The 129,783-nt window shown below is 33.7% G+C and overlaps 7 protein-coding genes, 1 non-coding gene and 2 pseudogenes across 18 annotated transcripts; 4 read left to right on the top strand and 6 right to left on the bottom strand.

Annotated features, from left to right (window-relative positions):
• Positions 1 to 13,111: 13,111 nt before the first annotated feature.
• On the bottom strand, positions 13,112 to 13,957 carry LOC111997036 (uncharacterized). The gene is made up of 2 exons (XM_024029075.1): positions 13,436 to 13,957; positions 13,112 to 13,324 (listed from the first exon to the last, which is right to left on the bottom strand). The coding sequence occupies exons 1-2, from the start codon at positions 13,955 to 13,957 to the stop codon at positions 13,112 to 13,114; spliced, it is 735 nt and encodes a 244-aa protein (XP_023884843.1).
• A 1,234-nt stretch (positions 13,958 to 15,191) lies between these two features.
• Positions 15,192 to 16,130, bottom strand: LOC111997037 (uncharacterized). Its single transcript, XM_024029076.1, has one exon. The coding sequence runs from the start codon at positions 16,128 to 16,130 to the stop codon at positions 15,192 to 15,194; it is 939 nt and encodes a 312-aa protein (XP_023884844.1).
• Positions 16,131 to 16,933: 803 nt separating this feature from the next.
• Positions 16,934 to 17,019, bottom strand: LOC111997064 (small nucleolar RNA Z102/R77). Its single transcript, XR_002881311.1, has one exon. It is a non-coding gene; the product is annotated as a small nucleolar RNA Z102/R77 (small nucleolar RNA).
• A 1,433-nt stretch (positions 17,020 to 18,452) lies between these two features.
• Positions 18,453 to 19,253, bottom strand: LOC111997038 (protein TRACHEARY ELEMENT DIFFERENTIATION-RELATED 7). Its single transcript, XM_024029077.2, has one exon. It carries the CDS (start codon positions 19,251 to 19,253, stop codon positions 18,453 to 18,455), a length of 801 nt encoding a protein of 266 aa, XP_023884845.2.
• A 24,263-nt stretch (positions 19,254 to 43,516) lies between these two features.
• On the top strand, positions 43,517 to 46,695 carry LOC111990508 (transcription factor RAX3). 5 transcript variants are annotated; one of them, XM_065773643.1, is made up of 6 exons: positions 43,545 to 43,757; positions 43,842 to 44,020; positions 44,173 to 44,302; positions 44,455 to 44,816; positions 44,889 to 45,210; positions 45,430 to 45,586. In XM_065773643.1, exons 2-6 carry the CDS (start codon positions 43,885 to 43,887, stop codon positions 45,479 to 45,481), a joined length of 1,002 nt encoding a protein of 333 aa, XP_065629715.1. In that variant the 5' UTR covers positions 43,545 to 43,757; positions 43,842 to 43,884; the 3' UTR covers positions 45,482 to 45,586. The 5 variants fall into 5 exon arrangements, with proteins under 5 accessions (XP_023884860.1, XP_065629715.1, XP_065629712.1 ...); XM_065773640.1 differs by having other exon boundaries at positions 43,548 to 43,757; positions 44,455 to 45,210; XM_024022281.2 differs by lacking the exon at positions 45,430 to 45,586 and adding an exon at positions 46,228 to 46,695 and having other exon boundaries at positions 43,549 to 43,757; positions 44,455 to 45,210.
• A 9,035-nt stretch (positions 46,696 to 55,730) lies between these two features.
• LOC111997062 (uncharacterized) lies at positions 55,731 to 58,201 on the top strand. The gene is made up of 3 exons (XM_024029108.2): positions 55,731 to 55,905; positions 57,243 to 57,650; positions 57,756 to 58,201. The coding sequence occupies exons 1-3, from the start codon at positions 55,834 to 55,836 to the stop codon at positions 57,978 to 57,980; spliced, it is 705 nt and encodes a 234-aa protein (XP_023884876.1). The 5' UTR covers positions 55,731 to 55,833; the 3' UTR covers positions 57,981 to 58,201.
• A 1,376-nt stretch (positions 58,202 to 59,577) lies between these two features.
• Positions 59,578 to 77,101, bottom strand: LOC111997047 (CSC1-like protein RXW8). Of its 7 annotated transcripts, none has more exons than XM_065773637.1 (14): positions 76,710 to 77,098; positions 73,013 to 73,077; positions 72,834 to 72,908; positions 72,596 to 72,688; positions 71,662 to 71,811; positions 70,801 to 70,864; positions 70,471 to 70,680; positions 69,179 to 69,361; positions 66,656 to 66,954; positions 65,132 to 65,408; positions 64,521 to 64,799; positions 60,317 to 60,550; positions 60,070 to 60,244; positions 59,578 to 59,983 (listed from the first exon to the last, which is right to left on the bottom strand). In XM_065773637.1, the coding sequence occupies exons 4-14, from the start codon at positions 72,631 to 72,633 to the stop codon at positions 59,907 to 59,909; spliced, it is 1,986 nt and encodes a 661-aa protein (XP_065629709.1). In that variant the 5' UTR covers positions 72,634 to 72,688; positions 72,834 to 72,908; positions 73,013 to 73,077; positions 76,710 to 77,098; the 3' UTR covers positions 59,578 to 59,906. The 7 variants fall into 7 exon arrangements, with proteins under 7 accessions (XP_065629709.1, XP_065629710.1, XP_065629706.1 ...); XM_065773638.1 differs by having other exon boundaries at positions 72,834 to 72,898; XM_065773634.1 differs by having other exon boundaries at positions 72,596 to 72,908; positions 76,710 to 77,101.
• A 6,806-nt stretch (positions 77,102 to 83,907) lies between these two features.
• LOC111997041 (uncharacterized) lies at positions 83,908 to 89,917 on the top strand (annotated as a pseudogene).
• Positions 89,918 to 103,006: 13,089 nt separating this feature from the next.
• Positions 103,007 to 103,843, top strand: LOC112035859 (1-aminocyclopropane-1-carboxylate synthase 3-like; annotated as a pseudogene).
• Positions 103,844 to 104,788: 945 nt separating this feature from the next.
• On the bottom strand, positions 104,789 to 107,319 carry LOC112035875 (1-aminocyclopropane-1-carboxylate synthase 3). The gene is made up of 4 exons (XM_024068711.2): positions 107,113 to 107,319; positions 106,572 to 106,703; positions 106,315 to 106,475; positions 104,789 to 106,002 (listed from the first exon to the last, which is right to left on the bottom strand). The coding sequence occupies exons 1-4, from the start codon at positions 107,257 to 107,259 to the stop codon at positions 105,027 to 105,029; spliced, it is 1,416 nt and encodes a 471-aa protein (XP_023924479.1). The 5' UTR covers positions 107,260 to 107,319; the 3' UTR covers positions 104,789 to 105,026.
• Positions 107,320 to 129,783: the final 22,464 nt, after the last annotated feature.

Below are 129,783 nucleotides of genomic sequence, written 5' to 3'. Positions count from 1 at the left end.
TAAATCCGCTCACAGGATTGTATGTGAGAATATGTGTTGATCCCTCACCAACAGGGGTTAGATGTTGGTATCCGCTCACAGGATTGTATGTGAGAATATGTGATGTGTATATGTGACACTGTGCTCTGATCAATTATATGTATGTGATTTCTAATGATTTTAAGATGTGATTACATATGTATTAAGTGATTCATTATATGTTTTGAAATAATTATTTTTGATATCATTAAATGAGTTTGTGAAAAATCAAAATACTCGTGCGTTGCTTGACTCTGTTCTTTTGTGTATTCTGTATAATTACTTACTAGATGTGGCTCACCTCATCAATTACTATTTTTCAGATTGAAGTATAGTGGGGAATATAGGACCTTCTGATCGCTTTGTAAGGTGCAAGGTTGAGCGTGGAAGTTGTAGGCGATTTTCTATATTACCTGAAGACTTATAGAATTTTAGTTATCCTTATTTTGTAATTCATGATTTATATTTTGGAGATTATTTCCAATTTGTGGAGTTTAGATTTTTGTAAGAGGTTATTTATTAAGAGCATTGTTTATTTGGAGTTTCGAATTATATTTAAACTAATTGTGTTCATTGGGTTATATAAGTTCAGTAGGTTAGTCATGTATCTAAATCCATGTTCCATGGATTTGGGTCGTGACAGACTACTATAAGAGAGTGAAGATTAATATGAGTATTCAACAATCCTTATCGATTTACCCAATCCTAAATAGTAGAAAATACATTCTTAAAAAGATAAAGTTAAATAAAATAGAAGAAAATAACAATTTAAACTTATGATAATTTATTCATTCAATTTTAGATATTTAAAAAAAATATTTTCTTTATGTTTTTTTTTGTTTTTGTTTAGACCCCTATATACTCAGATTGTTTAACCTAATTACTTAGCTAAGTAGTTACTTAGGTTAATTATGAGATCTTGGTTAAAAACATACAATCATATTACTTAGTGTGAAAAAATAAAGAAGGTAAGCAATATGATGACCTAGGAAAACCAATGAAACTAACAGTTTCAAGGTAAAAACCTATGGAGGATTTAATTGAACTATTTTCAAGGTAAACAAATTCACTATGATAGAATGGAAGTTTACAATAGATTTTCTCTCTAAAATCTAAAGCTACCTCTTGTAGAACTTACTCACACTACCACATGCAAGTCCAACTCCACGAACTCTTCTATCTGAATTTGTTGAATACAAACACCCACGTTTGTGACTTTGAGATCCTACTCAAAGGTTTAGATAGATCACCATCAATAGTAGATCTTTATGTAGCAACTTGTTTTCACCAGTTCTTAATTGTAGATCTTGTTTTGGTAGATGTTTGTTGAGTTAGAAGGCTATAGAAACCTCACAAATGTCACAAGACTTCCAAGAACCTCTGAAACGTATTTAGGGTTTTCCTTTTATACCTAATAGTGTTGGACCTAAACTCTAAACGTTTTCGTAGGTTTTGTGCCTGATTTAAATTCTGCAGATTATGACTTTCAATTGGTCAAACCTCTCTTTCGATCAGTCGAGTTTCACTCAAACTTACTTCTTCTTTTTGTAGCTTGACAATTCTTGAATCTTGATTTGAATAATCTTGAGCAATGTCTAACAACTAATCTAGATATGTTTTTGTTCTCGGTTTGCCAACTTAAGTAAATTTGGAATCTAAACATTTAACCTAAATATTTAGAACCTAACACTTTAAATTATATATAATATTTTTAATTAACTTTTGTTTGAGAGAAAGGTAATAATAATAATATTATTATTATTTTAATAATCCAATAGTTAGGAGGGGATTTGAACTATAATGTTTTATTTAGAAACACTAAAATATATAAACCAATTTATTATAAGGTTTTTGGCAATACTTTTATTAAGGTGAATATTAGATAAACAGTATACACATTTCTTTATACAAAAGCAAGAACAAAAAGTTCACATCCCACGTTGAAAAATAAGTGTAAGTTATAGAGGTTTAAAGTATGTGTTGTATATTCAAGAGTTAGGCTATTTTGGATATATACTACTATTAGTTTTTTTAAAACCTTCTCCTCTCTTGTGTATGTGTTAAAATACTTAGTATTCTCAAAAAAAAAAAAAAAAAAATTCATAACAAACACATGACACATCTCTAAAATGCACAACATGACGCTAATAATAGCCTCTAGAATTTTGGAAAATTTATTTAGCATATTTAATACCATCAAATGGCTAGGGCGGCGCCACGTACTTATGAGGGTGGTCACTGGACCACCTTGAATTTTTTTTTTTTTTAATATGCCTTAAAAAATTTTGAGTTTTAAATTAATATAGGTCTTTTGACCACCCTAGAAAAACAACTTGACCACCTTAAAAATAAAAAAAAAATTAAACACCCTTAATAACAATTGAGCCCATTAAAAATAAAATTAAACCTCTTCAAAATTTTGGTCCATTGAATGTTGAACCAAAAAATTACAAAAAATGCAATGTTCACAATATTTTCATAACAATCCTAAATAGCAGGTTGTTACTAGTAAACCAAAAAAAATCAATGGCAAGTTTAAATTAGAACCAGTAAAAACTTACCACCTAGGCTTTGTTGTGAAAGTGTTGCAAAAATGTTGTGAATATAGCACTTCTCAAAAATTGCCCAAACAAACAAATTAGCCTAAAATCTCAAATCAAATGTTTAATTGTGATTTTTTAAATTGTGTTTTCAAATGGCATATTTTAATATCTCTATTTTTTTATATAAAAAATGCACACTTTTTAAATAGCTAGTATGTCAGTGCTTACTTTAGTCTTTAGCCGAATTTTTTGGATTTATGTGATATATTTTTTCGAAAAGATAATGCATTTTGTTTATATTAGTACTTATTTAGGAAATATGTTAGTAATTGAAATCAGTAGCTTAATAATTACTTGGTTGTGTACATTAAAAAAGATGTAGCTGATAACATTGATATTGAAACTATCATATCACACAATAATTTCGAAATATGAAAACTTGTGAAAGGAAATTTTAAAACTTTATGTATTTGCGTGTGTTTTTATTTTGTGATGTTAATATATTTAATGGCGGCTCCAGGAATTTTGTTTAAGGTGTTCCTTAAGAAGCATAAATTACACAATCTTATTTCTTTTTAGCCTTTAGGTAATTAGGTTTGATTCAATTTTATTAATTCCATTCCGTTCCGACTGCAACGGCTGGAAAATACTGTGCCGGTAAACAAACCAGAACAGTAACCCACCCTATTCCACTTTGGAAAAAATTTCAGGTCATTTCGGTCTATTTCGGGTGTTTCGGTAGATATCAACCGAAATTCAAGATTTGGCCGGCATGAAGTTTGTGCTTTAAAAAAAAAAAAAGTTCTTGAAACCAAAACAAATTTACATTATGTAAACCAAAAAACCTCAAAAGGAAAAAAAAAAAAATGAAAAGAAAACAAATGAACAAAGGTACCTGTACAGTTAAAAAAAAAAAAAAAAACCGTATTAGAAATTTGAGACTCAAAACTTGAGAAGAGGCATTGCACCCTGGTACTAGTAGAAGATATAGAAGTTACGAACAAGAAGGAAGTCAAAACGTAGATGTAAAAGTGTAGATGAGATGTAATAAAATTTAAAGTTGAAGTATAAAAATTGAAGAGACAGAAGGTGTGTGGTTAAGAATAAATAAGAAAAAAAATTAAAAATGAGAAGTAAGTAATATATGTCCGGTGAAAAAACAAGTAATACTGTAATAAAAAATAATAAAAGGTTGAAAATTGTGATGTATTGGGCATTGTGCTGAGTCGAAGGAATCAAGTCACTGTCCAGCTTGTAGTAGTTTTATTATAATTTTTTTTTTAGACTTTAGTTCATTTTTTTTTTTTTTGAGTTTTTCCTTTTTGCAAATGCCAAATACCTTCCCGTTGATTTGGAGTACCAAAAATAATGGAAAGAAAAGATGAAAATTTTGGTAGTAAAGAAAGATTTAGAGAGTGGAAATGTAACTGTGTGTGTGTGTGTGAGAGAGAGAGAGAGAGAGAGGAGAATCAAAGGTCCAGGATTGGAGATAAGAAAAAGGTAAAAATGCATTAATGTCACATGGAGAAACCGAAAAAGACTAAAAATATAAATGTAACACGACCCTATTCTCTGTCTTTGCTTGACTATTCACAATTGCCTCGGAACCTAGCCAACCCACGACTCCCGACAACTTCATATAAAGTTTAGTAACACAGATTTTATCAGAACTTTACAATAATTTCGTTACGTGCCGATTCATGAGCGGTGAAAATAAAATAATAAATTTATATGAATTCACGATTTTACGTTGCGACGAAATTGTGTTGGGAAAAAATTAGCGTCAGCGGACTTACTCACAAGTCTTTTTTTTTTTTTCTTTTGAGGAAGGACTTACAAGTCACAACAACAACCCCGCCCCACCCCACCCCACTATAAAAAGTAAAAACCAACATATAATTAATAAAAACAAAAAAAGTACTCTAAAGGAAAAAGGGAAACACGATTTTTCCAAAGGGTGCAAAGAAAGAAAGAAGTAATAAATGGGGTGTAATCTTCTGAGATCTAAGATTTTTCTCACCCAATCTTTGTAAACTCCGCCTTTTCGTCTCTTCATAAGGTCCACACTCTTCATTCTCACGTTTTCACAATGCCATTCTTCTTTTGCTTATTCTCATCCTCCGTCATTTCTAACGGCAGCAATGGGCGATGCACCAGCTGTGTTACCTTTGCCTCTTCCTCTTCACAATAATAATAATACTCCTTCTTCATGCACGCTCAACAAAAGGCACACTACTACCGGTACCAGGACCAACGGCGTTGGCGTTACTAGGGACATGGTTGTAAAGAAAGAGAAGGAAAAGTGGGCGTCGTTTATGACGTGGACGGCGGAGGACGTGGCGCACGTGGCGAAGTTTCATTGGGTGCCTTGTTNGGGGGGGGGGGGGGGGTGGGGCGCCCTAAGAATCTTATATACCATTTAAAACATTAGTAAACGGTGATTTGAATCTAATTATTTAAGCTTCTTCTGTTGTTAAAAATAGTGAAAAGGAAAAGCAGGATACTAGGGGTTAATTGGAGAATAGGACAAATGAAATGGAATCATAGTGATTTATCTTTACGAATTTAATGGTTAAACTTAGTTACAAAGGTTTAGGCGTACGTGTAAATACATTAAATGTTTTAATTAAATTCAAACACTAATATGAATTTTATTTTTGGAAAAATTATACTTTGTTCACCTGTAGTTTGCTCGAAAAATACTTTAATTAACTGTGGTTTAAAAATTGGCACTTTATCCTTTTGAGATTAGCTCCCCACCTCTTTTAAAAACATGGGTAAATTTGTATTTTTGTTACTCTTTTATGTCTTTCTCCCCTCAAAACATAAAAAACTAAAAAATCAAGAGAAAAGAAGATATAAAAACTAGGTTTTGTAAAAATTAAAATCTAACTTTTACATCTCTTCATATATCAAAGAGGCCTACATGTTTTATTAAGAACATGCCCACAGTATCAAAACAACAATAAAAATATCGACAATGCAAAGCTTGCTTGGATTGCTAAAAAGGTTAATAAAAATCATGGCACTACCCCAAATGATATTGAGGTTCTCCATATATGGCAAAAGGTAAAGGTGAAATGGAATGCCTGGATGCAGGTAATCAGCAATATGGAGACCCAGCTTGTTGATTGGAATAGAGCTAAAAATCAGAACTAAGGATCCAAAGTTCCGGAAAAGAAAAAAGTTGGAAGGAAAGTTTCTTATTTTCTTCTCTGTTTATTTCACTTTTTAATTGATGTTTGTTCTTTACTTGATATGTTTGTTGCTTCTCTGTTTTGTGTTTCCATGTTTTCCTTTTCCTTTTTTTTTTTTTCATGTTCTTGTCTGGTTGAAAAAAAATACAAAGCTCTACATGAGAATCCAATTCACACACTATAAAAAATAAAAAAATAAAAAAATAAATGAAAAGAAGTGACGAGAGAAAACTGTGCCTCCTATTTTGTGTGGATGGGTCACTCCTTGTTGCTCTTATAATTTCTTAGCAGCACATCTAAAAGTTGAAACATGAAAAGAAGATATAAAAGTTAGGTTTTAAGCTTGTTTGGTAACTATTTTGTTCCCTTATTTTATGTTTCCAAAAACAATTTTCTATTTTTGAGATTAAAAAACTTGTTTGGCAATTCAAAATGGATAGAAAACAAAAATTGTTCTCAAAACTCAATTTGTGAAGGAAACTGAAAACATGTAAAATGTTGTTTTTAGTTTTTAATTTTCAAAAGTTAATGAAAAAATGCATTTAATTTAATAAATATGTCTCATTTAATGAGTTAGCAATTAGAGTTCAAATCCTAGGAACAATATATTTTAATATTTTCTATTTTTTTCCTTCAAAAACCTATCTTTTTAATTTCAACTAACTAAATATGTCTTTTATTTCAAAAATACAAGAAAATTATTTTTTCTTTATATTTCCAAAAATAAGTTTTTGAAAATAGAAAACAAAAGCTGTTACCAAATATAACCCTATGACGTTTACTTTTGATAATTTTTTTTTATCATCATGTTAAGACACTAATTGACTTTTGATATAAGTAGGAGGATTGATTTCCAAACCTTTTATTCAACTATAAAATCTTGTGTTTAAATTTAATTGAAAATCTAATGTCCGGTATCTAAGTTTCACACTTAACCCTTTGGTTATATACTAGTCAATGTTCAATGTAAGGACCCGATTTGTAGCCCAAGCCCAAAATGTAAGGGATGTTGGCCTAGTGAGTCCAGTATAATAAATTTGTAGAGAGTGGGTCAAAGAACTAGGCCTTAATGAACTTGACAACGGCTAGTATGGATTCAAAATATGATTAAGCAAGAACAGGAAACATAGAACTGAATGAATTCATTGTCCGAGGAGGTAAATATCCATACAAATCAATTAAACTGATTACAAATATCACTTTGATTGCTACAATATTCTCTCTTACATTATATAGATCTTCTTGGACCATCTTGATCCTACACTTGTTGATCATTTGAGCCCTTACTTGAGTGTTTATTCCATCAGATATCATCTTTGGCTTTCTGTGAGTTGTGTTAGCCAAGACAGTACTATTCAAGGGTATTCTCGACATAAATGCGACCAGAAAAGTAGTTGCAGTACTTTTAATGCGGTGGTAGCAGCTTTTCCTTAGATATTTTTGGGTTTCCTTCCTTCTCGCGTGTTCGTGAGGCACATCTCTATCACTGAAGCTTTCTTGAAAGGTCATTTTGATCTATAGGATCTACATCTGATTTGTATTTAGCTTATCCGAGGAGATATTCCTCCTCAGATCAACTTTCTATTTGCATCTCACTCATTAAGTCTTGAGTTTGAACCATTCATTTCTATTTGTTTGTCTTCGGGCTACTCATGCTCTCAGCCAAGGCCCAAGGCCCAATATATGATTTAGGCCCTTAATCCCTACATTCAATTTTATTATTATTATTATTATTATTATTTATTATTATTATTATTATTTTGTGGCTGGGTAAACACGATAATTACTCCCCTATTTTTGTCCTTAATAAAATAAGCTTAGAAGTGCTCATTTGAAAAATAAGAAGCATCTATTTCGCAAGTCCTCAGGTAACAACTAGATACACTTATGCAACAATGCCTACAACCGGTGAAGACCCCCAAAACAAAAAAAAAAAAAAAAAAAAAAAGATTGTATAGAAGATAAATGATTTAAATCAAATTTCAAACTCAGTTGGGGAAGCCGAAGCCATTAATAATCAATCCATGGCTCAGCCCATAACTTTTTCAGGCCAAGAAAAGTGGTCCAAACATAGACTATGGGCCGAATAATTAGGTTAAACCCAAATTTTTCGTACTGGGCTATTATCGTGTCACGTAGCCCCCTGTACATGCCTTCCAAGAATTGGCCACCTTAATTAGCTTAATCTAAAAGCCCACACAACCGGCGTACCACCTTTTGGTGCATCATTATCAAAAGATTTAGAAGAATTCTGTACGTTGATGCCAACAGAAATGTTACATTTGTAATATTTTTAGAATAAAATTTAAGTGACAGGTTGTTATTAATTATTAATTATGAACAAAAAAAGCAATTTTAATAATAAGTTTAAATTATAATCAATAACAATTTACCATTTATGATTTATTGTGAAAAATATTATGGACGTAACACTTCTTTCCAACGTAACATTTATATTCTTATATAAAAATAAAAAATAATAAATAAATAAAATAAAATAAATTAAAAAAATAAAATAAAAAAGAAGAAGAAGTTACATTCACATTTTCTATTTGTGTGTGTTTTTTGTTAGCTACGATAAAATTTCAAGTTATGACATCTACTCTATAATGATTATTTTCAATTATTATTCAACGGAGATATTAATTAATTTTTTATGTAAGTGAAGTTTGAACCGTAAATATTTTATTTGATAACAAGAGATTTTACTAATTAAGTTGACTGAAATCCAAAATTTTTTATTCTATTTTTTGTGTGTTTACCATTTAAAAATATTTGTATTAAGAAATGAAGCAAAATATTATCCTTAAGAGTTATTAGCTCAATCAAAGGAGGGCAGACGTCTAAATATGTCGTGCCAAGATTCTAATAGAGAATTTAAATATAGAATATAATTTAAATTGAATTGAAAATATATACTATTAAAATTATGATATGTAAAATTATGAAATCTCAAATGCTTATGTGGCATAATATTATTAGTTTAACTAAAATTTAAATTACTTCAATTTTATATAATAAACTGATCAATAACCTAGGCAATGCACATGACAATTTAATAAAAAAATTATTTTCTCTCTTTTATTTTGTATATAAATATGAATTTTGGTAATTGTGGAAGTTATTACTTAGTACTAGGTAGTTATTATGGTTGTATTTTTATAGATAATTATTATGATAATTATTATTAATAAATATATATAATAGGTATTGTGGGGGGGAAAAAACCCAGAGCTACTTAATGGGCCCGGGACACCTGATAAGGGCTATTATATTTCCGAGGAGCAATAGGTGGTTGGGCTGGCCCAACTGAAGCAGGAAGCCTAGAAGTAAAGGGAGAGTGCTATCCGAAGAGGTCATTACTAGTCCGAAGACGTCCTACTCCTCGGCCACAAATAGCCTTGATCAAACAAACATGTGGAAGGTCCGAATAATCTTCATAACAATCCCAATGATAAAGATAAGATCTGAGTGGATCCGGAGATGATCAGAACTAAAAAATATCTAAAGGAAAAGCTATTACCACCGTATTTAATGCACTGCAACAGCTTTTCTAGCCGCATTTATGTGGAGAAGACCCCTGAACAGTGTAACCTCGGCTACCGCCACTCACAAAGAACTAAAGTAGACACATGACGTGACATGCACTTGAGTAGATACGCAGATGAAGAACAGGTGGACGATGGAGATGATAGGAGAGGATGCTATATAAAGAAGAAGAGTCCCTGATAATAGGAAACAGAGGAGAGAGAGAAAAAGGAAGAGAAAAGTTTTACTGTAACTCTGAATGCTGTAATCACTATTCACTTAATAAAACATCTCTTCGGACATACATTCATGGAGTCGTTCAAGCATTAGTTCATGTTATCATCACTGTAAGTAACCTAGCCAACCATTGTTTACTTCATAACCAGCCTAGCTTTTTCGCCCACTCTCTACAAATTTATTGTCCTGCGTTCATTGGGCCTTCAACCCATATCTTTTGGGTTTGGGCTACAAAAACTGACCCTACAAGTATTTATTATGATTGTCTTTGTATATGAAATTCTTGATGCTATTAATTAAAGAAATTATGATATGGCGAGATTTTAATTGAAGTTTTAAATATAAAATAGAATTAAAGATCAATTAAAAAATATTTATTAGTTTATATATAATATTGAAGTGATTCTACTTTAAAGCTCACTTATGCTCTAAACCTATTATTTTGTTACTCTATTTTTTTTTTTTTTTTTGGTAAAAGGGATAATAAAAGGAAAACTACACCAGCACAAAGCCAGTAGGACAGCGCCTACTTATACATAGCCCAGAAAGGTCATGATTGAAAACAGGGAGTAACTCCACAGGCGGGTACTCAAAAATGCAGAACACTTCATCTTGTTTCACACCCTTTCTTGCAAGAGAGTCAATGCATCTATTGGCTTCTCGGTAACAATGGTTGAACCAAATCTATGGTATCTGACTTACCAGCTGCTTATAGTCATCCAAAAGGGGAGAAATAATTGGATTTGTCTGAGTGGGATTTTGAAGAATATCTATTATGGCTTTTGCATCCATCTCTACTTCCACAGCTTGAAAATTTTTGTTCACATAGATGTTTAATCCATCCCTTAACTCCCATAGCTCCGCTTCAAAGCTAAAAGTAACACCAATTCTTCTTGAAAATCCTACCACCCAATTATCGGATTCATCTCTTATCACACCTCCTCCACCAGCTAAACCCGGGTTGCCTAGGGATGACCCATCCGTGTTTAGTTTTCTCCAATCACTTCTTGGCCTCTCCCATTTAATATTCTTCATTACAAAGCTATTGGCCTTCTTCCAATCCGTGGCATACCAGAAGAAATCACTAGCTTGATTAATAATATGGCCAGCTAAGTTTGGGTCGGGATTACTAGTTTGGAAAATTACTTTGTTCCTTTGCATCCATATCATCCAGATGGCAAAAAGGAAGACTATGTTCCAAGGAGGTTTGTTGGGACTACCACATTAATCATTCCTTGCATTTTCGGTCAGCCAAGAATAAAGATCACAAGTGAAAATTTTCAAATCTGCTTCAGAGATGCCAAGCTACTTCCAGAGATCCTTACTGCCCCCACAATCTCAAAGTAAGTGAATAATAGTTTCACGTTCGTCGCGACACTGGGGACAAGAAGGGTCAGGACTGATACCTCTAGAAGCTAAACAATCTTTAACACCGATGCTATTGTGAAGGCATTTCCAAACAAAGAATTGGATTTGTGGAAGGATTTTGATTCTCCAAATCTAATGCCCCCTGAAGTTGTGGTTGACATTCCCCAACATTCCCATGAGTATTTGCAGCCCACGACATTCTATCCTCGCTCCTAACAACAATGGCGTAAGGAGTAGCCTGAATTCCCAGCTTTATACTCAGAGGAAGATAAAAAGAAATATTTGACCAATTTCACCCAGTTGCTGAAATCACTTCCTTCACATTCATGTTACCTTCCTCCCTGGCCAAAGGACCTTGCACTAAACCTCTGATGGGACCTTGAGAAGACCAATTATCCGTCCAGAACCTCAGATTGCTGTCATTCCCAATCACCCATTTTGTTTCGGCATTAAAAACCTCTTGGCCTTTCCTCATACCTTTCCATACTCGGGAGCAAGGAAGTTTATCACTGTTGGTCGAGCTTGTTCTTCGACGAGTGCAGTATTTATGCCTAAGAACTCTAGCCCATAAGGTTTCTTTTTCTGAGTGGAACCTCCAATTAAGTTTTGCCAACAATGAGGTATTCCTTCCCTTTGCAGTTTGTAATCCTAGACCACCCTCCTTCCTAGGCCTTGTCACCTTCTGCCAACCCACCCAATGCATCTTTTTTAAAGTCTCTGTCGTACCCCATAGGAAATTCTTACTGATCCTATCTATGCCTTCCAACACTTTACTTGGGAGATAAGCACACTACATGGAATAATTGGGAATAGTGGACAAGGAAGATTGGATAAGAACAGATCTGCCCGCCATTGACAAAAGATTTTCTTTCCACCCCAAAAGCTTTTTCTTCGTTCTATCCAAGATAAAATTAAAATCTTGATTCAACTGCCCCTGATAATAAATAGGAATACCCAAATATTTTCCAATAGAAGAAGTTGCTCAAAACCCAAGCAGACTGCACATATCCTCCTTACTCTCCATATCAACATTTGGCGAAAAAAACACCCTTGATTTGGACTCACTAATGGTCTGCCCCAATTTTTCACAAAAGGTATCAAGCACCTCACGAATAGCAATGCAATTAGTTTGATTAGCTTTAGCAAACAGCACCAAGTCTTTTGCAAAGAAAAGGTGAGAGAAGCTAGGCCCATTCCTAGATGCTTTAACTAGATTCCACAATTTCTCACTGCATTTCCCCTCAATAAGTAGGCCCAGAAATTCCATACACAAAATGAATATGTAAGGGGATAGAGGGTCTCCTTGTCTGATACCTCTAGAAGGGTTAATAGGCTCCATCATACCCCCATTAAATAAAATCGAGTTTGAGACTGTGGAAATACAGCTCATAATGATCTCCACCAAGTTCATAGGAAACTTGAAACCAAGCAGCCTCTCCCTAATGAAACCCCACTCAAGCTTGTCATAAGCTTTTTCAAGATCTATCTTTATGGCCATGAACCCCTCTTTACCTTTGGCTTTACTAATGGAATGAACAATTTCCTGAACTATAATCGCATTACCAATACCTTTTCTTCCTGGAACAAAAGCAGATTGAAGGGGGGAAACAAGCTTATCCAAGAAAGGTCTAATCCAAGCCACAACAACCTTTGTAATGAATTTATAAACAGTATTATACAGGCTGATTGGGCGATAATTGCCCAACGTTTCCATGCCTTGGATCTTAGGAATAAGGGTAATAAGGGTCCTATTGAGATAATCTAGGATTTTTTTTCCTATAGAAAATCCCTTTAATTTCCTCAACCAGAGATTTCCCAACCACTAGCCAAAAGCGTTGATAAAAACCTGCATGCAACCCATCGAGACCAGGCGCTTTAAAAGGCTTCATCGACCAGAGAGCAATTTTTATTTCCTCCTCTGTGACCTCACCATAAAGGGATTCACAATCATCCTCCGATAGATAGGCCTACCCCTGAGGCAAGAGTTGGGGATTCCTCTCTGAGAGAGCAAGAGAATAGCAAAAATAGGTCCTCAAAACCTCCTCTAATATGTTCCATAACATCTCTCTCATCATACAGCCACTCCCCTACACTGTTCTTGATGGCGAAAATCTGGTTCCTCCTTCTTCTGACCATAGTGGACATATGATAGAAGGAAGTGTTCCTATCTCCTTAAATCATCCAATTAACTCTAGACTTAAGAGCCCAAATGTCCCTCTCCTAGTCTAAAATAATTTCCAGCTCTCTTTGGAGTTGCTTCTCTAAATCCAACAGATTTGAAGAAGCTCTTGAAACAATAGCCTTCTGAATTCCATTGAGCCGGGCCATAATCCTCCTCTTCTTGCTGAGAACATTACCAAAATATTCCTTATTCCACCGCTTCACTTCAATAAAAAGGTTATTTGTGGCCCCTTGAAGGGAATTAATAGGATTCTAAGCAGACAAGACCACTACAGGAAAAGAAGGATCAGACAACCAGCAACTCTAGAATCTAAAAGGTTTAGGAAGTTGAAGTTGGAAATGCTGTGTAGTTTCCAGAAGCACAGGGCAGTGGTCAGAGTGACAGCGAGTAAGATGGGTAACTTTTGCCTCAGGAAAGTTTGAATACCAAACAATGTTTACAAAAAACCTATCAATTCTCTCCTGAATTAGCATAGAAAGTTCTCTTCCATTAGACCAGGTGAACCTCGGCCCTGAGAACCCCAAATCAACCATATTGCATTTATCAAGACAATCTTTAAATTGCAAGGATCTATTCATACTAACAGTTCTGCCACCAAACTTGTCATCCTCCACCAAAGGTTCGTTAAATTCCCCCGCAATAACCCAAGCCATATTATGCAGTTCAGCTAAAGCAGACAGATTATTCCATAGAATAGACCTTTCCTCAAACCGAGGACTAGCATACACTGCAAAAAAAATCCAAGAAAAGTCAGAGGCACATACCTTAACTGTGACATGAATTTCCTGCTCAATCTTCGAAATCAACGACACCTCTACTCTATCTGAATTCCACAGTAACCATAAACCCCCAGCATAGCCAATAGTATCTGAATGAATCGCCATATCAAAAGGCAATCTGTCGGTAATCGCTTTTGCTCAATCCCCACCTATTTTTGTTTCCATCACCACCATAATTGCAAGATTGTAGTTATGAGCAAGTTCAGTAACATATTTCTAAAAATTGGGTTTTAAAGAACCCTTGCTATTCCATATGATAATATTCATGGGTAACAACATAAATAAGAACAAAACACAAATCATCAAGCAGAGGTAATATCGCCTCTACCATCAAACTCCATACAATCTTCCTCCATAACTTCCTTAACCCGTCCCACCCCGGCATTTGAATTTACTAGCAAAGCAGAAGACCTATCACAAAGAGCTCCATTTGGGACTGAAGCACTAATAGGACATAGGCCTAAACCTCTATCACCCTTCTCACCCACTACATCTTCCATTGGTTCAAGTTGAATAACCTTGGAATTGGTGGGATTAAGAACAGAGTTTCCCAATAAGCTAATCTCACCATCACCACCTTCAATTTGAACCTTCAAGCTTGCCCCCAAGGAGTCAGTCTTACTTGTCTCACAAGATTAGTGGACATCGACGGACCCAAACTCGCCATCTCTTCTTATAACTGTGGGACGGCGCACCGGGCTTCGTTGAGCACTGAACTGGATTGCCTCCATAGCCGCTTTTTTTCTATCTGTACTACTACTCTCACCATTTGAACCACTTCCACAGTAAAACCCCTCAGATTAACTACCCATCTCGGCACCCATGAAGGTCAAAGAAGAACAGTGGTTGTTTGGAGTAAGAGGAGCAGAATTATGGTGCTCAAATGCTACAGTAATCTTAGAGATAATGGAGGCTGCCCTGCATTTTGCGAGTACCTTTTTACCTTTAGGAATTTGTTTCAGACCTAAAGATTTTGGGATAAAAGAAGAAGCCTTAAAGCCCACGAAAGATGGGCTCGCTTCACTTTGGTTTAGATTTAGGAAATTTGACTTCCTCTTATCATCAGCCTTGACCCATTGAGGCCCATTACTAGACTGGGCCATACCGTTTTTCCTATTCTGTCATGCACACGCTCCTTGCTAGTATCATTTTTCTAAAAGTTGGTGCCAATGGGATTTTGTCCTTCCTCATGGTAACGGCTCGTACCAGAGGTGCTATTGTACATGTTGGGTTTGTACCCATTTCTTTTGCGTGTCACAACCATCCAAGGTTCGTAAGTGTTGTCTTCATCTGCACTAGTCTCAGCTGACTTAGCATCATGCTTTTCGCGTGGGCTTCCCTAAGCCTTGTCCACTCCATCCTCCTCCTCCCTAGCCAATGTCTGAACTGGCCGAATAATGTGAGGGCAGTCTTCCTTCCGGTGTCCAATCCTACCACAGGAAAAACACAATTTATGGATTCCTTCATAGTTAACAAGCTGTTCGAAATTCCCGATAAGTAAAGCAGTGATCAGCAGCTTCTCCACATCTATCTGCACACATATTCGGGCATAACGACCCCTCGCTTCCAAAGCAGTATGAGTGTCAATCCTCAAAACCTTTCCAATAGTGCTGCCAATCTCCTTCAAAGCTTCCACTTGGTAGTATTCAATAGGAAGATCATTGAGTCTTACCCAAACCACAATAGATGAAACATCGGCAGAGCATGGTCTAAAATTTGGAACCCAAGGCCTTATAGAGAGGAAGTGCTCTCCAATAAACCAGGGCCCTTTATCAAGCACTAAATCATAGTCTTCCATCACCAAAAATTTGACTAGATAAAAATCCTTACTCAAATCCACAATATCAAGTCTTCCCTTTGGTTTCCATAAGGCAGAGATTTTTTGCTGTAAGAAATTAAAACCCACTGTACGCCCATAAAGTTTAACAATCAACGCTCTTGCCCACGGGGCCCTGATTTTTTGCTTCAGCTCATCGGTTATTCTAACTGCAGCAAGTCCTTTCCTAAGGCCGGAAGTGTCAAGTTCAGTCTCAGGGGCCACTTCCATCTGGTCCAAAAGATCAAAAGCTCTTCGATATGCCCCTCGAAGCTTACCCACGAGTTTTTCTTTAAAAGATGACTGTTGATTTGCATGACCCTTTCCCCACGAAAACTCTTTCTCTGTGCTAGGGTTGCCTTCCATAAAGTTTGCATGATGAATGTCTTTTACTTTCTTGTTACTCCTAGCTAGTTCAGCTTCTTCCTCTGAAGAGAGACCCCGAGAGGTTCCCCTAGACATATCTCTGTGTTTCCTCTATTTTTATGCATGTGTCAAATGTCAAGTATGTAATAACGCAACCATTGTAAGACATTCCTGTCAGTGCTGTCACCATGCATTCAGTACATTAGAAATATATTGTAAACAGTAACGTGCACATCTTGCAATGGGTGGATATACAAATAATAATAACATTCTACGACAGTGTCCAGGTTTTGGTACTTTTAATTAGTTCTTGATAGGTTATCTTAGGGTGTATATTAATTATTTATCTTAGAAAATTTTTTATGAAAATTTGAAAATTTTAATTTAAAAATTTAATCATTTTTTTTATTATTCTAAAAATATTTCCTAAAATGGCTTATTAATGTATGCCATAAAAAAATACATTAGTAAAATTGTTTTTATTTAAGACATGTGTCATCTATAATTCAAATGTCCTATATGACATTGTTATAAGTAGGGATGGCAATGGGGTGGGGCAGGGCCGAAGAATGTGATCTTCGCTCCCGCCCCGCATAGATTTTTCTTGCCCCATTCCTGGCCCGCCTTGCATGATAGGGAAAATTTCTTACCCCATCCCCACCCCTTAAGGCCCCACGAAGCCCCGCCCTACATTGCAAAACTTTATTTCTTATTAATTTTTCCTACAACTATTACCATTTTTCCAAAGAAAATGACATGTTTTAATAATAAAAATATACTTGAAATTATAAATAAATTTATCCTATCAAATCAAACTATTTTTTTAGCAAAAACTAAATAATATTATCCAAATGTTTAACAAGACAATATCACAACAAAAATCTCATAGTATCACAATAAAATAATCCAAACTCCTAATACATGATTGATGTCATCATATCGGCAATCAAACCAATAGGGAAACATATTCCTCATCATCTCATTCTCCATTCACCACCTCATATTTCTAACATGGAAATTCAAAAACAAAAAGCCAGCTCATAAAATAGATATGGATTTTGACAAGCATAAAGAAGCAATGTTGTTAAGCAAAGTGAAATCCCAATGGAAATTCCAGTGTTAAGAGAAAAGGGGGTGTGTGACAGTATACCTTATATTTTATAACAACCAATGAGCCAAATGCCCACACAAAATTACAAAAACAATGACACAGACAAATATTTAAAGCCTCAGACCTGTACCTCATTAAAAAAAAAAAATTATATTATGTTCATGATGAAAAGTAAGTTGAGAAAGATGTATGAACTATGAATCATGAATGAAATCAGTAATTCAATAGTATATAAATTTGTTTCTAATAAAATAAAATAAAAAACGTTAAAATTGATACCTTATTTCCAACTTTGCTAGAGAGAAAAAAGAGGTAGAGTCACGTTAGGTAGAATAAAATAAGTTAATAATATTTTTTTTAAATAGTAGGGTTTTAGGGTATAAAAAAATTACAATTTATCCCTTATAATGCGGGACGGGGTGGGGATGGGGCAGGGCGGGGCGGGTCTAAAAAGTGTAACCCCATCCCCGCCCCACCCCATGGTGCGGGTCTAAAATCTCGCCCCATCCCCGCCCCACCACCTTTGCGGGGCAGGAAAAACCCGCATGGGGCGAAGCGAGGAGGGGTGGGTCAAGCGGGCGGAGCAAAATTGTCATCCCAAGTTATAAGTACCGAATTATCAAAACAAATTAGTAAAAATAAGGGTACGTTTGGTATGCTGTAATAGTTCCTATAATGGAATAGTTATTCATGTGTAATATCAATTCGGTCATTTGGTTACATCTTTATTATATGGATTAGTTTTTACATTGGAATAATTATTTTTTAAATTGAAGAATAGTTATTCTTCTTTAAAATGGATGTAATAGCTATTTCTTAGTGTATATAATAGGTTTTAAAATTAATATATTTCTAAAAATATAAAGTTTCCTTATACATCATCTTTTACAAATTTTTCATATGTAACAACCAAACTTATAAATAATAATAATTATTCCATTACAATATCTTCTATATTTAATAATAAAGATTACTATTCTTAATATAACCAATATTAAGTATGCGAAATGTACTTAAATAAAAATATGCACCAGCATTATGTGCAGCAAACCCAAGACTTGGCCTTTATTTCTTCATAATACAAAGATCAGCAACCACAACGTACCTTCTCTGTCGTGTTATTTGAACCAGACAAGGGACTCGTTATTACAACTTACAAGCAATCCTTAATCAATTTAGTTTCATCAAACTTATGAAAAACAAATAGGGGAAGAAAAACTTCGAAGAAAAAGCACACAAACACACACACACACACACAAAGAAATTAAAGGAAAGCTTGTTTACGAAGGTGAATGCAAAAGACGACCTCAAGTGTTGTGTAACTTGTGTTGATGGACTTGAGAATGAGTGGAAGGCCCAGTTTCTCCTGGTTCACAAGGAGGAGCAAGTGTACTTGCACTCGCAATTTCGTGAACTTGAACGTCGTCGTCAATTGTGACAGTGACAGTTTGTTCTCCACACGGGTTTGTCGTAATCGTCTCCTGGATGTGTTCGTGTTCCTCAACACAAGCGGCTGCGGCTGCTGCTACTGGAATTGTTACTGGTTTCTTCTTCTTTTTAGCCAAGCAGAAGAGACCAATGGCGAGGAATGCAAGAAAGAAGGCACCGCCTAGAGAGACGCCGACGGCGATAACAGTCGTGTAGTTGTGGTGGTGATGATGATATGGTGACATAGAGGGTGATGGTGGAAGTGAATGAGGAGGGGGTGGAGGACGATGGTGGTAGGGGTAGTAAGGAGCGGGTGGAGGATGATGGTGGTAGGGGTGGTTAGGAGCGGGTGCTGGAGGTGGACAGTGACAGTGACATGGTGGAGGAGGAGGTAGTAGAGTTACTGGAGTACATGGAGGAGGAGGTGGCGGTGGTGGGGGTGGAGGAGGAGGAGGAGGAGAAGGTGGGGGTGGTGGTGATGGGGGAGGAGGAGGAGGAGTTAATGTGCTATTCTTACAAGGAGGTGGTGGAGGTGGTGGCATCGTCATATTACATTTAGGTGGTGGTGGTGGTGGTGGTCGCGGCGGAGGTGGAGGGGGTTTATGCTTGACATGGTCACAATCTGGTGGTGGAGAAGGAGATGGAGGTGGTGGAGAATGGTATTCATAATCATAACCCATTTCACAAGAAAGAATGTAGAGGGATACTTGCACCAAGCAAGAGAGTTAAGCTGTATGAATAATTGTGTGCAGGGCTGCCTCTATTTAAACTTATTGGAGCTAGCTTTGAAGTCTTAATTAAAACCACTCTGGTTAGTTATTTAGTTATAGTTGCATTTAAAAATTACTTTGAAGCCATGATTCGGGGAGTTTTAATGATCATTTTGATTGGTGCTTAGAGCATACATATAAAATCACGTTGTTGAAATGAGAATTTCTTTTCTTTTCTTTTTGCAACTTGCAGGGTTCATCAACCTGAAGTCATTCAGGTTCTTCTTTGATGTAATACCAAGTTGCCGTATTAATTAATAGTAATATACATCTTAATTTGTGGATAATATAACAAATTCAAAAGCTTAACCGTCTCGATGAACAATATTGACCAAATCTAATTGGAACTTTCAGCATTGAAATATAACTCATAATGCAAATTGCAATATTAGGGTAAGTATTGGAATTACGTGAACTCTTTAGCTTTACGAGTAGCTTGATTCAAGCAGTCATAATTTTCTTTTCGTCAAAGTTTGAGGGTACGTAATGCTGTTTTACTGTCATTTACTCTGCAGACATTGCAAATCATAGTTTTTCGGTATTTCAATTGGCAGTTCACCTTTAAATCATCACTACCATTATATGGAGTTACACGAACTTAGTTTCACATGATCAACAATTATTGGTGATTGTTGAGGGGATCCTTGTTGGGTTACATTTGCTACCAAAATGGGCATAGTACTGAAGGTTATAATAACTACTTAGACACTACCCGTTTGGTAGCTCTACTTAAGCAACATTTTTTATATTTCAAACGCACTTACACATATTTTTATATACTTTTTCACCTGCACATATATCAAAAACACTCAAACAACATTACTCAAACTTCTCTACCAAACACAACCTAATTGTCAAAGCATACTATTCTAAATTGTCAAAGCTTATTTGATTCACAACCTACATGGTACAACACTATCATGCATGTGGTACAAAACAATTAAGAAATTTTAGTGGCATGCAGCTAGAGTTGATGAGCATTACTAAGAAATAAAGGCACTGGTAACGCAGCAATGTCGAATTTTTGAAAGTATACAAATAAAAGTGCATATATATATATATATTTTGTTGCAAAAGCTTGTTTTACATAGTGTATTTTACACAAATTGTAATTTACAACTAAAAATGTGATTTAAAGTCAAGTTTTCAAGTTATAAAAGCACATTATGTGTAAAACAAAAAACGCCTTTTTTTTTTTTTCTTTTTTTTTTTTTTTGAGAATCACAATAAACATGCATTTGTAAAGAAAGGATAAGTTTTCAAGTTATAAAAGCACATTATGTGTAAAACAAAAAACGCCTTTTTTTTTTTCTTTTTTTTTTTTTTTGAGAATCACAATAAACATGCATTTGTAAAGAAAGGAATGTGGAATTCCTTCCAAGCAAACCTGCAGTTATATTTTGAGCTTGTTCAAGCTCATAAAAGATTTTTTTTTTTTTTTAATCAGCTCATAAAACATATTAAAGTAACTTGCATTTAAAAGCCTTGGAGTTAATTATTACTAATACAAATTAAACTTTATAATTTCACTAGTTTAGAATTGAACCCTAGCTAGCTAGATTTTGAAAATTATATAAATTAAAACCTTATTTTTTGGGGGTTTGATAGGGGGTTTCAATTAATATGGTTTTAAAAGTCTAGGTTTCCACTTGCCCAATGAAGCTATAGGGTTTGTAATATTTTGAAACTATTAAAGTATATGGTTTAAAATATAATTTGCCCAAGATATTTAATTTCTTAGTCGGGGAAAAATCTGAGGCAGCTTAGTTGGCTCGGATTTCCTTGAACCTGCAGCTAGTATAATTACATTTTGAGGAAGTTGTTAATTGATTTTTATTTTTTTCTTTGAGGAGATTGGACAATGTCTCAGTTAAGATCGAGTAGTTTGGAAATTGCAATGACAGAGAAATAAACATAGGTCTAAAGCCAATTTGGTTTTAAGTAATTGGGATTTCATGAGTGTCCCTACTCAAACTCCAATAAAATTAATACTTATTATTCCTACTTTCTCCGTTAAGCTTATTCCTAAATTATAAATTCTATATATAAGAGTAACATGTCGATTCTTTTAAAAGATTGGGATCCTTTTCCAATTGCTCTTCTAACAATGACGAAGACTTTTATGATAGTTCCAATCATACAGTTATCTAAAATGTTTCCTTGGAAAGGTGGTATATGGTGCAACATAATTTATCAATATATGCAATCAAAATCCGACCATATAATAACAGCGACATTTCGATTAGTCAAATAGTGGAGTGCTGGAGAGCTATTTCGATCAAAAAAGGCATGCCGCATTAATAGCTGTGGCTAGACTAGAATAGTAATTAGTAATTACACTGTCACTAATTATGACAATATTAAATAAAGGTTTGATTGCCTTAGCCCACTTGGCAAAGCATCGCGTCACCTATGTTGTGTGATGTGGTTTGTACACTCAAAAACGCGATATGGATTAAGGAAAACATGTACTATATATATTATAGCAACTTGGTTATGAACACATTGATTTTATAAATAAATTTCAGTGGACCTAAGTTTCGTGTAAGGAACTGATTGTAAATGATTTCAAAATCTAGTAAAGACATGTGCTAATCTGTTTGACAAATCTGTTCTCACACTAAATAGCTAGGCTGCTTGCTGCCTTCACACCGCCTAATCTGTATTTCTAGTATTTTGTATTCCATGATTCCATTTACATCACTAGTCTAGTAGGAATTCATACAAGCCTTTCCAAGGGATTGCTTAAACGCTTTCATCAAATTATTTTTTATCAGACAAACGAAATATGGAGAATCACCATTATTTTTGCCAAATGATAAAATAATCTGTTTTTCCTAGATCCCAAGTAATTCAGATTTTCTATTAAGAAGGGGAAAAAAACATAATTAAAATTGGCAAGTGTGACAATATTGTGTGATTTGTGTTAGGAAAATTGATAATAATTTTACCATTTTTCTTATTTGAGTATATATTGGTTTATTGTACATTTGAGATTTTAGTTAGGAAAAATTATATGTTTATAGTATTTTCACAACATTTTTATAACAAATTTTAAGTGATAAGTTGTTATGGGTGGACAAAAAAATAATTTAAATTGTGAATTTAAATTAGAACCAATAACAACTTACCATTTAAGATTTGTTGTGAAAATATTGTAAATGTAACACTTCTTTTTAGTTAGTTTAGGAAAAAATTTCCAAATAAAATTGAATTGCATGCAGAATCATATAGCTAGACATAAATTGTCCCAAAACCAGGTGTGAGTTTAGGATGGATATCTCCCTCTTACAATGAAAATTCATTGATTTCTGTGAAACTATATGAGCGTTCGCAACTTCCATCCATGTCTTAGATCATGCTTTGTTTTATTGGAAAAGATATTCACAACAGGGGAAAAAATTGGGATAATATTCTTCAGCAAATTATTTGGTTTCTTCATGTTAATGTATATTATGTTATGAGCTTTAAGCCCAGCTACTTTACTTGTATAGCACACTTTTACTTGTACTACACTTTACTTGTACCGCACACATATGTTTACTTGTACCACACACATATGCTTCATATATAAAGGCATCGCATGTATATTCCTTTATTATGAAATACTATACAATCATTCAGTATTTCTAACATGGTATCAGAGCTGTTAGAAATACTGAATGATTGTATAGTATTTCATAATAAAGGAATATACATGCGATTCCTTTATATATGAGGCATTTGTATGTGGTACAAGTAAACATATGTGTGCGGTACAATCATTCAGTATTTCTAACACTTCAAATATTTAGTGTATTTCCGATTAATATGAATATTTTCTAAAAATAATTTGAAAAAAAAAAAAATTGAAACTCTCTGTTTATAAGCATGTTCCTTTCAAATTTATATCTCAAGGTAAATTAGTGTCAACAGAACCAGAAATCTTTATTTGTCTTAGGAAAAAAAAAATTAAAACACAGTTGGAAAAAAAGTCAAAAAACATGGCCCTTTATTTTGTTATTATAAAACTTTCTTTTCTTTTCTTTTCTTTTCTTTTCTTTTTGAGAAGACTCTATTCAATTTCATTGGAATTTCTTAATTTCTTTTCTTTTCTTTTTTTAGAGAAACGAGCCTTAGGATTGACCATGCTATTTTGTTTAACTTCTATCCATAATAACATGTATAAAATCATAAATAGTGATTAAAAATTGATTATGATAATATTATATACATATATATATATATATATACTAGCATCATCACATGTGCGAAAAATACTTTTTTTAAGGAAAAAAAAAACTTTGTGTTTTATTTTATATATATATATATAATTTTTATTTTGCAAATCTAATTTATAAGTAGATAAAGAAATTTGAAAATTAACAGGAAAGTGATCCTATTTTTTAGATAATATTTTAGTAGGAGTTAGAGTTACGTTTTTACTAGATTGTCCTTTATTTTTGTCTTTACCTAAATATAGGAATGTAGTGGCATTTGTGAACTAAAAAATGAAGAATCTAAACAAAAAAAATTCCCTTAAATAATAGTATATATATATATATATATAAATCCAAAATTGCAACAACAAGGTGGGTCCTTGACTCCTTGGCTCCAACAACCCCCCCCCCCCCCAACCCACCCCGCCCCTCACTTTTTATTTTGGGTCAAAATTTTCCATAGTGTAAAAACAAAATAAAAAAGTATTTCATTATGGGCTCCAATTAGCTCAACTAATAAAATTTCTGATCGTTGTATAAGAGATCTGATATTCAATCCCCGCCTACACCTAAAACTGATTTGGTGTCTTGATCTAATGATAAAGAGCTATTATTAGGAGCGAACGCCATAAGTTGAAACTCTATCGATAAAGAGCTATTATTATGAGCGAACGTCATAAGTTGAAACTCTATCAAAAAATATATATATATATTTAATCATGCTTAAAATTCCTTTGAATCCATTTTAATTGTTTGTTTTGTTCAGCGACACTCAAAATTTTCACTTGCAAATGCATGTCATCCAAAAGTTAGCCTTCTTCTAACATGGTTCAATAGCTTCAAAAAAGATTTGTTTAGGTGCAAAGCAAAGTATGGTTTAAAAAGTTGGCGCTGCATAAACCATGCTGTTGCTCTGTTTGTCATGGAATCAAATGCTATAGCATTTTGAAGCAATACATATCCACTTCCCGTCAGGTCAACCGCGATCAGTGAGTAATGTATGTGGCCCAAGCCATCTTTGTTAATTGTTATTGTCAACATGAACATGATAGGCGCTCAAGTCGCAATCTCGTGGTCTGAACCAGTCAATATATCTCGTTGCCGGTTTAAGTATTTTTATTGTGTGATAGAATATCGTGGTACCTAATACGGATAGTCGGATACCCACTAGGTTTATTTTGCAAAGTTGGATTCAATTTTTGAATTGGAATCAGGATATATATGATGATTTGAACCCTCGCCCGCCACCTTTATTTCATTTGAATAACATCTTTGCGTCCTTCTATTTAAAATTAGATTTTACTTTATCGAAATTTAATTTTGTAATGTCAGTCTCACCCTAACATGCACACGTTTCCCCTATTATAAAGAAAGACACTACACATACTTCAATATTATATTCAAGGTGTACTACGGTAAAGTACAAAGATAATAATATTGGAATGAAGATTTCTTGTTCTACTATTAGGCTATGTTTGGTTGGAGTAATTTTAGAGAGGATGGAAAATGAATGAGAGAGAATGATGTTTTTGGTTGAAACTTGAGACTTGAGAGTGAAAAAGATGAGAAATTTTGGTGGGGTCCACAAGTTTTCTCTCCTCTTCCTCCAACCTCCAAAACACAATCTCTCTAAATTGGAGAAAAAATGAAAGTGAAAAGTGAGTAAAAATATTTGGACAAAATTGCCTACATTTTCTTTTTACTTTTTTTTTTTTTTTTGGCTACCTCAACCTGGTCATAAATGTGGCCTGTTTACCATTTTTTTTTCTCCTTTTTTTTCTTTTGGGTTTAACTAGACGCTGTTTTTTTTTTTTTTTTATATGATGATGTGCAAATCCATGATACATCATAGTACTATACAATGCTTTTTTTTTTTTTTTTTTTTACATTTTTTTTTTTAATTTATTTCTTATTTTTTATTGGACATGAATTTTCCTTTTTAATAAACTTTGGTGATTGCATTTTTTTTTTTTTGGTTGGTTGTTTGCTTTTTTTTTTTTTTTAATTGAGCATTATTTTTAATAAGGACATATGAGTAAATTCATACAAACTCCATTTTCTATCCTCTCATTTCTCTTTTCAACCAAAAAAAAAAAAAATCAATCCCTCCATTTTTCCACCCTTCCAACCAAACACAAATGAGAGAAACTAAAATTTTTTCTATCCTCCCACTTTTTCATTGTCTCTTCATTTTCTATTCTCCTACTTTTCTATTCTCCCAACAAACGGATCCTTAGTATTTTACTTTACTCCATTAATTATAGTATGTTAGATATTATTATAATTTTTTTAAATCCATTTGGACTCAATTGGAAATTTCTAGCTCGGATAGTTCCTTCTTTTTGGATTAACTTCATATTTGGTAATTGGGTTTGGCCAAAAATAGCAAGGTGGATGTGAGTGTGGTTCCTAACCAACCCCTTAGAAGTTTTTGTTTCTTTTTGCCATATGAATTATTTGGAAGCATAAAAACTATGCTGTTCTTCAAAATAGCCCCCTTCAAACGAATTTGAGTAGGGAAATCATCTAAAGAACTATAGAGTTTATTCACTATGCCCAGTCTCCTAGAGCAGCATTTCAACAAGTTTTTAGATGGGAGAAGCCTCTGTTGAGTTGGAAAAATTGAACATTGATGGGTCCCTATTTAATTTAGAACCTCGAGGTTGGCTAGGGGCGGCAACAGCAACATTATCCGTGATGATTCTGATTTTTGGATTAGTGGATTCTTTAGAAAAATTGGTACTACTAACAGTTTCTTAGCTGAGTTGTGGGCGTTGCGTGATGCACTTCTCATGTGCCAAACCTCCATTTAGCAACTATAGAGATATGATTAGATACTAAAGCTAATTTGATAGTGATGAGGTCTGAAAAATCACCAATGAATTACACATCGCTCACACGCTCCAAAAATCACCTGCATAGCAAGAAAGAGAAAGAACCTACAGAGAGCACCAGTGTGGTGCCGGCCAAATACCCTCCAAATGTCAAGTTAAAACCTTTTACAACTCCAGAGTGCTAGAGAGAGTCGATTATGCGTACCTTGATTTGTGAAGGTATTGGGGCTTTTATAGTAGTCGAAAGTTGACCTCTTTTACTTGGAGTCGAAATCCTTTCCTTGTAGAAATCATCTTTAAGAGTCCAAAACGTGGCGGACAAGTCTTTTCCTTATAGAGAAGATCTTCATCAATGTACGTAATCTCTAGAATCCCCTTTGCATTAGGATTCTGTTTAAGATTTTATGATAATGGGCCGCAAGTATTCCCATCAATAGGTCCCAGCAGGCCCATGGCCAATCAGTCCGTTCCTTTCTCATCCGTCCACTCCAGATCCATCCTCAATAGGTCTTGCACATAACAGGCTCGTCTACCTTTCAGCCCATAAACAATAATCAGCCCGTTCCGTTATACTAGGTATCGTAGCCGTACATTTTTCCCCTTTCAAATAACTAATCCTAATTATTCTATTATCATTGTTTCTTTTATTGTGAATGATTGCAAACTTTTGGTTTTCCAACTTCCCAAAATTCGAATTAGCCACTGCTTTCGTGATGCTATAATAGGTGTACTGATGGGTTAGACAGGAAGGTTCCCAATCAAGCCTAGTAATTTTGTGTTGTATGATAATCCACCTGTTGACTTGTTAGGTGTTTAATCATTTTCTTTTCAAGCATTGTCCTGGCTAAACCTATTGTTGTTCTTTAGTTTCTTTTAATGCTTTACTTTTTCTATCCCAACAACTACATATAAAACAAAATAAAATAAAATTCAAACCACAAACATTAACTACTATGAATGATATCATTATTGCTGAGCTATCACTTAAATTTCTACATTAGGCTATTTTGATATCATTATCATTAGGCTAATATTTAAATTTTGGAGAAATTACATTTTATCCACCTGTGGTTTGCTCAAAAAACATTTTACCTATCTATGGTTTAAAAATTGACACTTTACTTACCTAAGGTAAGCTCCGTTTGTCTTCCGTTACCCACCTCCATTAAAAATAGGAGTAAATTTGTATTTTGTATTTTTACTATCCTTTTATGTCTTTTTCTTCTCAAAATATTAAAAAACTAAAAAAATCAAGAAAAATGAGGATCTAAAAGTTAGGTTGTAAAAATTAAAACCTAACTTTTAGATCTTTGTTATAATAACAACTTTTGACTATAGCTCTAAATGTGAATGTGAATGCGAATGTGAGTGTGAAATGACTACAACTTTTAGATTTTAACAGTGGTTATGTGAAAAAACCTCTCTTTTCACATAAACTACCACCTTACATTCTCTTCCTAAATTCTAATCCTTTTTACCTTTGGCACCAGATTTTTCCTCACCAACCCTCTTTGATTCTCCTTGGGTTCCACACTTCTCTTCAGGTACAATACCAAACAATGGTTTCCTCTTTCCAAAGTTCATTGCTTTTAAGTAGAGTTAGTCCATGCTTGACTTGTCCAACTAGTCAAGTGAATGTGAATGTGAGTGTAAAATGACTACAACTTTTAGATTCTAACAGAGGTTATGTGAAAAAACCTCTCTTTTCACATAAAATACCACATTACCTTCTCTTCCTAATTTCTAATCCTTTTTACCTTTGGCACCAAATTTTTCCTCACCAACCCTCTTTGATTCTACTTGGGTTCCACACTCCTCTTCAGGTACAATACCAAACAATGGTTTTCTTTTTCCAAAGTTCATTCCTTTTAGGTAGAGTTAGTCCATGCTTAACTTGTCCAATTGATCTTTGCTCATAAGCATTCTGCCTAGTTGACACCCTTGACTCACTCACTACAATGAAATGTTGCTTTTTTTTTTTCACGTTTTGGCTTTCTAGGTTTTCTCCAATCTTGTGTTTTTAAGGCTTTGTACAAGAGGGGTTATTGGGTTTGTCTTTACTTTAACAACAACTCCAAGAGAGGTGGTAGGTTAGTGGGGTTGACTTTGATTTATAAGGTTATAGATTAGGAAATCCTCTCAAGGAAATCTTTTGGGGTTTGTTTTGGTTTCCTTAAATTCTAATCCCATTTCTTATGATGAGTGTTTTACGTGTTTGTGTCGGCATTTTTTTGTTTTTGGTTTTCTTGAACTTCTTTTATTATTTTTGGGTTTGAAGCTTTCTTACCCTCCTACTAACTTGTAATTGATACCAACTTCAGAAGCTCAGCAAGGGATAATTTTTATAAGATAGCACAAAACCTATAAGTCAGTATTCCTTTAAGTTAGGTTTTAATTTTTACAAAATCTAGTTTTTAAATCTTCTTCTCTATTGATATTTTTTTGTTTTTTTATGTTTTGAGAGGAGAGAGATATAAAGGGTAGTAAAAATACAAATTTACTCATGTTTTTAATAAATATGGGTAACTAGAGACAAACATACCTTACCTTATATAAGTAAAGTGTCAATTTTTAAATCATAAATAAGTAAAGTGTCAATTTTTAAATCATAAATAAGTAAAGTATTTTTTAAGTAAACTACGTGTGAACAAAGTGTAATTTTCCTTTAAATTTTTAACTACTTTAAATTTTAATTTGAAGGGAGTCTGACTAAAGGAGAGTTTGGGCCGAATAGGATGTCCCCAAAACCAGGAATAGAGCCCGCTAAACGTGAGCTCTTTTTTTTTCTTTTTTCTTTTTGAAAAAAAAAAAAAAAACAATTTGGACCCCTTTAAGTTTAGGCCCACGTGAGACCAACTCTGGCCCGAATATCCGTTATAAAAGGAAGTGCATCTTTTTTCTTCTTTTTTTTCGTTTTCAACTTGGACTAAGTCCAAGACAAGGCTGACCTTATTTTCATACAACGAAGTCCGACAATTTTATGTTAAAACATATGGATGAGTTCGTGCTGCATTCCTCTCTCCTGAAAAGTCTACACCTGTTTTTCGAAAGCAAACATGTAGGAAACTAGAGGAATTAAACAAAGCCTTTCCACTCCACTGGCTGAATTAATCCAAGAGATTTATACCAGTGATGTAGACCATGACCATTGTAGTTTCTTTCTATGTTTAGCACCGGCATATTGGCCTCATCAGGGCCTAATCTTGTACTATATATTTGAATGTAAATACATGGTTGATTAGATGGTTCTGAATTAGTTATATACTAAACTTTTATGCATATATACAAAATGTTTTGTTCTCAACAATTCAAAGGATAAATAGGCTGTTCGATCAAAGAAGGCACTTTATTCCTACTTCTTGTAAGATGTTATTTATACATAGCTGACTGCTGAGGTGCTCACACCCAATATGGGGTCTCGGCTAGCCTCTCAGGCTCTGAGCAGGTGGTTTTCGTATTTGGGCCTAGGCATAGGCGAATCAGGCTCTGTTTCCTCTATGTAACATTTTTTTTTTTTTTTTAAAGGAAATTATAAAACATTATCTTGAAATAGTGGCCATACATATGACATGAGAAATACACAGAAAGGAAGAATGAATGAATGAATGAGTGAAAGCCCACGTCAAGGAAAAAATAAAAGCAAAGAAAGTAAAAAAGGTTAATTGAATGAATGAAAAGAAAGGGAAAGATACATTATACCCACATGTTCATGTGGAAGTTTGGCGATGTCACTTGGCTTGAGTCAGCGGGTGCATGTACCGAAATAACCATGCGTTAAACGCAAATTGAATCGTCCAAAATAAATGGTCACAAAATCAGCCATTACAGCTCATTGAAGTTGTTGACTACGTAGGAAGTAGGGAAAATCTCACCACTTACGAAAATAATCAAGCAAAAAGCTACTGTGCAATGCATAAATCCAAGTGTATTATAACCTGTCTAGGTTAATCCTTGGAAGGTACAAGTAAAACTTTGAAATTCTTTCATGGATTTTAAGCCACCACAGTTTTCAAATACTTGGACCTGTCTCTACATTAAGACCTTCATGTCATCATCACAAGTTCTGTATGTCATTGTCTTCTGCAATCTCGTTCAACATCCTCTTAGTCTGTAATTAGGATGGTGTACAGTGAACCTGTCACATGGCCAATAAACACCACTTAAAATTTCGATGTCTCTATCTTACCCAATTAATGCTTTGAATTCTGGCAATAATATCTTAGAATGATTTCTTATTCTTTTACTTATATTTCTTTGAGAATCATATAGTCAGGATTTCAAAATCTTGGACAGTGCAATTGCGAAGGGCAAAGAGCTAGACATTCTAATACTGAGAATCATATTGATATTGTCAATAACACATTATCATGCAGTTGAATCTTCACTTAGGGTCCGTTTGGTTGGAAGAGTGAAAAAGCGGAAAGATAAAAAAGATTTTACTTTCTCTCCTATTTGTTTGGTTGAGAGTGAAAAAGTGGAGAGATGAAAAAAATTGGTTTGAATAAATTTACTCATTTACCCTTGTTAAAGAATGATATACAATTAAAACAAAAAAGTGACAAATAACCACAAATAAAGAACAATCTCTCAAATTTATTAAAAAAAAAAATCATGTCCCAAAAAAAAAATTCACGTCTAGTTATAAATAAATTAAAATAAAATAAAATAAAATAAAAACTCACTCCCAACCCATAGAAAATCAAAAGAAAAAAAAAAAGGAAAGAAAATGCAACTTTATTGCTAGAAGAAGGAAAAAAAAAAAAAAAAGGTAAAAATAACATTTTCTACCATATTTTCCTCTCTCTATTTTCCATCATTCTTGTTTTCATCCCAACCAAACACACCCTTGCACTTTGTTTGGAAACAATAGAAGAGGAGAGAAAAGAAGGGATTAGGATGGAAATGATCCAATTTCCAATGTTTGGTTACAAAGGTAGAAAGAGAAAAGAATGGAAATTGAGTGATTGATTTTCTTTGGAGCCCACATTTTTGTGTCCTCCCAAAATGGAAGGATGAGGAGAGATAGCTGAAATGATAGTGGGTTGATTTTTTTATTTTTTTAATTTATTTTTTCATTTTTTTATGATAGTGGGTTGATTTTAAAATAAAGTGAATGAATTTACTAAAATATTCTTAACCTTTTTAGAAACAAATTTCAAAATTCAAACACTACTCTATATAGGATATTCAAATAAGGGCATAAATGTAAAAATGCACATACATCATTTCCCTTCCCTTTATAAACCAAACAAATTCTATATAGGAAAATTTTTCCTTTCTTTCCTGTATCCAAACACATCTAAGGAAACTAATTTTCCCTTCCTTTTCTTTTCTCTTTCCCTTCCCCCTCTCTTTTCGTTTCTCTTCCCTTCCCCTAATTACAACCAAACAAAGTGTTAGTCTATATGAAGAATGGTTTAAGTTTTAACCACTCAAGTCCACATCCAATTCAGTCATAATTTCCTTGATTTTTTTTCTCTATAGATTCAAGTTGTCTTCAAGCTTTTACCTTGAGTTTAAGAAAGATACATTAAAGATATCAAGACCTAATCCTAGCCAAAGTCCAAGTCCAATCCTACTTTGTATGCAAGTAAAGATTTTAAAAAAAAAAAATTTAACTTTATAATACAAGTAAATACATTCTAATTCTTCTTTAAATGCAAGTGTTGTCACTTTAGTTTATTGCAGGATTAGTTTAGAGCTTCACATATATAAATCAAGAGAGTAAATTCTGTACCGTACCGGCCGGTACCACCGGAATATATCGTACCGACAAGCAAACCGGTATATATAACCCCCCTGTTTCGTACCGGAAAAAATACCAGCCGTACCGGCCATGTACCGGCCGTACCGACCAATTTCGGGCAATACCGGCCGGTACCGGGCATACTGGCCGGTATAGAAAAAGTTTTTTTTTTTTTTTTTTTAAGTTTTGTAACTTTTGAATTTTTGTTAGAGCAGAATAATAACTTATTTGCATTAACTTATTAGTATTATTTGTTTTCTTAGTATGCAATGGTAACTTTTAAGTTTTCTATTTTTTATATTGTGTTTTTTTTTCTTTTAATTGATACTAAAGTCTAAAACCATGAATAATTAATTCTGAATTGAGGAAATGTTTTATGCTAAACTTTTATATTTATTATTTTATATACACACACACACATACACACACACACATATATATATATATATATTTTTTATAAATATAAAAATTAACGGTAAACCCGAAACGGTACACCGGTATTGACCAGTATCCGAAATATATCATACCAGTGGCCAAACCGATACAGCCTCCGGTACGGTATTGACTCCCTTGATATAAATATCATGGGTTCATTATAAAATACAAAATTGAATAGTAAAAAGGTAGCCATAGAGAATTTTTCCACTTTTCCTATGTTGCCTAGGTTGTCAAGCCAAACAATATCTTTCTTCTTTTTTCTTTTCTTTTTTTTTTTTTTTTTTTTTTTCAATCTTCATATTTTCTCATATACTTTATTGCAACGTCAAAGTTATGTCTAAGGATAACAATTTCACCCTGTGCCACCGCTCCCTTGATAAGCAATGGGATGAGGATGGATTTTAGTTGTCCCATCCCAAGTATATTTATTTATTAGAATGTCTTTATATTTTTTTAATTACAAAATTATTATTTTAATATTATGAACTTTTTTTGAGAAGAAAATCAATATAAACTTTGTATTATTACTTTATTTAATAGAAAATGTTGGACACATTTACTATAGTCGCTTATCTAGAAAGGGCTTGTGGCTTTATGGATAAGATATAGGCATAAATGCACTTTTAGTCTCTATATTTGGCTTTTTTTCATTTTAGTCCCTACATTATAATTTCACCACTTTTAGTCCCTAAATCAATTAACGCATGTTATTTTGGTCATTTTCGTCACTCAACAGACAAATATATCTGAGGTGATTGACAGAGGACTTAAATATTATTAAAAATCCACATCACCCATGACATGTTAGCATATAAATTTAAAAAATTAATTTATTAATTTTAACTAAATAAAAAAATAAAAAATAGAATTAAAAACTAAAATTCACATGAATTAAGATCTAAAAGTTTTTTGAACAAGAACACCAACTCAGATCTAAAAGTTTCTCCCATTGTTTTCTCGACAGCCAAACAGTCAAATATCAAAAAGTACATAACAAAAGTGTAAGGTTGAATTTAATCAACCATGTAATTGGCTTTATTCCGTGACCAATTTGCTTGTAATTTAGCACTTAGCAACTCTGTATTTAGGTGAAAAAATTGTAAGGGTAGTGTGTGAGAAGTTGTGAAGAAAAGCTCAAGAGTGTGCAAAAAAAAACAGAGGTTCGCAGCTAGGGCTCGCGGGTGGATCGCGACTGGCAAACCGTCAAAAGCTGGCACGTGAGAGGCACACTGGGAAGCTGAAGGGTCGCGCCAGCTGTCACGCTATAGGACAAAAGTTCCAGACTGGCCAGGCCATTACGTCGCGACTTGAACTCGCGACTTGGATAAGCCGCGAGACCAAGTCGCCAACTTGCCCTGTTTGGCAAAAACTGACGTTTTGCATTCCCTTCTCATCCTACTATATATACACCTTTATACCCATAATTTTGAGAGAGCTTCCAGAGAGAATTTTGTGAGAAAAAACCCTATAGAAAAACAAAATTGCCTCATCTCCAATCTTCATCTAAAGAGACTCTACAAATTCCTCTACTTTCTTCCTCTCCATTGTCATACCCTTGAGAGGTTATTTACCAAACCCTTTTCTCACCACACCCACGTCTGTGAGAAGGTTCATTTGGTGCTTAGGGAAGCAGTTTAGAAAGGAACTAATATACATTGGTTGATGCTATGGTCAAGTAGCGGAATCCGGTAAGCTAAAGAAGAAATAGGTTCGGCGTAACCTCGTTGGAGCAGAAGAAGCTTGGAGGGCTTAAGTACTTGGGTAGATTAGGCTTGGAGGGTCTTCTACTGTTCATGTATCCCAACTACATTCTTTAGTGGATTTTATCACCGCTTGGAGGGCGGCGGAGAGGTTTTACGCCGAGAACTTCGGTTTCCTCTTCGATAACACATCGTGTGTTGTCCGTGTGTTTGCATCTCTCTTTCCTTTATCTTTGCCTTATATTTACTGCTGTTGATGTATTTATATTTGGCTTAGATTGTTTTATCAATTCTATTATAAGCTTGTTATCATATTCCGCACATTAATTGTTTGATATAAAGCTTGAATTGGTATTTTTGTATCTGGGGGTCTAAATGTTCAAAGGTGTTTCATACCCATATTGAACTTTCAAAAAGAAATGGTGGTGTGTAACTCACTCTCACTCTCAGTTCTCTATGACAATTCGGTCCCAAAATTCAACTCCAATCCTTCACAAACCAGAGCTAAGCTTTTGATGAAGCTCAAAGCCATAGCTTCCACACCCATCAATGGTGTTGACCCTGTAGCATCTCCTTCAACCTTATTTCTCTTTCTCTTTCTCAAACCACTAAACCCAGATATACCAAGTCACAACTCAAATCCATATTTTCTCATCTTTCCAAGAAACCAACACAAAATCAACTTAAACCAAACACAAACCAATCTCCAGCAAGAACACAAATATAGACCTAACAGTAGATCTAGAGCAAACCCACAAACATCAAACCTAGAAAACAAATTAACCCATAAATTTCAAAACTACAAATTCGAAACAAACAAAGACCAATAGAGCAAGATCCCTTCAAACCCAACCGATCCTTGCAACTTCCCAATACAAACAAACCTATATGAAATTGAGAACCTAAACCCATATAAAACTAAAACCACGACCGAAGATCTGAGATTTTGAACCTGAGAAGCTAAGTCTTCGAGTAGAGGTGTTGAAGTCTTCAATTTCGGCATGGTTGAAGTGAGCCCGAGTTTGAGATTCAATCTAGACGAAGTCCCATTCTCAAGCACTCAATCAGTTAAGGAAAAGAGAAAGATCAAAGACCCATAAATCCATAAACCCGAACCAACCACCAAAAAACAAACCCAGAAAACTAAAATTCCATAAATGAAAATCGGCTTCTGAGAGAGAGAGAGAGAGAGAGAGAGAGAGAGAGAGAGNGGAAAAAAAAAAAAAAAAGGCAACGTTTCTGCTGAAAAGAAGAAAAAAGGCAGCCTAGAAAATCAAAAGAAAAAAAAGAAGAGGCAACATTGCCCAAAAAATAAAAAATAAAAACATAAGCCAAAGCAACGTTACTAAGAAGAGGCGAAAGTTATCAAGTCATGAATAAAATAAGGGGTATGTGAAAGGATATTTGTGTAAAATGCATTTCTAAGTACTTTTTTCTCCCCATTTTCCTCCCAAATTGGGAGGATAAATAACATTTTCTTTCCTTAACCAAACAATGAAAAATAACATTTTCTACCATATTTTCCTCTCTCTATTTTCCATCATTCTTGTTTTCATCCCAACCAAACACACCCTTGCACTTTGTTTGGAAACAATAGAAGAGGAGAGAAAAGAAGGGATTAGGATGGAAATGATCCAATTTCCAATGTTTGGTTACAAAGGTAGAAAGAGAAAAGAATGGAAATTGAGTGATTGATTTTCTTTGGAGCCCACATTTTTGTGTCCTCCCAAAATGGAAGGATGAGGAGAGATAGCTGAAATGATAGTGGGTTGATTTTTTTATTTTTTTAATTTATTTTTTCATTTTTTTATGATAGTGGGTTGATTTTAAAATAAAGTGAATGAATTTACTAAAATATTCTTAACCTTTTTAGAAACAAATTTCAAAATTCAAACACTACTCTATATAGGATATTCAAATAAGGGCATAAATGTAAAAATGCACATACATCATTTCCCTTCCCTTTATAAACCAAACAAATTCTATATAGGAAAATTTTTCCTTTCTTTCCTGTATCCAAACACATCTAAGGAAACTAATTTTCCCTTCCTTTTCTTTTCTCTTTCCCTTCCCCCTCTCTTTTCGTTTCTCTTCCCTTCCCCTAATTACAACCAAACAAAGTGTTAGTCTATATGAAGAATGGTTTAAGTTTTAACCACTCAAGTCCACATCCAATTCAGTCATAATTTCCTTGATTTTTTTTCTCTATAGATTCAAGTTGTCTTCAAGCTTTTACCTTGAGTTTAAGAAAGATACATTAAAGATATCAAGACCTAATCCTAGCCAAAGTCCAAGTCCAATCCTACTTTGTATGCAAGTAAAGATTTTAAAAAAAAAAAATTTAACTTTATAATACAAGTAAATACATTCTAATTCTTCTTTAAATGCAAGTGTTGTCACTTTAGTTTATTGCAGGATTAGTTTAGAGCTTCACATATATAAATCAAGAGAGTAAATTCTGTACCGTACCGGCCGGTACCACCGGAATATATCGTACCGACAAGCAAACCGGTATATATAACCCCCCTGTTTCGTACCGGAAAAAATACCAGCCGTACCGGCCATGTACCGGCCGTACCGACCAATTTCGGGCAATACCGGCCGGTACCGGGCATACTGGCCGGTATAGAAAAAGTTTTTTTTTTTTTTTTTTTAAGTTTTGTAACTTTTGAATTTTTGTTAGAGCAGAATAATAACTTATTTGCATTAACTTATTAGTATTATTTGTTTTCTTAGTATGCAATGGTAACTTTTAAGTTTTCTATTTTTTATATTGTGTTTTTTTTTCTTTTAATTGATACTAAAGTCTAAAACCATGAATAATTAATTCTGAATTGAGGAAATGTTTTATGCTAAACTTTTATATTTATTATTTTATATACACACACACACATACACACACACACATATATATATATATATATTTTTTATAAATATAAAAATTAACGGTAAACCCGAAACGGTACACCGGTATTGACCAGTATCCGAAATATATCATACCAGTGGCCAAACCGATACAGCCTCCGGTACGGTATTGACTCCCTTGATATAAATATCATGGGTTCATTATAAAATACAAAATTGAATAGTAAAAAGGTAGCCATAGAGAATTTTTCCACTTTTCCTATGTTGCCTAGGTTGTCAAGCCAAACAATATCTTTCTTCTTTTTCTTTTTCTTTTTTTTTTTTTTTTTTTTTTTCAATCTTCATATTTTCTCATATACTTTATTGCAACGTCAAAGTTATGTCTAAGGATAACAATTTCACCCTGTGCCACCGCTCCCTTGATAAGCAATGGGATGAGGATGGATTTTAGTTGTCCCATCCCAAGTATATTTATTTATTAGAATGTCTTTATATTTTTTTTAATTACAAAATTATTATTTTAATATTATGAACTTTTTTTGAGAAGAAAATCAATATAAACTTTGTATTATTACTTTATTTAATAGAAAATGTTGGACACATTTACTATAGTCGCTTATCTAGAAAGGGCTTGTGGCTTTATGGATAAGATATAGGCATAAATGCACTTTTAGTCTCTATATTTGGCTTTTTTTCATTTTAGTCCCTACATTATAATTTCACCACTTTTAGTCCCTAAATCAATTAACGCATGTTATTTTGGTCATTTTCGTCACTCAACAGACAAATATATCTGAGGTGATTGACAGAGGACTTAAATATTATTAAAAATCCACATCACCCATGACATGTTAGCATATAAATTTAAAAAATTAATTTATTAATTTTAACTAAATAAAAAAATAAAAAATAGAATTAAAAACTAAAATTCACATGAATTAAGATCTAAAAGTTTTTTGAACAAGAACACCAACTCAGATCTAAAAGTTTCTCCCATTGTTTTCTCGACAGCCAAACAGTCAAATATCAAAAAGTACATAACAAAAGTGTAAGGTTGAATTTAATCAACCATGTAATTGGCTTTATTCCGTGACCAATTTGCTTGTAATTTAGCACTTAGCAACTCTGTATTTAGGTGAAAAAATTGTAAGGGTAGTGTGTGAGAAGTTGTGAAGAAAAGCTCAAGAGTGTGCAAAAAAAAACAGAGGTTCGCAGCTAGGGCTCGCGGGTGGATCGCGACTGGCAAACCGTCAAAAGCTGGCACGTGAGAGGCACACTGGGAAGCTGAAGGGTCGCGCCAGCTGTCACGCTATAGGACAAAAGTTCCAGACTGGCCAGGCCATTACGTCGCGACTTGAACTCGCGACTTGGATAAGCCGCGAGACCAAGTCGCCAACTTGCCCTGTTTGGCAAAAACTGACGTTTTGCATTCCCTTCTCATCCTACTATATATACACCTTTATACCCATAATTTTGAGAGAGCTTCCAGAGAGAATTTTGTGAGAAAAAACCCTATAGAAAAACAAAATTGCCTCATCTCCAATCTTCATCTAAAGAGACTCTACAAATTCCTCTACTTTCTTCCTCTCCATTGTCATACCCTTGAGAGGTTATTTACCAAACCCTTTTCTCACCACACCCACGTCTGTGAGAAGGTTCATTTGGTGCTTAGGGAAGCAGTTTAGAAAGGAACTAATATACATTGGTTGATGCTATGGTCAAGTAGCGGAATCCGGTAAGCTAAAGAAGAAATAGGTTCGGCGTAACCTCGTTGGAGCAAGAAGCTTGGAGGGCTTAAGTACTTGGGTAGATTAGGCTTGGAGGGTCTTCTACTGTTCATGTATCCCAACTACATTCTTTAGTGGATTTTATCACCGCTTGGAGGGCGGCGGAGAGGTTTTACGCCGAGAACTTCGGTTTCCTCTTCGATAACACATCGTGTGTTGTCCGTGTGTTTGCATCTCTCTTTCCTTTATCTTTGCCTTATATTTACTGCTGTTGATGTATTTATATTTGGCTTAGATTGTTTTATCAATTCTATTATAAGCTTGTTATCATATTCCGCACATTAATTGTTTGATATAAAGCTTGAATTGGTATTTTTGTATCTGGGGGTCTAAATGTTCAAAGGTGTTGTTCATTCACTCATATGGGTGGAACGAGAGAGAGAGAGAGAGAGAGAGAGAGAGAGAGAGAGAGAGAGAGAGAGAGAGAGAGCATATGAATGTTCTTTGGAACGTATGAATGTTCTTTGGGAAGAACTTATTTCTGACCTTAATTCATGTTACTTTTCATTTTTAATTCTGTTCTTTATTTTGTTAAATTGAGAAATTATTATTTTAATTCATTTTTTTTTCTTTTGTTAAAATTGAGAAATTTTTTTTTTTTTAATTATAATCTGATGTGGCATGGGTGATGAGTGCCACGGTAGATTTTTAATAATATTTAAGTCCTCCGTCAGTCGCCTTAGATATTTTCATCTGTTGACTAATGGAAAAGACCAAAATAACACGCATTAATTGATTTAAGGACTAAAAGTTAAGAAATTAAAATGTAGGGACCAAAATGGAAAAAAACCAAAATGTAGAGATTAAAAGTGCATTTACGCCTAAAAAATACTTAATTTTATATTGAAAGATTTGTTTGGGTTTACTTTGTATAATTGTTTTGTTATACAATTTAGTATGAAATTTACGGATTCGTATTAAAGTTAAATATATTTTTTTTTATTGAGTATTATTGCTTGGTAACAACTTTAATTTTTTATTTATTTATTATATTTGTAGTGGGTACATTGAGATTTTGTATTATTGTCTTGTAAAATTAATAGCTGGGTGTGATTATTTTATTTTATTCTTTTATATTAGTGTTAAAGATTTGTTTGTGTTGTTAAATATCAATATTCCCAATATTGGAGGCTGGGAGCTCTCACAGAGTCACAGGGGAAGAACGGATAATGAGTACGTTGGGTTGGGGGCTTGCAGGGCAAGAAGGGACCTGTGGGGCAAAGCGGAGGTGGGGAGGGTAATACCCTTACAGGATAAGGGCAAGAAACCCATAATCCAACCCCGCATAACCCTGTTGCCATCCCTAATTATATTTTTCATTTTCTAACATGGTATTATCATTGTGTTTTATCTTTTCTAATAAATATATAGAATGACGGATAGACTCAATCTTTGCACGAGTCTGCCATGTGATCTGGCTATATATACATACACCTACACGTACACAAACAATAGGACATCGCGTTCTTTTCATTTTGATTTTTTCTTTGTCACGATACTAAGATAATAAAATGATTCTTTTTTTATGTAAGCTGAATTTTGAATTCAAAGTCTCTCCCACGAATTGATTTAATCGAAATCCACCTTATTGATCATACCTGACTCGATCAAAGTGGTCCCATTTGTGGAACGAGATGAGAAATGTTTGGTTAGAAATTTGCGTGAAGAATGGAGATACAGGTTGGGCTCTTTTGGCCTGCGCAATTTATATATTGTAATTTGCGCTTTTATTCCTTTCAATCAGAGAAAAAGAGAAGCACAAAGCCTGGAGAAGGAGGTTGGCTTGAGCTGTATTGAGGAACAAGATTGTCAAAAGAGATTGATATTTCAAAGATGTAGGTCCATTCACACTAGGAAACAAACTATATTTAATATATATATATATATATAGAGAGAGAGAGAGAGAGAGAGAGAGAGAGAGTTGAGAGAGACGTTGATGGTGGTCGTAGTCTAATAACACACCTTGTCCTTGTGTAGAGCTTCTAATTCAAACAACGTTTCTTACTTTTCTTACTTTTTTTTTAATCTTTGTCCTTTTTTTCCTGGAAAAATTATATGTTTTTTCTCGACATATCATTAATTGAAATGATTATTTTATATCTAATTAGGGTTTAGGTGATAAGTTCAAAGATAACAGTATCGTATGCGGTGTCTTATGTCTATAGTTCGAACCCTCCTTCCTCTACCTCCTTACAATATTAATTAAATTGATATGTTTATAAGCATTATTGATTACAAAATCACGTGTTTAAGAGTCTTATAGTTTAGTTTGTATATTTTGATGTTTCTAATAAAGATATTCAGGGTTCAAGTCTCTACTCATTCAATAACAATTTTTTTTTTTTTTTTTTTGGAAATAAAATTACAAATTGACAGTAAACCCTAGTACAAGCCATATGGCAGAAACTTTACCACTCACGTTATAAGGCCTGTACGTGGAAGATCCAAAACATTACAATTTTTTTAGGACTACATTTTGTTATAATTTGCATATTTTTCAATTTTTGATTTGATTATATTACTTACACATTAGACCACTACTAATATTTGATGAAAAATAATTCAATCATCACTTGGCACGTGTTTAAGTCCTACGTAAGTCTTGATAAGCTTTTTCATATTTTTATGGGTGCGAGTGGGATTTGGGGTTTTATTTTTACTGCATAAAAATTTCATTAAACCATAGCATCAATCTAGATTGGTATAAAACCTACTCCAAGTGGTCAACTAGTCCTAGCAAAAGTAAATGTTAAAAGAAGGTCAATCAGTCGCAAACTGGTTGATGCATATGCTGATCGACCCGCCGCTACAAAAACTGAATGTAAAATAAAAGTCATCCTTTAAAAAAAAATGGAAGTGAGATTTTGTGGCCGTACCGTTTGTTCGGTTGTGGCAGTGAGCAAACCATGATGTCTGTCACGCACAAGCAAGACCAGGAGGAAGGAATAACGGGGGTCAAATTTTGATGCTCACGATGATGTGACACTTAGTCCTCTACTACCATCACCTAATGCGTTTAACCTGTTTGTCTTTTTCATATTTGTTTAGAAAATATTTTACTCACAATATTTTTATAATAAATTTTATATGATTAGTTATTATTTATAGTTATTATGAGCAAAAAAAAAAAATTTATAATAAATATAAATTAAAATTAATAATAATTTATTACTTAAAATTTAAAGTAAAAGTATTGTTAAAATATCACGCAGCCATAGAGCTTCTCATATTTTTGGACTAAGCATTTTGCTTTTCTTCGATATTTCTGCTTTCAGCTTCATTTATTTCCCCGGACAGCTTTCACATCTAATTGGGCAATTGGAGCTCATCAATCATCATAGGATGGACTTCTTATAAATTTGAAAAACATCATAGGAGTTTGGGAAAGAAAAAGAAAACAGATTTTTTATTGGAAAAATGCTATAAATTTCAACTTCAATTTCCTTTATCTTGTTTCAAATTTTTAATGGATGACAATTGATATAATCTGAAATATATTTCATACTTTGTTAGTATCATCTTATTAATCATTACTTCATGAACACAAACTATGTACTAATCTTTTATTCCTCGATTCTCGTGGCATTCTTCTCCTCTGATCTTGTTGTTCATTTGGTCACCTACCAAAAAGAAAAAAAATCCCCTGGCTAATTTCCCCATAGTTTTGCATTTGGTAGTGGCACATGTCTTTATTATTGCTTCTAGAACTCTTCTTATGTTTCAATTATCAGATGGAATTGACGTTCTACTAAATTTCAACAACATATTAATTTCACCCATTTCTTACTGAAGTTGGGTTGATTTTACTATGAATTGAATTGGTTCTAATTTAAATTATTTTATTGTTCACCTGTAACAACTAATAATAACCTACCATTTAAGATTTATTGTGAAAATGTTATGAATATATTATTTCTCATATATGATAAAGATATTTTACTTTATTTCTCAATAAAGTTTTTTTTTTTTATATTGATAATTGGTGGTAGGGAGATTTGAATTTTGAATATTTCCGTTGATATATAACATTAGGAGATGACAACTAGCAAGTTGAACTACAAAGTTCTTGACTATTTCTTAATAAATTAAGTTAGGTTGTCTTTTAAGTGAGTTTCTTACGATAATTAGTTAATTACAATAATGGAGTAGAGAGGATTTGAACACTTATTCTCCTTGGTAATGAGAACAAACAATGATATTGAACTACAGAGTTTCTAGTTCAAAGTAAAGTCGTTAGTTTAGAAAAAAAAAATCAATTGAGGATATATAAGGAAAGTTAATAAATTAATGAAATTTTTTTATAGATGCAAACCGAAACTACTCTTATTAAATTATTTTTTATTTATTTATTTTATGTTAAATTAATAGTTTTTTATTTATAATATACAATATGGGATTTAATTTTTATCATCATATCAAGATATTAATGAGTTTCTTTTTTTTTTTTCTTTTTTATATCATCGATTATATTTAAGTCCTTTATTAGATGACAAGAAAGTTTACCGACGGAAACTATAAATTATTTTTTTATATTGAAAAGAAGGGCATGTTCAATGACAGCCTAAAACAAAGTACAAGATTAACAAAATGGACAAAGGAGGACATGATATACCCGTATGGCATATCTCATGCTCACTTGTATTTGTCTAAATGGAAGAAAACAGTTCCAAGGAAATCAACAGCCAGGATAATACTATAATAATTAATTGATTCTGGACTAAGAAAGACAAGAAGAAAAACCTTGCTCTCCTATTCTGGCATGCTTAATTTCTGGAATTTTCTATACAAACTTTATGCCACACCCTCCTTAAAATATTAATTATTGGCTGTTTCCCTAATAACCATGTATATCTTCAAGCTTTTATAATCCTCTCTCTCTCTCTCTCTCTCTCTCTCTCTCTCTCTCTCATATTCTTATTTGGGTTTCAGAGGGAGAAGCTATAGGCTATAGCATCAAGCTCAAAGCAACACCATGGGGAGAGCTCCATGTTGTGACAAAGCAAACGTCAAGAAAGGCCCATGGTCACCTGAAGAAGATGCCAAGCTCAAGTCGTATATAGAGAAGCATGGCACCGGTGGTAACTGGATCGCTTTACCACAAAAAATTGGTACTAATTAACACCTACCTTTTGCCACTCATTTATGTAATTTTATATTTCTGAGTTCTTTTCTCTCCTTGTCACAGAATCAAATCTAACTAAACTGCTGTGAACTTGTTAATATCTCACGCACATATGTGAGCTTTTTGTTTCTGAATTAGGCCTGAAGAGATGCGGCAAGAGTTGCCGCCTTAGATGGTTAAACTATCTCCGTCCAAATATCAAGCATGGAGGATTTTCAGAAGAGGAAGATAACATAATTTGCAGCCTCTATATTAGTATTGGAAGCAGGTAGATTAAGTTATTTAAAAGAAAAAGTTCTATTAATCTCTTTCAGACCCTGCAAAAGTTAGAGTTTTGTGTGCACTATGTATGATCTATTTTAGGGATAATATTTACTATCTTTTATCTACTCTAATATATCATTTGGTTGGCATGAACAGGTGGTCTATTATTGCAGCACAATTGCCAGGAAGAACAGATAATGATATAAAGAACTACTGGAACACAAGGCTGAAGAAGAAGCTTCTTGGTAAGCAAAGAAAAGAACAACAAGCTCGTAGAGGTACTAGCAGCCTAAAGCAAGAGATGAAGAGAGGGGTTGAGATGGTTTCTGACAACAACAATAACCAAAACCCTTACTGGCCAGAGCTGCCTGTGTTAGCACACATACCATTCTCAAACCAAGAACCTCGTTTTAATGATCATGCTTCTATCAGAAAATTTCTTATCAAACTCGGAGGAAGATTTTCTGATATTGATGTGCCAATTCATGATGGGACTAGTAGTCTTCAATTCACAAATGGTATCTCCTCCACTACTCAACAAATATATGAGCACTCTATGGTCAATAATATACCCTCTTCTGCTCCCATAGATGCAGTACTAAACAACACTGGTAACATTCAATTTGCACAAGCACAGTCTTATATGGATGGAGTGGAATTAAACATGTTGCAAGGGCAAAGCTGTTTCCCTGTGGAGCTTGAGGAAATTGTATACAACAATCCACAAGGATTAGATGGGCTAGAGTTCTTATGTGGGGAGGACATGGTCTACAATAGAATTGGCAGTACTAGTACTTCTAGTGAAAGTGTTGGTTGGGGTGAGATGAGCTCTGTGATTCATCCTCCTGTAGCTTCCAACTATGAAGGTATGCTACAACGGACGCATCGAGAATGTGTTTTCGAAGAGTTGAGGTACTACCAAGCAAATTAACGTGCTGTACATTAATTATAAATTTGTAGCAATAGAGAAAATATCGTTGGATTCTCTAAGAAAACCCTAATAAACTTATATCTTATATGCTGCTTTTTCCATGCTTTGCTTTTCTCTATATATTATTTATGTTCATGACTATAGTTTATCAACCAATTTGTCTGTAGTGAGGTCTCTTTAATTTTTACTGTATTTTGCAGACTGAATTTCTTAGCTACTATATTACGATGGATTCTGCAGCTTGTATATTGATAATTTGGGTCATGAACTCATGCTTTTACAATATTGAAGAGTACATGACTGGTTTTGTTGTTGCTGCTGATTGATCTGGTTTAAATAAACATTTCTTTTGGAAAATTTTATTTACAAGTGGTATGTGTGTTTTCTTGTACGTATGTATCAAATTTCTATCAGGAGAATGCACCAATATTTTGATCAATGCCTGACATTTTGGTGCTAATTAATTAAGCTTTAACATGTTTCTTATTCCAGAATCTGAGTGCTTTGATTAGATGTACTTTAATATCTTAAACATTAACAAACCCATAAGTAATGTATCTTTAAGGATTAGTTATTTCAGTTCCCTAGTACACATGTTGTTCCCTGCAAAACAGATATAGTAGTATGAGCGCCTCCTTTTTAGCTTATGAATAGGGTAAATAGGAGGGCTTCTAATAATGACTCAGGAAAGCGGAAAGTAGATAAGCCAAATCGTGCTTTTTTCCTTTTTTCGGATTAGCCATTTTGAAAAAGTAAATTGCTTCCTCTCAATTGTGCCTGTCTAGTGTCTAGCTATTCGATTATTTTATCATAAGCTATAAGTAGCTTCCCAAAACTCAAGTCTCAATTGTTTGTTTGGTTTCATCTATTTTTCTTTTAACTTCCTGTTGCTTCTTGCTTCACCAATAACAATATCTTACTTCAAGATGTATAATCATTTGAATGGGTTAAATGAATGAACAAGAAAGTTGAATTTGCATTCTTTCTCATTTTATCAGGTGTCAAACTTGTTTTCCTTGAGGGTTTGTGAGTGTCACCCAGATTGAGCTCTTGGACTAATTAATTTCAAGAATTCTTGTAATTTGGAAGTTGGCATCACTGTCGTCAGAATTGCATTTCCTTGTTAAACCTGACCGCTAAGAAGCATATCAAAAGTAGTAGTTCCTCTCTTCAATGCATTCAATCATAGGTACTCGATCGTGCTATATACGTGGCCACCAATCTTAAGCTTAGAACAAGTCATCTACAGATATGTCAATCAAATTATATATTTTCTGTTTTACAATAATCATCTGTGATCAGTCACTGTAGCTTTCATCAATAAATCAACCTTCCACCGAATTTAAAGGTATAGGGAATCCTTTGGGTTGTGACTCATCCCAACTTCGATGTCAAGCTTTAAGTATCCAAATCTAACATGTATAAATCTACCTTCAGTTTCTATATCACATATTAGTTCAAAGTCATGACGTTTGTTTTTCAATATTGAAGCACAAAACTTGGCAACAAAGACCATAATACCATGCATACTTTTCCCACTGCAATTAAACTCTGAAAATCTGATTGACTGTAACTCTTAAGTTACCCTTTTTAGCTGTTCCTAGCCGGTGTCAATACATTGCAAGAGTAACTACAAACCATTTTATCCGTAGAAGATTTTCGGTGGAGTTGCATGTTTTTATGCAGAAACCTTTTTTGGCAAGTCATGTGTCATAGAACCAAACACAAGTATCACATATATAGATTAAGGATTGGAGTATAGATGTCTAAGGGGTTTAGTTACTATTTTTTCAAATAGGCAATAATAGTCATATAGTGGAAATATAAAACTCTGAAAAACACTAAATATGATGGAAATGAATAGATGATGAGCACGATAAATAAAAATAAAGATTCAAGATTGGGGTTTGCTTTGAAGATTTCTATATATTTAACGTTATTCACAACTTACTGAGATATTACACTATATATTTATTCAATTATAGCTGGATTTGCATTCTGCTGTCTCCTAAACCGTCTGATTTTTATCCTATATAAGGGCATGAACGATAGCTTTATCCTTTATGATCAAAAGCTTAAACATGAGAACGTGAAAGTAGTAAAAAGATAGAGCAAATTTCTAGTAGCAACCAGCAAGTCTCTCTGGCAATTTCATTAAAGCTCTCAAATTTGGTACGTGCGCATAGTAGTCGTTTAAGACACACTGGTGTGGCATGAAACTATGACAAAATTTGTTCTAGTGTTTCTTGAATAAGCATTGTTTTGAGAATAAAACTTAAAATGCTTGATATTGATTGCTACCTAACAGGCTCTAATTATATAACTGTCAATTGTCAACGCATTTGCATGTGACCATAAGCTATAGGGATCTTTCTGACGTTTGGTTTCAATCAACATCATAAATAGAAGCTAGATCCCTAGATTGTGGGTTGATTGTTGTTTAAATCACCTCAATTTCGACCGTGAGTTTACTCAGTTAAGCTTTCTTCCAACTCTCCGTGTGTGCAAAACTACATATTTCATGTTTCAACATTATTATAAGTTGTATCACAATACAAACAAATTTAAGCTCTAAATATTATTCTATTCATTGCATAAAATCTTAAGTTGCATTTCTTAAAGCAAAGTTTTTGTAAAAGAATTAAAATTCACTAAGAGTCTTATAACTTATAAACTGACATATTTTGGTATTTTTAATAAAGATATCTATGATTCAAATCCTCTTTTACTTCCTCTATGATAAATGTGATGTGAGGATATGACACAATCTACCATTAATCTAACAAAGGATATGATTTTAAAAAGTCTATACTAAATTTAGTTTAAAACTCTAGAGAATCTCAATCTTATTATCAAAACTATTGTTTTGATTATACATTGATTAATCATATTCAGGTGTATCTTTTTTAAATTATGATGGGGTGATATCCTATCAGTCTTGATAAAGTACCATCCATCTTTACCTATATTACTTAAATTTTGTAGCAATTTAAGATATTCAATAAGTCTCAAAGCTTCTTACACAAGAAATAACAAAGTGAAATATAATGACTTAATCAAGTCATTTGAATCACTAATTTGAACAAAGTTTAGAAAAGGCCTATATATATTAGTCATAAACTTATTTGAGCAGTCTTCATGTACAAATTAATAATCCGACATAGATTTATTTAGATGGGTAAATTCCCATCATAGTTTATCCCTTATTAAATTAATTTATACCTGCAAAAAGAAAATCCAAATACTTGCTAGTCAACCAGGAGGTTCCTCCTATCCAATAATGTGTTAAATTCATGGCTCGCCTCAAGTTTAAAATAACTGTGCATATCACGTAACCCACTGTAAAATATAATTGAGAAATTGAAAAAAGAAATGGATAAGGGGACCCATTTGATATAAAGTTACTTTTACAGAATTAAAGGAAACAAACAAGAGAAAATACCTAAATATAGAGTTGCATTTGCATTTCACCATCCTTTCAAGAATATAGAATACTAGCTGAGCTCGCTTGTCTTCTTTGGGTCTCTCTCTGTCAATTCATTTTTGTTTGGTTGTGGAAAATTAATTGGAAGAGAAAACATGACGATTAATGAGTCCTGTCTGTTACTTTTGTTTTAAACAAATCAAAAACCTAGCTAGCCAATCAAAGTGCCCCGTGTGTTTGCTAATCAATAATGCAATAGACTTACATTGCTACTTAATTTGCTAGAGTCCCAGCTGCCATACTTTTATTGTTGGAACACAGGTTGATTTAAACATTTTGTGAAGAAAGTCAGTTTATCTATATTTGTTCAATTCTGTCTGACTATATGTGATAAGTTGATTACATTTCATTACAGGGTAAGAGCATTAGAGGAAGAAGTCAGTGACATGCACACCATTTTCATGGCGGGCATGCTAGATTTTTGACATATATCATCCCTTTCCCATTTGCAGCCAAAAATTATCTGACTTCTTTTTCTTCTGATTAGCTTTTATTTATTTAGATTACTTCATTTTTGTTGTATTAATTTCTAAGTGAACCCACTTTTTTAACAAATAATAAATAAATAAAAATCTCTAATCCTGTTTATAGGGACTAGGGAGGCCATCCCTTGGCCAATAACAAGTACATTATTAATTGATTACAGTTGTAATATGTTAGATCCAAAGAAGTCCTTGGTGTTGACTATGCATTGTTCGGTAAGCTATGGTCATGATTTGTTGGAATTGGTTGACATATCTTGAAATTGGTAGCTGTGTTTTTGTCAAGTAGTGATTCAAAATGTCGGCCCCATTGGCTAAACCTACCCTCAAATTCAAGTTATAAAAGAACAATAAGATATCAATAAGTTTAAATTATTACTAACCTATAGCTTCTCACATTCTTCATAAACAATTATATTTGTTCAAGAGCCTTATAATTTCTCAACGGGCATGTTTTACTGTTTCCAATGGAGATGTATATGGTTCAATCTCATCACCCCCAATTATAGTATTATCAAAAAATATATATTTATATGAGTAATGGCATCTTTTTAAGCATTTCATATCTATAGTTCGAACCCCACATCCCCCTCCCCCCACTATGTACCTGTCCAAAAAAAGAAAAAAAAATCCATCAAATAGGTAATTAATCAAGGTTATACAAGCAATTACGAAAAGTCCAAATTATAACTTTTTTAGTGCTTTAGGAGTATAATGTAGATGTGACTAACATTTTTCTTTAGGCGTAAAAATGGAATCAAAGTCAACCTAATAACTCCATGTGGCTTGAGAGCATTGTAGCCTAGTAAAAGCCAAAACGATGATGTCAAGAATTTAAAGTGGAAGAATTTATGATACCTATGTGTTGCATGGGTGTGTATTTTAATCTAGGTTATTCAAGTAATTGTAAGGAGCTCCGATTATAATTTGATTAGTCCTTCTAAAGTATAGTGCAAGATTAACTAGACTTCCTTGAGTCTCGAAATATTTGAGACCTAGTTAACTTAAAAGTATAGTGCAAGATAAACTAGATTTCCTTCAGTCTTGAAATATTTGAGACCTAGTTAACTTCTTTACAAACTTATGCAAGTTAATATTGAGTTTATATAGTATTGTGGGGGAAGGACTTAGCTACATCAAATGTGCCTAGGCCAATAGGCCCAAATGGCCTAAATAAGGAAGAAAGCCTAAACCAAGCATAATTGGCTCAACTAGGGTAGGTCATGGCACCTCTAGAAACCAAGTGGGAAGAAGGAGAAGAAATGATCATCAATCATGAACTTCGACAAGAACCATCTGAGGAAGATTCGTTCCTCAAAAGGTACTCGAGAAGCAACCCCTCCTAGGCTACACGTTACTACCCCACCTAGCATCCAAGATATAGACAAGGGATTGTATGGGCCAGAGAGTGAACGAGTTCAAAATTCAGAAAAAGGAAGCTTCTCAAGAAAGCAACCATTCCCTCCACATTAAATGCACTTCACCCACCGACAATACTGCGTTTATTACTAAATGACACACTTAAATAATGCTTAGCACCCAGCTTTCCACTCAACCTCACATAAAAAGAAGGGGAAGTAGAAGATGGGACAAATATCTTCCTCCTACCATATCCACCAAACAGGTGGATGGTGGGGAAGGATCCTCCTTCAGTATAGATAGGGACAGACTCCCCTTGCACAAGGGATCGAAAAAAAAAATCATCTAGGAGGAAAAAAAAGTGTTAAGTATGAAATTGTAGTGAGAAAAGTGATAATGTGAGAGTATAAGCACTCCTCAGGCTGTCCAAGACATCTTTATTAATTACATTTTGATCATTTATAATATTTCTTATTGTGTTTTCTATTGCAATCAATTCAGAATCTCTCTTTTCTATTGTAATTGTAATAGTCACTTGAGTAATTTTTCATCATCAAAGTTATTTTTCAGCCACATAAGTATATTTTAAACAGTCATACATATATTCAAACAATATGCACCTTAATCAAGTTACATACCTCCGAATTTATTTACAAACAAATAACCATGGTTACATTCAACTTTTTCAATAATCAATTCTATATTTAGGCTTTAACTTGTTTACTAAATAACTGAACATATGTAGAATTTTTTTTCCAAGCCAAACCCTTTCGAAACCCTAAAAAACTTAAAATTGTGTATCCAACATTGCTCAAAATTATTCTTGTTAAACAATTAATACTCAAAATTGTGCCTCCATGATGGCCATCATGGTTCAAACAAAAAAAATTCTTACTTTACGAGTTGTATAGTAATTTAAACTATAAATTTTCACTTCTCATAATATCAAATTTATCTAGGTATTCGCGTAGATGCATGGGAGTGCGTTGGCAGGCTATGTATCACGGATGTGTCATTGTGTGTATTAATTAGGATATAAGGTCTATGCGCAGTATAGACTGCTTAGTTTATTACAGATAAACATTTCCACCCATGAAAAGCCATGAATGATTATGTACCATACAAAACCAAAAAATGATTATGTACTATTCCACTTAAAATTTGACCCTCACTTTGGACCTTGGTTTGGCAAAACAACGGGCAGCATGACATCAAAAATTCAATAAAACAATTTTTCATCCCTCATTGTAACTTTACCTTTTTTTCATGATCTCAATTATTGTTGTTTATACTGTATAGTCTTCATGAAACTTGTTCATGTTAAATTGTGAAGTTTGTTGGCAATGTTTGCGTTCACTAAAGTCTTAGTAAGGTGGAATTTGGACATGGGTAATTTTGTGATGGACTGTGTGCTTCAGTGAACTTTTAGAATCAATTAATTTACCTTATGGCTTGTAGTGAAGTCAGAAAGGTGGAATTATACAAACCTAAACCTAATAACGACTATGCATGGTAATGGTGGTCCAGTAATGGTGGAATTATTCAAATATAATATGACAATCATAGTAAACTACGTTTCTTTGAAAGCCATGCATGGCGCATGATACATGATAGGGATATTCTTTTGGAAGCTAATTAAAAGGAGCCTAGCTTCACAGTAGCTTTGAGAAAGTCAAGGAAAAAAGGGGATGAATAACTGAATAAGTAAAGCAATATAGACTATATAGTATTTAAGCACTGACACGACTAACAAGATATGAACAAAAAATAAAAAGTGAAATCAAGAGTCAAGACACCAATAGGTCTTAAGAGAACTCCAATCTTTGTTTGCCTGAATATGGAATCCTTCAATCTTGAACATATTTATATTGTATTGATTATTTCTTTCTTCCTTTTTTTTCTTTTTTCTTTTTTCAATAGATCAATAAAGTATGGTAAGTAATGCTAGGGATATAAAACTTGATGTTAATTTCATAATTGTTAATATGATAAGTTGTGATTAGAGATTTAAAGTAACCGAGTAACATCATTTTTACATTAATAAATCTAGACCTACAAATTTTTCACAACAGTTGATTTGTCAAATTGTAAATGGTAGATAATAAAGTAGTGTCAGTGATAGAGTCTAAATGAAAATTAATAATAACTTGAAACATATTGACGTTATTATATTAGCTCCAATCACAACTATTATGAGAAAAACTAGCTTGTAACCTCATATATATACATGGATACACTTAAAGATTTACAATAAAGTGTATAATATAATTCTTATATATATAATTTAAATACTATTTGTGAGTGCCCGAAGACCAAAGATGGATCTGAAGAGTTGTCATATAACTATAGAGATGCCGCAATCCACAGACCTGAGGAGGAAAGCCATTCGAGGAGAGGAAGAGATGAGTCAAAGTACTCTAAGGCATTCCAAGTGGGAGCGAAAATCTAAAGAGAGAGAGAGAGAGAGAGAGAGAGAGAGAGAGAGAGAGAGAGAGAGAGAGAGAGAGAGAGAGAGAGAGAGAGAGAGAGAGAGAGAGAGAGAGAGAGAGAGAATCAGTGGGCATAGGGGAAATTTCTAGTTTGGAATAGCATGTCGCCTCTGCATTAAATGTTGGGCAACAGCTTTATCAGCTGCATTGATGAGGAAGTAACTTGAACAGTGTAAGTTACAGTTAAGCAAACTCCTTCCACCACCTTTTTCAGATGTAGGAAGTGACAAGTGTCATGAGAGGGGGGATGTTAGGTGAGGATGGATGGTTGAGATATGATAAAGGGTGGAGTATATAAGAAAGGAAAGGTTCACAGAGAGATGGATCTAGACACAAGAATCAAGAGATAAAGAAGAAACAAGAAGAACATTTAGAGATAAGAAAGTGAACTATTAATTCTTATGAAAAAGGTGGTCTCCTCAGGCCAATTTGTAGAGAGAAATTGGTTCATTCATTTAATAAGATCAGCCATTTCTTCCTTATTTTTCTCTTTGGGCGGAGTCCCTTTGTTTCCCTCTATTATAAATTCATTGTTTTGGGTCACAGTTGGACAGATTTAGCCACTATTCTAAGTGGACTTGGGCCGCTAGTCCATCTGGTCCTTACACTATTAATAGTCATTTTATATTTTGTTAACTCTTTAAAAAAATTTGTATGGATATTATAAGGTATAAAATGTAAATTGTCCATTTAAAAAAAAAAATTATTGTGAAGCACTTTTTTTTATAATTTATTTATTCTATACTTTTTTGTTTTTGTACTCAATAACTCAATGGGATGAATATTTATGATGTAGTTCCATATTTAATTCTACAATTAAGAAATAAAATTTTTTTAAAAATAAATAATTTAAGACACATAACGCAAAATTAGAACTCTAATTTTGAATTCTAATTTGAGTTTCTCTCAGCGTCACCTATTATATATATATATATATATATATAGATTTGGAATTTTTTTTAGTCCCAAAGTTTTTTGATATATTAACATATAGCATATCAATTGGTGCAACGTACTGCGCATGCTCAGCTAAACTAATAAGGCATTACTACAGTTACCCTAAGATATTCTCTAGCTCACTAGTATTAGCTAGAATATGTACTGTGCATATACACACACATTTAATTAAGCTCCGGCATATGAAAGGGACAGTTAATTATAAGGTTATTGATTCACTATTACAAAATGAAACAAAACAAAAACAAATTAAAAGCAACCACACACACACACACAGAGACATATATATATATATATATATAACTCTCCTGTAAAACTGTAAAGTAATTAATTAAGGAAGGAATATCCTTCCCGAAGAAGAAGCAGAACACAAAAGGCTCTAAACAAAAAACCAAGATTTGCAAAACTTGACTTAATTAGTGAAGCACATTCTGTCAACTTGGTGACGATAATAAACACCAAAAAAACTAAAAAACAAAGCATCCGTAATTGAGGCCTGTGACACAGAGACATGCCCTAGCCATGACAAAAGCGAAACGACGACTTCATTTGCTACTTTTTCATTCTATAATGACACCCAAATCAATATTATATGAAACCCACATGATCTATAATTTGGATATCTTTCTTTGTTTATATAATGATAGTGACACTCACTAACACGAAAAAATTCTTGTGACTTTGTCCTAACCTTAAATTTGGACCTGATCACAGACTTTTACTTATCATGAAATTAATTATTAACATATTTAATCGAAAAACAATGAGTAATGACTGCAAATGAGTTTAATATTTGGAATTATAGGTTTCCGAGGACAACATGATAGTAGAGGTAGAGCCGTCGGTGGCCTCATATTCTGTTGTCAGAAGTAATATAAGGGAAAATTACAATTCCTGGAATGTATTTAGTTATATATAATTGTATGTGTGTCTCATTGATTTGGCTAGCTAGTTTGATTGTTTTTTTAATTTTGTATTTTGATACACAGTGTATAAAATAATGGTAGCGTCCCCGGCCACAATATGATGATAACTTTATATATTATTAAGAAATTCAAAAGGAAGAGATCCCAAACTTTGATCTTGATAACTAATATGAATTTTCTTAGGAAATTGAAAACAAATACTATATCTTATGCATACATTCCCAATAACAGTAATTATATTAAACTGAATTTTTTTTAAAGTAAAAAATAATTCCTACCAAGTAAATTATACCATGCATCTCTTATCATGGATTGTAAGACAATCATTAACAGAATTCTTCAAAAAAGATGAATCGTTATTTTTGTGAAACAAACAAGTGTGTAGATGCATTGGTTAGGAAGGACTCGGGTGCAAATCATGACCTAGTTCTTTTTGATAGTTAGTCGTGAATGTATGCTTCTCTTTTATGATAGTTTTGGTCTGTATTATGAGGGGCTTTGCTCTTTGAATTATGTTACTGTTGCTAATTTCAATCGATTTTTACCCCAAAAAAATTCCTCCCAGGCTGGTTGCCCAAATATTAATTCACTGTGATGCAGCATCTCTGATTGGGCCCAAGTTTGGAAATGCATTTTGTTTTTGGGTGGGAAGAATCCTCAGGGCCTCATTGTTTATTGGGTCCCCATATAAGGCCCATTGAGCTAGACTGGTTATAGATGTAGCCCAGTGCCTTTTAGGACTTAAGGGGAAAGAAAACAAAAACCCACAAGGCCCAGAACAGAAACAAAGAAAGAAAATTGCCGTCCCAAAAAATCTATTGCTAATTCTCATAGGTTTGCCAAACCCTTGAAACAGAGAGAGAGAGAGAGAGAGAGAGAGAGAGATGAGGAAAAAGCATCGGTGAAAATGAAGACAATGGTAGCAATGGCACTTCCAGCTTCCACAGTATTGCCTCCAACCCCAACTTCGAAATTTCGGGTACTTTCTCAGTTTCTCTTGGGCTGTTTTGCTTTTTTTCTTTTTCTTTTTTTGGTTGGGAAAACTGTGTGTGTGTGTTTCTTTGGGTGGCTCTGAACTTTATGGAACTTTATTGTACTATAAGTTAGTTAGTATTTAGTTGCAACTCATAAATTGAATAACGTTGTACCGTTTGCACTTATTAGTGTTTAATAGATATGGGGTTCAGACTTCAGAATGTTCAGCTACAGAATTTTTGTGATTGCTAATTGGAAGGTTTTTTTTTTTTTTTTTTTTGCTGTGGATTTCTGTGATAGCAAAAAGTAATGGTAACAGCGTATAGAGAGAAATGATTAATGGGTTATATGTGGGATTGCTTGAATTGCCACAGGCACAGCACAATTATTTTTATATGAATGCAATTGTTTCACCTTATTTAGAATTCTTGCTATAAGTTTCAAGAACAGCTCATTGCTTTTAGAATTACAACAGTTTCAAGAACAGCTCAACTAGAACCTTGTAGCTCAATGGCCTTACCTAGTTATAACATGTAGGCGAACCTGGGCTCAAAACCCTCACTTGTTTTAAGCCAAAAAAAAAAAAAAAGAATGGCAGCTATTATGTTTAAGGAATTTAATCTGAGAAAGGATGAATACTATATGGTTTTTTTTTTTTTTTTTTAATTGCAACGTTTATTGGGGGTAAGGATGTCCACCAACCACCTCCTACAAACCTCATAGAAGCGGGACCTTGTGTATTGGGCACAACCTTTTTTTAAAAATAAATAAATAAAATTGAAACATCCCTTGAAGGTATTGGGAATCAATTCGAAGCTGTGCTTTGGTGAGCTTGCTCATACTCATGGTGTTTGTTTTTGCTCTCTTGTGTTTAGATTCCTATTTGTTTCTTGAATGTTCAGAAAACATGGTCATAATATATTGAGTTTTGTAGTGTTAATTTTAAGGTGAATGTGTACTTTCCAGATAACTGGTATCCATTTCTTTTCTTAGTCCTTCAACTTGATGTTCAATTGTAAGTACTATAATTTTTAGATATTTTGGCAAAGTACTGATGATTTGCTAATCTCTCTCCTAAAGTTGTAATTAGACATTCCATGCAGATTTGACTTGGTATATACACATGGTTTTGGATCTCACAAGTTTGAACCTCCTAAATAATTCATTGCCCTTAAATGTTGATTTCTCGAGCAGAGTTTCTCCATCTCTTTTTTAAGTGAATTTTTATGAAGAGTATCTATGCCTTTAAAAGGGCCTGAAATTTATAATTAATTGGTGGGAACTTGAATTTGCCTCCCGAAGAGCTTTATTCAGAATAATATTTTGTGGCTCTTTGTACAGATTAAGCATTTTCACGGTCAATTACAAAGGCACTCGAGATCATGTGTCCATCACCAAACCTTCCCCACATGTTCTATGAAATTATCAATGAAAGAATTTAGCGACTCAAATAAATTCAAGACGCAGATCAATATTGTAAGGAAGAAGTTATGGGAAGTCATCCCTGACTCAGTTAAAGAAATCCCATGGAAGAAAGCAGAGGATATACTGCTTGAGCGACTTATTTTTCTTGGACAGAAAGGATTAAAGTGGACTCTTATTACGTTGTTCATTTTTAGTTCCTTATCAGATGTCATATTTTCACTCTCTAGAAACCAAGAACTTATCATTCCTCTTGGTCTCTTTGTTGGCTGCTTGATGACTGATTTTATCAAAGAGACGTCACAAGAACTGTTTCACCACTCAGAGGTATACTTCACTTTGCATTCTTTTCATCAGTTTTCCATCTTTTTTATTATGTCATGCATTTATTTTTTTTATATCACACATTTTCTTGCTGCATGTGTATGACAGGACAAAGGTTTGAAGTTGCAACTTCTAGGCATTGCTTGCTTCTTTGTTCTTATTAAGTTTCTCTCTACAAATTTTGCGTTACAAGCACGAGTTTTTCTTTTGCATTTGGCAAATGGTGGGTTGATGCAACTCTTGTGGTTGTGGAGAGAAGAAAGAGATAAAAGCAATGGGGAGGTCTACTCAAAGGACCAAGATGATTCACTAGCCAAGGATGGAGGTGATTGAATAATAAAGATTTACTGCTGGACATTAAAGTGCTTAAATCAGATGCTCACAGAAAAAGAAATTTGGGACCTATTTTCCATATCAATCATTGGGAAATTGTCCTTGAGAAATGGCTTAGACCATTTGTGCTTAATGATGATATCAGCTGGGATTATATTTCTGTGTCATCAGAAACCGATTCTACAAACAAATTTCAAATATGAGCTCTGATGCCTTGTTTACCCGTTGTGTTTTGACTTAATTGCATCACTATTTCATATAAGATTAAACAATGGCAAGCAAGGCTTCCTAAATCCAACCTTGCCAAAGATAAAATGGGACTCAACCCTTGGGACATTGTGGAAATGTAGGATTAACGCCATTCAACTGTTGAGCATACTGTGATTAAATAGGAACTAGTCTCAAACTTGTGCATTAAAAAATATAATATAATTATTTTCAAAGGATATAATGTAAAATTTGTAGGTTAAATAGTGCATGTGTTATTCAAAAGTATTTACTATTTTTAAAAGTTTTATGTAATAGAACATATAATATAAATTACATTAAACAACAAAATATATATATGAAAAATGTAATTTAATAAAAAGATTTAAATTACATAATTATAATATTGTTTTATATAAATGGAGAAAATATTATTAAAAGGATTTTTTTAAAAAAATAAATCATAATTGGTTGGCTAATTTGAACATATCTAAGAATATTTAAAATAAAAATGTACACCACCATTCAACAAAACACATGTTGTTACATTAAATTTAAATATTATATAGATTCGGCCAAGCTAGTCGGTGATTTAGCATACAATTGGACCATGAGATTTTCATGTCCAATCCATTAGCATACCTGCCAAAGCTACAACTAACCCTATTCAGCAAAAAAAAAAAAAAGCTACAACCCTGCATATCATGCAGCCGGGTAATATGTATGGGGAAAAGCAATGCGTTCTTGGTAGAACGAGGATCTCACATGCAAAATCTCACTGAAGATTTAGACTACAATCTACACAAATAAAAGTTTTAATGCTTTTATCTTGATAGTGTTTTATCCAAAACCCTCCACCAAAATTTCAATTGGTGAGTGAGGTCAAAACGGTAATCTCTTTTAGTCCAATTTTTTTGGATCTGGGATAAAATGTAGCAAAGCAAATGACAGCATTTCTGAAATTAAATGTTTTAAGGTAAGGTCATTGAGAGAGTGAGAAAGGCCATGACAAAGGAAATGAAGTCACCCTGAATCAAAATCCAAGTGCCATAAATATTTGTATACAACCTATTGCATTATATTCAATCAGCTTCAGCTGAGTAATGTGCTCCACATTGATGTATGCTGTTCAACTTAGTGATATGTGGTGAAGGTACTAGGAGTTTTGATTATGTCAGTAACAAATCATACTCCTGCATGTCATTCATTTTAGATGAACAGACCTCAGTGAGCAAATTGAGAAGCACATAGATATAAAATATGAAGGATGCCCGTAGGTAAAATGAGTGCAGCATAATTGCACATAAAAAGTTCAATGAATAAAGAATATCTACAAAAAGTACAAAGCTTAGCGCAGCATGCACCAACACTGTCTATAGGCACAGTCCAGTGAAAAACTTTTTTCTTTTCTTTTTTTAATTGTATTTGAACACAACTATAAACTACATGATGACATCATAGAAAAGTTGTTTTCCCCATCATTTCCTTGCCCATACAGAAAATTTGGGATCATAGGAAACATTTTGAGCCAAAAATGAGGAAAACAAAAAACTGATCTGTATGCTAGTCAAGCTATGTATTTGCTGTCAAATGTCCCAACACTAATATTTTTGTAATCTGTACAAGGCCTTTTAAAAGCATAATTTTGTTGCACTTGTTTGTGATGAATGAAATGTGCATATATGACAAATTAATTATGTACAGAAGCATGAGCTCAATTTAATTCATTCTGTTTTCTTCTACATCCAAATTGCAACGAACAGTTTGTGACCCATTTTGTTGTCTTGGTTCATTACCTGAAAAGAGAAAGGCAAAGACAACCAATCAATCAATGCTTTGATTCCAGGTAATGGGAGTATCCTAAGTGTTGAGTGAATCAAACCTGGATTCACATTTTTTGGATCCGGGCTGCTTTTTTTGGCCCCATGACTCAAGCATTCAAATTTACTCAATTCATGAGAAGCTACTGTGAACTGGTAATATGCTGCACGCAACTGTCGATGAATCTCTTCCATTTTTCCACTCTGCTCATCTTTCCGATCCATCTCAATAAGAATCTGTAAAAACATCCAATCATCAAGTTTAGAGAGAGAGAGAGAGAGAGAGAGGGGTCCAGTTTAAATTGCTACCTCTGCAGCATTGGTCTTAAATATTGGGAGAAATCGCTGCCTACAATACTCATTGAATAGAAGAGTGCCGATAATCAATGGAAATGTGAAGCCTGAAGCCACTGGTGATCGTTTAATTCCAAAAACCCCAAGAGCGATTATTTGTGATAGTGCCAATGAAAAGATTGTTGTGTTGTGAACAATGGGCCATAACTGTCCCCCGGTTTCATATTTTGAAACATATACATTGAGTATCTGAAAAATATATTTGAAGCATGTAAATGATTTTCTTAAGAGAGAGAGAGAACAACTCAAAAAATTTCAAATGAAAACAAATATATTACATTCTTTAGTAAAAAAGAATAATAATAATAATAATAATAACAACAAAACCTTAATCCCAAAATTTTGAGGGTGGCTATGGATCCTTAACAAACTCATAAGGGTCAGACACATGCATTCTTTGTTGTTTTATCCTATTTTGTCACCTCCTTAATTAACATGCCATTTTTTACTACAACCAAAAATAAAATATGGAACATTATACTTTATGGTTGGAACATAGACCTAAAACCAAATGGAATACTCAGACGCATACTATTATAGCCAGTCTTAACCATTTATAACATCAGTTATATACGTTCTACAAGAACTCCAAATCCATTGCCTAATAGAGTGTCATAAAATCAATGTTGCACGCTCTTACTAGGATCGATTATGAAAAATAGGCGCATAACGCTTCAGGTCCTATTGTTCACATATGGACAAAAGCACATGCATACATTATCCAAAAACAATATAATTAAATGCATAGGCTTTTTCCTTGACAGCTTCTATCCATGGACCACAATGCAGGGGAATCCTTCTCACTAGCCTAATTTGGAATGCTACAATTAGGACCAATTTAACATTCAAACTTTTTCAATTTCTATATTTAGGACACACAGCAAAATCTTCTGTTTGCGCATACGCAATTTATTCTCCTCTTCACATTCCCTAAAGTTTTCAGTGAATTAGTTAACCTAAAACAATATGGTGGCATGAGATTTTTTTTTTTTTTTTTTTTTTGGATAAGTAATAAAATTTTATTATAAATCAAAACAGACGCAAGTACATAGGATATGTACCATGGGTGCAATACAATCAAGATCCCAAATTACAACTGTCAATCAAATCAGGGAGAGAAGAACAAGAATAAGTTTGTAAAGCTAAACTCCACTCAAGCCAAAAATAAAAGAAGAAAGACTTAGCGTCCGTTTGGTTGGAGGGGTGGAAAAGTTGGAGGATAGAAAATTGTGAGAGAATAGAAAAGTAGGAGGATAGAAAAGATTTTATTTTCTCTCCTTTCTGTTTGGTTAAGAGTGGAAAAGTAGAGGGATGGAAAAAATGAGTTTGAATAAATTTACTCATATACCCTTATTAAAGAATGATGTCAAATTAAAAAAAATAAAAGTGACAAATAACCACAAAAAAGAGCAATTGCCCAAAATTTTTTATAAAAATAAAAAACATGTTCCAAAAAAAATCACATCCAATAAAAATAAAATTAAACTATCATGCCCAAGCCCTAAAAAATCAAAAGAAAAAAAAAAGTGACAACTGGCAACGTGATTGCCCCGAAAAAAAAGGGGGGGGGCGCAATTTTGCTGCCCAGGGAAGAGAAAAAAAATGCAATTTAAATTGAGGGTATTTGTGTAAAGTGCATCTTTCAGCACTTTTCCCTCCTCATTTTTCTCCCAAATTGGGAGGATAAAAAAAGATGGACCCGGAAAGAAAATTTTTCCCCATGTTTTCTGTCTCTCTTGTTTTCTCTCCTCAACCAAACAGTGAAAAATGTCATTTTCTACTATATTTTCCTCTCCCTATTTTCCATCCTCCCAGTTTACACCCTAACCAAACATACCCTTAATCTCAAGAATAGAGCGTTCACATCCCGCAAAAGTTCTAGCATGAGATCTAAATGTGCTTCCTACTTCAACTTAGCCACTCTATGAAACAATTATTCCCACCCTACAAATTTTGATACTTGTCACTTTCTAGGAAAATCTGGAGGAAAAATGGAAGTTCTAAACATCCCAATCTACCTTTGAAGTTAAATTATGATTTTCCTTAATTATGCTTCAAATAGAAAAATGAGCACTTCAAAGATGGTAAGCAAATCATCTCACAGATAAAACAAAACTATATATGTATGCTCACTTAATATTACACAATTGGAAATTAGATGCCCAAGCTAGGACGTCCTACCTATATTTGTTTTAAAACTGCTAAAGTATTGAACTCATTATTAAGTGCATCAGTAATCTGATAATAAAATGCCTCTCTGTACTAATCTTCCCAAAAAAAGAGGGAAAAAAAAAAAAAAAAAGGAATTCTAGGTGCAAAATGAAGTGAAAATTTTAAGTACATTTGACCTTGATACTAGTGAATGCTGTAAGAAAGTAGATTCTCTAAATTTGGCCCATCTCATATACTGACATGAAGAGTAGATGCAACAGTGTATTAGTAGCCAAACAATTTCTAATTTTAAAATTTTGAGCTTATTCCTAATACGCATAATGTCAAATACAACCTAGTTTCAAAATACTGACATAAAGAATAGATGCAATGGTATATTAGTAGCCAATCAATTTCTAATTTGGGCCACTAAGATATCATCCAGACTCGGATCTCGACAACTGGTCTCTATCTCCCTCATGTATCTTACGGACCAATATGAAGATGCTAAAGACCTCAGAACTTGGTGCCATGACAAGTGCACTCTGTCCAAGCATCACGAGCTTGAGTCTGGGAATTAGATTCTCTAAAACTAGGTAATAAAACACTAAACTAAGAGTACAGATGCAGAAGACTAATAACTACTACTACTTTACCAACCTACAGTACCAAAGTTGTGTATCCAAATATGTTTCCTGGTACAAGTAACTCCAAAAGAGAAAATATACAAACATATAGATGGTACCAGCAAAACTCTCTAATTCAACTTAACAATCTCAACACTCCAATCACACTATCAATCCCTTCATTGCCACAAAATCTATTAGCAGCATCATCGCTTGTTAAAAATAAAGCTGAAACTTGATGTATTAGAAAAAGGAATGACAATAAGCCACAAGCTAAGTACTGATGGAACATCCCAGATGGATTTTTTTCAAGATTTATATGTATAGAAGGAGCTTCTGCTACTTATAGTGCAGCCATCGAAAAGGAGCTTAGTAGGACTTTTATGTGTATTAAATTTTAGAAGTCTACAATTTTATTTATGGGGATGCTTGCAATGCCCATGAAATCAAATTCTGCAAGCTAAAAAGTTTCTCTAGCCATCCAAAGCGTGTGCTTTCTTAGTCCTTGAGTTAATAGCATTATTAGGTAGTTTTTATTTTGCAAGGTGCAAGCATCACATCAGCTTTCTTTACTAAGTCTATAAAAATCTTTAAATATGATTATTGTGGTCAAACAACCCAAACACGATGAAAACTTAAGGACTTAATAGGCACTTTCCCCTAAGGTCTCTTCTATCTCTTTTCTTGTTTCTAGAATGTGCACTCTTCTCTTTTTCGTTATCTTAATTTATCAGTGGGGCATTCTTCTCTACAAATAGTTCTCTGAAAGTTTAAAAAAACTTATAATTTAAAACCAGCCACTGCAATCGTATCGAATCAATTTCCCATTACCAAAGATTCAATTCACCACCCTTCCATTGTGATGGCAGCCCCCAATCAAAAAATTCTCTAGGCTTCCCTGCATCAAGTTGCTTCTTTTGGAACCATCATTTTGGCCCTTTTAATAATTTCAAAATGTACTAAGATTGAGGGATGCTAAGAACATTTAGTTTCTAGCAATAAACCTATGACTAAGTCAGAGAGAACTAAGATCAGGTACTAGAAGAGAGAAAGGAAGACAATACCAAAATCTGGTTGGAGGTTGGATAACGAAAAGAAACACCATCAGTATACAACTCAACTGAATGCACTATTTGACCACATTCTGTATCTACGATGTAAAATGGAAGAACACAATCTATTGAATACCTTATTCAAACACATTCGATAACTACATTGGAAATGGAAGAACAAGCTCTGAATCATGGACAAAACACAATCAAATCACTAATTACAGAACTTGGCAAAAAATTACACATGCTAAAGACACATTAACAATTAGAAAGTGCAACTGATATCTCTAAAGGCAAAAACAGGGACAAATAAATGATGGGAGCACTCACCTGATTTCGATAGACAAAATAAGCAAGTACAAAGTAGACCCACAAGAAGGGCACTATTAAGGGTGCCAAGATGGAACATGTAAAGCCAAGGAATCCAAACAAGAGGATTCGTGGGACTTCTGTATGGTATGGGAAAGACAAGGCGCCACTGGATGAATCATCCTTGTTTCTAAGTATGAATCTTTTAAACAAGTTGCAGAAAAGGGAAAAGATTTGCATCACTTCACAAGCCAAACTTGCCCAACCAGATGATAAAACATAAGTCGTGAAGAAGGTAACCTGCAAAAATTTGAATACCACAAACATGATGAAAAGTTACTGCCAAAACTTCTATATTTGCCTAAAAAAAATTTTTTTTTTTTTTTTTTAAAGGCCGGAAAATCTTTCTTTCCATGAGAATCTCATAATTGAAGAAAGGATTTAAATATGAAACATCCATCATGAGGAATTATTTTCACAAATAAAACCCTTCGTTGTATAGCCTTAGTACAATCAATACTTAGAAATTAATAATGGTCAAAACTCCCGCAAAATTATATGGAATAGTCTGCATAGAGTAGCATAGTCAAATAAAGTAAATAACAAACTTATTTGGGAATCAAAGAATAAACCTGTCTAGGAACCGCTTTGGCAAGTTGTGTAGGTATGTCTTTCACACTAGAAAAGACGTTCAATTGGCTGATAACAGAGCCAGTAAAAACATTAACAAAAAAGACGTTCCAAATTGTGAAGTACAAGACTTTGATGCATGCACTCCTTTTTCTCCCACTGCGGGAAATAGACCCCTCTACTGCTGAAAATAGCATCATGACTGGCGGTACAATATACAGAGCTAAAATCAAAACTACACTTGGTAGGTAACCTGTTACCAGCTGGCTCATATACTTCCTGCACCAAGGCACATAGTAAATTTACATGCAAATTAGCACTATGCCCATGCAAGAACTTTTAAATTTAATCAAAATCACTCTAAACTAAAGCACGTCATATGACATGTGACATGTTGACATAGTGCAAGCACATGTAAGAACTTTATTATTAAAATAAAACTATGATTAAAATAATTTAAAATATATAATAAAACTTCTTTTCAATTGTTGGAAACTTATGGTGATAGGATTTAATTGGAATAATATTTTTAAACTTCTTGAAATTTTAGTGACAAAGTTTCACTTAAGAGTAAAATATATTACTAATTTAAAGTACTTATCGTGCTTCACATGATGGAAACACATCATACAGCATGTACCACTTTATGTTGAGCCACATTGCACAAGCACCATGTGTAAGTCTCCGTGGCATAAACGTGTAAATCAATGTAACGAAAGGCGAAAAAAAAAATTACAGATAAAATGATAGGTCATCCACTCATTACAACCACATTGTGTAGGATGCAACTTATGTTGTGTGTTTATTGGAGGGAAATATATACTCTGACCAGTCATTCAGAATTCAGTGTACATTTTCTTATACATTGCTTCTATAAACAATATTAAGCTAGAAAACTATTTAAAATTAAAAATTCAAGAACCTTTCTAAGCATGACACTGCTAAGTAAAGGATATCCATGGTTAATAACTTTACCTAACATCGATACAGTTTTGACAAAAGCATTTATATATATCACATGCATATGTGAACCCCATGAGGGAAAGAAGTTAGACCATCCATTAGGAATAACATGTAGATTTATACACAAGATAATATTTTAGATGTTAGATTGCCTTTCATAGCTACCACTTAAATTCCAACCCAAAATAAATCGTAGTTGCTTTTATATTCTCAAACTAGGTTATCTCATAATGATGCACTAGAAATAACAAATTCTCTAATTCAGATAAGAACCTAACTATTTTATCAAGAATCTATATTCTAGTGTATTCTTCCAACATATTAGAATACCCTGACTTGTCCCAAAAAAAAAAAAAATTTAAGTCCCTGGAACATCACATATGCAATTTATGAAGCAAATGTGTTCTTTGACACTTATCCATGCAACACCAACAAGTGAGTCATGCAAAACAAGCCTAACAAAATTACAAAAATAATAGATACACAACACAGCTCTATCATCACAATATTTACTTCTTCTTTTCTTTTCTATTCTTTAATGAATCATCACAATATTAACTTACTTCTTCAGAAGTCCTCTCAAGAATGGAAATGTTTGTTGTAGCTGATCTAGTTGAGTCAAACCTTGAACAAATGCTACAGGAATAAGAAACACAAACATGAAGGCAATAGTAGCCACGAGGGTTCCTATCTTACGGATCCAAAGTTGTTTGTATGGTATACAAAGGTTTGACCAATAAACATCATGTGGCTCTGGAGCCAAGTTTGTTACCCATAACATGGGATTTGAAAATTGAAGAACCTGTGCAGCAACAACAGCAGCATAGCGAGTCTTGAAAAACACAAAAGCAGCTGCACTCTCCTGTACGGAAGACCAAAATAATTTAGGCTATGTAGTAAATTTCGAAAAAAAAGAAAGATATAATAATTAAGAAACCAAAAGGATTAGATGATAATAATATAGCCCAATATCCTCTATTTAGAAAATAGTGTATGCTTAGACAGCTACTTAAATTAAGTATATGCTAGACCATATTTTCAAATAAATCAGTCACTAAATTGCATTTAATTGAAAAGGCAAATGGAGCTTCCATAAAAACCTTCTGCGGAGAGTCACAGATATAAAAAGTACAAACCATAAGCTGCATGTCAAACCTATAAGTAAATCACACTAACATCTACACCAGTCTATCATTCTCCCAAATCCATAAATGCACCCACGGCAAGCAATTTTTAATCTTAGACAATATAGAAACTTGTACCATAAACATGCAGAAAATGACTCTGAAAAAGACCATAAAAGGCCTTAAGCACAGTGTCTTGCAAAAACCAAGTTCTTTTTTTTTTTTTTTTTTTTGGGAGAGAGAGAGAGAGAGAGAGGATCCTACCCTAAATCATTTTTTTTTGCTTAGACAACTACTTAAATTAAGTATATGCTAGACCATATTTTCAAATAAATCAGTGACTAAATTGCATTTAATGGAAAAGGCAAATGGAGCTACCATAAAAACCTTCTGCGGAGAGTCACAGATATAAAAAGTACAAACCATAAGCTGCATGTCAAACCTATAAGTAAATCACACTGCCATCTACATCAGTCTATCATTCTCCCACACCCAAAAATGCACCCACAGCAAGCAATTTTTAATCGGAAAAAGTTTCTCTACAAACTTAATTGGAGGAACTCTCTCCAAACAATGATGTGTTAGCACCAAAAATTGACACCTGTCCAACTTAACTAAAGCTGAAATTCAAGAACCGGTAGGGAGAGAGCCTAACGTCTGAGTTAACAGGAGCAGCTTTAATTGGGTTGGACAGGTGTCAATTTTTGGTGCTGACACATCATAGTTTGGAGAGAGTTCCTCTAATTAAGTTTGTAGAGAAACTTTTTCCTTTTTAATCTTAGACAATATAGAAACTTGAACCATAAACACGCAAAAAATGACTCTGAAAAAGACCATAAAAGGCCATAAGCACAGTGTCTCGCAAAAAGCAATTTCTTTTTTCTTTTCTTTTTTTTTGGGGAGAGAGAAAGAGAGAGGATCCTACCCTAAACCATTTTTTTTAATTGAAGTGATCGCTTTAAAGAATCAAACCCTCCCACTTACAGTTGATAACACCCTTTGACCAGTTACAAAAATTGAACATAAACCTATCTTACTTTGAACCTCTTCTCAATAAATAAATTCATTAAAAATTCCACAGGGTCAAAAGTCACAACCCAGGTCCCACTAAGCATATTGGAAAAGAGAAAACAATTAAAACTAAACATTAATATTGTAGCAGATCGATATATCTGCAAGCAACATATAAAAGAATAGGTAGAATCATTGGAGTTCAAATTTTCTGTCCTATTTTTCTTACTCCACTCTATACTCCACCAATATATACTTGCCACGTGTTCACCTAATTAATTAAATACTACTATTAATTAATAACCGTAGTATTAATAAGTCAATAATGATTGTATTTAATTAATTAGATGAACACGCGACAAGTATTTATTGGTGGAGTATAGAGTGGAGCAGGAAAAGTGAGGCAGAAGATTTAGACTCAGAATCATTCAATCAGCCATATCAGCCATACACATTAAAGCTTAGAGTTCAAGGAGATAACAAGAAACCCCCTCAAAATTCAAGCTATTCCACTCCATCCATAGGCACCAAAAGAACATGAGATCAACTCCCCAAATTTGTCAATGGTCAAAATTCTTTAGGGTGTAGCAGTCCATGCTAAAAAGGGTATTTTACACGAGACAAAACCAGATTTGCTTCCAAGGAAAAGGACCTTCAATCTAAAGCATTCAAAAATAACCTCAAATATATATAAAGGTAATTTTCCACCAGAAATATCCCTTTCCGTCTAACCCTTGCCCCACACAACTAAGAAAAGCTACTAATGTCTAGAGGGATAAGTAGCTACTCCCCCCCCCCCCCCCCCCCCCAGCGGGGGGCAAAAAAACACACACACACACACATGCAAAAGAGAGCAGAAGCCAAACATGATTTACCCTGTTATATTCACATAAATAATTAGTAACCCTGAAATCAGAACTATTTAAATCAATTCATGCCAAAATACGTTACCTTTGTGCTTTTACCCATATCCATATTAACAACAGCTTTCCCACTAACACTACCATCCTCGCTAGGAAGGATGTTAAAAGAATCTGCAGGCTGTCCACAAAGACCATGTTGCATTAAACTTGGCTTGCAGTTCTGTTCAATAGAAGCAGCCTTAATAACCATGTACATCTTCTCTGCATCAGTCTGCAATATAAAACATATCTTAGAGATCCAAAATAGTAGGAAAAATAAAGGCATGCAAACTCAGAAAATTTTATTTCACAGCACTCGCTCAACCCACCCAACAAGAAGAAACAACACGACAAAGCCCCAACTTCAAATATCAATGTGAGAAATTCAAATATAACCCCCAATATAACCATTCCATAGCTGTGTAGCCACTAAAAATCTAGGACATATCCATCAAAGTTGGAAGTCAAACCAGAATGCAGTCAGTCACCACAATCATCATCTAATTATTGTCAAAACTTAATAACAACACTAAATAAACTCAGCTAATATACAGATCAAGGACTGCTCTCAGTGTAAATTTAACAAAATAGAAGAATGATCATTGTGCCAATAGCCATAGTGGATGTGAAACTTTATAAAGAACGTGAAAGAGAATGCTGCAAAGTCAGCAAGTCCTCATTGAAAGTGCCTAAAATAAAAAAGCCAAGAGTAAGGCCAGGTAAGACGAGAAGATGAAAATAGAATTAAGCAATTTCATGAAGAAGTCAGTTAAAAAATGTGAAATGAGGGAAGTCAAAGGCAGTTAGTTTTTTGTAATGAAGAACAAACAATATAATTAGTTTTTTGCAACAGACGGCTTTTCATAGTATAATCCAGAATAAAATAAAATGATTAATAAATTCAAATAGTAGGAATGTGGAATTACCATTCACTTCAATCACAACGTATCATATGCTAATCATTTGGGATTTGGTACAAACAAAATTCAGAGTCCCAATCACAATGCTAATCAGGTAAACATGAGATTATGACCATTATATTTCTGAAATTTCTAAAATAGAGTATGAAGCATCAAAAGTCAAGCTTGTGATATACATAAGTTAGCATGTAAGAAACCAGTATATATATACATATATATTTTTACACACACACACACACACTAAACCACACAATGGTCTAAACTCAAGTATGTATGTGATATACAAGTGTCAGTGTGTAAAACAGAAAGTGATAACTTGATAAGCCATGAAGATATCAACTCACAGACATGTAAAAGATTTTAAAATTTGAAAAAAGTGTTGCTGAATATAAACAACAAATTGCTAATTTAAGATGCGCACCATCAGTTTCTGAACTCTACCAGACCGGTACACCATTTGGTGTGACAAGTAGTTTGATGCATGATAATTTGTGAAAAATCTTTTCACAGAATCACTGTAAGATTCCTCTGACGAGCAGGGGAGGGCACGGACAAGAACTGTAAAATGACTTGGATTTGTTGGAGATCCAGTAATATGTGCTAGTCTCATCTGGGAAATGCTCTTGTACTCCTATAATTGTATACAAAAATTATCATAAGAATAATTAAAAGAAATTTTCTAGAAAACCCTTTGAACAAAAGATGAAAAGCTATACAATAGTAGAAAATGAAGATAAATTTACATACTTACAAAGTAAAGAAGAAGGCAAGCTGAGCAGGTTATAATGTATAATGCGAGACAATGAGTCCAAAGCCTGACATGCACACCAAAAAAATAACAATTGAGTCTACTTCAAAAACAAAGGTGGTTAAGTATGTAACTGCTGATAAATCCAAATTAACAATAAAATAGCAAGGTCTTAAGCTCCACTCTAAAGTACTACGAATTATTTTCTCCCACAATCTCTTCAATTCAAGAAGAGAGACAAATGTTCATAGAAAGGAGACAAGCTCAAGTATACTCCTAGCCAAACCAATTATAAATAAGACACAGCATGTTCAAATGTTCCTTTTCAAGCATTGTTTACGTGCCTCATAGGTTAGCATCAAAACGCTCTGGAATAAAAATTAAGACTATGTTTGTTTTGAGGGAAGGGAAGAGGAGAAAATAATAAGGAGAGGGAAAGTAAAAAGAGAGGAGAAAGATAATATTTCTTCATGTGTTTGGATGTAGGGGAAAGAGAAATGAGAGACATGGTAAAAAAAAAAAATAATAACAAAATAATATTTTACTATTTTATCCTCATGAATTATTAATTAATAATGAATTGTGAGGATATAAAAGTAATTTCAAAAAAAATCAAAAATTTTCAAGGATATAAGAGTAATTTTACGGATTTGGAGAGAAAGTAAAAAATAAAAAATTGGTGGGGCTCATGGAAAGTATTTCTCTCCACATTTCCTTTCTCTTCCCTCTTTCCTTCTAACCAAACAAATGAAAATGAATTATTTCTCTACCCTTCTCTCCCATTCTCTTGAACCAAACATAGCCTAACACATATACCTCTTTACTTTAATAATGGTCTAATCATCAACAATATATAACACGTACCACCTTGAACCTTCCTTAACATTCTCAATGGTAAACACTTCCATTTGCTCTGAAGAGATTCGCTTGTGATGATTTTCTTCTTTCCCATAATAATTCACCGGAAGCACTAGAAGAAAGCAAATGACAAAAGCAATAGAAAAGATTCGAATACTGCAAAGAAAATTTAAAGAGCACCCATAAGAACCTTTATATATATATATATATATACACACACACAACAAGTAATAGAAGTTTATTGAAGATGAAAAGGACTATGTTCATGACGATGAACATAAAGCACCTCAAACAGTTACAAGCAAATAAAGAAGAACTAATAGAGAGATCAAATTAATAGTTTTTGGTAATTCAACAGTTGGGGGTGAGGGGACTTGAACCATAGCTCAATAAATTTGAAAACAAATAATGAAGTTCTAGCAAACAAGCCCTTAAGAGCCATTATAAGAGGAAAATCATAACCACATCATACAAAATAATTCAATTGTGCCAGAGTTTTTGTTCAAACCAGGTGCCATAATAACACAATGTCTAACAAACATATAATTACCAAAAAACTAAATCCAACTAAAGCTTGGTTAATAGTGTTCAGACATTACCATTAGTAAAGCACTAATAATTACCAAGTGGCTATATTCACCATTCAATTGTTTGGATTTGATCTTGTAAAATTATTTATACCATATAGAAGTAGAAAATCAATCAATAAGATGGTAATACGTTCACAGAAAATATAAGAAGTGACCACAAACAGAAAGTTTTATTATAAAAGGGACATAATAATAATAATAATGCCCTAGACCAAAACAACAACAATTATCTTTTCAAGCCGTCTATCAACAAACACAAATATAATCTTTATTACATTATTTGCCAACAGTATATTGGGCACAAACTATCACCCTTCACTAACTACAAGTTTTGGGTAGTAAGCAGTCACCTGAAAACAACTATCCTGAGAAAAACCACAGCATCCATGCCACCAATACCCAATATTTCTTCTTCATTTGTTTTCCATGCTTTCACTATCCAACTAGGGGAAGGAACAAACCTCTCAAGCCAAAAAGGATCATTGTGTTTCAAGTGCATTGAAGCAAGCCTCCGTCCAAAGTACACATTTACATTGCTTGGTTGTTTTCTTAATATGGAATATAGCAATAAAAGGACTGCACACAAACCTGTATTAATTCCTACAGAGGTAAGAAGAGCAGAAACATTCATCTCCTTTTGCTATGTCAGCAACCTTCGCACATCTCATCACCCAAGAACAAAGAAAAAGGACGCCTAGATTAGTTCCATGAGCTGAAAGCATGTGATTGTCTACAAAGACCAATATTGCATGGAGAAGTGGCTTTACCTGATTCAGGTTTTTGTGTGCAAAATTTAGATGTAGTCTTCTTTTCTTTCCTGCTTAATAAAACTCTGCAGGTAAGTGTGTCATGGTATGTGTATTGAATTCAAATAAGTTTCTCACTGAAAATGCATATAATTATGTTGAAGCATATGGAAAAGAAATAATATTAACATCAGTGTGACCTAAAACACAAGCAAGGGCATACCAAAGCAGAGGATTTAATTAATACAAGCAATAGTGTTACCATTTGCAGTCTACATCTTCACTACTACATAAAAAAAATAAAAAATAAAAAAAAAAGGAAGAAGAAGAAGAAGAAGAAGAAGGAGGGGAAAAATCTTAATTTCTTGGAGTCAGACCAAGATTTTCCGTTTTCTAGTAAAAATTTGAGAATAACCACAAGTTAATTATGTAAAGGTAAATGTGAGAGAAGACAAATAAATGCCACCCACAGAGATCCTCTATAAAGATAGCCAAGTTGGATAATTCGCATTCCCTGCCATTATAAAAAGATAGAAAAAAGACTTAATCTGTAGGTGTGCTATTAAGGTAGACCTAATGAAATCCGATGATTCTCTTGATTGAGACTTTATCTAGCTTTGTCTATAAATTGTTGGCGTTCCTGTGAAATATGTGGCTTGGGTTAAGGAGTGTATAATTGCTCACAAGTTCGGTTTCTCTCAATGGGAGCCTAGTTGGTTTCTTTAAGGTCATGCCAGAATTTAAGGCAAGGAGACCCTTTCTCCTTTTTTTTGTGCTTGCTATGGAAAAGAAGTCAGACATTGACATGAAGGCAAGTGCCTTTCACCCAAATCAGCAAGGCTGCCAAACAGTTACCTCTCTAGCTCTCTCAAACCCATATAACTGGGAATTTGTGCACTATGTATAACCTTTTATTTTTCTATGAAATTTTTCTCAAAACTTATTCAGCTAACAGTGCATCAGTGTAAGGGTTTTAGATTTCATCTGAATTGCTCTAAATTGAAGCTCACAAAATTACTGATGATTTTCTGGTGTTCACAACAGCGATATCCATCCTATTCACTTGGTCAAAAGGGTGCTTGAGGATTTCAATTGCTTTTCGGGTTTATCTGTCAATCATGTAAAGAGTGAAGGGTTTTGTGAATGGGTCTCTTCATATCTCAAGCGCCATATTGCTAACGCTCTTAATTTCAAAAAAGGAAACTTTTTCTGTCAGAGTATCTGATTATGTCTTTAGTCCCTGGAAACTTCACTACTTTGATTGATAAATAACCTCAAGGATCAGCTCATGGGCTGCCAAAAGGCTCTCTTTTTCTGGAATCAGTAGCTTCAATCAGTGTTCTTTAGCATTCGAATGAATTGGGCGGTTGTATTGCAAAAAAGGCAAATCAAGTCCATGAGCAAAAGTTCAATAGTTTTTGAGAGACGGGAATGATAAATCAGCTGGTGTTGTTCAAGTGGCTTGGGAGCTTGCATGTGTTCCTAAAAATGAAGGGAGTTTGGGGCTTATAAGACTAGAGAATTGGAATAAGGCATCTATTATGAGGCATATATAGAGTCTCTTTACGCAAAAAAAGTTCTCTTGGAGTGGATTGGTGAATGAGAACTTGTTGAAGGACAGGAGTTTTTGGTTTGTTAAATCACTCAAGACAGGACCTAGGGTTGGAGGAGAATTCTCAAGTTGAGGAGCATAGCCAGGCCTTTCTTAAAGTTTCCTTGAAATTTAGCATGATTAGTGGCACCAAAATGGTACATTATATCTGAGATATGGGCCATATGGCTAAAGAGTTTTTTATGATGCAGCTAGTAACATCAATGTGAGAGTGTCTAGTGTCCTTCAAGGAAAAGATTGGGTGTTAGAGGACTACAAGGTCAAAAGATTAGATTTCTATTCAAAGAAAACTCTCCTTGATTCAGCTTGGTGAAAAGGATAAGGCATTTTGGCTTCCTTCTAAATCTAGCAACTATACTTGTCCTAAGATATGGAATGCAATTTGGAAGGGGTTGCCTACAGTTAATAGGTGGAGTCTAATATGGTTATTCTATTGCAATGCTTGGGAAGACTTTCTTTAATTGGTTAGTTTTTAGAAATAGGCTGCCTACCTGAGATAGGCTCCTTCAATGCGGATATCAAAGGGATTCAGCTTGTGTTTTTAGTAGAAGTTTCCTGGAAAGTAGGATCATTTGTACTTTGAGTGTTCCTTTTCTAGAAAAACACAGATGGTGTTGTTAGAAGTACGTGGTTAAATGATTAAAGTTACCATATCCCAATTGCTTAAGCTTTTGGGACAATCGGTAATTCAACATGGTATCAAACACAGCCCTCTAATCTCATGTGGACACACTACCCCACAAATTGAGCCCTAACAAGGATGTTAGGGATTTAAGTGGGAGAGATTTGTAACACCCTATATCTGATTTGGATATTGTCTAATTCTGTGTATGTCGTATAGGTGTGTGATGAGTCCCACATCGGTCATTTACTAGGTAGATTTGGACTTTATTAACATCTAAAAAGAACTTCAATTGTGATTAGTCTTTTTGAAATATAACACAAAATGTGGCTAGCACTATTCCTGTTTTCATACCGGACGATCTGATAAGAACTGTAGTTGTAAGAAGAGAAAGTGGTTGTATTTTGATAAGAATCTACTGCCTTAGATTTGTTAGAGTTTGTAGCTCTTTAGATACTCTGTTTATGTGTCTATCCTTGCTGTTTTTAGTGCTGTTGGTTAGTTTCATTCACCTTTGTTTGGTGTTTGCAGCCTGCATGCTGCTTGTTGTTTCTTAAGTTTGCTGTAATTTTGTATTTTCCTTTCTTAGTTTGGTTAGAGTTTGCAAAGGTCTTGTGAGGTAGGGACTCTGCTATGAGTTTGTCATAGCATGTTTCTAGTGCTATTGTTTTGTTTGTTTTTCCTTTGGTGTTTACGTGCTGCTTATTGTTCTTGAGTTTCCTGCATTGATTGATGAATAAAAACTTTTTTTCTTTTTTGGATAAGTGATTTATGAATAAAAACTTGTTTCTCAAATACAATAATACAGTGTTCTCTTTTCAAACATGCATTGCTTTTTCCCTTTGCTCATATACCTGCAGTGCTTATAAAAGATGCAAATGCTAAACTTCTAAAAATTTGGTGTTCAAATGTGTCAAAATAAAACCGAGTGAAAACTCAAATAATGCCAGTTGCTTTCAACTGCTTAAACCCGAAGAAACACAAGAACACTCATCAATACAAAATGTCCTAGAAAAACTCTTAACTGGATTTAAAACATATCTCTAAGATTTCTAAACCCACTTCCTACGCTGGCCTTCAGCGAGCTGCAAGCTTTCACTCATTTCACATTTTATTTGATTAAAGATTGAGCATATCTTTCCCTTCATAAAAATCACAGAGTAAGCACATCAATGATCACCAATTATTATTATTATTATTCTCTTCGATCATGATTAAATCGCATTCACATCTATAATAAGAAGAAAAAAAAATTGGCAGGAATTTCATATTAGAAACTTAATCACTGCTATAAGTAAAGTCCAGAATCATGAAAAATTAAAGCATAAAATCATAAAACAAACCAAAGCAGCATTGAAACAACTAGTTAGATAAAAACACATACATACATACACACATACATAAATACATAGATTCATACATACATATACATACATATATATATATATATATATATATTAAAAATAAAAAGAAACGAAGAGTACCTGCACAAATCCGTGATATGGCTTTGTGTGTAATTCCGAACGATTTTGGAATCGATAAGAATGTTGAAGAGCCACAAATAAAGGTCTTGTAAAAGAAGAACAAAACAGATCGAAAAAAAGGTGGTCGAGTTAAAACTTGGACGGCATTGCCGCGCTTTGCTTCGACTCCACAGAAACCAAAATTTTATATACGTGTATATATTGGATTTTCTTTGAGTAAAGGAAAACCCGAAAAAAAAAAAAAAAAAAAACCCCGAAACTGGAGGAAGGTGAACCACACCTAACAGAAGCAAAGAAAAACCGTTGTTAAGAATGGTTGTACTACGTTTTTGTCGTTATTTTTGTTGTTGTTGTTGAGTTTGCGTTTTGTTTTTCGAGGAGAGAGAAAGAGAGGGTTCGCGAAAATTCCGTTGGGAAATCGAAAAGAACCTATGTTTGTGTCCAAGTGATTTTGATTCAAAAAAGGTTGTGGGACCGACAGAACAGCCACGTGGGTAACAGCAAGGGGACCGTCCAAATTAAGAATTTAAAGGCTCATCAAACCGCCTTAAAACGTGTTCGAGTAAACAATGAGGTGTGTGTGTACCTAATAATGGCTAGATATTTGTATATTACTAAAAGAGAATACTTTCATGATGCATTCTGATCTACTATATTAAGGTACAGAATATAGGCTATATCATACCATAATTACACTCTTTTCCTTTTAGTTCACAATTACGGTACAAATTATAGGGGTAATTAGTAATTACACTCTAGAAGTAATTATACTGTTCTTTTGAGATTTTGGGAAATAACACACCACCACAATTTAGAAGGAAAAAAACACCCCCCTTGAAGTTTGAAAAAATTAATATTTTCTCCTTCTATTTATATTAGTAATAAAATATGCTTAATTTTTTTCAGAAATTTAACCATGGTTAGTAAAAAAAAAATTACTGATAAATTATAATAAAAATGAAAAATTTATCAAGCACGAAAACACTTACAATAATAAATCTCTCCATAACTCATTGTAAAAAGAAATAATAATAATAAGAAAAATTCGTACTTAATATTTTAAAATACACTTTAATTAAAAATTAAAAATTTTAATTTTGAAATGAGGGATAATATTTAAAACCTGCACTTAAGTAAAGGACAAGTTAGTAGTAGAAAATAGAGATGGTCATAGATTGGGTATGGGTCGGGTATACCCAAACCTGACCCATACCCAAACCAATAAGTTTACACATGGATACCCAATTCACTTACCCGATTAGCACGTATATCCGATTGTTACCTAGCTCTTTTACTTGTGGATACTCAAACCTGATTTTTGGTTTTTTTTTTTTTCCTTTCAGTGATAGAATTTTAAACTTACAAAAAAGGGGAAAATTTTTCTATATTGTCAATATTTTGATAGTTATATAATAATTAATAAATTATGGTGTTGGACTAAAGCCTCTATTTCTTTTTCCCTTAAATGAAAGCCATAATGATTTAATCTGATTTATTGCTTCCTTATGCACAACAGTTTGTTTTGTCATTCCCAAGCAATATCCAATAAACCTCTTATGTAGAGAAAAATGAAAATCAATCCAAAATTTTTTGACCTATTTAGATGGGATTGTATGAAGAAAAATTAACAAAAGAGGAATGCATAAAATTCTATATTATTCTGATCTGTAATTCATGTGTAATACATAGTGAGATATATACAATATTCTAGAACACTATAAAGGTATACTCCTAATATCATGGGATTATATATGTCAAAAGAGATTTAATTGCCCATGGACTTTGTGAGGTATTCAATAACCAAGTCCACGATATTTGCACTGCAATTAACATCTTAAATATTGGTGTTGCTTGAAATATCAGAACTCTTGCTAATATGGGAATGTTTTCCTTATTAGTAAATTTCCCTTATAAAAAATTTCCTTAATATTGTACAATGTAATTGACGTAATTTATATAATAGAAGCTATATAAGGAAAACTGGAAAAGCTGGAAAAGGCTTTTGCTAGGAGAAGAATAAGCCTTCATAAATAAATAAATAAACCTTCCATTTTTACATTACTTTTGCGTAAAGTTTACCCACACATAAGGTCCCATTTTAAATGAGAATTCACTTCCACTTTTTGGCTATATCATAGGGGTAATTACACTCTTCTCTTTTGAGTTCAAAATTACAATACAAATTATAAGGGTAATTACACACTGTTTTTTTGAGGTTTGGGGGGAATGACACTCCACCCCAATCTAGAAGGAAAAATACACTCTCCCCTGGAGGTTTGAAGAAATTAAGGTTATATTCTATAACAATTTTTGTTTTCTATTTTCAAAATCTTGTTTTTGGGAATATAAAGAAAAAGCAATTTTCTTGTATTTTTTAAATAAAAAACATGTTTGGTTAGTTGAAATTTAAAAGATAGTTTTTTTTTTTTTTAAAGTAAAATATGTTGTTACTAGGATTTGAACCCTAACGCTAACTCATTAAATGAGACAAATTCATTAAATTAAATACATGTTTTTATTAACTTTTGAAAATTAGAAACTGAAAACAGTCTTTCGCATGTTTTCAGTTTTCTTCAAAAATTAAGTTTTGAGAATAATTTGTTGTTTTCTGTCCATTTTGGGTTACCAAACAAGTTTTTTAGTCTCAAAAATAGAAATTTGTTTTTGAAAATATAAAATAAAGGGAAAAAACGGTTACCAAACATACCCTAATATTCTCCCCTTCTGTTTATATTAATAATGAAATATTATAATTTTTTATAATAAAAAAATTCAGAAGTTAACCACGGTTAGTAAAAAAATTACTGATAAATTTAGAATAAAAATGCAAAATTTATCAACCACCAAAATACTTGCAATGACAAATCTCTCTATAACTCATTGTAAAAATAAATAATAAGAAGAAGAAAAATTCATACTTAATATTTTAAAATACACTTGTAGAAATAAAGGGCTCATATATAAGTATTGGACCATGGGTCGTGCCTGAGGATGTCAAATAACCCAAGGACAGGTAAATACTAACGAAGACATATAGATTAATGGGTCGTGGAAGAGATCTGGTCATAAGGAGCTGTGGACGTTGTCCGAGGAGAAACACCTCATCAGTAGAGCAAAGTAGAGGTCAAATGGTCCGACCATCCATCAAGAACAAAGCAATGAGCAATCGTGCTTGAAATGATAAACGCCAGAGAGGGATGAGACAAAAGAGAGTTAAGAAATATCTAAGAAGAAAGCTACTATCACCGCATTGAATGCTCTGCATCTAACCCCCTAGCCACATTAAAGTGGAGGTGATACTTGAACAGTAACTTTCAGTCTTATAGTTACCCCCAAAGACTTCAGGAAAGTGCTGATAGGACAAGTATCAAAACCAGTGATCTGATCTACACGTGGAGGGTTGAGATGAAAGAAGGAAGAAGAATATAAAGGGGAAAAACCTCATTACAAGGGGATCATCAGAAAATCTAAGAAAAAAGCATTTGTATACTCAAGAACTATAATTTTGTATAAGTCTGAGAGAAATATATAAGAACAGACCATCCTCGGACTTGACCGAGGAGAACTTTTCTTGCATAAAACTGTTTGTTTTATTCTTTCCAGTAACAACTAATCTATTGTGATCACTGTCGACTTAATTCATTGAAAGTTTATCTTCAAGCTCACTCTCTAATAAATTAATTGTTTCGGCTCTTTGGGCCCTTAACCCACCATTTGGGCTTTGAGAGCACAACTTGTCCTTACAACACTTTAATTAAAAATTAAAAATTTTAATTTTGAAATGGAGGATAATTTTTTAAACCTGCTCTTAAGTAAATGACATGATAGTAGTAGTAAATAAAGATGGTCATAGATCGGGTATATCCAAACCTGATTCAAAAATTTTACCCATGGATACTCGATTCACTTACCCGATTAGCACCCTTACCCGATTGTTACCTAGCTCTTTTATCCATGGATACCCGAACCTAATTTTTTGGTTTTTCTTTTTTTCTTTTTTCTTCTTTCTTTTAGTGATGGAATTTTAAACTTACAATAAAGGGGAGAAATTTGTCTATAATGCAAATATTTTGATAGTTATATGCTAAATTATAGTATTGGACTAAAGCCTCTGTTTCTTTTTCCCTTGAATGAAGGCCATAAGATTTATTGCTTCCTTTTGCACAACAATTTGCTTTGTCATTCCCAAGCAATATCCAATAAACCTTTTATGCAAAGAAAATCATTCCAAAATGTTTTGACCTATTTAGATGGGATTTGTATGAAGAAAAATCAACAAAAGAAGAATGCATAAAATTCTATATTTTCCTGATCTATAATTCATGTGTAAATACATAGTGAGATATATACAATATTCTAGAACTCTATAAAAGGTAGACTCCTAGTGTCATGGGATTATATATGTCAAAAGAGATTTAATTGCCCATAGACTTTGTGAGGTATTCAACAACCAATTCCATGATATTTGCACTGAACTCTGTAAAGGTAGACTCCTAGTGTCATGGGATTATATATGTCAAAAGAGATTTAATTGCCCGTGGACTTTGTGAGGTATTCAATAATCAATTCCATGATATTTGCACTGCCATTAACGTCTTAAATATTGGAGTTGCTTGAAAATTGAAATATCAAAGCTCCTGCTAATATGGGAATTTTTTTCCTTATTAGCAAATTTCCCTTATCAAAAATTTCCTTAATATTGTACAATATAATTGACCTAATCTATATATCTATATATATTATATAATAATAGGTGAAACTGAGAGAAACTCAAATTAGAATTCCAAATTAAAGTTCCAATTTTGCGCCATGTGCCCTAAATTATTTATTCTTAAAGAGTTTTATTTCTTAGTTTTAGAATCAAATGTGGGATCACATCATAAATATTCATCCAAGTGAGTTATTATTAAGTACAAAAACCAAGAGTCTAGAATAAATAAATAGTTAAAAAAAAATGCTTCACAATAATTTTTTTTTTTTTTAAATGGACAATTTACATTTTATACCTAATACTATCCTTACAATTTTTTTTAAAGAGTAAACAAAATATAAAAATGATTATCAATAGTATTTAAATTATATATATAGAAATTATATTATGCATCTCATTGTATATTTTTAAGTGTATCCATGCATATACATGGATACACTTAAAAATATACAATGAGATGCATAATATAATGCATGGGGTTACAAGCCAGTATATAATAATAGGTGAAGTTGAGAGAAACTCAAATTAGAATTCCAAATTAGAGTTCCAATTTCGCGTCATGTGTCATAAATTATTTATTCTTAAAAAGTTTAATTTCTTAATTTTAGAATCAAATTTGGGACTACATCATAAATATTCATCCAAGTGATAGCTATTAAGTATAAAAACCAAAGAGTCTGAAATAAATGAATCGTAAAAAAAAAAAAAAAACACACCATGAACAATTTACATTTTATACCTAATGTATGGTCACAAATTTTCGGCCCAAGTCCAAAGAAGGATTGGGTAATGGTTTAATAAGCCTAATACAATAAATTTGTAGAAAATGATATAAAGAGCTGGGCCTTAGTGAATTTTAATAACGGCTAGTACGGATTTAAAAGAGGAAAATGCAGGAAAGACATATAAGAATGAACGAAACTTCATCCGAGAAGGCAAATTATGATATCAATCAATAAAACTGATTATCAACCCAGTTATGAATGCTACAGTAATCCTTTTCTCTTTTCTTTTTCTTCTCTTTTTCCCCTCTTTTCATGGGAGAACTTTCACAATATATAGTTTCTTCCTACCCATCTTGATCCTACACTTGTCCATCATCTAAGCCTTCGCTTGAGTATATGTCCCATCAGGCACTTTCTCTGACTTTCTGTGAGTTGTAGTGGTTGTAATTTCACTGTTTAGGGGTTTTTTCCACATAAATGCGGCCAGAAAAATAACTGCAGTGCATTTCATGTGGTGGTAACAGTTTTTCCCTTAAATATTTTTGGGTTCTTATCGCTTCTGTACGTGCATGAGGATCATCCTTTTCGTGGAAATTCCCTGGAAGGTCACTTAGATTGTTGACATACAGAGCTGATCAATATTTACCATATCCGAGAAGTACCTTCTCCTCGGACCATCCTCCTCCGCTCCCTTTTTGTGTGGTTTCAAACTTGGGGCTTCTCTTAATTACTTACCCCTCCTCGAACACGCCATGTTCCCAAATAAGGCCCAAGGCCTAATATATGAATTTTTGGGCCCTTCTCCCTACACCTAATAATATCTTTACAAATTTTTTTTAGAGTTAATAAAATATAAAAATGACTATCAATAGTATTTAAATTATATATATATATATATATATATATATAATAATTATATTATGCATCTTATTGTATATATTTAAGTATATCTATGCATATGCATGGAGTTACAAGCTAGTATATATTAATAAGTAAAATTTAGAGAAAATCCACTTAGATTCTACAATTGAAGTCCAATTTTGTGCCATATGTCCTAAATTATTTATTTCTAGAGAGTTTTGTTTCTTAATTTTGGAGCCAATTGTGAGGCTATATCATAAATACTTATCCAAGTGAGTTATTGAGTACAAAAACCAAAGAGTCTCGAATTAATGAACTATAAAAAAAATAATAATAATAAAAGTGCTTCACAATATCAAAAATTAAGAATTCATAATTTTATTATTATTTTAAATATAGATAATTTACATTTTCTACCTAATAATTTTTTACTTGATTTTCTAAAAAGTTAATAAAATATAAGAATGACTATATATCAATAGTGTTTTAAATCATATATATATATATATATATATATATATAATTATACTATGCATCTTAATGTATATTTTTTAAGTATATCAGTACATATACATAAAGTTACAAGATAATTTATGTAATAGAAGTTATATAAGGAAAACTGGAAAAGACTTTTGTTGGACTTATTTGTTTGAAAACTTTCTACCTTACCCTAGAGAGGAGAAGTGGTAATGATATCCTTGTTGTATTGCTAAAACTTAGGGAGAAGAATAAACCTTTATAAATAAATAAATAAGTAAACCTTCCATTTTCACATTATTTTTGTTGGGTTTAGCTTACTTTCAATACTTTTTTTAATAAGAAGCTATCACATTATCTACTAATTAAATAAAATGTGGAGATTAAAACCTATTACCACTTGTCATTGTATATGTAAAATAAAATGACATATCCAGTTAAAAAAGTACTAAAGGTAATCTAAACCCATTTTTGTTTAACATTGACCCACGCATGAGGTTGTTTTAAATGAGAATTCACTTACTCTTTTTTAGCCTTTTAATTGTTCCTACCTAAATAAATTATAGTTTTCAAAGTAATTGTAAATTTAAAATCACATTAGTTTTTAGCAACTTTGAATGTTTAGCCTTCGCAGGGTAACAACTTTGAATATAAATTTGATCAATTTGATAGTTGACTTGTTAATCTTGGTAATATATTGTAGTATAAATAACAATTACCATTTTCTAGAAAAAAAAAAAAAAAAAACTGCCAAATTAAGGATTCGTTAGAAAACAAATGTATAATAGGCGGAAAATTAATATACTGTTTGTAGCATTTGAAAATCATTTTAATGGTCATAATGCTATGAGAATCAACTGAGAGTAAATACTAAATAGTCTATATTGGTAACATGGTAGCTAACGTTTATATATTTATTTTTGGCAAAAATGCAAAACTGACCCTCTAACCTTTAATCTTTTTCATTTCAGTCTTCTAACTTTCAGTTTTGTCAATTCAATCCTCTAACTTTCAATTTTTGTTAATACAAGATTCTGTTAAACCCCAGTTATGAGCTGCCGTTACTATTTTCCTTCTTCTTCTTTTTTTTTTTCCTCTTTTTTTTTTTGAAAAATCTGTTAAAAAAAAAAAGTTCCTCGACTTCATCTTCTCTCTCTCCAAGTCTATTTGCTCCCACAAACTCTCCGACCCTTACCGCCAATCCGAAACCATCAACTCCATCATCTCCATTCTTGAAACCCTAATCCAATGGATCGACGAAATCCCTTCAGCTCAACAATCCTCTCGCTACGGCAACCTCTCCTACTAGACCTGGCATAGCCGCCTCACCGAAACCAGCGATTCGCTGATGCTCCAGTACCTAATGGCCGATCTCCAATTCGCCATGATCGATATCGTCCCTTACTTCATCGATAGCTTCAGGAACTCAAGCCGAATCGATTACGGTACTGGCCACGAGACCAACTTCGCGGCGTGGCTGTACTGGTTGGCTCGATTGGGAGTCATCAAGGAGGAGGATTACCATGCCGTGGTAGCAAGGGTCTTTGTGAAGTACCTAGAATTGATGAGGAAACTGCAATTGGTTTATTGCTTGGAGCCTTGCTAGTTCTCATGGCCTTTGGGGCTCGATGACTATCATTTCTTGTCGTTTGTCTTCGGCTCGTTGCAGGGGAAGGGGAATGATGTCGTCGTTCCCTTAAATGTGTGTGTGTGTGTTTTTTTTTTTTTTTTCCTTTTTTACATATTTTTTCTTTTTTAATTCAGAAATTTAAAAAAGAAAAAAAAGAAAAAAAAAGGGGAAAACGGTGTCATTTCAGTGATATTAACATCAGTCAATAACTGGAGTTTAACGGAATCCTACATTGACAAAAATTGAAAGTTAGAGGACTGAATTGACAAAACTGAAAGATAGAGGATTGAAATGAAAAAGAGTGAAAGTTAGAGAGTCAATTTTGCATTTTTTTTTTCCTTTATTTTTTGTCATTTTTTTAAAACCATTTTTGGTAATTAACTGACTTGTTCATAATGCTATGAAAAAAAGAAAAAAGAAAAACCTTTGAACAAGTCACTATTGAGTATTCAGTACCTTTTTATTTAATCAAGTCAGCCATTAAAAATTTCACAAAATCAAGTTCATGGAAATTTTCCCCCTTTTTTATTAATTTCATTCTATGTTATTGTTTGTTGCTCCTAAATTTAGTGGCAGAGTTAATAAATATATATATTTTTTTAAAAAAAACTACATATAACATCATAACTGCGCTTGTACAGCATTTTTTTTAAATTATAAGCTAACGGGTCGGATTCGGGTAATACCTGAACCCGACCCGATAAATTCGGGTTCTAGGTAACACCTAACTCAATTAAATTTATCCATGAATTATCGAGTAATATCTGAAATTTTGGATAAGGTCAGGTAGAGTTATTATTAGCATTAGATATGGTCATTCACTAGTACACACCATTTTTAATATTAATTGAACAAATTGGTCGATCGGATGTCAAGGGAGGAAAAGTGTTTTTTTTTTTCCTTCAATTTTGGGGTGAAGTAGGGTTGTTCGTAGTGCAGTTTTTGGCCATTTTTTGCACCGCACTTTGTGATCCAGTTTAGGCAAAACCATAACTGTATCACATCTCATTTTTGCAGTCACATATGCGGTGTAGTGCGGTTTAGAGTTAACGAAAATCATAATTGTACCGCACCTCATTTTTGCGGTCACTTGTGCGGTGCAGTGTATAAGATGTAGTTTGAAACCAATATATATTTCAAATTTTAGGTTTTTCCTACCTAGCAAAAAACTAATTTTCCCCTTTGTTTTGGGCCAAGTTTTAAAATATTGCGCTAGTTTTTTTTTGGTTAGCTTTCCTAATCAACACTTGCAAGAATTATTAAATTTTTTTTTTTGAAACCAGGGTTATTAAATTATTAATTAATAATATATTTAATATTAAAAAATAAATATATTAATATATAGAGAAGGTGCAGTACGGTGCGGTTTATGCGGTTTTTTTATTATAAAACTGCAAACTATACTGCACCATGTAATGCGGTGTGGTGCGATGCATTGTTACTTATAGTGCGATGCGGTTATGCCATTTTGCAGAAAATTTTAGTTCGATTTTTACTGTTTGTGCGGTTTGGTAAACACCCTCAAGGTAAAGTGTCATTTTTTCAAGAAATAATTGTAATTACCGTATATTATAAATTTGATTTAAGCAACAGTCTATTAGATGGGCCTACGCCCGGATCAAGGTCAAATGGGCCAGCTATATGTTAAATAGTTTTATTACAGGAGTGGTGGATCATTAAATTGGTCCGCGTTGCAATTTTTTAATAAGGCCGAGACTCGTGGTGGATGATGGGCTATATATATTGGTCTTACACAATCAAATTTTTTTTTCCTCTATGAATATTTCATAACCTTAATTCCTTATGAAAACCACTATGGCAGAAGAACTTAACAGTTTGACACTCTTAAAATAAAATAAAATAAGTTGCCTCCAGGAAAGCCTACAATTGGCTGTAAATAGGTTTATAAGATCAAAACTCAATTTAATGCTACAATGAACGGACAACTTTAAGGCTCATCTTGTAGTTAAAAAGGTTTCAACCAAAAGTATGGCATTGATTATGAAATATTTTCCTTAATTGCTAGACTAACCTTTTTTTCATTCCATCCTTGTTGAGATTGTTGCCTATTGTCGGTCTCTCTTTCAATAGAAAAATATATTTGGTATCAAATGATACAATGTCAACAGTATTAAAATCTAATAAATAAAAGATATATTTTTTTAAAATAACTACCATTTTTACTCACATCTCTCCTTTATTAGAATTTGATACCAATTATACAGTATCATTTGATACAAAAAAAAAATATATATATATATATATAAATATATATTTCCCTTTCAATGGATGTCAATATTATGCTCCTTAATAGCATCTTAACCAAAAAAAAAAAAAAAAACTACAGGCAATCTCCTCTTGACTATGAGCACCCCTCGAATACCATATATTGGCGTATGTAAGACATATATGGCCTAAAAAAAACTCTTCAGGCCTAGTTTGCCAAATTTAGGGTGAGTTTGGTTCAGCTTTTTGAAACTGGATTTTTTGAAAAAGTTGGGGTTTCAAAAAGTGCGCTATGAAACTGGGCTTTTTTAAAAAGCTGAGTGTTTGGTAAAAACTAGTAAAAAGTACTTTTTGAAAAAGTTGAATGTTTGACTAGTACTTATAAAAGAGGCGGTTTGAGTTATAAATTACCAAAAAGGGCAATGTATATATAAGAGAGTTCATTTCATACTTAAGTCAACTACTTAATAATACTTACTCAAAAAAAAAAAAATTAATAATAATAATAATAATAATAATTGTAAGGACACAATTTGAGTTCTAAGCCCAAAAGTTAAAAGGATCTGGGCCCGAAGAGCCAATACAATGAATTTGTAGATAATGAGTTGGAAAACTAGCTCTAATGAGTTAGGTAATGATTATAGTAGGTTCAGATGACAATAAAGTAAAAGTGGATTGGTTGTATTTAATGAAAATCGTCCTCGGCACAGTCCGGGGAGATTAGTTCTTGTATATAATTCTTAGAATTGATTACAAGTACAGTTCTTATTACTACAGAGCATTCAATGCGGTGGTAGTAGCTTTCTCTTTAGATATTTTAAGACTTCCCTCTATCTTGTGCTTCTGTGATGCTTATCCATATCAATAGAATCTCATGGAATGTTGCCCTAGATGGTAGACCACCCCTTGGGACCTCAGCTTTGCTCAGCCGAGGAGGCATTCATCCTCAGACCACCCTCATAGACCTTATGATCAAAACTAACATCTTCACTTACTAACACAGACTCCTCTGATAATGTTCACCCCTCATCGGACTACTTCATGTCCTCGGATTGGGCCTCTGACCCAATATATACATAGATATATATTACTGGGCCTAACACCCCTATAATAGCTCTTCGAAATTCTCCTCTCTGGCTCCTTAGGAAGAAAGGAGGATTTCGATGTTACTATAGTGACCCCGTACCTTATCACACATCATCCCTATCTGTGCAGGTATCTTTTTAACGGCCTAACGCACACTTTTGACGCTTTGGCATTCGAGAAGGGCCTTCATTAAATTCTTGCAGCTCCATGTTCCCCACATTCTACGGTGTGATGCGGATCCAACGGCTGAGGATTTTGTTGGAACTCAGGCGGGAATTTTCCCACTTGTCACTCTCTTTTTGATATAAATATTACCCAAACACACTTCATTCATCTCGCTTTAGCACTCACACACGAACTTGTGTACTTATTCAATTTACTCGTGCCCTCACACATACCAAGAGCCAGTCCAAGGATAGTTTTCTTCTTCGTGTAAGTTTTTATAAACCTTTCCATTTACTTTTGTTTTGTTTTTCTTTTCTCCGTGTCCTTTTCTCCTCGGTCTCTCTATTTCTCCGTACCTTCTTAGTACCTTCAACCCTCCTTCTCCTTCAAGAATGGGTAGATTCGCTTATCTGGTAGACTCCGATGAGGGTATAGAGAGCTTTAGAGCGCAGTATAGGGTTTCGCCAAGAGTGTTCATTAGGTATTGTAAGGAAGGGGAATGGTAAGAAAAGGTAAGAGGGAGAAGTGGTAATCCCGATAATTGCCTTTATAAAGGGAGGGATGAAAATCCCCATGGGTATCGACACTAGCAATTACCTTAAGGCTCACAAATTAGCTCTCACCCAATGTGCCCCACACATGTTTAGTATCTAAGGTAGCGATGATGCCCTCAACAAGAAAATGAGCTTAGGCCTTACCTAATCACGATGTCATCTGGGTCTGTAACCTTCACCACCTAAAGGGACAGGGGTATTACTTAACAACTAGGTACCTCGAAGTCAAACTTATCTCATGCCTTCCTGATTCCAACAAAGGCATGAACAAGGACTTCCTGATCATTTTGGGGGAGTGGCACGATGGCTTCCCCTGCCCGATGAGAGAGGGGCAGCCAAGTGGGGTTTTAGGTTTAGGTCAATTATTTCAAAGTCACCTTGTTTTCCTTTTGACATATTTTGCACCCATTTACTTAAGTTTATGCTCGCAATTGAATCTTCTCTTTTAACTGGTGCCATTTTTTGCTGACGATGTTTTCTGTTTTCTAAATGATTTTGCAGATAAGAACACTACTGTTCCAAATTTCGATCTTGTCAATAAGTCGTGCTTAGACAAGATACTGAAAGCCAACGTATTCATCCACAGCGACAGTCAGCTTAGAGCAGCATACTTAATACTCGGATACACCCTACTTTCATCAAGCTTCCAGGCACTAAAGTTCATGATCAAGGCAAAAGACCCTTGCCTACAACAAATAGACGTAGTTGTACCTGGCTTCCTCAACCCAGGTCTGGGACCCAAAGGCATACTAAAAGTAGAACCCATCTTTTAGTACAAAGTCGAGGATGCAGCCACCCCACACAGCTAGCTACCACAGAAGAAAAAGAAAAAGAAGAAGGAGGAGTGGTTGAAGTGTCCAATTCCAAGGACAATTTTAAGGTCTTCAACCAACCTTAATCTCCTGAAGAATTCACTAGTGATTTTAGTCACCTGCCTCCTGCCAAAGTAAGCCTAATGCAAGGAAACCTTCCCCTGCTAGAAGCCACAGGAATACAGCACAAACCCAGAGCTAGTCTCCTAGACGTCATGGAGTCTTAGGTTGGGAGTAAGGCACCGGAGAAGACTACTCAGGCGAAGCTCCCCTCCTCCATCCTCTCTGCCTCCCTGGCATGATCCTGCGAACCACAAGAGAAAGCAGGATGAAAGAGGTCTCGAAGCAGTGGAATGAGGGAAGGGCCCCTCCCCAAGGAGACTGAGCACCAGAAGGGAAGTAAACAGGCCAAGGTAGCCCAGACCTTGGCAGATAAAAGAGCTAAGTCTCAAATAGGGGTCCCTGCCTGGATGCCCGCTCTGGTGCTAGACGACGCCCCTTGCCTGCTGATGCTTTAATTAGAAATTTCTAGCAAAGGAAGGCTGGATAAATGGCCGATGCGATGGAGTAGGCCCTATTACTGCCTGAAGATATGGCCGATTTAAGGTCATTAAGGAAGCACGAGGTCATCCTTAGTTTAAAGAGAGACCTTACTCTGGTAAGTCTACTGTCTACTCTGCTTTTCTTTTATCATAGTAATAACCTTTCTTCTTTTAATACTTGTACTTATATTTTGCTGATTTTATTATTACCCCTTTTTTTTTACAAGGCTGTCCAGGCTACCCACAGAGCTGAGGAAATTGTCACTAGCTCTCACAAGGCAATGAAGGAAGAGGAGTGTAGGTGCGTTGTCGTTGTGAAAGCTTTTGAACTAGCAGAGAAGAAGTCTCAAAACCTTAATGCCAAGCTAGTTAAAGATGATTAGGACAAGAAAAGCGCCGAGGTCGCTTTGGACGTGGTGAAGAGGTAGGCGGAGGCTTAGCGCAAGCAGCTCTGCCAAGCCGAGGACGAGCTCGCTGTTGCAAGAAGCTAGATCAAAGTCCTAACAAAAAAGCTAGAGGAAGTTGAGAAGGTCAAGGAGCAAGCCGAGCAAGACGGCTACGACGTGGGCGTGGCAGAGACTAAGGAAGCCCTCAGGGTTGAGGTCTTAGAGGTGTGCAGATTCTATTTCCTTCAAATGTGGGACAAGGCCCTTGACCAAGCTGGGGTTGTGACCTCCTCTACCTTTAGAAGGGCAAAGAATGTGTACTATCCTCTAGCCATCCGCGCCTCGGGCTCCAAGGCTGACTTGGTCTCTAAGGAGGCAGATGAAGGTAAGGAAAGCCTATCCAAAGCTCTTCCCACAACCAACATCTCCATGAGGCAGTAGAGCAATCCAAGGACACTAAAAGACAACAGACACCACCAAGGAATGGCTCGTGATGCCCCCTTGCCTCTAGCTGCCCCCATAGAGCCCCATAGCAAGAGGAGAAGAGGCTTCCCCACAACATGGAGATTGTGTTGGCAACACTCACCATACCCTCCAGGAAGACCTCAAAGGAAAGGACCAAATACACCCATGGCGGCCTCTACCCAGCCTCCAAGACTCAAAAGGATAAGCTTGTAATAAAAATGAAGCTTAGGTTGTTTTCCTCTTCTTTTTTTTTTTTTTAGCTATTGTTTTTTATTTTCACAGTTTCTAGTTAAGTTCCCCTTTTGTAACTACTTTTTCCTTTTACTAAGGCTTATTTAATGAAAATTATGTACATTTCCTTTATTCTTGTGGCACTTATACAAATCTTGATAAGGTCTCTATCTCATTCAGGACTCAACTAATATGAAAGTGAGACACACATTTTACATTGCTATCTGTGCATATGATATGTGTGTTTGAAATATATACAAGATATATCCAATACTCCAAAACATACACAATGATAGAGTGTTCATACATGGCTGACTCCTTTTAATTCCCACTTATTAGTAGATCTAAGGGACTGGGGGGACAATCAATTCTCAAATAGTTTAAAGATATACTTGATATACTTATAAATGTTTTAAGTGATACCATGAATGTCCATTTGCTCAAGTAACTGTCATGAAGGTCTCTGCCATTCAGCACAATTGGTTCTATTTGATTTTAAACGAATAATAGAAAAATAACATGTGGTCCGAAGAGTCTAAGTATGACTAAGAGTCTGTTTTACATTTAAGAAAATAATAGGAAGTATTAATTTATCCAAAGTATGTGTCCGAAAGAGCCGCACATAACTAAGTTCTGTTTAATGTTTAGATAGGTGTANTTTTACACTTAGGAAAATAATAGGAACTATTAATTTACCCAAAGTATGTGATCCAAGGAGCCTCATATAACTAAGGTTATGTTTAATGCTTAGATGTCAGGAAGTATTAATTTACCCAAAGCATGTGGTCTAAGGAGCCACGCATAGCTAAGGTTCTGTTTAACACTTAGAATAATAATAGAAAGTATTAATTTACCCAAAGTATGTGATCCGAGGAGCCAGACATAGCTAAGATTCTGTTTAACACTTAGATAGATGTCAAGAAGTATTAATTTACCCAAAGCATGCTGTTCGAGGAGCCAAGCATAGTTAAGGTTTCGTTTAACACTTAGAAGAATAATAGGAAATATTAATTTACCCAAAGAATGTGGCCCTCAAAGCCAGGCATAGCTAAGGTTCTGTTTAACACTTAGATGTCAAGAAGTATTAATTTTCCCAAAGCACGTGGTCTAAGGATCCAAACATATTTAAGGTTCTATTTAACACTTAGAAGAATAATAGGAAGTATTAATTTACCCAAAGCATGTGGTCCGAAGATCCAGGCATAGTTAAGGTTCTGCTTAACACTTAGAAAAATAATAGGAAATATTAATTACTCAAAGCATGTGGTCGTTAGACATAGCTAAGGTTCTATTTAACACTTAGATAGATAACTTAAAATATCAATTTACCCAAGGTATGTAGTCCAAGGTGCCAGGCATGACCAATGTTCTGTTTGATATTCAATTAAATAGTAGGACGCATAACACATAATGTAATAAACCAAAATATGGCAGAGAAAACTTTCATTAATAATAATACATTCTTAGGTTGTTTACATTTCAGTGGCGTGGTACAACATTTTCATTTAGATCTTTAAGATAATATGCACCTATTCCAGCCACCGAGATGATGCGATATGGCTCTTCTCAGTTTGGCCTTAACTTTCCCTATGCTGGGTTCTTTATGGTACCCAATACCTTTCTTAATACCAGGGCTCTAGGCGCGAATGGCCTTAGCCTTACATTGGCATCATACCCTTACTTGAACTTATGTTGATAGTAAGCCAATTGGACCATAGCATTTTCTCTTCCCTCTTCAATTAAAACTAAGCTCTTCCTTAACAGCCTATCATTGTTGCTCGGAGTGAAAGAACTCATTCTCAATGTTAGGAATCTAGTCTCTAAAGGAATAACAATCTCGGCTCCATAAGTCATTGAAAAGGGTGTCTCCCATGTTGATCTACAAGACGTGGTTTAATATGTCCAAAAAACGTGTGACAGCTCTTTCACCTATTCTTCCTTCGCATCATCCAACATCTTCTTGAGTCCACTTACTATGACCTTATCAACAGCTTCGGCCTGTCCATTTCCCTATGGATAAGTTGGAGTGGAATACCTATTCGTAATTCCCAGGTCGCAACGATATCTCCTGAAAGTTTTGCTATCAAACTGAAAACCATTATCAGAGATGAAGGTGTGGAGGATCCCAAACCGAGTAACAATATTTTTCCAAACAAATCTCTTGGCATCCACATCCCTGATATTTGCCAATGGTTCAGTTTCAACCCATTTGGTGAAGTAATCTGTGCTGACCAGCAACCATCTTTTATTCCCTATTGCCTTAAGGAAAAGTCCAACAATATCCAAACCCCATTGAGCAAATGGCCAAGGGCTAGATAGAGGATTAAGGACTCTCCTGGTTAGTGAATGTTTGGAGCAAATCTTTGGCATTAGTCACACTTCTTCACATATTCTTGTGCTTCCTTCTGCATTTTCAACCACCAATATCCCTGGGTGAGGGCTCTGTGAGATAAGGATTTGCCTCCTATGTGGTTTCCATAAATCCCTTCATGTAACTCCTCCAAAAGTAGCTCTAATGCCTTAGGGTATACGTATAGTAAATATGGCCTAGAACAAGAGCGCTTATACAACTTTTGGTCCTCGGACAGCCAGAACCGAAGAGTTTTTCTTCGCACTTTGTCAGCTTCTGACTTCTTCTTGGGCAAGATATCATCTTTAAAGAATAGCACTATAGAGTCCATCTAGCTAGGTCTCACCCTAATTTGATGGATATGGACCATCTCTTTCTTCATCTCAGTAGGCTTGCACAAGTCTTCAATAAGGATAACTGGAGGTAAACCCTGTGTCGAGGAGGTTGCAGGAGTGGCCAAAGTATTAGCATGCGTGTTTCCACTCCTAGGGATATGCAACAAGTTGAAGGACTTAAATCCTGACTGTAAATGCCTAACTTGATTTAAATATTCTTGCATTCTCACATCCCTAGCCTCTATCTCTCCTTTCACCTGGCCCACAACTAATCTTGAATCCGAAAATATCTCCACTACTTTTCCTCCCAATTTCTGAACCATGGTCATCCCTACCAGCAGGGCCTCATGTTCAGCCTCATTATTTATGGTCGAGAAGCCCAACTTTAAGGATTTCTCAATAATGATTTTCTCAGGAGAGATTAGAACTAGCCCTACTCCAAATCCTCTTTGATTTGTTGCACCATCAACGTACATTTTTCAGGATAAAGGTTCTTGCAAGAAAACCATGCCAACTGATTTTCCATCCAAGTCCTGCTTCCCTATTCTCTCTTTTAATGGGTATTCAGCAAACTTGGCCACCTAATTTGCGAAAACTTGCCCTTGACAAAGATGCGAGGCATGTACTTGATATCAAAAGCCCCTAGAATCGTACCCCACTTGGCAATTCTCCCAGTGTAGTCAGCATTCCAAAAAAGTGATTTAAGCAGAAGTCGAGTTAAGACAACAATTATATGGGATTGGAAATAGTAGGGGAGTTTACGTGTAGCATGCACTACTGCCAAAATGGCCTTTTCTAGCGGTAGGTAACGCACCTCAGCCTCATGCAGTGACTTGCTCACATAATAAACTGGCCTCTGCACACCACTATCAACCAGTACTAGCACCAAGCTCACTGCATAGGGAGCCACAGCAATGTAAGAAAACAAACCTCATCTACCTCAGGTCTAGACATAATAGGTAGCCAAGAAAGGTATTCCTTCAACTGCTGAAAGGTCAAGACACATTCCTCGTTCCATTCGAATCCATTCCACTTATTCAACAACTGGTAAAAAGGCCTACACCTGTCTGCTGATCGAGAAATGAATCGGTTTAGAGCAGCAGTCATCCCTGTCAACCTCTAGACCTCTTTGGGATTTCGAGGTGGTTGCAAACTATTAATTGCTTTAATCTGGTTAGGATTGACTTCAATTCCGCTGAGAGTGACCATGTACCCCAAGAATTTTCTTGAACCAAACCCAAAAGAACACTTAGAAGCATTAAGGCACAGCCTGTGTTTCCTCAATATTCCAAAAATATTACTGAGATCTCCCACGTGCTCGGACACCACCTTACTCTTCACCACCATATCATCAATATAAACTTAATACTCTTGCCCAATTGTGGCTCAAACATCCTCTGATAGATATGCATTCTTCAACCCAAAGGGCATTACCTTGTAGTGTTAATTTTCAGTGAGAGTGACAAAAGCTGTCTTTTCTTGATCACTCAGAGCCAATGGTATTTGGTGGTATTCTTGGAAGGTATCTAAAAAGCTCATCCGAGGATGGCCTACAGTTGCGTCCACTAACTGATCAATTCGAGGCATGGGGAAAGAGTCCTTTGGACAAGCCTTATTCAAGTCTGTGAAGTCCACACAAAGCTGCCATTTTCCATTCTTCTTCTTCTTCCCCACTACAGTGTTGGCTAGCCACTCGAGGTAAAAAAACCTCTTAATAGCTCCGGCCTACTTAAGTTTGATCACCTCATCCCTGACGGTATTAGAATGCTCTTTAGATGAATACCAAGGTGGTTTTTTTCTGGGAATGATGGATGGATTAACATTCAAGTGATGGCAGATGAAGTTCGGATTCACCCCAGGAGCTTCATAAGCATTTCATGCGAACATGTCAATGTTCCCCTTAAGAAATACTATGAGCTATTCCTTCTCCCGATAAGGCAGTTGAGTTCTGACTTGAAAGAACTTATCCAAATCACCCTTTACAACAATCTTCTCTAAATTCTCACACTCTGCCCCCTCGGCTATCTCCTTCACGGGTAACCCCAGAGTCCTTGATTGCTTTAAACCTCCCTTAGTAGAGGCTGAGGACTCCACTCCTGGCTGATGCATTATTACAGCGACCAAGCACTGCCTTGCCATGGATTGGCTCCCAACCAGCTCCTCAATCCGGTCCCCAGACAGATATTTCACCTTCAAATGCTGAGTAGAGGAAACAGCTCCAAGGGCATGAAGCCAAGGTCTTACTACAATGGCCGTGTAGGAAGAATAGGCATCCACTACAATGAAATCCACCTCCACAACCTCTGATCCTGCTTGTATGGGAAGTCGAATATGGCCCCTTGGAATAACAACTTTCCCGTCGAAACTTACCAGAGGTGAATCATAAGCTGTTAAGTCCTCAGGTTTCAAGCCCAGTCCGTTGTACAAATCAAGGTACATAATCTCTACCACACTGTCTTGATCCACCATTACCCTCTTAACATCATATCCCTCTATCCTGAGGGTGACCACCAAGGCATCATCATGTAGCTGTATGATTCCAACCTTGTCCTCCTCAGAGAAACTCATTGATGGCTAATTCTCCACTTTAGCCCTCTTCAGCTTAGGTCTAGAGTCCTCAGCAGGTGGCCGGGCTACAGACATCATCCTAAAAGGGTGAGAATCAGTTCTCCCTGGGGCCATGAAGATGACATTAATGGTGCCTAAAGCCTAAAGGGGCTCTGGAAAAAGCATTCCCCAGAAATCCTGACCCTGTCTGACCTCTTGGTTCATTGGGCTGATGTAGAAATTGTTTCAGCCTCCTTTCTCTGACCAATTGCACCAGAAGACTCCTCAAAGTTCTACAATCTTCTGTGGTGTGCCCTCAATCCTGGTGGTCTTGGCAATGAAGGCTTTGATTGCGCTTCATGGGGTCACCTCCCATCTGATTTGGACACTTAAAAAATGGTTCGTTCTTAATTTTCTCCAAGACTTGGTATACTGGTTTTCGAAACACTGTGTTTACCATTTGAGTTGTGGTAAACCCCGATTTCCCAGCAAAGTCTCTCCGAGGTCGGTTATTGTTGTAGCGATCCGACCTGAAATCCCTCTTCTCTTGAGTGATAACTTTAGCCTTCCCCTTCCCTTGTTGTTGGTCTTCCTCAACCTGCTTATACTTATCAATTCGATTCATGAGTTAACGTACACTGCTAGTTGGTTTCCCAGTCAAAGACTTCCTCAAACCATGCTCGGCGAGTAGGCTGACTTTGAAAGTTCTTATGGCCACATCATCAAAATCACCATCTATCTTATTAAACATCTCTCAGTATCTGTCCGACTATGTTTTTAGGGTCTCCTCTTCTTGCATGGTCATAGACAACAGGGAGTCCAAGGGCCGAAGAACTCTATTGCATGTAATAAAGCGAGATCCAAATGTCCGGGTGAGTTCTTTAAAAGAATCAATAGAACCTACTCCCAAGCCATCAAACCACCTCATGGCCACGGGCCCCAAACTGGATGGGAATACTTTGCACATTAGGGCCTCATTCTGGAATGTATAGTCATTCTCTAGTTGAAGTGGCTTACATGCTCCATAGGATCTGTTCGACCATTGTTCATGGTGAACGTTGGTTAAGTGAACCGCCGAGGAAGTCTCCCTCTCTCGATTCTACGCGTGAAAGGTGATCTGGAAATTTGATTTAGCGTCTTTCTCTTAACGTCTTGCTCTTAGCGTCATTTCCCAGGCCTTTGCAAGACGGGCTCTTATTCCCACGTCCATGGTGGTAGTCCCCTTCACACAAGAAAGATTCACTAGGGGGGTCCTTGACCTGGGTCTATAACTATCGTCCTCTTCATCGCCAAAAGAGAAATTAGAATTAGAGGGAGTTTGCCTTCGCCGTTAGTGGCACAACTTCCTCTTCAGATGATCAATCTCCAGTTGCATGGCTCTGATATTCTCCTTATGAGAAAGGTGGCTCCCACCTCAAGACTAGCTCCTACTAGTATGGATGGTATGCACACTGACCTCCCAATCCCTTCTCCGCTCAAGGTTAACAAAATGATCTTGATGTTGGGATCCCATAGATTCCTCTCGATTCGGACCTAAACCTACCATAATTGAATTGTTGAACTCACCACAACACCAGAATTTTTCATAGACGGCGCCAATTGTAAGGACAGAGTTTAAGTCATAAGCCTAAAAGTTAAAAGGGTCTAGACTCAAAGAGCCCAATACAATGAATTTGTAGAGAGTGGGTTGAAAAATTAGGCTCTAATAAGTTAGGTAATGATTATAATGGGTTTAGATGACAATAAAGTAAAAGTGGACTGGTTGTATCTAATGAAAATCGTCCTTAGCACAGTCCGAGGAGATTAGTTCTTGTATATAGTTCTTCAAGTTGATTACAAATATAGTTCTTATTGCTATACTGTGTCTCTCTTAATTCTCCAATCCTTTTCCTTCAGGGTCTTCTTTCTGTTTTATACTATCTTCCTTCTTTCATCTATACCCTCCACATATAAGGTAGATTGCTAGTGTTGATCTTGTCCCATCAGCACCTTCCTGAAGTCTCTGGTAATAGTTGTAAGGCTGAAAATTACTTTTCAAATATCACTTCCTCATTAATGTGACCAGAGAGTTAATTACAGAGCATTCAATGTGGTGGTAGTAACTTTCTCTTTAGATATTTTAGAACTTCCCTCTATCATGTGCTTCTGTGATGCTTATCTGTATTAATAGAACCTCCTGGAACGTTGCCCTGGATGGTAAACCACCCTTTCAGACCTCGGCTTTACTCAGCCGAGTAGGCATTCATCCTTGGACCACCCTCATGGACCCTTATGATCAAAACTAACCTCTTCACTTACTAACATGGACTTCTCTAATAATGTTCACCCCTCCTCGGACTACTTCATGTCCTTCGATTGGACCCCCGACCCAATATATACATAGATATATATTGTTGGGCCTAACACCCCTACAATAATAATAATAATAACAATAATAATTTATTGTTAACTAAAATTTGTTGTAAAAATATTTTAAAGATAGCATTACTCTAATATAATTTATTTTTAGAAAGCTTACTTAAAAAAAATAATAAATAAATAAATAAAATGTTTGTTCATGCCCTTGCCCCACACTAGACGTATAACCAACACAACCATGGTTTTAAAAATTGGTACAGTAAAAGAGCCGAAAAAGGGACTGGTTATCGATTTGGTGGTCGAACCGATGACGTCATAAATAATTTAATTAATAATTTTAAAATCATAAAAATTAAAAAATATATATATATTAAGTTTTTTAACTAAGAATATTCAAGTTAAACATATATATAAAATTTTAAAAAATAATGTGAGTTTAGTTTTCATGTATTAAATTTAGGAAATAAAAGTAACAAAACCCAACGGTAATATTTTTAAATTTTCCAATGATTTGTTTTTAACAAATCTAGTGGAGCACTCTATAATGACTCCTAGAATCATCAAATTTTAATGAGAAGTGCCACATTCCCAACATTTTTACAATATTTTCACAATAAATCATATTTGGTAAGTTATTACTGATTTTAATTTGATCATACCACTTTCATTAATTTTTTTTCACTAGTATTAGTTAATAACAACCCACCACTTAAGATTTATTATGAAAGTATTGTGAAAATATTATAGTAGCATTTCTTAATTTTAATTTCTTATTCTTTATTTTATATTTCTCTTTATCTCTTTTTCTTTCATCCGCACGTTTATTTTTTTTTTTTTTTCCTCTTTTTTTCTCCTTCACACACGTATTCTTTACCTTCTCTCTATCTTCACTTTTGACTTTTCTTTTTACTTTTCTTCTCTACCAAACTACCATTTCTTCTCTATCTTCCAGAACATACCAAAAGCCAAAAGCTCTCTCACACACACACACACACTCTCTCTCTCTCTCTCTCTCTCTCTCTCTCTCTCTCTCTCTCTCTCTCACACACACACACACACACAAAGATCGCCGACGGATGACAAAGGCAAGAGAGACAACTTTTTAAATCGGGGTTCACGCATGCCTCTCACCGATCATTGACTGAAGATTGGATCAAAGCAAAGCGAACGAAAGGGAGATACTGCATAAGGGAAGATTTCGTTATATTTTGATGTTTTTTTGTTTTGCATTTTGAGGAATCCAAATTTGCAAGGGATTGATTTTTTTTTTTTTTTTTCCTTAGCTGATTTGGGAATTTGTTATAGATTTTTTTGTTTGGATTTGGAAATTTTTTATTGAATTGAACCTGAGCTAGACGCTATTTTTTTTGTGGTCTTTGTAGCAATTAATTTATCAAAGGGTTCTAGGGTGGCAAATGGCGATTTGCCTTGATTTATCAAAGGGTAAAATTAAGTTTTTAAGAAAACATAGTGGGCAATTTGGGAAATAGCCGGTGTGAAAGCTCGAAAATGTGTTGAAAACACAAGAGCAATTTAGACCCCCAATTAAAATTACGGCTCAATAGATTTTACACTAACTTAATACTAAGTGCGGAATAGTGTAAATGCGAGCGGGTGAACAAATAAGCTACTCTAATCCATAAACTAAACAATACAGCAGTATAATGGAATATAAAAGAGTAGGGAAGAAGGATGCAAACACAGAAAACACCGAGACGTGTTTTCGAAGAGGAAACCGAAGAACTCGACAAAAAACCTCTCCGCCGCCCTCCAGCGGAAATCGATCCACTAGACAATCAGTTGGGATATATGGATTAGCAAGAGACCCTCCAAGCCTAATCTACCTAATGTAGCTAAGCCCTTCAAGCTCCTACTCCAACAAGGCTTCTCGGAACCATGTCTTGTCTTAGTTCTCTGGATCCCACAACAAGCTCCATGTTGCATCTGCCATTCCAGGCTTCTTCCAATGCTTCCCAGCAGCTCCAAAACACTCTCTACACTCTGAATAGGTGTGGGTTGTGTTTGGGTACAAATCTCCTCTCAAGATATGATAATGGGTGAGAGATGGAGAAGAGGCTACAGTGATTTCTCACTAAGGATGAGCAGCTCTCTCTCAAAAGATGGGTGTGTGTGTTTTAGAAAACCTCTCTAGGGTTTTTCTCTCTGAATCGCCTCACCAACATTTGTGGGTAATGTGGGTATAAATAGTGTAGGCACAGAAGGTGTGAATCACACTGGATAGGCTGGCAGAACAGAATGCCTCGCGGGTGTCTCGCGGGAAGGCCTTACCCGCAAGATACTCGCAAGACACAGCTGTCTCCACTTGGCCTGACTCTTCGCATTCCAGCATGTGCAGGGCACATGATTCACTTCGCGGGAAGCTAGGTCACGACATACCCGTGAGAATTCTTCAGCCATCAAATGCTTGAGTCTTCACACTCTTTCTCTATCATACAACCCTTACAACAAATCCCATAATAGATACAGGGTAAAAACTATTAATAATAATTACAATCAAATTTGGCATGGAATAAAAGCTAACAAAATACATAATTGTAAATAACAACTTTACCAACGGTAATGTTAAAATGCAATTGTGGCATTTGCAAAAGCTCCTCAAATATGTCCACACATCTTGGCTTAATTCTTTGCATTTCAAATTCAAAACGCAGCTTTTTTGAGAAAGCACGTTTTGAAACATTACCAAACGCTTGACTTTTATTTTTGCTCTCAAAAAGCGTGTTTTGGCTCAAGAAAGTGGAAACAAACGCACACTTAGTCTTTTAATCTCACAACCTAGGCTTCTCCTTCAATCCCTAAGACTGTCTTCTTCTCTCTCTCTTTTTTTTTCTTCTTTCCTTTTTTTTTTTCTTTTTTGGGTCTCATAGATGAGGACTATTAACTGGGTCATGCTAACGGGTGCTCTTAGAACAATGGTTACAATCTATTTTAGAAAAGTTTTGACATTACTTTTATGAGAAATATAAAAAACTGTTAAAATATTAATTTTTTTTTTCCATAAAAACTTTCTTTAAATGAATTATTAATCATTACCCTAAAGATATTCGTTAGCATTTCCACCATTAATTATATGTTGGTAACATGGATATTGTTGAAGATGATCTTCCAATGATTAAGGTACTCAAACAGTCTTTCAATCAACTTGTGAAATGAAGGATTTGGTCGCTCTTAGCTACTTTCTAGGTTTGAGGTTACTTCCTCTTCTGACAGCTATTGACTTTCTTTCTCAAACAAAAACAAAATATGTTTCCAATCTTCTCTCTCATGCATGTTTCATTGATTATAAACATTTTGGCACACCTCTTGACTCTAATGCTAAGCTTCAGGCCATGAATGGCAAGCCTCTTCATGATGCTATTTTCTACAAGTAATTAGTGAGCAACATTGTGTACTTACTATCACTTGTCATAATATTCACATGTTATGTACCTTAAGCTAATTTATATCTAATATTGCGCTCTATTTACTTTACTGTTGTTTTTTTACATCATGTGTTATCTCAAGGGCACACTCTTCCATGAGTTTTTCCTCTCTTCTACCAATGATTTATGAGTTGTGTTAATGGGCACCGTAAATATGTCAGAATTTTTGTTAACTACTCAGTTTTATGTTAGTATTTTATTAACTTTATAAGCTTTAGGGTCAACTTTATACAATTTCTCTCATTTATTCAATTTTTTTATTAAGTGGAACCAACATTATTCTAACCTTAACATGCATCATATGGTACTCATTAACATTTGCCATGATGTATTATTACATGCCTATTTTGATGCTAGCCGGGTAGGAAATCTACAAATCATCATTCCACCATCATGGTAACAAATCTATCAAATCCTTTAAGCACAACAATGGACAGGGATGAGCTTAACCTTCTTATTGATTTTGCTATCACCAAAAAAATTCCTCGGTAAGCAATGAAATCTATTCAGGAACAGTGTTTGACTCTACCTCCTTTGTAAGCATCATAGTAGAAGCTGTAATGGAAAGAAATATTGATGGCACTCATGAACTATGGAACCGCACTCACATGGTTTATAGTCTCTCAAAGGATCTTGGTTGCCAGGATTTCGAGTGGACATGATCTACTCCAACAATGAAACAGTTGTTGCCGCGGCTACAAAAATGTTAAGCTTCGGATTGGTCTCTTCCCAAACTCAGTTTTTTTACTCACCAACATGCTCTCTGACAAGAAATTCACTAGCAAATACATAAAGGAGAATCGAAAGACTCAAAAGTAGAAAGGAAATGCTTTTCTCTGACCTTAGTGGTGCAGGGATAGAGTGTTTGAAGAGCAATGCTTGTTTGTTTTGTTGGGTGGACATGAGAGACTTGTTAAGCTCTGACACATTTGAAGCTGAAAAGGAGCTCTCCAAGAGAATTCTTTTTGAAGTTGGGCTCAACACTTTCCTGGGTCTTCTTGCCATTGTTCTGAGCCTGGTTGGTTTAGAATATATGTTTTGCAAACATGTCTCAGCTAGGAAACATTGAAGGTTGCAATAACACGTATCAAGGACTTTGTTGAATCCATCACCTCTAGCAGAGAAAATTGCAACCACCAACTAACTGTTCGTGATTCAAGAAGAAGATCAGTTTCCAAGTGGGTTGTACCACTATCACCATATGACAATAATGAACCAGCCGACCGTTAGTCCGATACCAACAAGTCAAATCCGTCCTGTGGTTTAGTGTGTTATTACTCAGCTTTTTACATGGGAAGCAAGAACTTGGTTCAAAGCCCTTTTCGCTACTTGTTCTGAGGGAAAAAAGAAAAAAACTTATAATTATAAAGGCTTTGAATTCATGAGTAAATAAAGCTAATTGCAATGTTCATGTTCTACTAGCGACTAGTGTAATTTTGTCTACCCATAATTGTGATTTTAAGGAATAGAAATTTTCTATCTCACCTTTTGTATTCTACTTCATATTTCATTAATTACAAATTTTCATGTATTTTTTTTTTTTAACTTTGATTATTTTATAAATAAAGAAAACACATATATAATCACTTGAAATTGACGGAATATATATATATAAAAAAAATAAAAAAAAAAAAAAAAAAAAAAAACACACACAAACTATTTTTCTTTTAATTTCATGTTACGGGCAAAAGCTCTATAATAACTACTAGGCTTGTTGGAATAACAACTTCTTGAAGTGCCTACCCACAATCATGATTTCAGGTAATAATGCAATGTTTGCAAGACAATTAACCTATTCCTATATTTAAATACACTGTGTTGTACTATTTTATTAATATACATCAATTCAGTTTTGTTCTCTTTCCACGGACTACAAACAGGACAATCACTTTGAAAAGTTGTGGTACTTTTTCCAACAAGGCTAGTAGTAATTGCATTATTACACGAAATAATGATTGTAGGTAGGCACTTCAGCAAGTTATAATACTTGTTCCAAGAGGCAAGAAGCCTAGTAGGTACTACTTACTAGAATTTTGTCCATAACATGAAATCAAAAGAAAAGTTGTTTGTATTTTATAAATACATTAAAATTTGTGATTAATAAAGTATAAAGTAAAATACAAAAAGTGGGCAAAAAATTTCGATTCCTTAAATTCAAATGATTATGAGAAGAAAAAATTGCATTAGTTGCAATATAAACATTACAATGAGCTTTATTTGCTCATGCACTCAAAACCTCTATAACTATAAGTTTTTTTTTCTTTTTTCTTTTTTCCCTTACAACAAATAGGGAAAAGGGCTAACCAAGCTTTTCCCTATTCTCAAAAAAAAAAAAAAAAAAAAATGTTCTTCCCATATAAAAAGCCGAGTAATAGCACTAAACCACAAGACGGATTTTACTTGTTGGCATGGACTAACGCTCGGCTGGTTCATTATTGTCATATGGTGATAATGGCAAAACCCACTTGGAAACTGATCTTCTTCTTGAATCAAGAAAAGTTAGCTGGTGGTTGCAATTGTCTCTGCTAGAGGTGATGGATTCAACAAAGTCCTTGATACGTGTTATTGCAACCTTCAATGTTTCCTGAGACATGTTTGCAAAACACATTCTAAACCAACCAGGCTCAGAACAATGGCAAGAAGACCCAGGAGAGATGTTGAGCCCAACTTCAAAAAGAATTCTCTTGGAGAGCTCCTTTTCAGCTTCAAATGTGTCAGAGCTTAACAAGTGTCTCATGTCCACCCAACAAAACAAACAAGCATTGCTATTCAAACACTCTATCCCTGCATCACTAAGCCCAGAAACAAGCATTTCCTTCCTACTTTTAAGTCTCTTTCGGTTCTCCTCTATGTATTTGCTAGTGAATTTCTTGTCAGAGAGCATGTTGGTGAGCAAAAATTGAGTTTGGGAAGAGACCAATCCGAAGCTTGACATTTTTGTAGCTGCGGCAACAACTGTTTCGTCGTTGGAGTAGATCATGCCAACTCGAAATCCTGGCAAACCAAGATCCTTTGAGAGACTATAAACCATGTGAATGCGGTTCCATAGTTCATGAGTGTCATCAATATTTCTGTCCGTTACAGCTTCTATGATGCTTACAAAGGATGTAGAGTCAAACACTGTTCCTGAATAGATTTCATCGCTTACTATATGAATTTTTTTGCTGATAGCAAAATCAATAAGAAGGTTAAGCTCATCCCTGTCCATTGTTGTGCCTAAGGGATTTGATGGATTTGTTACCAATACCCCTTTAACATTTAAATTAAGCTTTTTGGCTTGTTCATACGCATCCTCCAAGGCACACCCAGTAATTTTGAAGTCATTTGAACTTGAACAATGTATTGGAACAATTTCAACTCCAGTCCGCCACTTGAGATCTCTATCAAACCTGCCCAAAAAAGAAGTATATAAGAGAAATAATACATGTCAAATTTTTAAAAAAATTGAAAATAAAGATAATATGGGAAATGAATAATGTGGTTCTGTCACTAAGACCTGTGTCCACAATCCTAAAAGTCAAAAGGACTACAGTTATAGTTGATTGTGTCAATCCGGTGATTTAATTACTCCAAACAATCAATTTCATGATTATATATATATATATATATATTTAATATGTGGAAAGTGAAACATGCATTTTTTGAGTACCCAAAAAATAATGTAATAGAAGACTTGAAGAAGAACAAGAAATTATTGTTACCCTGGATAGTATGGAGTAGGAAGAAGGAAAGCTTCCCCAGGTTCAGCAAGGCAGAACATTAAGGACTCATTCGCAGAAGTTGAGCCAGCAACAAGAACGAGCTTTTTGGGGTCAAACTCCACTTTATATCCTCTTAATTTTGCCATGAACTTTACCAATTCCTAAAAAATAAACCATTCAAGCCAAGTTAGGTATCTATGTAGGAGAGCAGCAGCTTTGTACTAATGTGTAGCAAACGAGGAAGTACTAGTTCTTACATTTTTGAAAGTAGGCATGCCATGATAGTCTTGGAAGAGAGCCAGCTCTTTGAATACAGATTTTCCATCTCTCTTCAACCCCAGTACATCAGGATTGTCTGCAAGCCAGGACTCAGCAAGTTCAAAGGAAAGCTGCACGAAGAATCGGAATAAGAAATGGTTCTTATAACTAGACATAGTGAGAACTGAAAGACTACACAATGTGTAATGTAGGAGATGGACACACATGCACTTTAAATGTGCCCCTTTTATAAGCGAGAACAGATATTCGAATTCAAATTCTCACAATAATACTAAATTACAAGACTCTTGATCACTTTGACATGTGTCATGCAGTTACAATGTAACATTTTTTTTTCTATTGAGAAAATATGTCACAATGTAACATGAGTATTCTCTGTTGGGAAAGTTTCTAAAAAGAGGTACATTTTTATCCTTCTACCAAATTATTTTTCAAACTTTATGAGAGTTGGATGATTCTATTTTCACTAAAAGAATAAAGACCCAAAACAAAGAATAGAATTCCTGAGAGTTTTCCCACCTGATTTTCTGCAAGTCCCATCTGAATGATTCCGTTCGGATTCTGGACTTCATGATAAGGATTCTTCTCGTATTCCTGCCATCCAAGGAAGTAGGAAGAATCCTGGCCATGAGAATCACAGGCAGCTTTCTTAGACAACATTTGCATGCTGGTCTAAGTGTCTAACTTCTAATTTTGAGTAGTGAGCAACCTTGAAAGCTAGCTAGCTCAAAGAGGAAGAGAGAGAGAGACTTTGGTTGAGGTGCTTGTAACAAGCAGTGTAGGTTTGCATTTATATAGACTTTCAATGGAGAAAATATCAATATTTTATTGACGGTGCTGATAATTTTGACCAGGAAGAGGCACATTTCATTTTTTTTTTTTTTTTTTAAGAGAGAGAGAGACTTTGGTTGAGGTGCTTGTAACAAGCAGTGTAGGTTTGCATTTATATAGACTTTCAATGGAGAAAATATCAATATTTTATTGACGGTGCTGATAATTTTGACCAGGAAGAGGCACATTTCATTTTTTTTTTTTTTTTTTTCCTTAATTCACAGTTTCTTCTCTTTTAACTTTAGGTGTTTACTCATTTTCATATATGTACTCATTCTCAGACCGAATATGCTATTTACAAACTGATTTTTGAAAGATGAGGGACAAAGATTATATCTTCTTAAAATAGATGTACGGATACCCAATTGCTTGATATTGTTTTTAATGTTTAATGATGTGTTTAGCTTGAATATACTGGAGTAGGGGTGTTCGCAATGCGGTATGGTTTTAGACCATTTTTAGTACTGCACTTTGCGATGCGGTTTGACTAAAATCATAACTGCACTGCACTTTATTTTTACGGTCATATATGTGATGTGGTGCAGTTTAGAGTTTAACCAAAATTATAACCGCACCGCACCTCATTTTTGCGGTCATATATGCGGTGTTATGTATAAGATGAGGTTTGAAGTTGATATATTTTTCAAATTTTGGGCATTTCCTACCCATCTCAAAACTAATTTTTCCCCTTTTTTGGCCAAGTTTTAAATTATTTAGCTAGTTATTCTTTATTTTGGGTTGGCTTTTCTAGTCGACACTTGCTAGCATTATCATTTTTTTTTTTTTGAAAACAAGGTTATTAAACTATTAATAATATATTTAATATTAAAAATAAATAAATATATTAATATATAGAGAGGGCGCGGTGCGGTTTGTGCGGTTTTCTTATACTAAGATGGGGGAAAACAAGGGAACACATTTTGTGCGGTTTTCTTATTATAAAACTGCAAACTGCACTACACCATGCGATGTGGTGTTTGTTATTTGCGGTGTAGTGCGGTTATGTTATTTTGCGGGCGATTTTGGTGCATTTTATGCTATTTGGTGAACATCCCTATATTGGAGTATTTAATTGTCTCTAATGTTGCTGTACTTGATGGTACCAATTGATTTAAATAAATAGTTATTCACCAAAAAAAACAGAGGTTTGCGTACATGCAAGCCTCTTTTTCACATTCATTTTCAAAACAATTACAAATGTGTCAATTGATGACAATATAAAAATATAACCAATCACTTAATATGTTTCTTCAAATAGCATTTTTCTTAATATTCTATAAGCCTTCCTATTTATTAAAAAAAAAAAAAAAGACAAAGTTTTTTTACAATTCCCACTAAAAAAATTAGCATGACTACATATTTTGAAAATCTAAATATTAACTTTTACGTTTTTTATGTTCTTAAAAAATATGTCAAATTTTATGTCAATCAGAATTGGATGTTATAAACTATTCGACCCGTAAACTTATTTTTTACGCATAATTTTATACTACAAAAAATTGAAATTTAAAATTTTGATTAATAACATAACTATTGATCTTTGATCTCCTGAAAATTTTGTAAGTATGAAGTATATAAGAATAAAATGTAATCCAATGATGGATTATTCAAATTCACATTCAATAAAAAAAAAAATATTAAATGAAGTTATAGTTATTAACTACAATCAAATTTGTAGCCAAATTTTATCCAATATATATAACTCTTTACCCATTGTGCTTTTGTTAATAAATATCTTCTTCTTCTTTTTTAATCCAAATATCCCTATTTATTATTAAGTAAAGTTATGTATCAGGAAAAGTAAGTAAAGTTAAAAATTTTATTTTCTATCTTATATCTAGAAAAAATAAATAAAATTTTTATTTAAGTAAACATTAATTGGTGTCTCTATAGGAAAAAAAAAACATTAACTGTTATTGAAAGATGTATAGCTTAATATTAAAAAAATCCAATTACATAACTTTCAATAACATTGCAATAATATTTAATTTTTAAAAAAAAATTGTTATGGTAACTTAAGTAAAAACCCAAATTACCATAAAATTTCCCAATACATATTAGAATATATCCAACTCCAAATTTTTCTCACGTGGCATCATCTTCAACTTCTAGATTATTATTATTATTATCCTATGACTAATTGATAGTATTAATTTCAAATTTCAAATTTCTCAATTCTCAATTTCGTTCTTGTACGCAATTGTTTCCACTTGGCTATCGGCAGTCGACACAAAAGAATTTAGTATTCTAGTCTCGGTCTATTACAACTCATTGTTTCAAGGTTTCTACTATTTTTATCACATACACCAAGTACAAGTAGAATAGCAACTCTCAGACTCTCAGGTCTAGTACAAGTATAATATTAATATATATTTATATATATATATATTTATATTAGAGGAAAATCAAGTTTGATTATTGCAGAAATTTGTGATTAATTTGGCAAGATAGAAATTTACTAGGAAGGGACTAAATAAATCATAAATGTTTAAGAAAATTTTGAGAGAGAGAGAGTTGAGTTCAAATTACACCTAGTGTAACTTTAAGCAATGTTAAACCGCTTAATATTTTTTAATTGGATGCGAATATTGACAAATCCATTGTTAGATTACATTATCTTCGTATATTCCATACTTGCAAAATTTCGAGGTGATCAAAGATTAATAGTCATGTCATCAATCAATTATTAAAATTCAAATATTTGGAGTTTAAAATAATGCATAAAAGATGAGTTTATATATCAAATGGTAAATAGCATCCGATTGATATGAAAATTGGCATGCATGTTAAGAACATATAGAACATGTAATTCAATAGTTGGATTTTCAAAATATTAATTCAATTACAAGTTATTGGGTAGTGTAATATTTCTTAAAGTTACACTAGGTGTAACTTGAACCCAACCCTTATATATATATATATATATATATATTCTTTCTTATTTTCAACTCCATCCCTGCTCTACCCAATGATTGGTGTCACAGTGGATAAGAATTTTTCCTTTCCATCCAATTTTTTCTAGAATGCTTAGTGTCAATCTCTCTCGAAAAATGAAATGTACCCCATTTTTTTCTATAATACTTGTAAATTTCAATCTATCTCAAAAATAAAATGTACTAGCAAGTAAACTTTTTCCCCCAATGTGGCAAGAAATTAATTTGTAATTTTTTTTTTAATCCAACTTAAATGTTTTAATTTTTAATTTTTTATATTGGTTAAAAATGCTTCTAATACGCCCAAATAACTCTCTTTCACAAATTCAAAACCAAAGAACCAAATACGAACCAAAGTACCAAAGATTCACAAATATCAAATATGAATTGCACATAAACCAAAGAGAGAGTCACAAATCAAATCCAAAAGTTGCAATGCACCAAGAGAGAGCAAATCAACAAACCGCAAAACCAAAACCAAGCAGCAACAAAGATCTCTCACTATTCCAAATTGCAACCCACAAATATCAAATAACCAAACGAAGAGAGAGCCTTTTCTCACACACTCTCATCTTTCTCTCTAATTTTCTGTAGCAACACTATGCTTATATAGGAGACTTGAGTCGGCTAGTAATCTAAAATCAAAAAAGATTAGACTTCTTTTCCACACACAAAAGGAGAATCACTCCTATTCCAAATAGAACTCAAACTTAAGTAGTAGACAAAACTTCTAATAAAATTTGGTAACTTCAAACAACAGTAACCCAAAAGGAATAAAATTCTTTCTTTATCCAACTCCAACAAGGAGTCGAACTCCTAATTCAAGCCATATTCTACAAATCTCCACTTTGGCTTGAATTCTATCAAGCCTTACAAATGACATTTACAGACCACCAAATACAAATCCTAAACAAGTCTCCACCTTGACAAGACATCTCCTAAACCACAAATGCAAAGAACTCAATCAAATCATAGCCTAACCAGAAAAAGTGCAAATTATCCAAAACTACTTCTAAATGCACCAATGGACGCCAAATGCACCCAAAGATGGTGCCAAATCCAAATAAGTCCAAAACAAAGTGCATATCACCACAAACGAAACTTCTTCGTCACCACACCAAAGCCCCTACGGGCTAATTCAAATTGCAAATACTAAACAAGTCCAAGCAACACTTGAACTTGTGCAAAGGCTTAATCATCATGTCACCACCAAAAATAACATCCTTGGCCAAACAAAAATGAATAGTGCCATAAGCTTGTCTATTAATCTTTTCTCAATCTTTGTTTGACATCCTTTCAGGTTTGTCTTCCAAAGTAATATCCAATTCTTGTTGAACCAAAACATCCATAACTTCGCATTGCCACATGCCAAAGTTATTCATTCCATCAAATTCCTCTACTTCAAATTTGGCATTAGAAACCATCATCCTAACCGCCAAAGGTTTTGTAGAAGACTCTCACAAAGCTTTTTCAAAAGAATCCGCCGAAGATTTTGTAGAGGAATCACTTGACATCTTTCTCCCCAATAATCAAATTCACGAACCAATCACCAAAATCTCCAAAGAGAACAAATCCAAACACCTAGATAGCGAACCTTAGCTCTGATACCAGTTTATTGTAAAATAGCAGAAGCTCAAATTACCAAGATTGATTGTGAAAATATTTTAGGCTTGTGAAAGATCTTCAAACTAACAATAGGAACAAAGAAAATTAAACCAAAAGAAAATAGACACAAAACACCAAGATTTACATGGTTCGGCAATAGCCTATATCCACGGGCGATGACGAACAAATTTCACTGTAACAAATTTGGGATAATACAAATTGGTGTAGAGACACTCTCACAAACCCAAATACCAAATACACCTAAATAACTCTCAAAGAGCCAAATACGAACCAAAGAACCAAATACGAACCAAAGAACCGAAGGTCACAAATACCAAATACGAATTGCACACAAACCAAAGAGAGAGCCACAGATTAAATCCAAAAGTTGCAATGCACCAAAAGAGAGCAAATCACCAAATTGTAGAACCAAACCAAGCGGCAACGAACCTCTCTCACTATTTCAAATTGCAACCCACCAATATCAAATAACAAAATGAAGAGAAAGCATTTTTCTCACACACTCTCATCTTTCTCTCTAATTTTCTGTAGCAACACTATGCTTATATAGGAGACTTGAGTCGGCTAGTAATCTAAAATCAAAAAAGATTAGACTTCTTTTCACACACAAAAGGAGAATCACTCCTATTCCAAATAGAACTCAAACTTAAGTAGTAGACAAAACTTCTAATAAAATTTGGTAACTTCAAACAACAGTAACCCAAAAGGAATAAAATTCTTTCTTTATCCAACTCCAACAAGGAGTCGAACTCCTAATTCAAGCCATATTCTACAAATCTCCACTTTGGCTTGAATTCTATCAAGCCTTACAAATGACATTAAAATAAAGAATTAAAAAAAAAATATATATATATATATATGTACATATAGTGAATAGTGCAAATTTACACATTTTTAACTTGACTAATAAGAATGATTTTGGGGGTTGAATGTGTAAAATTTATACATTTTTTTTCTTTCTATTTTGCACTGTTTGATGCAAATGCTCTTAAGGTGTGTTTGTTTAGACTTTTGCAAACTATGTTTTGAGTTTAAAATGAGCATTTGTAAAAAAGTTATGAGGAGTTACTATTGCGAAATGAAGTTTTTGGTTTTAAAAACGCTCTTTCAAACTTCTAAAACACTTAACAGAATGGATCCTTAATATGTGTATAAATCGGCAAGAGCATATATACTCTTTTAAGTTTTAGTATAAATCTCCATACTAGATGACCAATTAAGTTTTCTAACATAGAATAATATTTTGAAATTATATCATTAGACAAAGAGGACATAACTCTTAAGAGTGTCCTACAGGCTAGCTAGCCGAGTATGTTCCTAAGAGCATTCGCATCGGTTCGTGCATAAGTGTGTATAATAGAAAAAATGTTCAAATTTACACATTTTTGTTCAAAAACAGCCCACATCAGTCCGTTTAAAATCTTGAAAAATTTTCTAAAATTATCCACGAGCTACAATACCCATGTAAATTTACACGGGCACTGTAGCATGTGTATATCATTTTTTAATAGTTTTTTTCTTTCTCCCCGATACTGTAGCATGACTTTGTCTGACACTGTAGCACTATAGCACTGTAGCATTTGGTTAAAGAAATAAATATTTTATTTGAATAAATGTGTATAATAGACAAACTGATGTGAGTGTTTTGTAAAAATAGGTGTGTAAAATAAAAAAAATAAGTTTTAAACTTGTAAAATGGAAAAAAAAATGTGAATGCTCTAAAGGTATATAAACTTTGTGAAAGCTAAAGTAATATGTATAACATTGACTTTGGGAGAAGGAACGTGTAAGGGTGCACCGATCTACAAAGATTATTCTCTTGTTAAAAGAGAGCATCTTTTTCTGAGCCCTTGACTTCCAAAAAATAAAATTTGATAAATGTTTTCTTCGTTTATTATTAATTATTATTAAAAGAAAGTTTTATTAGTTACCCTTTCCAACTTGTCTGAGTGTTCAGTGACTGTACAAGTGTTTAGTGTTTTTCATACGAACATTGCTGTTGGCTGTTGTAGGTCCCGTCCATCTTAGCAAGACCATTGGCTAGAGAATTTTGCCTAATATCTATACAAGAGTGTTATTAGTGGGAGTAGTCAACAACACATTTAAATTTAAATAAACCACTTCATTAAATCAGGAAATAACACGAGTCAAAAGCTAGATACTTGTCAGAATTGTATACCATGCGTGTTTCATCATCATCATTCATCAGTCTTTAACACGACGTTTATCAAATTTAGAAAAACACCCATTCTTGTGACTGTGAAACCTCCCCCCACCTTTTCTTTACTTCTATTTTGCTAAGCTCTCTAATTTCATAATTATGTCAGTTGTTTTGTTTGTGTCTAGTTTTTTTTTTTAATTGCGTATGAACCATGATTTTTTTGTTTTTCCTCTTTTACTTACATGACATCACTAAATAGTTTTTCAATTATTATAATAATAAATATAGCTTTTATTTGATTTGTAGGTTATAGATTAAAATGTAATAATTAAAAACTTCATTTTTTTTTTTATTAAAACCTTTAACTTTATTAAGAAGAAGATAAATTCAACACATCATGAGTAGTGACTGACTCAATCAGTGAAGGATATTCTTCTATTCAAGTTACAAAATTATCACTATTGACTATATCTTTAGCATACTTAGCCAAAACATGTGCCGGCCTATTACCTTGTCAACTTTCACGGGACACTTGAGCTAATCTAAAGTCATGAAGTTTCTGAGAAACCCTAGCTAGTATATTCGAAATACTCATAGGTGGAGAGCATAACCCCAACAGAGCATCAGACACTATCTTAGAGTCACGTTCAAAAATCGCATCTCTTATACCAACATTCCAAGCAAACAAAACCCCAACCTCCATGGCTTTAGCTTCTATCTCCAGAGGTCCCAATGGTTGATGGATTTTCTAACTCAAAGTTGTCATCCTTGCCTTCATGGTCTTGAATCACTACTCCTACCCAAGACTGTCCATCTTGGTTAAAAACTGCTCCATCTTGGTTAAAATAAAATACAATTATTTTGTATTTTATTTTATTTTATTTGTTGATACTAAATAAATATTAGTTTTATTTTTATGTTTTAATGTCTTGAATTTTAATTTATTCCTCATTCATGAATAATGAAATTTTTTGATTCATGCTTTGGCCTTCAAAGAAGAAATTTTGTCTCTATTGACATTTCCTTAAATATTCCTGATAGATGTAGTGTGATTTTCTCATATTTTTTATTATTATTATCTCATATCTAGCTAACAGCATTAAGGTGATCCCTTTTGGCTTAATTAAACTAACATGTCAGTGTAATCTTGACTATTGTTTTTTAGCTAATATGTAATCTTGACTATAGAGAAACAATCATTGATGCCTAAGAGTTTATTGTTAATAAACTGTATGTTTCTTTGATTGGATTTGTTTGTATTCTCTTATATATTAAAAAAAAAATACAATTGTTTTTGAAAGTTTAATTTAGGTAACGATCGACTGTCTTCAACATTCATTACAGTTAAGCCGATCACTTCTATAATTTCTAACTTTCGTATATATTATGAAATAATTTATTTAAATATTTTGTTCGGAATTCCCATGCATTCCAAGGGTTATACACTAATTAAGTAATATAGTGAAGCTCAACACCCTTGTGGAGCATGATAGATGTACTTAGAGCATTCTCATCAAAGGTGTTAAAAATGCTAAATGCTATTTTTTAGCATTTTTAACACCTCAAATCATAAAAACATACCTACAATAAAGACGTTAAATGCTAAAATAGTTAGCACTTAGCTGCAGTGAGCTATTATTGATAACAGTTCATGTAATTGGATTGTAAAAAAAAAAAAAATTTATTCTCACCAACTTTCTCTTTTCTCCCTTCTCTCTTCTCTTTCCTCTCTCACTTCTCTCTTCTCTCTCCCGTGCCTTTGTTTGTTCTTGGTGGTCCGCCAATGGTTGTGGTCCGCCGATGGTTGTGGTCCGACAGTGTGATTTGATTTTGTGGGCCTGGGTTTGTGGGTCTCGGTTCATGGGTCTGGATTCTGTGTTTTGATTTCAGTGGGGTGATTTGATTTTGTGACTTGGTGGGTTCGTGGGTCTCTGACCGGTGTGGGCATCGCCGTGAGGGGAGATTAGTGTGAGTCATCAGCTAGGAGTTCAGCATGGGTCATCGAGTTGATCGGCATGGGTCTCTGATCGTTGTGGTGGTCGTTGGAATTGTGGTGGCTGGTGGCCACCAGGTGGGTAGGATTGCTAGGTTGAGAAAGAGAGAGAGAGATAGAGAAGGAGAGAGAGACAGTGAGACCAAGAGGGAGAGAGGATGAAAAAAATAAAAAACAAAAAAGGAATAAAAAATAATAAAGAAATAATATTTAAATGAATTGTAAAAAAAATAGAAGTTTTGATGTTGAGTGTATTATAAAGTGAGATGTTAAATGTTATATAGTGTTTTTTGAGTTACTAAATGCTAAAATTTTTAAAACCCTTGTTGTGAATGCTCTTACAAATTGAAGGCTATATGTAGATACAATTTATGGCAGTTAATGTTAATAACTAACACTAAATTAAGAAAATATAAATTTCAATATTGTTCTGCTTAACTTATAATATGTAAAAGTAAAACCCATAGATCATAAATGATAAAACAAACCAATTGTAAAAGTTCTAAGAAAACAACCAATATACTTATTCTTTATTGGATGAAGTTCATTTCAATTTATTGTGACACTAGAACTATTTTGGATTAACTTACAGAAAATTCTATAAAATTGGATCTGACACCTTAAAGTTAAATCAATTCAAATAGATTAAGCTGGTTATTTATTCGTTATTTTTTAGATAGCTAGATTAAGTTTTTAATAAGTTGAATTCACTTTGGGAAGTATAAAGAGTCCAGATAGTTTCGCAGTTGAGTCATGTCACATCAGCTAAAAACACTCTCTAAGTAAAGAGAGTGCGACGTTTGAAGTGATGACATTTTTTTATTCGAAATGAAGATAGTTCATTAGAGTATCTCTAGTAAATTCATCAAATTTTTGTACTATTTGAAGAATGAATAATGATTTTTATCTTTTATTTATCCACTTTTTCAAATACACTCTCCGACAGATTCTCTATCTCATTTAAATATTATTTCTTCATTCATTATTTTTATTTTTTTAACAACTACACATCTTCTAATATTTTTTTATTTAACACCTGATTATTATCATAGAAAAAAACATTTGAACAATGAACAGTAGCCCATCAGATTTGATGAGCTGTTCATGAGCCAAAAAAAATTTAGAGTTTAGAAAATTTATTGGAGACCATTTTTTGATCTCATTTTCTATTATAGAGAATATTTTGCCTTTAGCTATATCATTGGTGATGCTCTTATATACATAATATATATTTATATATATATATACACAATTGACACCCCACATCACCACACCCACCTTCATTTCTTCAATTTACTTCTTATATTTTCATTGCAGTATCATTTTAAGTCCTTTTCAAAAAACTATGGGGCAACGTTATGAACCTTTGAAAACAAAAATAATTGGTCCTGAAATGCTAGAGATAGCTGAATTCGAATTCGATTGCTCGTTCAGAATATTTCGATTTTATTGCAGAAGGTCGAACCACGTTAATTATTTTTTGTTTCAATAACATGATATTAGAGTTAAGAATTTAGAATTAGGAATCATTTTTTGTGTCTCCATCTTCAACATCCTTTCCCATCACAGTGTCTCTCCCTCCAACATTTCCCTCTCCAAATCCTCTCCTTCTAGGTTCTAGCTACTCTTTTAGGTTACAAATCACACTATTTAATCTACCAGTAGCCAATCTACACGACTCCAAGAGAACCGTACGTTGTTAGTAAAAGTTGCATATGCTACCTCCAACTTTTGTCGAGCTCTCTCAAAATATTATAAGAATATAGTATATATTGTACATCACGATTTTATTTTTATATAATAGTTGTTCATTTAGGATTTATACAATGAGAAATATTAATGAATCTCTTAAGGGTATTAATTTTGTTGACAGCTTTTTATATTTCTCATAAAAATGATGTCAAAACTTTCTTATTATAATTTATTAACAATTGCCCTAAGGACATCTGTTAATATGACTCTTATACAACTGATGTCCTCCCTCTCTCTCTCAACCAACATTAGGAAAATAGCATGTGCCGGCATATGGCTCACTTAAATTAATTATATACAATCACTAAAGTGTGGTTTAGTAAGTAAACACATGTTATCTTCCTACTATTTATTTTAGAACTTAGTTACGAATTCACATGATGTTCTAGCTTTAGCCCAACCTATATATACCTCATTTCCCACAAAATTAAGTCCTAATTCCCATGTGAAGTGTGAGAGAAAGTCGAAGAGAATTAAGAGCCAAACACCTTGTGAGAGGAGATTAAGACAATCACACTCATCACTATCTCTAAGTTATGTGTGTTGATTGGAGTTTGGAAAAGATTGGAGCAGCCCAAAATCAGCCATGAATGCTTTAAGTTGCAATTAGCATTCAATTGCAAATCCGAGAACTAGAGTAAGAAAGAATTTGTGAAGTTGGTTGTGAGCAGAAGCTTTGAGAGCTTGAGTATATAGTTACTATCAGACTTGAAGGGTTTTGTGAGTAATATATAATGCAACTATTTATTATAGTAGACCGTTTTGTACGGGGAGGTTGTGAAGAGGTTTTGACACCTAATACTCGAGTTTTCTTCTTCATAAACACTTCAATGTGTGTTAGTGTTTACTTTTCTATGTTTGTGTTGATATTTATGTTTGTCCGTGCTTACTAATGTTATATTGGCTAATCATGACGCAATTGAGTTTTAAATTGTTAGATTAGGTTAAAATTAGTATTAACCATATTAGATCTAAATCATAAACATAGTAAAATTTGATTGTTCTCAACATGGTTCAATTGTAACATTACACAAATTGAGACGTCATCAAGACTCTAAACAAATTTTTGTGTTTTATACTTTCGTCCTACTGCTATTTTTTCCTTCCTAGCTAGTCTGCTAGACCCAGCTTTTATATCAATCTAATCTAGACAAAGTTGAAGTTTGAATTCCTCTTCTTCTTTTTGTTTAATTTTGATGTATTTCTAAAGTTCACTCATTGAGAGAGAGCAAGTGCAAGCTGTCTCAATCAATGTCAAAACAGCACAAGAATTTCTAGATTTTTTGACCACTCTTAAGTAAATGTCTCTAACAACTTTTTCTTATCATAGTGCGTAAAAGGTGTTCCTACTATCTTTCCTAGCTAAGCTAGGTCTTGACAAGCCCTAGTATACATGTTCTTCACTAATGCTTGCGTAGTTGCATGGTTTTGCAGGCCACTAATTCCTATCTCAATCATGGTAACAAGGACTTCAAATAAGTTCCTCAGGTATCTCAGTTAGACTACTTGTTCCTACACTCAGCTTGTCTTATCCACCCACACACACATATATATAAAAGAAAGAAACCCTTAAATTGGACGGCTGGATCTAGAACTCTCTCTGGCAATGGCACCATTATATACAGCTTTCCCATCCACATCTTAGAAAATGCTAAGCTACGTGTACCGATTTCAGAGTTGGACCATGGTGGTCCATGGAGCACCAAACTGGTTATGTTTAGAATATCCCTAGAAAGTGCAAGTTCGGACCCAGAGTTGTGCCTTGGTCCGACTGATTGTCGAACAAGAACTGACCCTTTAAATTAATCCGTGTCGGCCATCCTCTGTCTCAATTGATTGGGTACAAACTCATCCCCTTTGGTTTTAGTGTTAGGTATCTATATATGTTGTTTAACCAATCATATAACACCAATACTCTTAGCCCACAGTATATAATCACGTAACACCAATAATTGTAGCTCTATGTTGCCGGAATTAATTAACAAATTGTATTCAAATTCACTTATCCATAACAAAAAAACAACAATATCATCTTTTTAACAATGATAATTCCCTGTAACCAAATATAGAACGTTATAGTATATGCATGGTCCATTTGATAGCTAATTTAAGCCAGCCACCATAACTAATATGATGGCCGGCTTGCTTAATTTCTGGGTTTAAAGCTTAGTTTTTGATCGTTGTAGAGTGACTAATGACTCTTGGGACGAGCCACATTGGTGGTATATCCATTTATAAGAGAGTCCAATAATATAATCACTTTCATGCAAACATATGTACGTAGTTTCACCATAGGTACATTATATATTTTATATTTTTCATAATAAATTAAAAAAAGACTTGGGATTTTTTAATGAAAACATATTGCATCAGTACATAGTTTATATATATATATATATATATGAAAAATGAGTATTTTTTTTTTGGGGGCTCTATTTTTTTTTCATCTAGAAAACAAAGAAATTAAGGACCTATTTGATACATATGTTTAAACACATGTTTTCAGTTTTTAAATAATATTACACGTATTTTCACACATATATATTTTTAAAAAATACAAATAATATTACTAGAGCAACATTAACGAACGACTCTAACATAAATGTTTTTATTTTTTTTAAGTTCAAACTGACGTCCTATCAATATCAGTGTACGAAAAACTTATCCTTCTGAAAAATAGACTCGAACTTTTAGAAGTGTTAGAACGTCATGTCACTCTATTGATTGTCATGACTCTAGCTCTTATGCAATACGGCAATTATAAGCACAAAAGAAGGACAAAAAAGTTGCTTCAGTGGAGTGCTACAAACTCATTCCTAATTGTCATCTTATCGAGCTCTCGTTTCAAAGTGAGGTACAGCTCACAATGCAATGCAAGTACTTTTGCCAGTATATTTTTTTTCTTTTGACATTTTTAAGTTTCAAAGAATTTCCAATGAATTGGTTTTAGTGGAATAAAGTACTGCCTGTCTTGTTTGATATGCAATTTATAAAAGAATGATAGTAATTCTACCACAAACTCACAATTTTCACTTAATTTGTTTTAGTATTAGTATCAATCTTTATAAAAAAGAAGAAAAAAAAAAAAAAAAAAAAAAAAAAAAAAAAAAAGAGAGAACTATTTCTTTGTTATTGTGCCTGACAATGAATCATAAAAGAATGCCGTTAGTGTTGTCAAATGTATGCAATCAGAGTTAATTAATTTATTAATTGCTCTTAGAATATTTGATAATTTTCCTTGACTATATGTATATGCTTTATTCTTTTTCTTTTTTTCTTTTTTTTGATAAGTATGCTTTATTCTTTTTACTGCAAAGGGTTAAGCGGGACATTCTGATTATATGGTCAAATTTAAAACCTCACTTCACTCTAAAAAAATTTCAGTTGTAATCTTTCCACAATGCCATCTTGTCTATGCGTTCGTACATTCATTATTACCATTGGTGCTTGATGCGTTCGTAACAGCTTATTTGGACAAAAGGAGCATATATATATATATGCATTGGCATAGCCAACACTTCAGCAGTTCAGCTAAATAGTCATTTGAGAATTTATTTTTTCTAACTTGCCTGTTCACTCGAATACACCTCACTTCCCACTCTTATACTATGTTTGACAAAATGGAGCGGAGGAAAGGGAAAAAGTAGAGAAGAAATGAAAAAAAAGAGAAAGGAGGGACATTTTTCTTTCAGTGGTTAGTTTGCAAGGTAGAAAAGAAAAGAAAAAGAATCTTTATGTTAGTTAGGAATGACAATTCATGTTAGTTGGTCATGTTTATGTTATGTCGAGGTATGGGGTATGGGGTATTCGAAAATATGACTTAATTATAAAATATGACCATACCTAACCCAACCTATTTATTACTCGTGTTAAACTCTTTCAACTCTAACACAACCTATTAATTATATAAGCGGATTGACACGATACGGCCCATTTCAATCTGTTAACATGCAATTTAAGAAAAATAAAGTAAAAAAAATAATTGTTTTCTTTGTTTTGGGTAAAAGAGTCGGGTCTTTAGAGTTTAATACACAATGAAACATTAAAATTATTTTAATTACTTAATTTTATATAGATTTCAATTATATTTTAGAGAAAAAAATGACATTTATTTATATTAATTGGGTTGTTTCAGGTTGATTACAGATTAAGCAGGTCAATACAAAATTAATCTTTTTTTTAATCTAAGAATTAGTCCATTTTATTAATCGTGTTAAGTACATTGACCCATTTTTTACACTAAGCACTATAACCTGAAATAAATAATATCTTGTTCGTGGGTCGTATTGAATATTCTCACCCTTAATGTGTACCTCATTTACAATACTCTCTTCTCTCTAATTTCCCTTCCAATTTGGGAGAAAAGAAAAATAGTGGGCTTTCATTCCCGAATTGGATCCTCTCCATTTGAAAGTGGAATGAAAAATGTGCCCATTTAGGCCATGATTTAAGTTGAAAAAATCTAAGATCTAGATTTTGTCAACTCATTAATTCTAGTTTAATTTAATCACAACTAACTTTTAAATAAGATGGAAAAATCTAAATGCTAGATTTTTTTCAACTTTAAATCATGACTATGAAATGGGCAGGATCCAAAATTATTCCAAATCCCTCATTCCCTCCATTTTCCCTTCACTTCATTAATTTCTTTCCAACTAAACAAAGAAAAATTCTCATCCTCCCATATGTTTCCCTCTCCTTATTTCCTTTCCTGCCATGTTCCCTCTAACTAAATATAGTGTTTATTTCATTTTCTATTTTGTTATTTTTTAATCTCTCTCTCTCTCTCTCTCTCTCTCTCTCTCTCTCTCTCTCTCTCTCCATTTGTTAGTATTCTCCTCCTTCACACAACCTTGTCTTCACTACCGCCCATACTACCACCCTTATTGCAAAATGAAAAATAAAACTGAAGTAGGTAGTAGTATTTGGTTTTTTTTTTTTTTTATTTAAATGATATTTAAATATATTAAAAAAAAGTCTATTTAAAATTGTTGCCTTAAATCTCAAATTAGTATCCTTTTGGGAACAAACTTATTTTCCATAGCTTAGTATCCGTTTAGAAACAAACTTATATTCTAAAGTTTATTTATATAATAAAAAAATTAAAACTTAAATATAAAAATTTTGATATATTAATTATTTGAAATAAAAAAGAGAAAAAAAGCAAAATGTTGTAACCAAACTCATTTGATCGTGCTAGCCCTGCTGCCTTGTAGAATCAAAATTGAGATGATGAAGTTTAGATATTTTGTATTTGTACTTATTTTTTACTAAATATTTGTACTTATCTGATTGGTCACTCTTTTATAAATTTTCGTTTTTTTTTTTTTTTTTTTTTTTTGCTTTTCCTTTTTGGTTATGATGAAGTTATTGAGGGGATTTGAAGTGACATGCCACTCAACTAGGAGAGAAGTGGTGTTTATAGCTTTCATTACCAATGAAGTAAGAACACCAAAAAATAGAAGGAAAAAAGGTCAAATTGACAACCAAAAGGTGGAAGATAAGATCGCCCATATGGAGTCCGGACACACACTAGCCCTTGCCCTAAGGGTCCCCTAACTTTTTTGAGAGACAAATTCAGAATTTTTTCGTTTTGTAGAAACGAAAGTCTTTTCTTTGTTGTGTAGTCTCTTTTTTATTGGACCTGCTCTGCTATAAATAGCAGTACACTTTACTCACTTGCATGGCCCTTCTATAGATTAGAGCCTCTGTACATCAATGCATTCCACGTGTTTTCCAGATCAAAAAAGAAAGGGCAAATTAAGAGTAAAAATTATTATGATAGGATTACCCATTGTGATAAAAAGAAAACTTCTGCAGCAAGCAAGAAAATGCTGTTGAATGTGTCATATTAACATGTGTTCAGTACTTCAGTTTGATGAAGTAATTGAGAATAAACAGTAATCAGAAACTTAATGCGATTTGAGACTTTGAGGTGTGTTTGTTTTTAGATCTCATAATCTGCTACATTAAAATTATGACAAAATTATAATCTTACCTCTTAAATTTTTTCTTATGAATCCACTATTATTTTTTTCTATCGCTCATAATCTGCTACATCAAAATTGTGTCAAAATTATAATCCTACTTCTTAAATTTTCTCTTAGCATTTTCATCAAAGGTTTCAAATGCTAAATATGCTATTTTTTAACATTTGATACTAAAAAAGCATACTACATTAAGGGTGCTATACTTAAAAGTTTTAACATCTTAACTACAGTAAAATGTCATATTTGACATCTTATTGTAGCTGAAATCTTTAAAAAAAAAAATTATTATCACTTCAATTAATAAAGAGAGAGAGAGAGAGAGAGAGAGAGAGAGAGAGATAGAGGGAGAAAGAGAGAGAGAGAAAGGAAGAATAAAAAATTTAAAAAAAAAAGAATATTTAAATAAAGTGGTAAAAAAATAAAAGTTTTGATGTTTGATGTAAAGTGATGTGTTAAATGTTATAAAGTGACTTTTTTAATTGCTAAATGCTAAAATTTTTAAAACTCTTGATGAGAATACTCTTAGGGTGTACAACTTTGAGATGTGCTATTCTACTTGGGCTTTCAATTATTTACTCATTGCTATTTAGATTACTTTCTTCACCTATACCCACCAAAAGTTTTAATAACTTTTTATGTAGGACAAGTCTACTTAATTAAAAGTTAAAAGTTTAAAACACACGAACTCACTCTCCACCGTATCACAATCTACATTGGATTCACATTGAAAAAAACAATCTTCATTGGATTTATAACATAGATCCTTCAGTAAATTTCAACCTGTGATTCATAAATCTCCCTTTCAAAAATATAGTCAATATTCCACATTGTCAACAAATTATATCGATAATAGAGATAGTAAAAGTAGAATTTTAAATATAACACCTTAAATTGGACTTAAAAGGTACTAAGGGTATGTTTGAGAGCTGCTTATTTCCTGAAACTGAAAACTTGTGGTTGAAAGTACTGTAGATAAAAGTAAAAGTTAGTTGAAATAGTATAATGAGACTCATGAATAGAACCAAAAAGTACAGTGGAACTAATAAATAGTAGAAAAAATAAACTGAATAGTAAAATAAATTGGCAAAATTAATCATGCCAAATGGATACTTAGAAGAATATTTTTCATTGAATTAGCACATTTGACTAGAGAGTGTTTGGAAAAAGGCAAAATGTTTTTTGTTTTTTACATTTTTGTCTCAAATTTTTTTCCCAAAAACATTGTAACTTTTAGTATTTTTATAAATGAGTTAGCTTTTAGCTTTTAACATATTTTACATAAATATTATCAAAAACTATATATTTTGATAAATACTATACAAATAAGCTACCGAAAATTACAAAGTACCAAAACATATAGTTGTTTATTTATTGCTAACTTATTTACGATTAAATTGTCTCTTTTATACAATATTGGGGGAAACATCCTCATCTCATCGGTTCACCATTTTTGACGGATCTCACATTATGGAGGTAGGTCTGGTTCCTATCTCTCACACTACATACTTTCATACACACTTTGTTACAGTTATCTTATATACAGTCAACTGGAAATGATGGAAAAAATATAGTCCGTCGTAACTCAATTGGGAGCCAGAGAGAGTGTGTGTATATGTAATAATTTGAGTAGGGGCACGTGTATTGTACTAAAAGGTTTAATAGGTCAGAAGAAATACCCTCGGAGGAGGTTCCTGATAAGCCACGCACGCTCTAAAGTCTAAAGACAACTATGGCTCTTGGGACCCAAAAGCCAAAACAAAATACCCAAAACCCTAGTGCCTTTTGACAACCAACATGACATCCATGTTAGGCCATGTTTCATGGGGAAGACATTTAGGCATTGGAATGACTACTTGTTTCTCTGCAGCAACACTGCATTGTGGTTGTGGACCCCTTAAGTTCTTTCTTTGAAACTCTCAAAGTAAAGCTATAACAAAATAAAACTACATTCACTTAGATTAGATATATATAAAAAAAATCCATGAAAATCATATCCACTGCTACCGACCTAAAAGGAAATAGATGACCAACAGTCAACAGATATAAACAGAAACAGAATGTTATATAGCCCTTGTTACGAAAATCCAGATTGACTTTAAATGACAAAGGTCCAAAACCAAAGCTTAATATGCGGCAAGTCCAAAGCACTGAACTCTTGCATGCCTACCTGTTCCACGTTGAAGTTTCGTATGAAAAAAAAAATTCATACATAACAAATCCAAGCTCCATTTCGTCCAAGAGAGACGTAACAAATCCAAGATCGATTAATATCTTCACGTAAAATATTGTTTTGGAAACTGTTTTGGTCAATAATATGAACACACAACATGTTCTCTGTTGAATTAACAGCTGAATGATTATATTAAATCCTCATTTATAATAGTTTAAACTTGCAATAATTTATTATAATATGAGAATAGATGAAATTGAGTTTAAACTCCGTGTCTACGCTAAATTATATTATTTTTTAAAAAAGTGAACACATAACATATTCTCTATTCAATTAATGACTGAATGATTAAATTAAATCCTTCTTTATAACAATTTAAACTTGCGATAATTTATTATAATATGAGAATAGATGAAATTTTTTAAAACTTTTTGTTTACACTAAATCATAGTATTTTCTTTTTTTTTTAAGTTAAAAGTTTCACATGTTGAGTCCCTAGCTCCTATCAAGCTAGAGTCCAAATTCAGAAGTGGAGTCTAGATTCAAAAGTGAAATGGAATAATGGAATAATGGTTAAGTCATATATAATTCTAAGTGATCAAATTTATTGTTTCTTTAGTTGTGTAAGATTTTGGGGTGAATGTTAATTTATTATAATAAGACTGGTAATAATGTGAGCAAATATATAACAGTCAACTTTAAATAAGGCTTTAGTAAATTAATTAATATCATTACCCAATACTCATTGTGAGTTGTCTGCGACTATTACTTTTACAATTTAGGAAGCAAGACGAGCAAATCCAGATCAAATGTCTGTACAATATTCTTGCAAAAAATTTAGTCCGTAATGTGAACACATGACATCAACTTCTCAAACAAAGAGGCTTCAGTAAATGACATACTCGACAGTCATTGTGACTACTAGTTTTGGAAGAAAGACCAGCAAATCCCAGATCAAATGTTTGTGCAATCTTGTAAAGTTTGACGGTCCTTAAAGTGAGCGTACGGCCATATCATCAACGTCGTAAACAATTAAGCCTTTTCTTTATGCCAAGTATGATATAGGGATTGAACCTAGACACAATTCTCAAGGAGAACAAAATGCCGCCAGGAAATATAAGACCATTGATAATGGACAACTTCTTTTTTTTTTTTTTCACATTTTTCACAATTATTTTTGCTAAATTTCAACACTAACACGATTTTTGTTATTCACGAATTATGATAAGTTATGTCAACAATTATAAAAAATGTGTTATATAGTTAAGTTTATTGTACAATGAATATAGTTAAGTTTATTGTACGATACTTTTTAATACTACTTTTTTCACATTTTTCACAACTATTTACACTAAAGTTCAACACCGACCATACTTCTTTTATTCATTAATTATAATAAGTCATTTCAACAACTATTAAAAAAAATTATATTGTTAAACTTATTACGATAATTTTTAATACTTTATAAGTTTTAAAAACTAATGCATCAACTTTTAAGACGAAATACAAAAAATTACTTAAATTGCTTTCTGATTATGTGTGTGGCAATCACATTCACATTCATTGTTCGTGAATTTTTGAAATCAAATTGTTACTAGATGCTATATACCTAATACTTATTCTGACAATTTACGTAGGAAGAAAGACTAAAGGGCGCCTTGGTTGCAGATCAAAAGTCAATTGACCGACTTAGTGAATCCATTTAAGTCGTAAATTTTGACAGTCCAAAATTGTACAACTGAACAATGTCTCTGATAGTCATCAAGTAAAAAGAAATTTAGCCAATTGCACCACTGGGCTTCACTGAAAGACAAAGTTAAGAGAGTACGAAACAGTGAAAACACGTGCACTATCTTTCTTAAAACTTTGTAGAAAGTTGATGAGCATATGAGGTAAGAGGTTTTACAATTTTGCAAGATGTACCTACTACATGTTAATTGTAGCAAAAACAGCAATGGCACGAGCTCCACGGATCCACCGCCCACCATTGAAGTGGAATAATAATGAGGGAAACGAATAACTTGTTAATTTGTATGAAAAAACTTGGTATTCCGGCCATAATTTCTGTTTAAAAGTAGACTATTAATGCATTGTCTTTGATTTTTGTTAATTTGTATTTAAAAACTTGGTATTCCGGCCATAATTTCTGTTTAAAGGAAGACTATTAATGCATTGTCTTTGATTTTTGTTCATTTGTATGAAAAAACTTGGTATTCCAACCATAATTTCTGTTTAAAGGAAGACTATTAATGCATTGTCTTTGATTATTATTATTTTTTTTTTTAACAATGTATAAGTTTTTAAATCACAATATTTGAATTAAACTCAAATAAAGTTACTAAGAAAAATATGAAGTTTTCAAAGAAAGTAAAAGATTAATTAAAAAAATTATTAATATTGTATTCATGCTATTCATTAATTGGCTTTTTAAAGAGGATCATATTTTGAGAAAATTTCAAAATAAAATAGGAAACTATAAAAAGAGATTGAGAGAAGAATAATTAAGCTAGCTTACGAGGTAGCAAAAGAAGTTGAGAACCATGCCTATATGAAAAAAAAACAAAACAAAACAAAAACAAAATAAAAAAACATAAAACAAAAGTAGTGAAAGTTAGTTATAAAATAAATAAAAGGAGACAACATGGTTTTTTGTCAATTGGTACAACATATTTGAATGAGACATTTTATTTGCAAAAGAAGATGGATATTGCTTAAAGTCAAATGCAACCATAGCTACAGCTCCAACACACAGACATTTAGGTCGCATTAAAATTGTCTTAGCCATGCTTGTTGCAAGAGAAGCAGGTAGACATTAATTGCATTGGTCATCCATTCAATAAAAGTGGGGGACAAATTGCGTGGATGGCAAGCTAGGTCGATTTGAGTCAAAGATCTGTATGCATAGGTGCGTTCAAAATTGTTAGCGAAGTATTGCTATGGGCGCAATAATCTCAACAATGAACAATGCATCTTTGTCTTATTTTAGACCTTCCATGAGGGTTTGTCCCAGAATTTATTGAAATTAGATTTTTTTTTTTTTTTTTTTTTTTTTTTTTGGTCTACTGCTTACATATATCCTTACACGTATTGGCGATCGTAAGACTCAAGCGTGTAAACAATCTGGATTTCTAGATAAAGCAGAGATAGATAATGAAAACAAGGAATTTTTTGCCTAAAAAGAATCAAAATAATGTATACTAGCTAGGTTGGATAATAGTATTTTAGTTTGAATTCGAATCGAATCTTAGGGCCTCTTTTACTGTTAAAATGCGAGCACAAATACAAACAGATCGACTAGCTAGAGCTCTGAATCCCATAGGCAATACTATTATCCAACCTAGTATGAGTTTGGATGAGTTTATTTTTATTTACATATTTGGTTTATTGTGTACATTATCATTTTAAGTAAAAATAAGAGTAGTATTAGTATCCAAACAGAGTTAACATTGAAAATGACTGTATCTAAGTAAGATCATGTCTTAAAATGTTGTACATGATTTTTTTAAAATGTTGTACATGATATCTTAAAATGTCATACATTCTCTTATTTGGTAAAAATAATAGTAGTACTAGTATCCAACAAAATTAATATTGAAATAGACTATAACTAAAGATGATATCTTCTTCTTTTTTTCCTTCTTTTTTTTTTCTTTTTTTGATACGAGATATAATTCTTCTCTAGCATAATCTAAGTATATATGTGTGTAAAATTCTCTCTTGGAAACTTGAATCCT

The sequence above is a fragment of the Quercus suber genome, unplaced genomic scaffold (genome assembly GCF_002906115.3).
Source record: "Quercus suber isolate HL8 unplaced genomic scaffold, Cork oak 2.0 scaffold_78, whole genome shotgun sequence".
NCBI lineage: Eukaryota > Viridiplantae > Streptophyta > Magnoliopsida > Fagales > Fagaceae > Quercus > Quercus suber.
The sequence above is the reverse complement of the archived record's forward strand: the minus strand, read 5'-3'. Positions and strand labels throughout refer to the sequence as shown.

Excerpts from the sequence above, each read along its gene's own strand:
- LOC111997036 (XM_024029075.1), bottom strand. The coding sequence starts at position 13,957 with ATGGCGATTCATTCAGATACTATTGGCTATGCTGGGGGTTTATGGTTA. Across the intron at positions 13,325-13,435 it reads GTCACTCTGACCACTGCCCT|AATCCTATTAATTCCCTTCA; the intron begins GTGCTTCTGGAA and ends TTGTCTGCTTAG.
- LOC111997037 (XM_024029076.1), bottom strand. The coding sequence starts at position 16,130 with ATGTCTAGGGGAACCTCTCGGGGTCTCTCTTCAGAGGAAGAAGCTGAA.
- LOC111997038 (XM_024029077.2), bottom strand. The coding sequence starts at position 19,253 with ATGGGTTATGATTATGAATACCATTCTCCACCACCTCCATCTCCTTCT.
- LOC111990508 (XM_065773640.1), top strand. The coding sequence starts at position 43,885 with ATGGGGAGAGCTCCATGTTGTGACAAAGCAAACGTCAAGAAAGGCCCA. Across the intron at positions 44,021-44,172 it reads CGCTTTACCACAAAAAATTG|GCCTGAAGAGATGCGGCAAG; the intron begins GTACTAATTAAC and ends TTTCTGAATTAG. Across the intron at positions 44,303-44,454 it reads TATATTAGTATTGGAAGCAG|GTGGTCTATTATTGCAGCAC; the intron begins GTAGATTAAGTT and ends TGGCATGAACAG.
- LOC111997062 (XM_024029108.2), top strand. The coding sequence starts at position 55,834 with ATGAAGACAATGGTAGCAATGGCACTTCCAGCTTCCACAGTATTGCCT. Across the intron at positions 55,906-57,242 it reads CCCCAACTTCGAAATTTCGG|ATTAAGCATTTTCACGGTCA; the intron begins GTACTTTCTCAG and ends CTCTTTGTACAG. Across the intron at positions 57,651-57,755 it reads AACTGTTTCACCACTCAGAG|GACAAAGGTTTGAAGTTGCA; the intron begins GTATACTTCACT and ends TGTGTATGACAG.
- LOC111997047 (XM_065773634.1), bottom strand. The coding sequence starts at position 72,876 with ATGAATGTTTCTGCTCTTCTTACCTCTGTAGGAATTAATACAGGTTTG. Across the intron at positions 71,812-72,595 it reads CTCAGGATAGTTGTTTTCAG|TATTCGAATCTTTTCTATTG; the intron begins GTGACTGCTTAC and ends TTTTCTTTGCAG. Across the intron at positions 64,800-65,131 it reads CCAAAGCGGTTCCTAGACAG|GTTACCTTCTTCACGACTTA; the intron begins GTTTATTCTTTG and ends AAATTTTTGCAG.
- LOC112035875 (XM_024068711.2), bottom strand. The coding sequence starts at position 107,259 with ATGCAAATGTTGTCTAAGAAAGCTGCCTGTGATTCTCATGGCCAGGAT. Across the intron at positions 106,476-106,571 it reads GCATGCCTACTTTCAAAAAT|GAATTGGTAAAGTTCATGGC; the intron begins GTAAGAACTAGT and ends TTTATTTTTTAG. Across the intron at positions 106,003-106,314 it reads CCTACTCCATACTATCCAGG|GTTTGATAGAGATCTCAAGT; the intron begins GTAACAATAATT and ends TTTTTTGGGCAG.